Source organism: Ochotona princeps, chromosome 4 (assembly GCF_030435755.1).
Source record: "Ochotona princeps isolate mOchPri1 chromosome 4, mOchPri1.hap1, whole genome shotgun sequence".
NCBI lineage: Eukaryota > Metazoa > Chordata > Mammalia > Lagomorpha > Ochotonidae > Ochotona > Ochotona princeps.
Genome location: NC_080835.1, coordinates 81,133,952 through 81,236,658, shown reverse-complemented (window position 1 = coordinate 81,236,658; position 102,707 = coordinate 81,133,952). Strand labels below are relative to the sequence as shown.

At 41.8% G+C, this 102,707-nt stretch overlaps 1 protein-coding gene across 1 annotated transcript; it reads right to left on the bottom strand.

Moving 5' to 3' along the window:
- Nucleotides 1–18,406: 18,406 nt before the first annotated feature.
- Nucleotides 18,407–84,716, bottom strand: ALKBH8 (alkB homolog 8, tRNA methyltransferase). Its single transcript, XM_058663961.1, has 12 exons — nucleotides 84,670–84,716; nucleotides 80,996–81,131; nucleotides 77,297–77,534; nucleotides 76,543–76,662; nucleotides 75,503–75,598; nucleotides 73,369–73,473; nucleotides 71,567–71,637; nucleotides 49,235–49,341; nucleotides 43,571–43,722; nucleotides 32,442–32,698; nucleotides 26,184–26,333; nucleotides 18,407–19,530 (listed from the first exon to the last, which is right to left on the bottom strand). Exons 1-12 carry the CDS (start codon nucleotides 84,681–84,683, stop codon nucleotides 18,973–18,975), a joined length of 2,004 nt encoding a protein of 667 aa, XP_058519944.1. The 5' UTR covers nucleotides 84,684–84,716; the 3' UTR covers nucleotides 18,407–18,972.
- Nucleotides 84,717–102,707: the final 17,991 nt, after the last annotated feature.

Sequence of the window (102,707 nt, the reverse complement as noted above, 5' to 3'; positions counted from 1 at the left end):
TAGAAGTTTTCATTGCAATTTGAAAATATAAAATTGTTTAATGTTAATAAATCATTGATCAAAAGTGAAACACAGAAGTGGGCTTTTGGGACACAATGGATTAAGGCACTACTTGGTATCAGAGAGCTTGAGACAGAATACCACATCCACTTCCAATCCAGAGCCCTGCTGATGTGCACCTTAGGGGGCACCAGGTGACCACTCAAGCCCTTGAGTTCCTGTTACCCATAGGGGAGATACAGATTGGGTTTATTCCTCCTGATTTTGGCCTGGCCTAGTAGAACAAATGGAGGGAAGAACACCTGCTCTGTCACTCTTCCATCTACTTAATAAACAAATAAATAAGCAATAGATAATAAACAATTAAATAAATAAGCAATAAGCCTCTGTTTTTAAATGTAACACAAAGAGAATCTGCCAGATTCCTCAAATAATGATGAAAATATATTTATCAGAACTAAGTAGGAGTTTAGAGGAAACTGGGATATACATATTTAACTAAGAAAAAATTTAAAATAAATGAATTAATAAACATCTGATTCAAAAAGGAAAGTGGAGAGAAAAATGTTAGGGAACTATAAAATAGAAAAACAATATAACATTATGAAGCTGTAACTTCAATATTAATTATTTCATAGAAAAGTTAGACAAATTTCAAACTGAATCTAGTGATAATATGAGAAAATATAGAAACACAAAATGAGAAATGGCAAGAAAAGGGAACCATAGGAAAACAAAGCTAGAAGACCACTCTGCTCAACTTTGTGAATAATTATGAGAACCTGGATAAAAGGAATACTATTTGAAAGTAATACATCTAATCCTAGAAGAGGCAGATAACCTAGTTATATTTCCAGAGAAGAAGAAGAATTTGTCAAGGAACTAGTTCTCACTTAGCCAAAAAAAGAAAAGATACAAGTCCAGATTTCTTGAAAAAAATCTATCTATACCATTTAAAGAGCAGATCCCTCTTGAGGCAGGCATTGTTGAGCAATTAAACTATCACTTGGGATGTCCATATGGCATATTGGAGTGCATGGGGTTGAGTCCTGCCTGCTTGGCTCCTGAGTGCACCCTGGGAGGCAGCAAGGGAGCTTTCAAGTACTTCAGTCCCTTCTACTCACACAGGAGACTCAAACTGAGTACCTGGTTCCAGGCTTGGACCAGTAGCACAGCCCAGACTACTGTGGCTATTTGGAACTGAAGCAACAGATGAGACATCTCCTCTCTCTCTTACAAATTAAATAAGCACACCAATTTTCTTGAAAAAAGAAAGAGCAGATCATTTATTATTATTTATCTTAGAGTTCCTGGAGTAGGGTGAAGGGAAGTAGATGGAGAGATAATTTCTCAATTATCTAATGAAAATATTGTACCATTTATTTTGAGTTCAGCAGGACTTGTCTCCTCAAAACTCAAATAAATGCTTAAATTCTAACTTCTTAATGTTAATGGTTAGTGGGTTAAGGGTAGAGACTTGATGTAGTTGGTGAGTAGAGTGGGACTTCTTAAGGTCATAGGGGGTGTGTCCTTGGAGTGTTGTTCTCTCTAAAGTGTTCTTATTTGAGTTCAGCTTCACTCAGTCTTTTCCCTCTATGATTCTTTTTTTTTTTTTAAAGATTTATTCATTTTATTACAGCCAGATATACACAGAGGAGGAGAGACAGAGAGGAAGATCTTCCGTCCGATCATTCACTCCCCAAGTGAGCCACAACAGCAAGAGCTGTGCGCCTATGCGAAGCCGGGAACCTGGAACCTCTTCCAGGTCTCCCACGCGGGTGCAGGGTCCCAATGCATTGGGCCATCCTCAACTGCTTTCCCAGGCCACAAGCAGGGAGCTGGATGGGCAGTGGAGCTGCCGGGATCAGAACCGGCGCCCATATGGGATCCCAGGGCTTTCAAAGCGAGGACTTTAGCCTCTAGGCCACGGCGCCGGGCCCCCCTCTATGATTCTTGACACACCTTATGATCATTCCTCCCCATCCACCCTGACCAGCCCTTATAGGTATCAGATAATGGGACCACCTGATCTTTAAATTCCAAACAGTAAGCTGAAATAAACCTTTCCTCTCCCAAAAGGCTTCTTTCAAATATTTTAAAGTAATAAAAAGTGGACCAATACAATTTGATGCAAAAATTTGTCAAAGACTGTACCTAACAGTACCAACAAAGCTCATTTGTGAATATCAATGAAGAAGTCCTGACTTAAATATTAGACCACTGTGAGAAAAAGTACAACATGAATGAGGATGTTCACCAGAAGATGTTTAAAGAATTCAGTATTAAAACATCTATCATTATAATTTATTCAATTACTGATACAAGAAAGTAATCACGGGCCCAGCACGATAGCATAGTGGTTAAAGTCCTTGCCTTGCATGCACCGGGATCCCATGTGGGTGCCAGTTCTAATCCCGGCAGCCCTACTTCCCATCCAGCTCCCTGCCGGTGGCCTGGGAAAGCAGTCGAGGACGGCCCAAAGCCTTGGGACCCTGCACCTGTGTGGGAGACCCGGAAGAGCTCCTGGCTCCTAACTTCAGATTAGCTCAGCTCCAGTCGTTGCGGTCACTTGGGATGTGAACCATCAGATGGAAGATCTTTCTCTCTGTCTCTCCTCCTCTCTGTGTATCTACCTTTCCAATACAAATAAATACATCTTAAAAAAAATAAAGAAAGTAATCACACTCATGCCCTGGAGTGCTAAAATAGCATTTAAAACATTTTAACGAGATTCTTGTTTAAATAAAACTCAATAAAAGAGGAAGAGACTCAATCTTACAACAGTTTTTCAGTTATTTCTAACTCCTTGCTGAGGCATGCTTACCCAAATCAGCACAACCATTTCCACTCAATCCAAGAAGATAAAGATAATCACCATGGGCATGATTATTTGATGTTGTACTGGGGTACTGGCTAACACAAATAGAAGAAAGAAATTATTCATTAAAGCTGTAAATGAGTTAAAGCTGTTCTTGCATACAATTTTACTGCATATGTGAAAATATCAAAAGAACTCATTGGAAATTATAATTGAGGAGTACTAAGCTAGTAGATTAAAATGGAAGATTAATATATCCATGCATAAATATATTAAAATTGATTAGTCAAAATATTCACCATGTTCTGGGGTTTTAGGATTCACTGTCATGAAAATGTCATTTCCTCCTAAGTTAATATATAAATTCATTACAATGTCAATAAAAACCACCAAGAGGTCTTTTAAATAAGATAAAATGAAAGAGTTCACATTGGAAAAAAACACAGGCAGGAAACTGAAGTACCAGAGTAACTGACTAAGTTTGCCAGAAACTATATATCAACAACCAAAACATATGGAACTGGTACATGAGTAGGCAGAGAAATCATGACCCACACTTGAAAGCACCAGGATATATCCGTATTAATATGTAAAGAGTTTTAAACAAACAGTAGTGGGTTAACTGAAACAAATACAATGCCTATATCACATTATGAAGTAAATATAACATGAATGATATGATGTAATATAAAGTGCAAAGGATCAATAACAAAAAAAATAAAACCAAAGATGATTAGCATTTGAATATGTGATGGGAGTGGAGAAGAGATGGAAAATAATTTAAGTTGGATTAAAAATCCAGAACCATTAAAGAAAGGAGATGTATCAAAGTCCCATAAGCAGCTAATTATAAAAATCAGCAAAGGGGCAGGTGCAGTGACTCAACAAGCTAATCCTCCACCCTCCGGTACCAGTATCCCACATGGGTGCCAGTTTGTGTCCCAACAGCTCCACTTCCAGTCCAGCTCCCTGCTTTATGACCTGAGGAAGCAGTGAAGGATGGTCCCTTTGGGCCCCGGAACCCACAAGGGAGACCTGGGAGAGGCTCATGGCTCCCAGCTTCAGATCAGCTCAGCTCTGGCTGTTATGGGCATTTGGGGGAGTGAACCGCAGACTAAAGACCTTTCTCTCTCTGTAAAAATCTGTCTTTCAAATAGAAATACATAAACCTTTAAAATTTTCCTTAACAAAAGAAAAAAGGATTAACAAAAAGGTAGGAAAAATAGTTACAATTCATCTCAAAAAGGCTAGTACCTTGTTTTTTCCTCTCTATTCAGTGTCTTCATCTCAAGCAGACTGAATAAAAATGGGCAAAAGACCTGAATGAACAATTCACAGCAAAAGGAATCATAAACAGTTTACTACATAAAAATGTGCTTAATTTCACAAAGAAAAGCCAAAATAAAATACTCTAAGCAGTGATTTTCCACTTTTTTTGAGTCAGCAAAAATCTAAAATTCTAATACAAAATTCAATTAGATAGATGTTTTCACATATTGCTGGTAAGATCAAAATTTGGCATGAATTCTTTGACGGACCATATGAAAATATTAAACAAATTACAAATGCAATTTTGCTTTTACCCAACAGTCCTTACACATTGGAGTTTTTTCCTATAGATATAAATTTAAAGGTGTTAACCACACACTTTTGTAAAAGCTTAAGATTGGTGATTAGTTACCTATTGCTGTATAACAAAGAACTTTAGAACTTGGCAACTTAAAACCACATATATCAAGAGGTTCGTGGAGGGTCAGATGTGTCTCACAGCAGCTCAAGCTGCCTTTTGGAACACCTGTATCCCATCTCAGAGGGCTGGTTCAAGTCCCGGCTCCTCTGCTTTCCATCTAGCTGCCCTCTACTACATCTGGAAAGACACTGGAGGATGACTCAAATGCCTGGGTTCCTGCCACCCTCCGGAGGGACTCAGATGTAGTTCTTGGCTCCTGACTTTGGCCTGACCCAGTCACAGATGTTCTAGCCATTTGAGAAAAGAAGCAGCAGGTAGAAAAATTTTTCTCACTGCCTTTCAGATAAATAAAAATAAATGTTTTTCTTTAAAATCTTATGGAAACTGTAATAAAAAGATCAATATGCTTTGATGTAAAAAACTTAAAAGTACATATCGTTTTTGCATAATGTGGATTTTCCATAACTTTTTTGGAAAACTAACGTTGTACATTTAGGATACATTTCTGCAACTCAGGAACCTTAGCTGACCCCTGCTTTCTCACCAGGCTGCCACCAAGGTACCATCCCCAGTTCTTCAGTCTCATCTGAAGCGTCAGCGAGAGAAGAATCTGCACCCACAGCATTTACTGGTTATTGGTGGCATTTGGTTTCTCACAGCCTGTTAAGCTAAGGGCATCATTCTCTCGCTGACTGTTGGCCAAAGGTTCCCCTCAGTTTCTCTCCATCAAAGGATACAAGCCAAGAAGGAAGTAGAAAGTCAGCTGGCAAGACAGAAACCATCATTTGTAATCTACTTGTGGAAGTGACATCCATCTCTCCACTGTATTCTGTTGAAATCAAACCTCCGTGGTTTCCATCTACAAAGGCAGAAGGGGGAATCTTAAAAAGGCACGAAACACCAAACAGCAGGGGTCCCTGGGAGCCATTTCCAGTCATAACGGAGATAGTAACATGCTGGGAACTGGGCACAAAAGTGCCAGGTATTGAATAGAAAATTCATTTCATGATTCAAAATCTGAAAAATAATGAAAAGATCTTCAAGGAAAACCTATTCAGTGGTAAAGTCATGAAACATCTTTGTGTACAAATGTTAACAAGGCCTAGTTCTGTGAATATATGACTTACTGAAATTTTTAAAGTTGAAGTGAATTATTTCTGGTAGACTCTTCCTTACACAAGTTCTCTCCTAATGTTAATCTCATTTATTTTCAGTTTTCATTTTTACTTTCTCTATTTTTATATACTGAAAGTCACAGAAAGAGACAGGCAGAGAGAGAAACCAGAAAATCTTATTGATTTCCTTGGTTTATCAGAATCCATAATTACATTATTTGCCCATGAATTTAGTTATTGTCTGTCCTTGAGAACATCCCTTAAGTGTGAGGAAGGTTAAGGGTGGCCTGTGTCATTCCTCAGTGTGTTACCTTCCATCAGCACAGTGCCTGGCACATGGTGGGCAGTCACTACTTGTGTGTTAAATATTCAACAGATCAGTAAATGATATAGAAAATATGAATGACAATGCAGTCTGTTTTCATATCCACACGGCGAAGAGAGTTCCCATCATGTCTGTGTACCTCTTTCTCTCAGACTGTGATGGGTCAAACACATGTGAGCTTCCTGATTAAACCTGACACAAGAAATATAATAGAATTTCTAAGCACTACCCTGTCAAACATTAGCTGTAACACACTTATCTGCATTAGATTCTTTCTATACATAATTATTGGTTCTCTGCTATGTATCAACAGGCACTGTACTTTTCATCTATTAGGACCCATTGTACTATATATAGGACACTCACAAATACTTAACATGAACAATAGATGTATCACAGGAACTTGAAGACAAGTATGGCATTGAACTTTTGCAGCATTGAGATCTTGGGACTCACTGATTTAAGGAGACAGCATTCTAAAATAAAAAAAGTAAAATTCATGTAACTAAATGGAAATAATAAGGTATAAAGGAATAAATTTCAGCATCCTAATAAAATCTTCACAGATTAAATAACAAAGAAATTCAGTTCCAACTGGGAAGCATGGGAAAAAGCTTTATGGAGGCGGTAGCATTTAGAGGGTTCTGCAGATGGAGTTTTTGTTTCCTGCCTTTTGCTCAGCCAGCCCTGGCTGTTGTAGACATTCAGGAAGTGAAGCAGCAGATGAATGATTTATTCTCTCGCTCGCTCGCTCTCTCTCATTCTGTACCCTTGCTTCTCAATTTACCCAAACAAAAATAAGTGCATCTTCAATAGTAGGTAAAAGATGAGTAGAGGAAACAACTGCAGGATACCTTAGAAGCAGAAAAGGCTAGGTGAAGTGTGAGACTTGCATGAGTGGGGGTGAACAACCTGCTATGGAATGGAGTCCTGGATATGAGCTAGCAGGAAGGATTCAGATGAAGAGGAACAGTTATAAAGATTTGTTTTGTACAGCATGTTGGGTTTCATTACTAAGAATTGGAAGTCCCTGATCTTCAGATTTTATTACTCATCTTGGCAGCAGTGGAAAAAATCAGGGAGTGAGCCTTGAGACAAGGGAAAAGGGGCTACATGAAACATTTAGGAACAGAAACCAGTAGGACTTGGAAACTTGAGATAATGTATGAAGTGGTCATGAACAGTATACAACAGAATCACTTCACAGTCCTAGAGTTTCAGGCGCAAATGATATGGAGTTCAGGGCATGAAGTCATTGTTAGAAGCTGAAGGGGCCCTGAGGAGCTGCTGATGTGGCTGCTAAATCAATCCCTGCTTCGTATTCACTGCATATTCAAGAACCCAAACCTGGCCTGCTCCTCGTTACAAAAAGAACTAAATAATTGAACACACTGAACTATTCAAACAATACAATCTTTCACTAGAGTGATGTAAGGGAAAACAAAATGAGTTGGCAATATATTTTGGTAGCTAATTTTTCTGCATACCAGGAAATAGGATGTGCTCATTTGCTCAAGTAATTAAACTACATCGGGAAGAGTAGCTGCAATTGGACTCAACACCTGGTTAAGTTTACAGGAATCTGTTGTTTTGAAGATCCAGTTGTTTTTCTGTACCAGCCAAAAAGATGAGTTTGCATGGTGTGTGGTGGGAACCACCACCCCTGTGTCTTCCCAGGTGGTACTAGTCTCTGCAGGCACTGCTTCCGCCTTCCTATCTTTCTGAGGGAGGCAGTTTTACTGATTTCTATTTGCTCTTCCTCCAATAATGGCTCATAGATCACAGGTCAGGAAATATGAGCAGGGATCCTGCGCATGTGTATTCCAGTGATTTCACTCTGGAACTTGCTTTGAAGGACACACTGGATCCTCTGTGAGAGCAGCCTGAGCTGAAACTTATATCCTTCAGCCCTTCGTCTGACAGAGTGCCATGGTGATGTTTTAGTTAGAATCTGTGTCAGTTCAGAGGCTGTGACCAGTGGCTCACAAAGGTTTGATCATTTCTTTTTCTTCAAAATCACCAATACACCTGGTTAAAGGTCATAGATTCCCTTGGAAAAGGCTGGGACAAGGATTAACAATAGGAATGTTGAGCAGCACAGAGGGGTTTTTTCTTGAGACTCTAGCCTTCCGGCTTGATCAAAGGGTTCTGAGAGGCAGATGCTGTGATGTTAAGAGTTAACCGGTCTGCATGAGGGGGGAATCGGGTGTGATCCTGACAACCTCTTAACAGGAGGTCATGTGCGTGGAGCAGGGGGGCACTCCAGAGTGGAGCAGGTGGCAAGGAGAAAGCCTGGATCCCAACCATGAAGACTCCCAGACCTTCACCACAAACTATTAATACGAGCAACAAGGACTATATCCCAACTGCCAAGGAGGCCACAGGGAATTGGATGCCCTCGGAGGCCAAGTACTCTGAGGTCACCCACTCCCAACCGGAGCTTCCGCTGGGGATGGAAGAAGTCCAAACACTATCGCGCAGAAACCAACCTCATCAGAAAGACAACCAGAAGCCCTGAGCGGTCTGCAGAAACAGAAGAACAATAAACGTCCTTCGGGACCAGGGAGGAGAGCTTTCTCTGGACCGAGCCTGGCTCCATCTCTGGACCCCCACCCTCCCTTGCAATGACCATCAGGATCGCTCCGAAAACCCCTCATAGCAAACAAACAATCATACAAACTAAAAAAAAAAAAACTAAAATAAATAGACAAACAACAAAAAGTAGAGCTTGGAATCTAACAGGAAAGAGCTGGCATGGATTGGCTCATGCCTCGCTGGGTGGGACACGAAGATTAGTCACTCTTCACCATGGTGTTGGGGACTTTCCTGCACACACACCCCCCAAAACAAAACAAAACAAAACAAAACAAAAAAATGTTCTGCACCTTAATTGTTGACAGATGTCTTGTTAGAGTTACAAGCCAGTCTAGATTGTCCTAAAATCTGCCAAGATCAGCAAAATTATACTTCAACACAACAAATGGCTAAATACTAAAATGAAATAGACACGAGACAGCTGAATGGTACCTTATGGCGATTTTAAGGTATATAGCAGCCGGTCCTGTGTACAAACTAAAATTGAAATGTCAATGAGCAAATCATAGGTTGTGGTTAAGAACTTGTTTTTTTGTTTTTTTGTTTTTTTTTTAACATACTGGTTACGCAAAACCATGTCAATTGCATAATGTTACAAATTGCTGTTAATGTTATATTGGGACTCCTAATTGACTGGGATGATATTCTACCAGCTCTAACTTTGGACCAGAAATGGTCTCCCCAAGAAACTGTTCAACCCATCTGGACAATAAGTAGCTGGACTCTATGCTTGGTATATGTTTGCAAGGAAGGAATCTTGACTTAATTTGAACTGTAATACTGCATAAAGGTGGAGGAATCCACCGGGGGGGGGGGGGGGAGCGTGGGGAGGGGTGGGGGGGATTCCCAGAGCCTATGAAACTGTCACCTAATGCATAATAATTAACAAAAAAAAAAATTAAAAAAAAAAAGAGTTAACCGGTCTTTTTGGATGCCACATCGCACATCAGAGTCCCTGGTTCTGTCCATTGTTACCCTGCCTCCGACTCAGCTTCCTGCTAATGCAATCCTGGCAGGCAGCAGGCGGTGGCTCCGGTTCTTGAATCCTGCCACATACATGGTGACCTGGGTGGAATTCCAGGCTCTGAACTGAGGCCTGGCCCGTTCTAGCTGTTGTGGGCAATTAGGGAATGAACCGCAAGTAAGATCTCTCTGGTTTTCTCTCAGCCTTCCTCATGTCTGGGAACTGAGTGAGGGGTCATGACTCCACTTTGTTGATTCAACTTAGATGTGACATAAAACACTTACACCTTCATAGGTCATAAATCCTCAATTTACTCTCTTACAGGGACACCATAATCAGTTCTTCAATACTGTATGTCTCTAGGACTCTTCCATTCGCTATGAGAACTGCACCTACCTTGCCTTTTGAAGTTAACTGCCATTAATTATTCCCCATGGCATCAGGGAAGTTTGTTGACAGCAGTTCCCATCACAATTTTTAAAGAAAGATCACAGTGTATTTCCAGGATACTGGAGTTCCCTCACAATTTTGAGATCTCCTTGAAGGTACCCTACAGTCAACCCTAGACCTGCTGTCAGCACTGTTCTGCAGGGCAAAGTAGTCTCTCTGACTGCTACTTGGAGCCAAGGTCGTCCCTGTTGTTGTGCCTATCATTGTGGACACTGCTATTACTCCCTTGGGGATATTGGTTGAGGTCCAAAGATGTTGTTGTCCGCCCTACCAGAAACCCAAAGAAGCCGAAGCTGCAAGCCCAGATAGTGTGGCCACATTTGAATCCTTTTCCAGAAGGGATTTAAAGCAATGTTAATTTTATCTTATTGTTTCAGCCCAGCAGCCTTTGCCATTCTAGGTAATATCACGCAAATTTGCTTAGGGAAGCTTTCTCCCAAGCCTCAGGCTTATTGATAGGCTTACTGTTTCCTTCCGTCTGTCTGAAGGCATGAGTTTCATTAGTCTTAATGACTACCAAGGCTTCTCATGTATTATCTAGGCCAGGGAAAGACAGATAAATTATCTGAGGAAGAATCTTAAGCACTCTAGTTGACATATACCTCATCTTTCCTATTCTTTTCCCAAAGTAAGTCACAAATCAGATTTTCTCCACCTAGATTTGGAAGGCTTGGGGCAGGGACTGATTCAGGCAGTCATCACGCAAATGTACCCCTCCCACACACATGCTGCCAGACACTTGGATGACTAGTTTCCTGCACAAATCCAGGAGGTACCTTAGTCCTGTAGTCCATCAGTGCCTGTGGCACTCAGACTTTGGGGAGCATTTAAATTTTATGAACATTAGTAAGAGAAAGCTATTCCTGCATCAGTAGTTCATGATTTTTCACTTTTTGTAAAAATTGACAAAAATATCAACTTTGTTGCAAGGAAGAAACAAACCAGCACTTTCAAAGTTTTGTAGATAACTGTGCCTCAGTCACAAGCTCTCTGAGCATATTCAAAGACCACAGGTTAAAAATACCTTCCCTGAGGCCTTGTACAGTGTCATAGCCAAATACTCCTTTGCCTTCAGTGCCAGAATCCCACATGGGCACTGGTTTGTGTCTTGGCCACTCGAACTCCAAATCCACCTCCTTGATTATGGCCTGGGATAGCAATGGATGGCTGAATCTTTGGATCTCCACCTCCACATGGGAGACTCAGAAGTTCCTGATTCCTGATTTTGGATTGGCTCAGCTCTGGCCAGCCTAGCCATTTGGGGAGTGAACCAGTGGGTGGATGACTTTTCTCTCTCTCTCTCTCTCTCTCTTTCTCGCTGCTCTTCTGTTACTGTCTCTCCATCTCTGTGAAATCTGCCTTAAAAACAAAAACAAAAAAATCTTCCCTAACTCATTTATACAACAAGAAAAAAAAATCCTTCCCTAACTCAACATAATTCCCTGTGCACAAAGGGGACTTTGCTCTCTGAAAGAATATGTTATATTTTTTCTTTCACATTTGATTGTTAAGTTTTTGGGGGCCTGTAAATATGACCCCATCAGAAGCTAAGGCAAAATAAGTTCTCAACTCCCTTTCCCATGCTTCTGAAAAGGGTATTTGAAGGTTATACTCATGCACGCCTGGCTCTTTTAGGGAGGCATTTTTTAATTTTTTTTTTTTAAGATTTATTTTTATTGAAAAGGCAGATGTACAGAGAGAAGGAGAGACAGAGAGGCAGATCTTCCATCCGATGATTCACTCCCCAAGCAACCGCAACAGTCGGTGCTGCACCAATTCGAAGCCAGGAGCCAGGAACTTCTTTCCGGGTCTGCCATGTGAGTACAGGATTCCAATGCTCTGGGCCATCCTCGACTGCTTTCCCAGGCCACAAGCAGGGAGCTGGATGGGAAATGGAGCTGTTGGGATTAGAACTGGTGCCCATATGGGATCCCGGCGTGTTCAAGGCAAGGACCTTAACCACTACGCTATCGTGCTGGGCCCTGCATTTTATTTTTAGTGATTACAAAAAATAAAGTGTCATCTATCACCTGCTTCTCATTGTTTATAATTGTTCAGAATCACTAAATGTGTTTGCTCATCTTGGTCTAATAGTTCCTAAAGGAACTTCTGATCATAATCCTTGCACTGCATCCTGTTTATTTTTATTTTCATGCACTGACTGAACATCTAGGTGCTCAGCAATGCATGGAAATCTGAGCACAAAGCACCTTGTTTGCAGATGTGTTACCAGGAAGATCTGTTCAGGCTGGCTCCATGGCAGACTCATATCTAAAAGTCAAGAGAGGAAAAGGACAAGCCAAGGCATTTAATCTCATGGATGACAGTGCCAATGTAGACACTTGGCCTGGTGGTTAAGACTTAACATCAGAATGCCTGGGTTTGACGCCTGTCCCTGGCACCTGATTCCAGCTTTTTGCCAGTGTAGAGCCTGGGGTGGGCAGCAGGGAGGGCAGGAGGTGGGTGGCAGGTAGCAACAGTGACGGCTCAAGTGACTGGGTTCCTATCTCTCATGTGGGATGCTTGGGATGAGTTGACAGCTCCCAGATTTCAGCTTTGGCTTCTCCCACCATTGTGACATTTGGAAATGCAGTGTGTTCTGTCTTTGTGTGGCCATCTCAAATAAACAAATAATTTTATTTTTGTAAATGGCTGCCTCACAGCATAGACTCGAAGAATTTCATAGAAGTTACACACTCATGAGTGTAGCACATCACTGTCTACTTTCCTACACACCCACAGCCAACACATTAGTTCTGATGCTTTTATCTTCAAAATGCAAATCCAAACATCTACATTTTCCAATCTTCAGTGAGAGTATAGCCTTTAAAAACAGGACTCAGGGGGTCACTTATCTGCTCAAAACCCTTCAAGCAGTTAACCATCTCAGAGCAAAGACTTGCATACTCTGGCATATCTTACGTCATCTATCTCACCTCCCAAATGACTCTGAACTTACAGCCAACTACTCTTACTCTCTCTCAAGCCACAATGAGTTTCTTGTAGCTCTTCACCTTTGATCTCTCACCTTAAACCTTTTCTCTAACTGGAAAAGTCTACTATTTCTCACAGCTACCACTATGGCAGACAATCACTGTGTCTCATCTGGATCATGGCCAAAGCTCAAGCTTGCCTGTCTGCTTCCACTCTTGTCTGGAGTGAGTATAATAAAGGAATCGGATCCAGAATATTAAAAGACTACTCAATTTTCAAAAAATGCTGATAAATTTGACTAAATACTTTGCAAAATAATGCAAATATGCATATGAAAAAATCTGGATCACTGGTCTTTCGGAAACTGCAGATTAAAAACATAAGAAGGTACTACTATAAGCATCCTAAAAAGGCTAATTAACAAAGAAAAAATAGGGGCTGGTACAGTGGCTCAACAAGCTAATCCTCCACCTGCAAGAGCTAGTATCTCATATAATAACACTTTGTGTCCTGGCTGCTCCATTTCTGATCCAGTCCCATACTTATGGACTGGAAAAGCAGTAGAGGATGAATTGAATTCTTGGTCCCCTACACCCACATGGGAGACTCAAAGAAGAAGCTGCTGGCTCCTGGCTTCAGATCGGCTCAGTTTCAGCCACTGAAGCCATTTATGGAGTGAGACAGTGGACAGAAGATTTTTCTGTCTCTTCCTCTCCTGTAAATCTGCCTTTTAAAGAAAAATAAATAAATATTATAAAAAAATAAAAATATTTCTACACTGGAAACAACCCAAACTGGTGAGTAAAGAAATTGTGATATATTCATATTATAACATGTTATTCACCAATAATAACAAACTATTAATAATGCAAGAACATGATGGATCTTAAAAAGCACTGTCCAGGGCTTGGTGCGCAGTGGCCTAGTGGCTAAAGTCCTCATCTTGCATGCACCAGGGTCCCATATTGGCGCTGGTTCTTATCCTGGAGGCCCTGCGTCCCATCCAGCTCCCTGCTTGTAGCCTGGAAAAGCAAAGACGGCCCAAAGCCTTGGGACCCTGTACCTGCGAAGGAGACCAGGAAGAGGCTTCAGATTGGCTCAGCTCCGGGTGTTATGGTCACTTGGGGAATGAATCAACGGATGAAAAGATCTTCTTCTCTGTCTCTCCTCCTTTCTTTATATTTGACTTTCCAATTAAAAAAAAATCTAAAAAAAAAAGTCAGAAGTAAAAGTCTTCTAAGTGCATAAAACCATTTGTATGAAATTCTGGAAGAAGCAAAAAGTGTTTAGCCACAGAAAGCAGATCAATCTTTACCACAGCAGAGCCAACTGAAACAGGTAGGAGGGAATTTTGGGGGATAAAACATAGTTTCATTTTGTATAGTAATAAACTGTATAAATTGACTACAATTTATCCACTCTACCATAACAGATATTTGAGTTCTTTGCAGATTTGAAGTATAGGATTGACAGATCTACAAGAAAAAAGAGAAATCCATAATCATATGAGAGGATCTTGATTGTAGTTATGATTACACAACTCTTTCCATTTGTCAAAACTCGGCAAACTGTACACTTCAAATTGGTGAATGTTATTACACAGAAATTATACTTCATAAAAGCTAATATAAAAAATTAAGAAACATGCACCAGTGTGATCTTTAGAACTTCATGTTAAAAGTTGCTTGCTCAATAAGTTAAGCCAATCTCCAAAGGACAAATATTATATGTTCTCTCTGATATAAGGCAACCTTTATGCCAAAGCAAAATAAATAGATGTACAGGTAAATAAATATACACATTTATTCTCATAAATAAGCTGTAATATATATATCTTTCCTGTTACCAGGAAGTGAGGATATATTGCAGTATGAAATCTTTACTCTTGAATGAAAGGACTCCCAATGAAACTAGTAAATATACCTTGATGATAAGGATACTAGATTTTCTATCATTGCCTATACCTACAACACCATCACACACTTAAATTGCAGAAGGTTGTATTTGTGACTGTTGCTGAAGGACTGTGCTATTGTAACAATATGGGGAAAAACAGTTTAGGGGGTCAGAGTATGCAGAGGGACGAAGGGGAGGGGGGGAATCCCTATATCTAGAAAACTTTATCATGGAAAATAATATATATAAACAAATAATAAATATTTGCTTTAAGTTTCAAAGCTTACAGTATACATATGTAAAAGGGCATACAAAGTGACCATGTATGGCTCAGCAAATTGTCACAAAGACATACAACCAGGGGAAAAAAAACACTACGAACACCCCCAGAATACCCATTCTTTCTCTCTAAGCAGAATTTTATTGCTATCTAACCTTGTAAGGACATGATTTGATATTGCTTGCTTTTAATTTTTTAGGAAACTGTATTGAAAAGTAAAATTTGTATCTCCAAAGGAAGAACTGGCCTTTGTCCTAGGCTGCTGGGAGCCGGTCTTTAGTCTTTGAGATGTACTGGTTAAGCAAGTCTTTTTACCTGGGGGTCCCTCAACCTCTCAAGGGACTGGAATTTTGAAAGAGTTAGCCGCATGCATGGTCAATCCTGAGTGAGTGCATGACTTTCTAAAATCTCTAAATGCCATGGCTGGGGTGAGACTTTCTGGCTGGTAGCACTTCATGTGTGTTGTTGGTCAAGCTTGCTGGGAGAAGCCAGTTCTATCTACTTCTTCGTCATGTGACAGCACTAAAATCTACAAGTGTGGAACTCTCCTGGGCTTAACTTCATGTTCCAGACCCTTGGCTGATTTTAATTTACACCTTCTGCTACAATGAACTAAATGTTTTAGCGAGTCCTGTCAGCCCTTCTAGTAAATTATCAAACATGAAGGTCTCACTAGAAATGCTGGTTTGGCAGCCTGTATCAGAAATATGGATGCTTTCAGGGTCCCTGAACTTTGCCACTGATGTCAGAAACAAGAGTAGTTTGAGAACCCATAAACTTTGCAGGCATCATGATACTATTTTGCATATAGCTTCTTTTATTTATCATTTTATTTCTGAGTTTCATTCATACTTAGCTTGTATAGTTTTTCATTCTGTGTAGTAATCAACTGAATAAATTGATTATAATTTATTCATTCTATCCTTAACAGACATTTAGAGTCTTTGCAGGTGTGAAGTATATGACTGACAGACTTAGAAGGAAAAATAGGAAGATCTGTAATCATAAATGGAGATTCTAACAATTCTGTCTCAGTTGGCATTAAGGAGAAAAAAAAATCAGAAAACACATTTGTGGGAGAAATTTGTTTAATTATTTGAAATGTAGTGACAGAGAAAGGAAGAGCTCTTCCATCCACTGGTTCATTCCCCAAATGGCTACCATCTAGTATCCTCAGCCAGGACTAAGCCAGGGCAAAGACAGGTGCCGGAAAAGATCCTGGCCTTGCACCTGAGTGTCAGGCCCCCAAATCCTTGGGCCATCTTACAAAGTGGATAAGGAGTGGGGAAGTTAGAAATTGAGCCAGCACTCTGACTGGTTAGCACCAACATCAAAAATAATGGATTAACCCACTACAACAGTAGCATCAGACCAGTGATTTTTATGACAAAATTCGCATATTAGATATAACTCAAATCCTAAAATTGGCCCAGGTGATATTCTTTGGGAATAATAATAATAATGAATATTTCTCAAATGAATACTTTATTCTCATACTAGTTTAAGATCTATACAAGCAGTATTTGGGCAAATTTTTGTTATAACTCTTCTAAGTTTTTGAGTAAGAAAACTGAAGAACAGAAATGTTGCAGAATTTTCCTAAAATCATTTAATTAAAAAAGTCAGATCTAAAATTCAACTTTTAGGAAATCTAACTCTGGAGTTAAGTTTTGAATCCCTATAATTTTTAACCTAATTTTTTCTTTCTTCTTAAGTCAGTTTTGGTATTTTGCATCTTCTTAGACCAATCTCCTTATTTACAAAGATGTGAACTTCAAATTTTGACACAAAGTTTAAAAATATTGTATCACAATAAAATTAATTTAGCCCTATACACTTTTTTCCCATATCATGATTGTTTTAGTTCAGCTGGAAGTAACAGTATATTTGAATCTAAAATTCCATAACAAAATCACCACCTCCCCTACAACAGGCTTTTTTGATCACCACAGGTTACTAAAAGCTTATTGTTTAAAGATTAAAAATCACTAGCAATAAGATATATCAGTTTCTAGACAGATACGACTTGCTTATTGCTATAAAGGTAATGTTTAACTCTCACAATTTTAACTTCTGATGTTTTAATGAACTGTTTAAAAAGTCTAGATCTAACATCTGCATCAACTGATCAGGTATGACAATTAACTCTTGGTAATAAATTAGTCAGCATTAATAGTTATTTCAGCCATTTCAAAGGCATCTCTTGCTCCCTTCTGAAACCTCAGCTACTGCTGTACATGGTTCAAGGCATTTATCACCATTTGGCAAGCAGTCACTGCTTGTTTGCCTAGCTGTCTGCCCTTCTTCAAACAGCTCCATGAGGTTTAAGGACTGCTTTTCTTGCTCACTGCTCCATTCCCAGTACCTAAAATACTAGTAACAAGTGAAGTTCCTACCAACCTACAGGTATTACCTGATTATTTTAAAAACATAGGAGTTGTTTTGAGACAGGCAGGACAGGGAGACAAACAGATATGCTATCTATTGGTTCATTTCCCAAATGCCCATAATGGAGATGTCTAGGTCAGGTCAAAGCTGGCAGGAACTCTTTCCAGGTTTCCTACCTGAGCAGCAAGAACCCAGTTACTTGAGCCATCGCCACTGCCTCTACCATGTCGAGAATATTACAAAGTGGGAGTTAGAAGTTTGAGCCAGGGCCCGGCGCCGTGGCCTAGCAGCTAAAGTCCTCACCTTGAATGCACCCGGGATCCAATATGGGCGCCAGTTCTAATCCCAGCAGCTCCACTTCCCATCCAGCTCCCTGTTTGTGGCCTGGGAAAGGAAAGTCAAGGACGGCCTAAAGCCTTGGGACCCTGCGCCCGTGTGGGAGACCTGGAGAAGTTCCTGGCTTCCGGCTTCGGATCGGCGCAGCACTGGTCGTTGCAGTTACTTGGGGAGTGAATCATCGGACGGAAGATCTTCCTCTCTGTGTCTCCCCCCCTCTCACATCTGCCTTTCAAATAAAAATTAACAATAAAATTAAAAAAGAAGTAAGTAGTAGTTTCAGCCAGGTGTCAAACCCAGGTCCTCTGATACCTGACATCTTAAATGGCATCTTAACCACTAGGCCAAACAAAACTCTGACTGAATAAAACATTACTGAGCATCTGCTCCGTGTCAGGTACGGTGTGGTGCTAAACTGGCGATCGTCTATCATTTGATGCAACAAACAGCCAAAATCCCAAAAAATTCCTATCGACTGGATGTATTTGATTAAAATGCTATATAATTACTTCAGGAAGACGCAACAAGATTTCGTTCAATTGGTAACATTTTATAACAAAAGGTTATGCTGCATTCCTATCCAACAGTACAAAACATTTCACCAGTAACTTCTACTTTTCCACGATTTATTACTTTTTTTTATTTGAAAGCTAGATTTACAGAGAGAAAATGAGAGACAGAAATCTCCCATTCACTGGTTAACTCCCAAAACGGCTGCGACAGCTGGAGATGGACTGGTCCATTGCTAGGAGCCTGGATCTCTGCTGGGTCTCTCACTTGGGTGCAGTGTCACAATGACTTGGGCCACCTTCCACTGTTTTCCCTGGCTACACTGGCAGGGAAATTGACTGGAAATGTAGCAGCTGGGACTTGACATCGCAACCAGATGGGATGCCAACATTGGAGGTGGAGGCTTATCCTACTTTGATGCAGCACTGCTCCTAACTCCAGGTACTTTTTAAAAATCATTCCTAGTTGTAAGGTGAGAAAAGCCCTGCACTTAAAAGGTTAGCCAGGAGCAGCAGACTGAATGTTCCCTAACTACTTGCAAATTTTTTGCAGGTACACTCCTTTGGTAATTTTCTACAAGTTTTCTCCTGCATCAAAAATATAAGTTAGTATCCTGTTTTGTTTTGTTTTAAAATCTGTATGTTTCTTTATTATTTGCTCGTTTAAACGAATCAGAGCTTTTGAAGAATCACACACCAGTTTCCCTGATCATAGTAGCTTTGCAGAATGCTGACATTTTGCAAAGTCCGACAGGTGGCTTCCAGTTCCCCCTCACAGAACACATGGTAATAACGGTGAAACACAGTATGGGTGTCACAGGGCACCACAGAATCCAATGGCTGCCCAGCGTTGTCTTTACCAAAACGTCCCTTCAGGTGCCAGGGAACCAGAACATCTTGGGAATGAAAAGAAGTCCTGTTGGTATGAACAGGTAGCTTGGCATTAGCCACTTCCCTTGAATGACACTCTCCTTCCTGCACATCCCTGATGGAGGGGACCACAGATGCCACATCTTGATTGCCCACTGCAGGCAGCTGCTCCACAAGCGACCCCTGGATAGATGTGTCACTGTTTTCCTCCTCTTTCCATCCTTGGCTAACTCTGTTTTCTCGGAGATATTTAGATTTCTGCTTATTGTATTCTTGTTCCATTGCCCACACATAGATAAGGGCTTTCCCACCAGGTCTCAGGAGTCGAACAAGTTCTTGAAGAGCTGACACTCTACGTTCCTAATGAAGAATAAAGAAACAAATATAAAACCATAAGTTAGTATCCTGCTATTAATCAATCCCAACAGAGGAAATGGGTATATACAACTGACTGTAGGGCTGTTTTAAACAAGAATGAACAAAAGAAAGTCTAACAAATGTCTTTGATGAGGTGAGGCCAGGGTGGAAAGGAGAATTTTGCTTTGTGACCAAGAAAAAAAGTTTTGAGGAAGTAGAGAAAAGACGGTTTTTATGTCTGCTCATCTTCTCTGTGGCTTTCTCCTTAACTAACCAGCTGGGATACATAAAACTAATCATTTTATACTGAACTATGAGGACTACTACGAAGCACTTTCAGGTTAATCATTTCGTACATGTAATTCTTGTTGTATAAGAGCTTTGTAAACTATCTTACAAAGATGTCTGCTTAGTGCCTGGACGAAGTGTTTGTATTAACTCCCTGAAAACAACCAGGGGGACTGAATGGACTACATGGAACAGCTGCTTCAGGGCACTGGTGAGTGACACTAAAGGCAGAAGGTGAAGGTGACAGTCCCTGAGAGGAAGGGCTTGAACCAAGGTGAGCTCCACATCTTTCCCTTGAGACTATCTGCTAATCTAACATTGTCAGGAAATAGTAAACATACCCAATTTCAGATAAATTGCCATGTCAAGGATAAATGTAAAGGTCAAGAGTAGCCAATTAAAAAAACAAAAAACAAAGAACAAGGGCCCAGCATGGTGGCTTAGTGGCTAAAGTCCTCATCTTGCACGCGTCAGGATCCTACGTGGGCACCAGTGCGCATGCTGGTGCCCCGCTTCCCATCCAGCTTCCTGCCTGTGGTCTGGAAAAGCAGTCGAGGATGACCCAAAGCCTTAGGGTCCTGCACCTGCATGGAACACAGGGAAGAAGCTCCTGGCTCCAGGCTGCTGGCTTCGGACTGGCTCAGCACCGGCAGTTGTAGCCATTTGGGAAGTGAATCGATGGACATAAGATCTTCCTCTCTGTCTCTCCTCTTCTCTGACTGTCCAATGAAACTAAAAATAAAAATAAATCTCTAAAAAAAAGATTGGATAAAAAAATAACAAAATTAATAGCAAGCTAACAAAAAATCAAAATAAATATAATAAAAATATACTAAATCACATTAATGCTATCAGGCTGGCAATCATTCAGCTAAGATTTAAACATACACATTCTTAACCTCAGATAATGCCCCCCAACAAAACAACAGATACTGCAATGTACACCTAAGTGGGTCACTTAGCATGGCCAAAATACCCAGCAAATAACCTCAAATATGTGCTAACAAAGAAGAAAGCATCTTCTTTAAAAAAAAGATATATTTATTTATTATTTGAAAGGCAAACTTATAAACAGGAGAGGTAGAGAGAGAGAAAAGGTTTTCCACTTGCTGGTTCACTCCCTAAATGCTCATAACAAGCCAGAGCTGAGTTAATCCGAAGCCAGAAGCCAGCAGCCTCTTCCAGGTCTCTCACATGGGTGCAGGGTCCCAAGGCTTTGGGCTGTTGTTGACTGCTTTCCCAGACCACAACAGGGAGCTGGACGGGAAGTGCAGCAGCTGCTGGACACAAACCGTCACCCAAGTGGGATCCTGGCACCAGATGGTGAAGGATTAGCTTGTTAAGCTATGGTGCCATCCCCAGGGGGAAGCAATAGGAATAATTATATAATTATAATATTATATATATTGTTATATATATTATTATATAATTATAATAATTATTCCTTCTATAATTATTCCTTCAATAGTAATAATTTATATAAAACTGAATTAACTGGAAGAAATTTTGCAAGAATGTTTGAAATTGGGTCTAAGAATTTGGAAATAATGGAAATTTTAACAAAAAATATAAAGTATTTAAAATCTCTTCTAAGGAGTAACTGTTTTATATATAAAGTGTTGAAGGCCATTATTAAAATAGTAATTAATGGAGACCAGCATGCTGGCATAGTATGCTGATCATCCACCAGTGGCACTAACATCCCTTATGGGCACCAGCTCATGTCCCGGCTGCTCCACTTCTGATCGAGCTTCCTGCTAACAGCCTGGGAAGGCAGTGGAGGATGGGCCAAGTCCTGGAGCCCCTCTACTCATATGGGAGACCCAGAATACACTTCTGCTTCTCAGCTTCAGATTGTTCCAGCTCTGGGGAGTGAACCTCCATCTCTCTCTAATTCTGACTTTCATGTAAAAATAAATAAATCTTAAAAAAAAAAGTAACTAATTGGGTTAGTATTCTGGTGTTGCACTTAAAGATGTTAACTGAAACAATGGCATTCCATGAATGCTGGTTCAAGTCCCCGCTGCTCAACTTCCAATCCAGCTCCCTGCTAATGGCCTGGGAAAGGCAGCAGCAGATGGCTCCAGTGCTTGAACTCCTGCACGCCACTGAGACTGAACCCTCTATGTGTAAGACACTTTACAAGCATGTTGTGCATGCATTATCTCATTGATTCTGACAACCCTTACCATTTTCAATTTGTAAAATGCAAAACATAACTATTTAGAAACCACTAAGCTTATTTATACAGCTCACAAAGGTAACACAATTTCAGAGGCAGCTGTGTTAGGGAAGAAAGTATTAGCATCAGAATATAAATGGATTTCAAAAAGAGGAATCTTGAGATCAGTGTGTAGAAAGAACAGTGTGGTCAGGAAGCAAGGATGCACAAGGCAATGGAATACTTTTATTCATACTTCAGTTATCTTATCTTGTCTCCAGAAATTCAAAATAGCCCTGTTAAAACTGTACTGGAGGGCCCAGCGGCGTGGCCTAGCGGCTAAAGTCCTCGCCTTGAAAGTCCCGGGATCCCATATGGGCGCCGGTTCTAATCCCGGCAGCTCCACTGCCCATCCAGCTCCCTGCTTGTGGCCTGGGAAAGCAGTCGAGGATGGCCCAATGCATTGGGACCCTGCACCCGTGTGGGAGACCTGGAAGAGGTTCCTGGTTCCCGGCTTCGGATCGGCGCGCACCGGCCCGTTGCAGCTCACTTGGGGAGGGAATGATCGGACGGAAGATCTTCCTCTCTGTCTCTCCTCCTCTGTGTATATCTGGCTGTAATAAAATGAATAAATCTTTAAACAAAAAAAACTGTACTGGAATCTAGGACCAGGCGCAGTGGCCTAGTGGCTAAAGTCCTTGCCTTGAAAGCGCCGGGAGCCCATTTGGGCATTGGTTCTAATCATGGCAGCTCCACTTCCCATCCAGCTCCCTGCTTGTGGCCTGGGAAAGCAGTCGAGGACAGCCCAAAGCCTTGGGATCCTGCACCCATGGGGGAGACCTGGAGGATGTTCCTGGCTCCTGGCTTCGGATAGGCATAGCATCAGCCGTTGCGGCTCACTTGGGGAGTGAATCATTGAATGGAAGATCTTCCTCTTTGTCTCTCCTCATCTGTGTATGTCTGACTTTGCAATAAAAATACATAAACCTTTAAAAAAAACTGTACTGGAGTCTAGCAGTTATGACACAGCGTGGAACACCCATGTCCCATATCAGAGAGCCTGCACTTAATTCCTGGCTCTCATGTGCACCCCAGGAGGCAGCTGGTGATGACCCAGGTAGTTGGGCCCCTGCACTCAGGGTCAAGATCTGAATTCGTTTCTGGCTCTGAACTTCATCCTGGCCCAGCTCTGACCACTGTAGGCAGTTGGGGAAATGAACCAGAAGACAGGGAACTCTCCACCACCTTTCAATGCCTCTCAAATGAATAAAATACATACATTAAAAATCTATCAGGCAACAGAAAACCACTTCCCCTTATTCAATCTCTGCTTCTATGCTAAATTGTCCTCCACAGTGCCATCAAATGATCCCAAAAGGCATGTGTCTGGTCAAGATACTCTCATGTGTAAGACCTTTCAATGAGGCTCATAGTTCAAACTGCTACTGTGGTATTCAACTAGCAGCACATCAATATAACCACCAAAACAATTAGTTAGGCCTCTGCCAGGAGTCTGTGAGTTCTGGAAGCAGGGAACGAGTCACTATGTATTCTCAATTACGTGCTTAATATCAGCATGCAACTGATTTCTGATTAATTTTTCATTGTGGTAAAAGACATATAAGATTTGCCATTTTAATCTGTTTTAAACTGTTTACTGATTTGTTTTAAGAGATGGAGAGACCGGGCCCGGCGATGTGGCCTAGCGGCTAAAGTCCTCGCCTTGAAAGCCCCGGGATCCCACATGGGCGCCGGTTCTAATCCCAGCAGCTCCACTGCCCATCCAGCTCCCTGCTTGTGGCCTGGGAAAGCAGTCGAGGACGGCCCAATGTATTGGGACACTGCACCCGCGTGGGAGACCCGGAAGAGGTTCCTGGTTCCCAGCTTCGGATCAGCACCAGCCCGTTGCGGCTCACTTGGGGAGTGAATCATTGGATGGAAGATCTTCCTCTCTGTCTCTCCTCCTCTGTGTATATCTGGCTGTAATAAAAAAATGAATAAATCTTAAAAAAAAAAAAAAAAAGAGATGGAGAGACCAAGAACGAGTGCACTCTCATTCACTGGACCACTCCCCAGGGGCCCACAGTGGCCAGGCCCAGTGCCAGCCAGGCATCAAAGAGAGCACCAGGACCTCACCACAAGTCTCTCCCAAATGGATGGCAGAAAGTGAATGTCACATTCCAGAGTCTATACCCAAAGGAAATCGGAATCAGGAACATGGGTCAGGCACAGAACCTAGACACTGGAATGTGGGGTACAGGTGTCCTGTCCAGGAACCTAGCCACTACACCAAATGCCCACCTTGTTTTAATCATTAAGTGCACAATTCAGTGACATTAACAACGCTCTTGCTGTTGCTGTAAGCAACACTTATGTTTCTGATATTTTCCATTCAACTGTACATGACATATTAGCTTATTAGGGTTTTTATTCATATTTATCTAATCATTAGTTAGTGATTTTGAGTATACTTTCATGTAACCATAAGCCATTTAAATATCTTTTTGCAAAAGTGTCTGTTTTAATCTTCTGTCCATTTAACTGTTTTTTATTTTCTTTTTCTGTTGTCGGTACTATTACATCTTGTGAGTTCTGTACATATTTTGAATTCCTTTAACTACATTCTCTCATCCCATAGGTTGCCTTTTCATATTATTGAAAGGATTGGGGCACAAAAAAGTCAATTTTGATAAAATATGATTTATCTACTTTTTCTTCTGTTGCCTGTGCTTTTGATATCATATCTAAAAAAAAAATCACTGCTAAATCCAATACTATGAAGCTTTTCTTCTTACAGTTTTATATTTAAGCTCTTGTAAATAGGCCTCTGATCCTTTTTGAATTACTTTTTGTGTATGGTATAAGGCAAGAATACAATTTCTTTTTTTTTTTTAAGATTTATTTTATTTTTATTACAAAGTCAGATATACTGAGAGGAGGAGAGACAGAGAGGAAGTGGAGCTGCCGGGATTAGAACCAGTGGCCATATGGGATCAAGGCGAGGACCTTAGCCACTAGGCCACGCTGCCGAGCCCAAGAATACAATTTCATTCCTGCACGTGGTCAATGTACTGTTCTTAAAAATAATGTCAAAATATATGGAGAAAATGGTAGGTAATAACACGCTTTTAGCAAAATGACTCCAGGATTTACGCAGAGGAAGGGACCCAACCCACATTTGGAATGGCAAAAAACAGTATAGATATAGTGATGTATAATGCTGTCTTTGACAACTTGAAAATAAAGAATCGACCGCCACTGAGTTATGGCTGCAGAGACCACTGGTACAGGTACAGACCGCAAGCTTCCTCTGTCTTAAGCTTTTCTGAAGCAAACATGCTTCTGAGCATACTGACGGTTGGTGCCTTTTGCTGGAAAGAGCTACTTTACACCATTTACTGCAGCCTAGCAGAATCTCCTAGGTGACTATCGCAAAAATCTCCTGGGTAACTGAGAGACAAGTGTGTAGAGTTTTGTGATTTATTTTGAACTAGGTTAAGGTCAGTGAGTCTACCCAAACTATAGGTGACTCACAAGGTAAAAAACAAAGTTATTGCTTAGCTTGGGGGAGAAACTATTGAAAACCAGGGGGAAACAAAGTTTTCTTTTTCTTCAATAAAAATGTAAAATATATAAAACTCACTTTTTTTTTTTTTGCTCTATAGCTAAAAAACATTGCTTCTTGGCCTTTTGGCCAAGATCAAGTGCAAAAACATAGTAAGAGTCAGTTCACTACTATTAGTCAAATAAGTCAGCAGTTTGGAAAAAGAACAGGGAAGAAAGAAGAACAGTAGGAAGAAAGTGAGATTCCTGTCAGAGTAGATTACACAGCTGGACTGAGAAATGAAGAGGCACAGGGAGAAGAGACTCACAGTCTAAGAACTCCTTACAGGCCTAGAGTGGTCATCGTCCAACTCTCTCCTGACCAAAATTTTGCAACTGAGTCTGCAGAAAGGGAATGAGATCTGGGGAAGAGAAGAGTCTGAAGCATACAGCAACAAGAAAGGCAGACTCTCCTCCGGCCTCTGTTTAGGTAAACACCATCCTCACCCAAACTTCGCTGTCTGTGCTCTTTCATGAAGAGGGCAAGTTGTTACAACACAGGAAGATAGGAAAGAAATGTACAGCTCACACAGGCTCCACAATCCTTGAACTTTCCCTTGCTTCTTTGGTTTGAAGCTCTTAGGAAAAGAAAGACAATACTTACTGCTGTTGCAAAATGGTGGACCACAGCAATGGAGATGCAGGCATCACAGGACTCGCTGCGGATGGGCATTGCCAGTGCATCACACACCAAGGCCTGAAACTGCCTTTCTCTACAGATGTCCACCAGGTGCTGGCTACGATCACAGCCAATCTACAACAGACCAACAGAATTTCATAGGACTTTATTCACACGTCACTAGAAATTAAGCAATGCATTTATTCCACACCTTGCAGCATCAGACAGATTCCATTTTCACTATGAAACGGTCTGAGACCATGACATTCTCAGTCAGAATTTGTAATTATTCAGAGCATCAGTTACTATCTTACCAAATATCAAACAGAACCTACATTAGTGAATGGAAATAAGATGACTAGGAAAAATATAAGAACAATGGAAATGGGAGTTCCAAATTTGCAGCTAATTGGTCAACATTCAGCATCGAAGTCTTTATGTAACATCACACATTTTAAAAAATACAAGTTATGGGCTCAGCATAAAAATTAGTGGCTAAAGTCTTCACCTTGCATGCACCAGGATTCCATATGGGCGCTGGTCTGTGTCCTGGCTGCTCCACTTCCCATTCAGCTCCCTGCCTGTGGCCTCGGAGAGCAGTGGGGAATGGCCCAAAGCCTTGGGACCCTGCACTAATGTGGAGAGACCCAAAAGAAGCTCCTACTCCTGGTTTCAGATTGGCTCAGCTCTGGCCATGGAGGCTATTTGGGGAATGAATTAGAAGATGGAAGATCTTTCACTCAGTTGCTACTTCTTTCCAATATAAGTCAATCAATCAATTAAACAATCAATCTTTTTTAAAAATAGAAGTCATGCTATGAACATGGATAGCTAGTATTTTGGAGGGAGCTACAAATAAGGGATCTCTTCACTATGCATACTATATTGTGATGGCCCAAACAGCAGGAGGGCAAGCGATTATTTGCTTTATGCTTTTCAACATGATTACCTTCACAATCAGAAAATACAATCTTCAAACAACAAAAAAGAAAAGTCAGTTACTTCCTTTTTAAAATTACTCCATTTTGTTTCCCACTAAACACCCAACTTCATCAAGCATAAAGGGCAAGGATGCTATGGGCAGGCATTGGGCCTAGGGATTACACAATGGTTAACATTCCTGCTTCTCATATCAGAGTGCCTGGGATCACTTTCAGCTCTCCTCTTGACTCCAGGTTCCTACTTATGTAGATCACAGGAAGCAGCAGCGTGGCTCAAGTGACTGGGATCCCACAGCCATATGAGAGACCTGCACTGAGTTCCTGGCTCCCAGCTTTCACTCCCTCTCTTTGACCCACTCTCTCTCTCTGTCGGCCTTTCAAATACATATTTTAAATAAAGGTTTCATTCAAAATGTGAGTATGTAAAATGCTCTTTGGTTAAGCCTTATACTACAACCTCCAAGCAGGTGAGATCTAAAATGCCTTATGTATCACTCTAGTTCTGTAGGAAACACTGGAGGGGGAGTGTTCATCTTTCTAGTTTTGTCATTTTTGCATGCAATTTTGCTACTTAGTTCTATGAATATCAACAACACATATGCACACATATAAAAAGGATATTCATATGCATTTAACTATATGTGCACATATATACTTGAAAAGAAATGGAAGAGGCTTAAGAAATATTAAATTGGCATTCAGTGCCCATGCTGAGGACGGCAGGCCCATGAGGGCCTGGGGGTGCGAGCTTGCAGGTGGCCTGGGGGAAGAAATCAGTGGGGGTAGGGAGCAGGAACTTAGGGGCTCACATCCAGGCAGGTGGAACAAGCCTGGGGAATTCCCCATGTCCTTGATTCAGGGCAGCTGGGGAGAGTGAAGAGGCTAGACCTAGATTAGATGCTGGGCTGGTGTGCTGGTGAACAGGGTTGGGGAACTTTGAACAGGCCTGGATCTTGTGTGTGGGGGAGTAAGGTCCCAGGCCAGCACCAGTGCCAGGAGCTTGGGACCCTAGTAGGTGGACAGAGCTCCAGGCCAGCATACCACTCCATCAGAAGACTGGGGGTTGGAAGACCGGGCTGGGTAACCCACGTGCTCCCAGGTGCAGCAACTATGGATAGATCAGGGGAAGGGGAAAGGGAATGTGTAGGGCAGAGGACCACTGAGGGAGTATGTTGCAGGTGAGGAATGAATTCTGAGGGAATTCCATTGAAAGGCCACTGTACTTGCAGGTAAGTGAGGGGGCTGAGACCCAGCACTTTGGATGAGGGAAGCTGCAAAACCTTTATGGGTCAGACCAATGCACCAGCCCATGTGGGAGACCTGAAATGGGCTAGTTAGCATTGATCACTGCCAATCACCACCCACTGGTGCACACTAAAACTAGAGCTGAGGGCCTACCTGGCAGGGCTAGATCACAGTACTCACCAGTGAGTGCCATAGTAGGGGGCGGGTAATGTTAGCCTCGACCATGACACTAATCAGCACGTGAGAAACCAGGTCTGGGGCAGATTCTGACAGGAATATGTGGGCCCACTCCTATGGAACTATAATTTCTGCTGGTTTGCTTAAAGGCTGGAGTAGTGACAGGCTGAGCTATGCATGACCATGGACCCTATGACACTCATGGGTGCTGGGATTCGGAACAGGCTGGGCCGGGCCAGGCTGCAGAACTCACAGGCACACCCAAGAATACAGTGTGGGTTGGGCCACAGAACCCACAGGCACACCTAAGAATACAGTGTAGGGAGGGCTGGCCTACAAGATCCACTAGCTTATACAAAAGACCGAGACAGAGGGGGCAGACTAAGCCGTGTGGCACTTGTGAGATCTGGGTCTGGGACGGCCTGGTGGGGAAACTTGGAAAACTCCCCTGGTGGGCTATAGCTCCCACTGGTAAGCATATAATTCAGGTCTGAGTGTTGGTCAGGCCGCGCAAGGCAACTCCACTTGTCACCAAGTGTATGAGCTGGTTGAAGAGGGAGACGATGCCGGGCAGGGCTGGCCAAACTTAGTACACTGGCATGTACAAGAGCCAGGCTGGTATATGGGTCATGCTGAGCAAGGCTATCACACCTACCATTTTGTATGAGCCAGGGATGTGGGCAGACTGAGCAGGGAATAGGCTGTAGCATCCACCAACAAGAACTGGGACTAGGTTCAGACCAGGTTTACAGTACTTGCCAGCAAATGCTGAGGTGAGGTGGCCATGCCAGACTGTGCCACAGCACCCAGCAGCATATACGAGACCCAGGGGCTGTGGCGGGAGTACGAGCTTGATAAGGGGCTACATAAGTTTTTAAATCTTTGACAAAACATTAAATATTCAATTCTGAAAGTACAGGCAAACATAACTCAATCTGTCAATAAAAGGTATAAATAAAACAGTTTCATTTTTATGCTATCAAAATACAAAAGCTTTGCCACATCATCAGACGTCATATGCTGGCACTGGGGGCTAATTCTGTTAAGCTAAATGCCAGAACCACCTGGAGAGTGCACAATTCAGAAGTTGAAGTAGCCTAGTAGGAAGACAGTGGGCACCTCCCTCATGGGTAACCACTACCACCGGAGAGCACGAAAATCAGGACAGGGGCAGGGGTGGCTAGACAGAGAGGCACCTCCCAGTATGTGTGTGGACTGGATAGTAGGTTGGTTGGATTGAACTAGGCTTCAGTGCCCACTGACAAGTACCAGAGCTAAAGGGGATGTGGGACAGACTGAACAAGCCTACGGCACATGCTGGCATGCATGGGAACCAGGGTAGGGAGCAGGCCTGTTGGGGGTTATAGGGAGTCACCCCAACTAGGTTGCAGCTCCCACTGGTTTACGTGAGGGCTGAGTGTGAAGTGGGTAAGATCAAGCTGGACTGCAACACCCACTGGTTCAAGTGGATGACGGGGCTGGAAGCGCAACTGACCCAGCAGTTGCAACCACCAGCATGTGCACAAGCTGATTGGGGCGACGGACTGTGCTGGACCTTGTACTGGCAAGCACACACAAGAATCAGGTTTGTAATCATCTCAGATGAAGTTTCTTTGGAGATCCCTCCAACTGAACTGCTGATCTCAGAACCCCAACCATGAAGAGACTATGTTAGCCAGCGGATTCTGAATAGGTTTCATCATGACTGGAACGGCAAGATTGGCAGCAATTCAGACCTGTTGAATTATCAAAACTGCTTGAGCAGGACCCTCAGAGTGTGCCTCACACTGGCAACTTGGGATGGGTGGGAGGCTGGTGGGGCTTTTCCCTTTGTTTCTCCCCTGACCCCAGATACAGGGGGAAAAATATGATATCAGTGTGGAAACAATGGTATTACCTACTTTCCTGTAGCCCTTGACCCTTTGTACCCTAATCAACTAAGTAAGATCATTTAAATAAATAAACAAATAAATAAGAAAAAAAAAGAAATGATAACAATTGAAATCAGACACTATGGGACAAGACAGGATTCAAATCCTGGTCTAGCACCTGTAATCAAGGTTATATAACCTTTATTCTCAGAGTCTCAGTTTCCTCAATAGTGAGATAAAAATAAACAGCACTCACTGTTTCTACTATGAGGAAAAGAATAATGGGTGTGGAGTCAGAGGCAAAGGTTCAAATCTCAGTGATCATCCCTAATTAAATCATCAGGGAGGTAAAATGAACATAACCTCTGTGGGTCTTAGCTTCTTCCTTCGTAAAAAGAAAACCATAATGAAAAAGCCTGTTTTACTGTTCTCCTACTTCAGGGGATTCAGGCAGTGAAACTGGCTTTAAGATAGGGGACCATTATCCAGGATTTACCAAGAGCTTCACAAACTCAATGATAGCAAAACAAACAACCCTGCAGAGAAGTGGGTGAAGGAAATTAACAGGCATTTTTCAAAAGAACAAATTCAAATGACTAACAGTCTGTGAAAAAATGCTGAGGCTCCCTAGCTATTAGGGAAATACAAATAAAATCTACTTTGAGATTGCACCTAACTCTACTAACAGCAGCTGCTGGTGTTGATGGGAGGAGAAAGGTAACTTATTTCACTGTTGGTAGGAATGTAAGCTAGTGCAGCCACTATGGAAGTCAGTACGGAGAACGCTAAGACGGCTGGAAATGTATCTACTGTATGACCCAACAATCCCACTTCTGGGAATACAGCCAAAGCAAGGGAAATCTGCATATGAAAAAAGTGACGTGCAACTCTCTCTATATAACAGCACAATCTACAATAGCAAAGACATGGAAACAACCCAGATGCCCCTTGAAAGAGAAATGGATAAACAAATTGTGATACACCTACTCCATGGAATACTATTCACGCACTAAAAAGAATGAAATTGTACTATTTGCAACAAAATGGTCTCACCTAGAGATTATTATGCTCATTGAAATAAGCGAATCCCAAAAGAATACCATATGTTCTAACATAAGGCAATCTCCATACAAAATGCAAGATACAGGTAGACATGTATATACATTTATTCTCATAAGATGAACTGTATAATGGAGACTAGCATACAGAGAAGAAAAGATACATTGCTGTATGCAGGGCCGGGTCTCCCAAAGGTTAACTCCACAGCTTAGCTTGTTTCTCAAGAGGTGTAACAGGGCGTGCAATCTTGGCATGACACATTTAGCCCCCCCAGCCTAACCGCAAGCTCCTGCTTCCCGTTTGTCAAGTTATGTCCTCAGGGGATTTTAGGTGGCCGCTTGAAGATTGGATAACTGGGAGGAACTAGGCAGAGTATAAAAGGCAGCCTGGAGTTTCAATAAATGGCATTTGGCATTCTCTTTACACAAATGACCCAGTGCGTGTCATCTTCTTTTCAACCCTAGTCCCTCCATTCAGCTCGGGATACATGGTACGGGTGTGGCTGACAGCTGTATGCATCTCTACTCTGAATAAAAGGAGGACTCTCAACAAAACTGTTAAATCTACCTTGACAAAAGGATAGATTGGTGGGAGAATCCCTGTGCCTATGGAACCATAACTTGAAAAAAAATAATAATAATACAACTTTTATTATTTATCCGTCCTAATCTATTAAGAGCTTTATAACTGTATGGTAATTTTACTGTTAAAGTAATCCTATTAGAAGTCAATAACAAAATGGAGAAAAAAAATGACAACCAATGGCATACTATAAATTTTCAGGGAATTAAAAAAGAATGAGGGGATTTCACTAATTTTTAGTGTATTTGTTGTAACATTTCTACAATGACTAAAAACAAACAAACAAACAAAAAACAAGGTATCATGAGAAAGAAAGATAATAACCACTGCAAATAAAGTAAAACTAAAGTCAGAACAACGTTACTTGCCATATATAACTCCTTATTGATGCCAAGGTACTTTCCATTTCCACATCCAATATCAGCCACTATCGAACCATTTGGCAAAGACTTCAAAAACTCCACGATGTGTGGCCAAGGGGTATGTCTGGTGCTGCTGAAGTGACCAGCAATTTCCTCATATACTCGGTGGACATACTCCTGCTCCAACCGCGAGGCTTCTTGGTCATTCCATGGGAATGAGGGAGGACCCTGTTTCCTCTGACTGTCACAGACCAGGGAGAAACCTAAATTAAAAAAAAAAAAAAAAGCAGTCTAAGCCTTTCATTTTATCCAGATTATCACATTTTTAAAGGAAATCAATGCAAATTTGATTCTTAGAGGAAGACAAACTCTGATTTGTCAGTTTAAAAAAAGTTTCTGTTGTATATATGCTAAAATCGAAATGTCAATGAAGTAGTCTCAGGAGGTGATTAAGAACTTGCATTTTTTAACATATTGGTTACTCAATATCATGTCAATTAATTCCATAATGTTGCAAATTGTTGTTGATGTTATATTGGGGCTTCTAATTGATTGGGATGATATTCTGCCAGCTCTACCTTCAGACCAGAGATGGTATCCCCAGGAAACTGTTGAATTTATCTGGTAAACAAGATGCTGGACTCTATGTTTGGTATATGCTTGCAATGAAAGAATCTTGACTGAATTTGAACTATAATACTGCAACAAGGTGGAGGAATCCACCACGGGGGGAGGGCACAAGGAGGGATTGGGGGAATCCCAGAGCCAATGAAACTGTGTCACATAATGCAATGTAATCAATAATAATAATAAAAAAGACAAAAAAAAAAAGAATAGAAAACACAAATGAAGTATGGTTGTAAAATAAAATATTAGTCAACATTAAGAGACATAAATAATAAAAACAATAGCATGGATGTATCTCAGAAGTTGCTGGGGAAAAAAATCCAAGCAAACCATATTCCATGTCGAAGACATCGTAAAACAGGCAAAATTACCGTGTGACAAAAAAATCAGAGGAATAGTTAATGCCTACGGACACGGGGGATCAACAAGAAGGGGGCAGGAAAGAGTTTACTAGGTGTAAGAATTAGTTTGTATTTTGTTTGGATGTTTATACACATACAAAGGCTGAATTTATTTGTGAGAAAAATCATGTTCATGATATGCAGACTTTATGTGTATGCATATGTACCTGTAAGTCTATGAAAGAATGTGAATTGAGGCTGTACTAAGGAAAAGCAATGAATCAGACATTTTAGAGGATTTAAAGAATAATGAATAAACAGCTAACCCGTCAAAGACCTCATTCTTATGTTGATAGCCCAGCATTTCTATTATTGCAATTAGATGTTTATTAACTGAAATCATTATTTATTTGTAAACTGAGAATATAAGAATTGAACCCTGCTTTGTAAAATACATACTCTGCAACAATTCTCTCAGCTGTATTAATTTGATTTTTAAAATTCATTCTTGTGAAAGAATCTTGACTGAATTTGAACTATAATACTGCAACAAGGTGGAGGAATCCACCATGGCGGGGAGGGCACGCGGAGGGGTTGGGGGAATCCCAGAGCCTATGAAACTGTGTCACATAATGCAATGGAATTAATAAAAAAAATTCATTCTTAAAAAAAAAAAAAGTTTCTCCTAACAAGTTTACTTCTGTATGTGAGGGGCTCTAGTCTCACAAAAAAAAGAAGGGGGAAAATCCATTTACAACAAAACATTAAATTCTACAGTTGCTTTACAGTGAAATTTACAGCAAAACATTCTATAGTTGCTTTACAGTTAAATCTATAGCAAAACATTAAATTCTACAGTTGCTTTTTCATCTTGAAATTTAGGCTTCATATTCAGAAAAGCTTCTTGATGGATGTATTCTAACTGGGAGAAATTTTTAAAAACCTAATCTGTCCTGGTAACGTGAAGAAGCTAGAACTTCAAGGGACTTCAGGACTCTCAAATAATAATATCTTGAAGCAAAGTACCACAAGCACTCATTGAGCAATGTTTTAAGCAGTTTATATGCAGTGTTTTAAGACTCACAGCAAGGCTATTCTGCAGGTACTACTGCCTTCATTTCACAGATGAAGAAACTGAAGCACAAATATGTTAAACATCACACTTAAGATTACATGGAGGGTAAATCACCTAGCGAAGATCTGAACCCAGCTAGGATATTCTGGGACTCAAATTCTCAATGACTACACAGTGTGGCCTCCTTCCCAAGAATGACCAAATCGCAACAAAACATCAGGAAGTGCAGGTGACAGAGGGAATTTGGGATAGAATGGCTAAAACTAATCTTGAAGGTGTTTCTGTTCTCTGTGATGTCCAAGTTAATTTTACACTTTAGCCTGGTCTCTGCTATGCTGTAATATTCTCTTGTCTTCTGCCAAAATCTGTAACACACATCACCTTTTTATGGGTAGTGGTTTAAAGGGAAAAAAGGAACAAGTACTGCTCCCACAGAATTCACAGATAAGACCAAGGCAATAATTACATCCGCAACAACAGCAAAGAATCAGGCAGCAGGATTGATGGTTTCAGGAATGGACCAAGAATAGCCTTTTCTCTAAACATAATCAGAATAAGATAAGCTCTGAGAAAGACTAAAATTAAGATGAAAGTTTCAAGCTCCAAACAATGGGTAAAGGAATACTAATTTTTAATGCGTATTTAAGAGTAGCTCTTAAAGGCTTTAGGCCTCTAAAAAAAAACAAGCAAAAACCTGTGTAGAAGCAGATGATTACATAATACTAGTCAAACTACAACTATTATGATACACATTACAATGATCTCAAACTTGTTTTAGTAAAATTGTATTCTTTGGGAGGGTAGTTACAAGCATCTAAGTTGTCTAATGAGAAGAACCATTTTCAAACAAATCAGAAGTATGTACAAATTATCTTAAACTTAAGAAAAAAAGAAAAACTCTTACTAATTCTCAGGTAAATTCAAATTAACACCAAAAGATATCACCCCATACTTGTTAGGATGGCTATTATCAAAAGGAGAAAAGATAATAAGTGTTGGTGTGTAGTTGGAGGTACAAGGCTGGCGGGGATTTACTCTTAACAACTGTAGTGTTACAAGGTTATCAGGGATAAAGAGTAAATTAGTGTGTAGAGGTCAGACTAGCTAAGCATATAATAGTAGCAGGAGTACAAGAGTGCTGAGCAGTGACAAGGCAGCCTTTCAACTGTTAACATAACCGCTATATTTGGCTTCTGTAATCATTGCTTGGCTTTTCTGCCGACTCCATGATAGACTCAAGGTCAAAGACTAGGCCTAAGTTTCACTTCACTCCAAAGTCTCATTTTCCTCAGAGTGACGGAGTTGGCATTGGGGAACAGCTTTGGGCCAATTATGGGCATCCACATGTCCATGAGTGACATGACTAAGATAAGAACTGCTTGCTGGAGATGTGTAGTACGTGACTAAGAGGGGATAAAAACGGTCTGCAAGAGCCAGGCAGGGTCCTTGTCAAGACTCCACTGCATTGGTTGAGACTTGGATCCAGCTCGAGCTAGCACTAAAGTTTCTTTGCTTTTCTTTGCATCGTTGTGTGTAGAACTTCTCTGTCTGTGGCTGGGGGATCTTTTGTACCTAACAAGGGCATAGATGTAGAGAAAAGGGAGCCTTGGAACACTGCTGGTAAAACCGTAAATTAGTAGAGCCATTGTAAACAGCAGCATGGAAGTTCCTCAAGAAACTAAACATAGAAGGATCTTATGATTTATAATCCCCCGTTGGGTAGATACAGCCAAAGAAAATGCAACAATATGCCAAAGCATTATATACATTCACAGCAGCATTAGCCAAAACATGGAGTCAATCCAAGTGTCCCTGAACGAATGAACAGATTTTTAGATTTTTAAGATTTTCGCACACAAAGAAATATTATTCAGCCTTAAATCTATCATCTGCAATAACATCTAGACGAATGTAGAGGACATTATATTAACTAAAAATCAGTCAAGAATTAAAAGACAAAAAACCACAGGCTCTCACATGCATAATTTCATAAAGCCAGAATGTTATATAATGGTGGTAAGTAGGGGCTAAATGCAGTGCAGAGGAAACAATGGAGATGTTGATCAAAGAATACATATTTTTAAATAAGAATAATTCAAGATCTCAGTGCAATAGCCTAGTGGCTAAATCCTTGTCTTGCCACTTCTGGGATCCCATACAGGTGCCAGTTCTAATACAATATGCTCCACTTCCCATCCAGGTCCCTGTTTATGGCCTGGGAAAGCAGTTGAGCACAGCCCAAAGCCTTGGGACCCTGCACCCATGTGGAAGATCTGGAAGAGGCCCCTGGCTCTGGATCAGCTCAGCTCCAGCTGTTGTGACCTCTTGGAAGTGAACCAGTGGACAGAAGCTCTTTCTCTCTGTATCCTTCTCTCTATAGATCTGACTTTCCAATAAAAAAAATAAAATAAATCTTAAAAAAAGTGATAATTCAAGAGATCTATTTTATAACATGGTAATTACAGTTAATAACATTGTATCATGTATAATTTTTCTGTCAATTTTTAAAATCTATAAGTGGAATACTCGAACATAACTTCATAGGGTAACTCTAATATTTAACAAATGGCTGTAACAGCCTGCCCTGCCACCACCTTGTGGCAGCAGGAACCTAGGGAGTGGGTGTTTGGCCGCAGGGCTCACAGAAAAGAAGCCCTCAGCAGCATGGCAGCTGCGGAGGGTACCTGAGCCAGGCCGGACCCAATGCTTGGGACCTAAGGCCATGGCTACTGCTGCCATGCGGTGAGCGAGCCCTGGGCTTATTGGCTGCCAGCGTGCCAAGTGGTGCCAGACTCTGCCTGCTGGCCACCCGAAGGCACGCTCTAGGGTTTTGGGGGTATGTAATTGCTGCCTAGAGACATCCATGGATAAGGCCAATGTGTGTGTAGGTGAGGAATGAATCCTGTGTGACTCTCAGTGACAGGTCATTGAACTTTCAGGCAGGCATGGAGACTGAGACCTGGTGGTTTGGAGGGGAGAGTCTGTATGATCTGTTTGGGTCAGACTGATTTACCCACATGGGAGTCCTGAGATGGGCTGTTGGCATAGAGCATCGCTGACTGCCACATGCCAGCCCACATGAAAGCTATGGCTGAGGGCCTGTCTGGCAGAGCTAGGTGTCTAGTATCTGACTGAATGTCGGAACAGGGGATGGGTCATATTAGGAAGAGTCATGATACCAACAATGTGGAAATACAAGTCCTGCTGGTTAGCTCAAGAGTTGGGGTGTTGAAGGGTTGAACTATGAATGACCATGGAACCCACCGACACTCACGGGTGCTGGTGCTGGAAACAGGCTGGGCAAGTACAGACTGCAGCACCTGTACATGCATCCTACCACAGGGTGTGAGGTGGACAGGGCTGCAACATCTTCCAGCTCATACAAGGGCCAAGACGGAGTGGCAGGCTAAGCTGGGCAAGGAGCTAGCATCCGCTGGAGTATGTGTGCTGTGGGTCAGGGAGTGGGCCGAGTGGGGGAACCTGGGAACCTGGGGAGCCTACTGGGAGTCACAGCTCCTGTTGGTGAGCACATGCTTCAGGCCTGGGTGTTGGGCAGCCTGAGCAGGGTAACTTCAACTGTTGGCTAATGTGTAGGTTAGTTTTGCAAGGGGGCGACCGGGCAGGGTCAAGCAAATGTTACCTCACTAGCAATAGCAGAAACCAAGCTGGAGCACAGGTCAAGCTCAGCTAGGTTGCCACACCTACCAGGTTACAAGAGACTGGGATGGGAGCAGACAGAGCACAGCCAGTTTCTAGCACCAGTGAGCAGTGGGACTTGGTTTAGGCTGGGTCAGGCCAGGCTACAGCAACCAAAGGCAAAGATCATGACAAGTGAGGGACTAGGCCAAGCTGGGTCGGAGCAACCACTGCCATGTGTAAGATCTATAGTTGGGAACACATCTAGTTGGGGAGCTAAGAGGAAGCCCTGGCTGGGTTGTGGTTCTCACTAGTAAGCACGTGGCTGGAATGGGAGCCATGTTCTGGTCTGGACATGGCTTCAGTGTCCATTGGCACAAGTGTGGACTGGGGCTGGGTGCAATGGACTGGGCTAGACCTCAGCACCCACTGTTGCTCGTGAGGACCAGGGTAGGTGTAGGATGGGATAGGCTAGGTTTTTGCCCCTGATGAGCCAGGTGTGAGCTGTGTCTGTGTGGACCAGGCTGGACTGGGCTGTAACACCCAACAATAATAACCGGAATGGATTGAAGGCCAGTCAGGAAAGGCCACTGCTCCTGCTAGGTCAGGAGGTAGACTGAGTACGGCTGGCTCGTGGACTCATCCATGTGCATGAGATCTGGCATTAGGAGAAGTTTTAAAGAACTTCAGTATCAAAATCCCAACCATTTGTTCATGCCTCACTGGTACTAAGAAACTGTGTGAGCTTGCAGGCCAAAATGCCTATGTGACCTTTAGCAGCCTTTGTGACCTTCAGCACTGATGTGCCCAAATTTTTATGAATCAAGGTCCACCTAAGTCTGGTTATCTCACAGGTGGTGCCAAGTAATTAAGTGGGTGCTTACCTTAGTTGCTGGAGGCATGGGCTGTCCAGCCTAGATAGGTAGGAAATGTGTGGTATTTCCCCTCACCTTGCAGGCTACTGTGAACTGCCCCTTTCCAAGCTATTGTGGGCTGTTTGGGGCCACACTCTAGTAAGGGGTGTTGGTCCCAGCCAGCTGCCTGCTCTCAACCAAGAACCCGGGCTCAGATATGCTGAGCTTGAATAAACCATCCTTGTGCACTTGGATCGCCTTTAGACTCTTGGTGATTTCTGGGGATCTAAAATTCTGGGCACAACAGTTTGGATGGAGGAAACTCCTCTGTCGGGACACAGTCCATGCAGGTGAGCACAAGAACCACAATAAGGAGCAGCCCAGACCAGGCCGGGGAATGGTACCCAGCGGTATACATTTGGCGCAGGTCAGGGGTGGACTAGGCAAGGCCAGTTCACATCACCCACTGGCAAATCTGAGCACCAGAATAAAGTGTGGATTGGGTCGGGTCCATTTGCAACACACATCAGTACATATGAGGGTTTGGACTGGGTGCTGGCTGGTCTGGGCTGGGCTGGGCTAGGCTTTAGCTCCCATCAACCTGAGTTGAAACTGGGGGTAGGCTGGGCCAGGCCAAGCCACAGCACCCACTGGCAAAAGCTGAGGTGAGGCAGGCCATGCCAAACCAGGCCGCGGCACCCAACTAGCACACACAAGACCCGGGGAGGAAGGGACGAAGCTGGTAGGTGGAATGTGGAGGGCTCCCCTGCTGTACCACCACTCCCACTGGAGAGCATGAGCTGGAATGGGGGCAAACCAGACCAGGCAGGGATATAACACCTGTGGGCCTCATGTGAGCTGGACCAGGGAAAAGCCAAGTGGGTTGACTGTTAGTACTGGTGCAAGCATAGGTCAGAGTGGGTATGGTTTGTTGGGTTCTGCCGCAGCATTAGCTGGCAGATGTTGGCATGTGGGGCTACTTCTGTCAAGCCAAACTGCAGAACCACCTGGATAGTGCATGATTCAGGAACGGGAGTGGGCCCAGGAGAGAAACAGTTGGCACCACCCTCCTGGGATGCCACTCTCTGGTGAGCATGAGAACCAAGACTTGGGCAGCCATGGCTAGAAGGAGAGTGGCACCTGTCAGCAGGTGTGTGGGATGGATAGTGTGGCTGGTTGGGTTGAACTAGGCTTCAATCCCCATTGACAAGCATAAGAGCTGAATGGGATGTGGGATAGACTGGACCAGTGTCTGCTGTACACACTGGCAAGCATGGAAACCAAGGCAGGGGGAGGGCCTGATGAGGGTTATTGGGAGTCACCTCAACTAGGCTGCAGCTCCCACTGGTTTACATAACCACATGTGTGGTAGGCAGGATTGGGATGAGCTATAACACCCATTGGTTTGTGTAGAAAATGGGGTTGGAGGCAGAACTGACCCAGCAATTGCAACCATCAGCATATACATAGGCTGATAGGGACGACAGACTATGCCAGACACTGTACTAGCAAGTACACACAAGAATCAGATCTAGGATCACTTCGGGCATTTTCTCTGGGAATCCCCACAATCGAACTGTTGATCTCAGAACCTCAATCATGAAGAAAACTGCAGGTTCAATGGTCTGACCATGGAGTGCATGTGTCAAAGCTTAGCCTCCTCAATGGCTCAGATGGAGCAGTGGAGAGCATATCCAGGTGCACATGGTGGATATGATAGTACATTGGAGCCTGCAAAGGATACCTGGTATCACAACAGAGGATGAAGGACGGAGGACAGAACAAATTGATCATCTAGCCAAGCCAAGTGTTGGCAGTGAAAATCTGGGCAAACGGAGACTCTAAGGTGGACTATATCATCCAGTGGATTCTGAAGAAATTTCATCATGCTTGGTATGGCAAGATTGGCAGTAATTTAGAACTGTTGAACTATTGAAAACACTTGAGCAGTGCCCTCAGAGCATGCCCCACACTGGAGACCCTGGGATGATTGGGAGATTGGGTGTGGTTTCTCTCTTTGTCTCTCCCATTCCCCAAGATACAGGAAGGAAAAAAAGAGAATGTTGTAACAATGGTCATACCCACTTTTTGTTAAAAAAAAAAAAAAAAAAAAAAGGCCATAACAAGAAAAAGTATTTACACAAGAAAACCACCTTGTTTTGCAAGTAGACTTGAAAAAAAAAAAAAACAGATTTGTTTATTGGTATTTGAAAGGTAGATTTTTACAGAGCAAGTCAAGCAGAAAAAGAAGTCTTCCATCACTGGTACATTCCCAAAATGGCTGCTGCAATGGCCAAAGCTAAGCTGATCTGAAGCTGGGAGACAGCAGTTTCCTTCAGGTCTCCCACACGGGTGCAGTGGCCCAAAGACTTAGACCTTCCCCGGCAGGGAGTTGGACGGGAAGTGAAGCAGCTGGGGCATGAACTGTGCCCATACGGATGCTGTTGCAGGCAGGTGAAGTACTGACCTGTTTTGCCATCACACGGGTTCCTAAACTTATTTATATAAGAAAGTCAGCTTGTGTCTCCATCTCCGTTCCTTAAGAACAGAACCCTCACAAGCTACAGTATTAGACAGTCATCCAATACTTATTATACATCTTAAAATAATTTTTGAATCGACATTTTAGGTCCTCAGAGATATTTACAGCAAAATAAATAAAAACTTTGATGCTTCATCAATAGTAAGATAACAAACATAGAGATGGTAAGTTTTCCAGCAGGGTAGCATCTCTATTTAGCATAAACTTTTAGTTCAAAACAATGTTTACAATCATGACTAAATTCAAAAGCAATTGTAGGCATCATCAAAACTCCTGCGACATTGGACCCGGCGGTGTAGCCTAGTGGCTAAAGTCCTTGCCTTGAACACACCAGGATCCCATAGGGGTGCTGGTTCTAATCCCGGCTGCTCTACTTCCCATCCAGCTCCCTGCATGTGGCCTGGGAAAGCAGACAAGGATGGCCCAAAGGCTTGGGACCCTGCACCCGCATAGGAGACCCGGAGGAGGTATCTGGGTCCTGGCTCTGGATTGGCACAGCACTGGCCGTTGCGGTCACTTGGGGAGTAAATCATTGGATGGAAGATCTTCCTCTCTATCTCTCTTCCTCTCTGTATATCTGACTTTGTAATAAAATAAATAAATCTTCAAAAAAAAAAAAGTCAACTCAAAAAAAAAAAAAAAACTCCTGGGACAGAAAACAGATTTTACCAACACGGTCACTACAAAATTTTAGACAATGAAAGAGGTTTCTTCCAACAACATCCAAGAAATTTAGTTCCTGATGTACTCAATAGAAAATTCAAAACAGCCTCCTTCTTTGACAAACTTTTGAGCAGTTCCTTTACTTCCTTTTAAGTTTCCGTTTCAACTAAAACATAACCAACTGCTTATTCTCTAGAGTTATCTACTATGGAACAATCTTTCTTCTGCAACTCTCCTGCTGGATTCTTAAAAAATAATGTACAGACTTGAAAAGCTGTTTCCAGCAAAAGCTAACATTGTATAAGTGATATTTCATTGTCCCAGAATTGTAACAGCCTCAACTCTTACTTCAACAAACCAAATACTTTTCTGGTACCCAATTACGTTCAAATACTATTTCTGGGGAAAATAAATATGACAAGATTCAGTGTCTGTCATCAAAAAATATAAATTTAGGGCCCGGCGGTGTGGTCTAGCAGCTAATGTCCTCGCCTCGCATGCCCTGGGATCCTATATGGGCGCCGGTTCTAATCCCGGCTCCTCCAGTTTCCATCCAGCTCCCTGCTTGTGGCCTGGGAAAGCAATCGAGGACAGTCCAAAGCTTAGAACCCTGTACCCGCATGGGAGACCTGGAGGAAGTTCCTGGCTCCTGGCTCCTGGCTCCGAATTGGCACAGCACTGGCTATTGTGCTCACTTGGGGAGGGAATCATCGGACGGAAGATCTTTCTCTCTATTTCTCCTCCTCTCTGTATATATGGCTTTGTAATAAAATAAATAAATCTTTAAAAAATATATATACATATAAATTTAATGGGAGCGGTTAAGCAGAGTCCATGATTTTTGTTTTTAATCTATATACTGACTCTTCTTTTAAAATATCTTTTATACTGTATTTCCTACAGCAAAATGTATATATAAATATATTTATATAGCATAAATACATACATCTGTCAGCACTCCATGTTGATCGTCTCCATGTTCTCCTTTTACACTGAAGGTTTCTATAGTAAATGGAAACATTTTAATTACCTCCTAACAGCCTGGAAAAGCAGTGAGAAAGTGGCCCAAGCACCTGGGCCTCTGCCACCCATGTGGCAGATCCAGAAGAAGCTCCTGGTTTCTGGCTTTGGCCTGGCCCTGTCCTGCCCATTTAGCCACTAGGGACAGAAGATGTCTCTCCCTCCATCTCCACCTCTCCGTAACTCTGATATAAATAACTAAATACTCAAAAAAAGAAAATGATAATATTTTTAAAAAACTATATGAAAGTACAATAACAGTAGACTGTGGGGAATGGCATAAGTTTAGAAGAACTTCCGGGTGCTGATGAAATCAAAAGGGATGTTCAGTACACGTTTTAGTGCACTTTATAGTAAAGTCAAAACCACATACTTACTACAGGTACAAGGTGTTCGCCTCACTTTCCGAAAGGTAAAAGATGTTCGTACTCCCCTCTTATTTAAAGTCAAGTCTCCAACATCACCGGTTATAATTCCACTTTTGTGATGTTCAGATGCCTGGACGGTATCAAATTTTCTGGGTGTGATTCTGAAAATAACAGGTAAAATAACAGGTAAAACCAAGTATTATTTTAATAAAAAAAAACTTTAGCCTTTTAAAAATAAACAAGAGAATAGAGCAAACCTAGGCCTTACTGAAAATATCTATTAAATTCCATGACTGGTTAGAAATTGTGGAAAGAGCAAAAGAATAAAAATCGTAAAGGAAGTTATCCTCAGAATATTTTATTTAAAGATTTTATTATTATTGGAAAGCCGGTTATACAGAGAGGAGGAGAGACAGAGAGGAAGATCTTCCATCCGATGTTTCACTCCCCAAGTGAGCTGCAACAGGCCGGTGCGCGCCGATCCGATGCCGAGAACCTGGAACCTCTTCCGGGTCTCCCACGTGGGTGCAGGGTCCCAAAGCTGTCCTCAACTGCTATTGCCAGGCCACAAGCAGGGAGCTGGATGGGAAGTGGAGCTGCCAGGATTAGAACCGGCGCCCATATGGGATCCCGGGGCGTTCAAGGTGAGGACTTTAGCTGCTAGGCTACCGCCGCCGGGTCCCAGAATAATAATATTAAAAGATTGTATAACTATAATTATTCCAGAGGAAAATAAAATAATATCACATGTTTAAGTAATACCAATTCTAAAAGGAAAACAATAAATGAGGCAAAGGAAAAAACATACAGACGTTAAATCTAAACTCAATATGAATAATTATGTTAAACATAAAAGGATTAAAAACCCCAACTACAGAACAACACTCGAGAGGGGTGGTCTAGTGTAGTAGTTTAGCTGTCCTCCCTGCTTGTGGCCTGGGAAAGCAGTTGATGATGGTCCAAGGCTTTGGGACCCTGCACCCGCGTGGGAGACCTGGAAGAGCTTCCAGGTTCCCGCCTTCGGATCGGCACGCACCGGCCCGTTGCGGCTCACTTGGGGAGTGAATCATCGGATGGAAGATCTTCCTCTCTGTCTCTCCTCCTCTGTTTATATATGGCTGTAATAAAATGAATAAATCTTTTTTTAAAAAAAGTAGTTTAGCTGTCTTTTAGGACACCCACATGCCATATTGGAGTCCACGGGTTGAAGTTCTGCCTCCTCTAATTCCAGCTGCTCCTGGTGTACAGCCTGGGAGGCAGCAGGTGTGGGCTCAGCTGGCTCCCAGTTTAGGCTGGCCTAATCCTGACTACTGCAGCACTGGAGGGAACCAGCAGCTGGGAGTTCTTCCTCCACTTCTCCCTCTCTCAAATTGAGAAACTTGGAAATAAAAAAATACATCACAGGAAAAAATTTTTTGCATATATCAAGTAAAATCAAAAGAAAAATGGTACAGTTATATATTAATCAGAGACAAAGTTAACATTAGGTAGTAAGGATTATTAAACGTAAAAAGGAGTATTTCATGAAAATAATGGTCAAATAGAAAAATATAAGGACTCTATTTACATACTCCAAACTAATAATATTCTCAAAATTCATAAAGCAAAACATTAGGAAAGCATCTAACAGGAAAAATAGAAAACATATAGTTATCAATGGAATTTTTGAACACAAGTATATCTTTGTCAGCAACTAAATTTAAGTTAAGGGCTAAGAATATCAACATAAAGAAGCAATAAACAATGTAACAAAAATTAACTGTTAAACTGTATAATATAGATATAGTAAGTAAAACAAATATTAAAAATAAAAAGTCTAAGTTGTTTTGGATTGTATCGTTAGAAGATATGAAGAGCTCCTTGGAGTATGATCAAATTTCTGAACGGTGAAAGAGGAATGATTTGGTAGGAAAATAATACTTCTAAAGTTCAATTTACACACAATGAAATGTATAGATGGTTAGCATTCAGTTCAGTAAGTTTTGACAAATGTACACATCCTTGTAATCACATCAAAAATAGCCCTGTGCACCCCAAAATAACTTTGTCACACAAGCTTTCTTGTGCCCCCTTTCAGCTAATCCTTCCCTATTTCAATGCAATTACTACTTTGATTTCTATGAGTATAATTTTGCTTACTCTCGAATTTCATACAGTACTCTTCTGTATCTAGCTTTGTCTATCCAACACAGTACTTGATGTAGCAAACAGCAGGTAGCCATGTATTGTTGAGTAATATCCCATTGTTATGAACACAATACAACTTACTTATATGGAAATATGTTCATGTATACAGTTTGGTACTATTACATGTATAGCTTCTGTGAATATTTTAAAATATTTATTTATTTTAAAAAAATCAGAGCTACAGAGAGAGAGAGAGGGAAAGGGTGGGGGAAGAGAGATCTTCCAATCTGGTTCTCTTCCCAAATGATTACAACATCCTGGATTGGGTTAGACCAACCCCAGGAGACAAGACCTTCTTCAGAGTCTCCCACAAATGTTTCAAGAAGGTGCAGGGACCTGAGCACTTGAGCTATCTTCCACTGCCTTTTCAAACACATTAGCAGAATGACGGATAGGAAGAGGAGCAGCTGGAATTCACACTGGAGCCCACACAGGATGTTGTGGCCACTATGCTACAAGGTAAGTCCCTGTGAACATTGTTATGCACATCATTTTCAGGTAAGCATTTCATTACTCTAGGGTAAATACCAAGATGTATAGTTGGTGGGTCACTGAGTAACAAACTGCTGGTTTTTGAAAGCAGTTATATCATTCTGCATCCAATCAATGACATAGGAGTTTTTGATCCAGAGGTGTAGGGAAAGTTCAGCAAGGATTTTCACTCTGGCTCCTACTCCATGCATAACAGAGAAAGGGAAGCCTCCAAAAATGCTATGGTTCAGCTAAACATGCAGCTTGGTGTGAAGCCAAAATGAAATTTTGTAACATTAAACATAGAGCAATACGATCAAGAAAGACTCTGCATTTTGAGGACACATTTTCAACTGTTCTAAAACATCCGAAACAGGCTGCCTGAGTCTTAGCAACACTGGCTACTGTCCAGGTTTTGTTTTGTTTGTTTGAGTTGTTTTTAAATTTGTCTTCTTAGCAATGGGTAAACTGAATGCAATGGGGGTTGATCTGCATTTCTCTCACTACTAATGATGTTGCACTTGTGTTCATTCCCTATTAGCCACTTACGGATCCTTCTCCCGAAGAAGAATCTGTCCAATGTTTTGTTAAACTCCCAGACAGATACGTACACACATGCAAATGTTTTCTTCTGTGTAGCTGCCTTTTCATTTTCATTTTTAACATTCAGTATTTATTTACTTATTTGAAAGGTGATACTAAAATGGATTTGATCCTAGTAGACTCAATGGATTGCAGTCTTAAAGTACAATTTTCATTTTGCCATTACTTTTAAAAATGTAATCAAAATCATGTTTTAGGAGAATTAATTTGTACAATTACCAAGACTAGATTAAAATACTTTCATAATAATATATGAAAAGTAACTGCTCACTTTGCATTTGTTATATTACTACTCTTTTTTTTTAAAGATTTATTTATTTTTATTACAAAGTCAGATATACATAGAGGAGGAGAGACAGAGAGGAAGATCTTCCGTCCGATGATTCACTCCCCAAGTGAACACATCAGGCCGGTGCTGCGCCGATCCGAAGCCAGGAATTAGAAACTTCCTCCAGGTCTCCCGCGCGGGTGCAGGGTTCCAAAGCTTTGGACCATCCTCGACTGCTTTCCCAGGCCACAGGCAGGGAGCTGGATGGGAAGTGGAGCTTCCGGGATTAGAACCGGCACCCATATGGGATCCCGGGGCTTTCAAGGCGAGGACTTTAGCCGCTAGGCCACTGCGCCGGGCCCATATATTACTACTCTTAAGAAGTATAAACATTAGTGCTATCAACAATGAAAATATGCTTATTCTCAATTTCAAGACTACCTGAAATCAGTAAATTTAAAGTGCCATTTCCTTTTAAATTGCAAATATTTAATGGTCACAAAAAAAAGACTGTATAAACTTAAACCCCATGACATCTCTTTTATGGAACATATTTAGAGCAGGTTACAAATTCATTTCTATGTTCATTTCCTTGAATTTTATAAAAGCATATCAGCTAAAATCTCTAAGTATGGGCCTGGCAGAACAGCTCAGTGGCTAAACCCTCACTTTGTAGGTGCCAGGATCCCAGATGGCTGCCAGTTTGTGTCCCAGCTGTTCCACTTCCCATCTAGCTCCCTGCCTGTGGTCTAGAAAGGCAGTCTAGCTCTCTACTTGTAGTTTGGGAAAGCAGCAAATGATGGCCCAAAGTCCTGGGACCATGCTACCATGTGGGATACCCAGAGGAAACTCCTGGCTTCAGATTGGCTCAATTCTGGGCATAGCAGCCACTTGGGGAGTGAATCAGTGGATGGAAGATCTTTTTCAGTCTTTCCTTCTTTCTGTGAATCTGCCTTCTAATAAAAATAAGTAAATTTAAAAAAAAAGCCACAAGCAGGACAGAATCAAAGAGTACAGAACTTATCAATATTCTAAGTTACTATATATATTTATATTTATATATATATATATATATATATATATATATATAATTTAGCAGCAGCACAATGTTCTTCACAAAGTGCTGAAAATGCATTCCTACCAAAAGCACAAAATCCATTTCTTTACACTTAGCTTAAGCAAACTCAAACTGAGAAACATTGCAACAAAACTGGCTCCCTCAAAACTGTCAGTCAGGAAGGACAAACAAAAATTGATGATGCATTGCAAATTAGAGACCAAACAGGACTGACAACTAAATGTAATGCAGGATCAAGGACTGAATCCCAGATCAGAGAGAAAGCTTACTATAAAGTACTGCATCGCACAACTAGCAAAGCCTGGATATGAATTATAAAAGAGTATTTTATGAATGTTAAATTTCCTGAATCTGAGGGTTACACTGTGATTTTACAGAACAGGGACTATAAATATTTCTTAAAAGAACCACATAATAAATTTTTAAGCATTAAATGTCAGTGTCATTTTTATCTATTTTTTGCACTTATTTTGCTTTTTAACAATTGCTTAGGAATGTAAAAACCATCCTCAGTTCATGTTTTTGGGTTGCTGAGCTTTGCTTGTCAACTCCTGATGTAGATAATGTACTTGTTATTAGGAAATAAACAATTCAGTATGTAAGCATAAAAGGTCATCACATTTGTAACTTACTCTCAAATAGTTCGGTAAAAATAACATTTATGAGAAAAAACAATAAAGATGCAGCAAAATGTTCATAGTTTTTAAATCAAGGAAAGATGAAGAGAGCTCACTGTATTTTGGTTGCAACTTTTTTTTTTAGCAGACTTGCAGATTTTATTATTGGGTTTTTCTCCTTTAAAAGTATAGATATACCACAGGATAGTATTTCTGACACAGTGTCCTTAGTAAACCATTTAACTGATTTCAGCAACTTTCTTTAAAGGTAATGTTTAATTAAAAAGCAAAACAAAACAAAAAAAAACCAAAAAACCTAGATGCTCCTAGAAAGGTGAAACCCAAAAGCCTCAATGTGCAGGCAGAGGACATGGGTCTAGTGGCTCAGATGGAAAGTGTGCCAAAGAAAAAGGTTTCCTGTCAATCAAGATCATCTCAACAACACATACCCATGGGTCCAAAGATACCTAGATTCTCCCGTCATCACCAGCAAACTCCGACGAGGCAACATAACTGCGACTGCCACATCATCTGGATGCTTAAAATCCATGACAATCTGGAGGAAAAGACACAAAGATCAGTTTTCGAAAGTTCACATATTACAAGGATAGGCAGGATGCATTTAGAGCCAGTGTGGTAGCACATCAGGTAAAGCCACAGTCTACATCACTAGCATCCTACATTGGCATTAGTTTGAGTCTCAGTTGCTGCTCTACTTCCCATCTAGCTCTTGCTAATATGGCTGGGAAAGCAGCAGAGGATAGCCCAAGGGGGCACCTGTTACCCACGTGAGAAACCTGGACGAAGCTCCTGGCTCCTGGATTTAGCCAGGCCCAGCTCCAGTCATTACGACCATTTGGGGAGTGAACCAGCAAATGGAAGCATTCTCTCTCTCTCTTTTTCTTTCTCCCACTCTCTCTCTTTCCCTCTCTTTCTGTCTTCCTTTCCTTCTCTCCTTTCCTCCTTCTCTCTTTGTAGCTCAGCCTTTCAAATAAATAAAACAAAACTGTAAAAAAAAAAAGCCTCATCCATTTTGCCCATTTAAGCTAAACATAACTAAAACATGATAATGTTTAAGGAAAAGTATAATACATTGACTCTCAAACTTGAGTGCACATTAAACTCAGCTCAACCATAGCATTTCAGAGTCAGCAGGCCCAGCCAGAGTGCAGCTCAGGAATCCGCACGGGAATTTTGAAGCAGGTCATCTAAGGATCACAAAATGGAAAACACTGGGGTGGGTGGGGGTCAAATACAGGGTCTTACGACTGAAATACTCAAATCCTGGCTCTACCCTGTGATACACAGCATGTCATTTACCACCGTTATGCCATGGTTTCCTCAACCATTATTGGATTATTACATAAAATAAACATAGAGTAGCCACAAATCATAGTACCTGGCAAATAAAAAATGCGGGGGGGGGGTGAAAAAGCAATAGAATTTTTGTATTACTCAAAAAACGCTGATAATGATAGGACAAATAACTATGAGGCATAGATTCTCACATAACACCTACTACATGTGTGAAGTCCTGCAACATTTTAGTGGCTAAAGAGATAAAACAGGAACATTTTTCAAAATCTTTTCCTAAGTTATGCCTAAAGAGTGTAACTGAATAGTAAACTGCAAAGATACAATATCTAAGGGTTTTTTTTGTCATATGAGGCCATTTAACAGCAAACACTTCAATTTAAAAATAGTAACAATCAGAAACTATAAATTCTTAAGGCATATCACAGACTTAAAAATATTTTTAAATGAAAAAAATCAATCGATTAGAAAACAAAATATAACCTACTCCGCCTAGGGGAATAGCATCCCAACTGGCAGTATGCAGCAACCCCTTTGGTCAAAGCCACAGAGACATGCGCAGACATCACCAACAGTGAATACAGCAAGACAAGCTACACTAACCATCCATCCAGAACCAGAATCAACACAAACTATCCAACCTTTACCCTAGAACTTACCACCAGCTTAAATCTTTTACTGTGGAAGTTATAAAATTGATAGCAGCAATTGAACAAAAGGTGATTGAAAATAATCCTTTTATTTTAAAGAGCACTTAATGAGACAAAGAGAAAATAGACAATTTAGTGAAATTAAGAAGGTAATTTATAACATGAGTGAGTACTCAGTAACAAACAGAATTTATAAAAAGAACTAGTCAGAAATCTTGGAGCCAAACAACTTAGTAAATGAAATTTTAAATACAGTTGAAAACCTCAATAGCATTATTGAACAAGTAAAAGAATTTCTGAACTTGAAGACAGGTGTCTTGAAATGACCCAACCAGATTGGGAGAGGGTGGGGACTATTTTAATGAAAACTACTTTGAGATTTATGGGACAGCAATAGCAACCAAGCATCCTCAGGAAAACCTATCCAATGGAATATCTGCTAAAATTTTTCCAAATCTTGCAAAAGATAAGGACACTTAGGTCCTGGAAGCCCAAAGGCCAATTCCCTAATAAATATAGCTAAAAAAAGATTCTCGGGCCCAGTGTGGTGGTCTAGCAGCTAAAGTCTTCATCTTGAACGCACCCGGGACCCCATATGGGCACCGCTTCTAATCCTTGCAGCCCTGCTTCCCAACAGCTCCCTGCTTGTGGCCTGGGAAAGCAGTCGAGGACGGCCCAGAGCCTTGGGATCCTGCACCCGTGTGGGAGACCTGGAGGAAGTTCCTGGCTCCTGACATCAGATCGGCACAGCACCGGCTGTTGTGCTCACTTGGGGAGTGAATCACTGGATGGAAGATCTTCCTCTCTGTGTCTCCTCCTCTTTCTATATATCTGACTTAGCAATAAAAATAAATAAATATTTAAAAAGAAGATTATCTACAAGGCATATTGAAAACTGAAAAACTGTAAAAATTGCTAAAAACTACAAGACACAGAAAGAATTCTGGAGCCGATATTCTGGCACATCAGGCAAAATGACTCCCTGCTACGCAGACACAGAAAGATACTCCTGGCTCTGGTTTCAACCTGGCCCAGAAGCCATTTAGGCAGTTGATGCATTCTGTCTGTCTGTCTGTCTCTCTCTTGGTCTATAATTCTGCATTTCAAATAAATGAATACATCTTAACAACAACAATAACAACAAAAACACCACTTGTGATATCTATGTACCCTGTTTGAGTACCTAGGTTTGAGTCCCTTTCGCTTCTGATCCCAGCTCCGTGGTACTGCACACCCTGCAGACAGCAGGCAATGGCTTACACGCTTGGATACCTGCCACCTACACCTGAGACCTGGATTCAGCTTCCATCTGCTAGCTTCAGCCAGATATGTGACCCTGGCATTTATAGCCATTTAGAGAGTGAACCAGCAGATAAGGGAACCTTTCTTCCCCTACACTGTTTCTAGACTTTCCCTAAATATATTTGTTAAAGTTACTGCCAAGGGAGGGAGCCCTAGAACTAAAAAACATACAAACAAACAAACAAACAAAAAAAACAAAAAAAGTCATGTAATGGGGGCCCAGCACAGTAGCCTAGTGGCTAAAGTCCTCGCCTTGCATGAGCTGGGATCCCATATGGGCACCAGTTTGTATCACCGCAGCTCCACTTCCCATCCAGCTCCCTGCCTGTGACCTGGGAAAGCAGTCAAGGATGGCCCAAAGCCTTGGGATCTTGCATCCACATGGGAGACCCAGAAGAAGATCCTGGCTCCTGGCTTCAGATTGGCTCAGCAGCCAGTTGTTGTAGCCACCTGGAAATTACATTAGCATATGGAAGATCTTTCTCTCTGTCTCTCCTCTCCGTAAATCTGCCTTTTCAATAAAAATAAATAAATTTTTAATTTTAAAAATGTTATGTAATGAGCACTTTTTATGAAGTATGGTATCTTGCTAGTTTCATCTGATTATACAATGGATACTATCCAAATTAAAAAGCATTTTTAATGGCGCAAAATATCATCTTTTTGGATGTATTATAATTTACTATAGTGTTACACTGTCAGACATCCATGATATTTATAAATTTTATGATAAACAGTGCTTTAATTAACTTAACAAATTAAACTTTGCTGAAATTTCTATCTTCTATCTTCAAATAAGGGCTAACAAGCCAGTCTAGCATTATCCCAACTGAGCTATTTCAGTGAGCAAGCTGCTTTGCAAAGGCTGTGCTAATCTATACTCCCATTCAGCAGTATAAAACCATTCTGTTTATATTTTCACCAACACAAAAATTTTTTATTACCCTAATTGCAGAGTAAATAAATGAGTGAAATATCATTGTGGTTTTTAACTTGCACACCTTTAAAATTTAAATTGCAAATTATTCCCAGTTGTTGCTTAATAATTTTTACTTATGGCTTTTCAATTTTATTTTTTAATACCTCATTTCTTTTACAATTATGACCATTATTTACTCCATTTGAAAGGCAGAGAGACAGGGATCTTCTGTGCTCTTATTTACTCACCAAATGCCTGCCACGGCCAGGTTTGGGCTATGCCAGAGTCACAAGCCCAAAGCTCAATCCATGACTCCCACAAGGATGCAGAGCACCCAACAATCTGAGCCATCACCTGCTGTCTCCCCAGCTGCACATCAGCAGGAAGCAGAATGAGAAGCAGAGGAGAGAGGACTCCAACCTGGCACTCCACTACGGGAATCAGGCATCCGAAGCAGGACTCCACTGCTGCACCACATGCCTACCCTATGCTGTTCAGGATGTGTAGACGCTTTCAGGACCTGCAGGCTATGCCCAGGGCTCTGTGCTCAAACACGTCCCCCCCAGAAAGGTTAATGCTCTACTCACACACCAAGTCTGAAGAAATACAGGGATTACACACGAGCAGAAGAAATACAAAGAATAAACCAACAACAGCTGAGGCCCTCTACGTATCGCATCCACAATGTCTGATGAGCACAGAAAGCACAGGAGTTCAGTGAGACTCGCCTGAACACAAAGGAAGCATTTTACATCTACCACTGACGGTGGAAACACTGACAGCCTGCAGAGGCCGCCAGAACTTGCTTCAAAGGCAGAAAAAAGGCAATGGAGTTCTAAGAAACATAAGCAACCCAGGCAGTACAGTATCACATCCATTATTTCTTGTGTTACTTTCTGGTATTAGCCAACAACCTGTAGCAAAAATGATGACACAGAAAAAAAAATGCAAAGACATGACAACCTGTCACTTAGCCAAACTGACTGTGCTGATCTGACAGAGCTCAGCTCCTGGGTGTCAGAGCAGCTGAAAACAACAAACCAAAAATGGAAGATGTGATCACTTACTGCGTCAGGATAGGCAAGAGTCCCATGCCATTTTCCCCACCCCTGCTGCGCTAGTCAGGGAGGAAGTGGACCATTAGACACAGGTATCATCTAACTAAGAACAGAGCTCTGAACAAAGAGGCTTCTGCATTCTTATGATCCCAGGGCAGGGGACAGTAAGGTGGCAGGACTACAAAGTGAAGAGTAAGAAGTTTCTCATCAAAGTGGAAAGACTGTGTCTTCCAAGTTTCCTATTACCCCTCACCTTAACCCCCAACCCACTCCACACACATACACCAGGGATGAGGCTCTGATGAAAGGGCTCACAGAGACCTAGGAATGAAGGCTCCTGAACCCACAATGTGAAACACACATGAGAGCACGGCCAGGTGAACCAGAGACCTAAAGTTTTATTGAGGTCATGATCTCAGGAATCTTGAGCTGTATCCTCTATGTAGGAGATGGTTGCCAGAGGTATGACAACAAAGAGTCACAAAATCAAGGTAGTTTGTGTGGTTAGTAACATGAACACCATAATAACCCACTGGTTGAAGCAAAAACTAATAATAATAAAACAAAAGAGCATGGACAAGCAGGGTGCCTGATTCCTTTAGTGCACCTCCTGGTGGAGACTATAATACAGAGCCATATACCACACAAAGTATGGAAGGGGAAATTTCTCTTATGAAGCTACTAAGGAAACATTTTGTATGCTCAAAAAAAAAAAAAAAATCACAAAAGGAAAAAAAAGCGGGGGTGGGGTGGGGTGGAGGGGGCAGTGCCGGAGCTTAGCAAGTAAAGCTGACGCTTAAGACAGCAGCATCCCACATGGGTGATGATTTGAGTTCTGGCTGCTGCACTTCCAATCCAACCCCCTGGCAACACCTCTGGAAAGCAGAAGATGACTCAAGCCCTTGGGCCCCTGCACCCACATGGGAGACCCAGAAGAAGTTCCTGGCTCCTGGCTTGGCCTGGTTCAGTCTGAGCTACTGTGGCCATTTGGGGGATGAATCTGCTTTCTGTTTCTCTCCCTTTGTAACGCTCAGCTCAAATAAATACATCTTCTTACAAAAAAAAAAAGGTTGTTTTCTTAAAAAAAAAGTCACATACAATTTCAGCTGGGTGCCACACTCTTTGATAACACACAGTTCCTGTTCCTTTCAGGCCTTCTTGACTCACTAATAACCTAAAAGGACATACCAAGAAGTGAAATGAAAATAGCCACAGCTGAGCTGGTTTTGTATGGCATTCCTACTGTTTTCGCAAAAATGACAAGTATGTATGAGCACAAAATACAGACTGTTTAAGTTTGGTGATTCCATGGGTGAGTTAAATGTTCTTACAGTTGCATGGAAAATCGGTGTTAACGTGATAAACAATAAAATTCTTGTCAGTAACTTAAAATGTAGACTTCTTTACTAATAATATTAAATAGTAAACAAAACCACTTTGACAAGAGAGACTACAAAGGGGGGGGGGGAAGTACCTTTATTTGCACTTACTCCTGCTTTTAGAACAAGGAACTCACATTTTTATTTTTTAACTGGACTCTACAAATAATACATCGAGCTCCTAAAGTTCGGTAAATTTTTATGTCATCAGTCTTATTTTGTACAAAAAAATCCAAAAATATAATCTAATTCTTAGCATGCCTAAATAGCTGTAATGATATCAGACATTCACTTCTACTTTCTTCTAGAATTTTTTTATTCTTTATATTTAAGATTTCATTCTTCTGATACTTGGAATAATTTTACAATATAATTTTTAAATTTAAGAAGATAACTTTAAAATTAAATGTAGATGTCCTACGAAAATTAAATATTCCATCATTAAAATAAGTTATTTTGATATATACACATTTAAACTATCTGCATCTTAATAACGTTTGTTTTAAAAAAGAATTTTTTTTTATTGGAAAGGCGGATATGTATATATAGAGAGAGGAGGAGAGACAGAGAGGAAGATCCTCCATCCGATGACTCACTCCCCAAGTGAGCTGCAACGGCCGGTACTGCGCCAATCCGAAGCCAGGAACCTGGAACCTCCTCCAGGTCTCCCACAAGGGTGCAGAAACCCAAGGCTTTGGGCTGTCCTCAACTACTATTGCCAGGCCACAAGCAGGGAGCTGGATGGGAAGTGGAGCTGCGGGGATTAGAACCAGCGCCCATATGGGATCCCGGCGCGTTCAGGGCGAGGACTTTAGCCACTAGGCCACGGCGCCGGGCCCTTAAAAAAGAATTTTTAAAAGAAAATTCACTAAGAATTCGCAATCAAGAATGTTCTCTTGCAAGTGCTGAATCATTCTCCCGTGTAACAGCTTTGCTCCACAGGAACTTTATCCAATTATTCTTTTTGGTTTAGCTACTGTCTAAGATGACAAATCAACAGAGATCACCTCCCCAGCAAGCTTATGGTACATGACTGAGAATAATGTTCACTTCAAATCAAACAAACAAAAAAACCGGGCCCGGCAGCGTGGCCTAGTGGCTAAAGTCCTCGCCTTGAAAGCCCCGGGATCCCATATGGGCGTCGGTTCTAATCCCGGCAGCTCCACTTCCCATCCAGCTCCCTGCTTGTGGCCTGGGAAAGCAGTCGAGGTCGGCCCAATGCATTGGGACCCTGCACCCGTGTGGGAGACCCGGAAGAGGTTCCTGGTTCCCGGCTTCGGATCGGCGTGCACCGGCCCGTTGCAGCTCACTTGGGGAGTGAGTCATCGGACAGAAGATCTTCCTCTCTGTCTCTCCTCCTCTGTGTATATCTGGCTGTAATAGAATGAATAAATCTTAAAAAAAAAAAAAAAAAACCTTAGACACTGTGATCTCATACAACCTTTATGCATCTCAAACACAATAGCGAGGAAACGCCAGACACAGTTATCATTGGTCACCAAGAAAAGGTAAACTCAGGAAAGAAAAGTACATGACATGTTGGCTAAGCAGGAATGTGAAGAATATATTGTTACTGAGCACAAACTTAACACTGATCCTTAATGGTTAGAACTAGACTGGCATCATTAACCCTGTGAGGGGAGCCCTCAAGTGCATCTGGACAGGTACTAACATGATGTGAAGCTCAGAGACCGGAAGTTAGTCCATTAAACTGTCGATAATGATTCATAGCTAAAAATCCACTGGTTTCCCACAGCCAACCAAATAGAAACCTTCTGTTGTTGCACTAATGTGCTCATTTGCCCCAAATGAAATAAGAATTTGCTTTAATTTTGAATAGCAAATAAGTCTCATTGCAAGCACATATAGCATGTTTGGCTAAGTAGGAAGAAAGAGAAAGAAAATGCAGAAACAGTCAAAATTGCAGACACAAGATTAAATCACACACTGTTTACAAAGAAATACAGCTACTTCAAAATGTCTTTATGTAGTTCTCATGGCTTTACAAACTTAGATTCCTACCATATCTCCATTTTGGGAAATGATCAGGCCACTGCAAAAGATAAGAGGGATTTGAGTACTTTTACTAAAACAAAACTCCTTTGCTATCTCTCAACAAGTGATCTCCCAGAGGTGTATGCTGCTAAGAAGAACAATAGACAGGAAAAAAAAAAACACCAAAAACCAAAAAACAAAACTTGCTGGTACATCACATTTTTCCAAGGCAGAGAAATTCATAATAACTTTTCCCTGGAGACACTTTAGAGACCAATGATTGTTGATATTCTACCTACGCCATACAGTCTACACCTACAAGTTAAAACTGAGGCCTGCCACTAAAATAACAGGCTTGATAGAAGGGACTCCATGTTAATCTGGGCTACATCTTAGGTGAGGTACCCGCCTTCCCACACACACCATGAGACTGTAACCCAGCCAAGAAAACTGCATCCTGCTTGGTAAGAATGTTTGCACCCCTGCCTAGGCTGTTCAAGCATGACTAGGAAAAAAGTGAGTTTCACCTGGTACAGCAACCAGGACCTCAAAGTTAGCAATTGTTGGCTTCCATGAAGTAGCTTCACACGAGCTCAGTCCCCGTGAACCTCTCCCAGTTGGTGGTTTTGCCTTTATAAGCCCCACTGTTCTGAAGTTCAGGGTCAATGCATCTTTAGGGCATGAGCCCCCTCTTCACCACTGGCAATAAAGGACTTTCAAATCTTAATCAAGTCTCAATAGTGTACACAACAAATGAGACTTGAATCTATTAGGGCACATTTCTGGAATGTTGTCATGCAAGTCTGGTAAAAACCCAAAGGAAAAGAGACAGTGTCACCAACACACCCTGAATCAACACTCAGACCCTCCCATTTGAAAATTTAAAAGAAGAAGAAGAAAAAAAAAAGACCTGTTTCTCCTTGTCCTGTAGTCACTACTGACTTTATAAAGAACAGGCCCTCGTACTTTGGTCATGACCACAAAGACAGCTTAGCGTGAAAAATAAGCCCCTAACTAGTATGTGCAGTGTTAAATACCAATGTATGCAGGGTCTCCCACCACAGATTCCTCTAGTACCCCATTTTCGGAGGGGGTCCGGTGCGTGGGAGATAAACAGGGGTGGGAGATAAACAGGGGTTCCATGGAAGCAATTCTGGTTTATTTGGGAAGCACACTCTTTTATGGAACAGCGAACAGCCTCAGGCCAGGAATTCCAGGAGAGGAGCCAACTGTCAGCAGCCTAAGGAAGCCACCTCCCCTAGGCCAGGGGCAGGTGAGCAAAATGGCCCCTGGCTAATCAGTCTTTCTTTAATCAGTCTTTCTTTAAAACCCCACCCTGGTTCACACCCAGGGCTCTTCTGTTGGCTGCCATCTTGCTCACCACCCTTCACCCAGTGAGTGACCTTGACCATTAGTCGTCTTCTTGTTGACTTAGTGACCTATTTGCCCTTGAGCCCCACAACTGTAGTCTAAAGGCACTTACTTCTGTTTTTCTTAGGATTTATTTAATTTATATAATTTATATTGTGCAGGCAGATTTACAGAAAGAAGTAGAGACAGAGAGATAAGATCTTCCATCTACTGGTTCACTCCTCAAATGGCCCTACAGCTGGAGCTGAGCTGATCCAAAGGCAGGAGCCAGGCCTCCTACAGAGGTTTAGGGGGCTAAGGATTTGGTCCATCTTCTATGCCTCCCCAGGTCACAAGAGGGAGCTGGATCAGAAGTGTAGCAGTTGGGACATGAATTGGTACTCATAAGGGATGTCAGCACTTACAGGAGGAGGATTAGCCTGTCAAGCCATTGTGCCAGCCACAAAGGCACTTATTTCTTACTGCTATTGAGAAAGAATATGAGAAGCAGAACATCATGTGACAATTTTGGAGTGAAATTTTCCTAATTGATGAAGTACTATGTGTACAGCTAAGTTACACACCTGGGAAAGCATCTGTAGCATTATACTTATAACTGGGCAAAAAAAGATCAAATAAAAATTTCAGAATGCCACAAAACAATCTATACTGCAGCAGAAGGCAGCAAATTCCACTTGAACTAGGTCTCAGCTACTACATGATTAGATTCTGCCATTTCTCACTCTTCACCCTCAAATACAGATGGCTGTGAACTGTCTTTTCTGACCATGCTCAAGTATAACGCAGGAGAGAGAAGTCAGCTTTTAGGTCAATGGTCAAATGATACGATAGAGAACAAAATACACCTTTTATTACTGAAAAAATGAGCTTGAAAAAGAGAAGATGTTAAGTCACCACCGCATGTATGTCCAACATTAAAATGTTTAGCTTAAACGATTATGAGATAATATGCTTATGCGTTTACACTGAAACCACCTGCTGTGAGTTCTCATCTATCACAGCTTGGCTTCACTGGTTTGCAGCCATTACGAAGAGAAAGCCACTACCACTCACAACTGTGTGCTCAAGAAAGTCAGTCACAAATCAGTTCAATAAAATTTAGTTTTGGATCAGTGTTACGGTTCAACAAGTTAAGTCATCAACTGGAATGCAAGCTGGCAATATCTGGGCCCAAATCCTGGCAGCTCCACTTCCCATCCAGCTCCCTGCTTGTGGCCTGGGAAAACAGTCGAGGTCGGCCCAATGCATTGGGACCCTGCAACCGCATGGGAGACCCGGAAGAGGTTACTGGTTTCCGGCTTCGGATCGGCGCGCACCGGCCCGTTGCAGCTCACTTGGGGAGTAAAACATCGGATGGAAGATCTTCCTCTCTGTCTTTCCTCCTCTATGTACATCCAGCTTTCCAATAATAATAAAATCTTTAAAAAAAAAAAAATAAGCAGTTTTCAAGAATGAATTAATTCTTCAAAAATACTTTTTATGAGGAAAAATGGGTGGTATATTTTATATTTTAGGACAAAAAAAACTTTCTAAATTCTATTTTTTATTTTCCTGGCTTTCTTTCCTCCTGAAGCAAAATAAAACAATTCAATAGATGACTGTAATGAGACAGAATGACTAGCACAGTCACGGGACTCTCCGTTCCTGGACTCCCTATCATAGCAGGAGGTCACTGAAGCCAGCATCTATCACAGTCTGCAGCACAGAGTAGGTGACTGCTGGCAATAATGATCATTCTAACAGCAGGGTTGAAGGTGGCGGGAGCAGAAGCAACAGCAGCTGCTATCATTTCTACTAAATGTTTATCCAATCCCCACAACAAATAAAAAGAAAGTATTATATGAAAATTTGAACATAAGAGACCATACGTAAAAGAGAAATAACTTCATGGTCATGTGACGGTTATAAGTCTTCCAATTTATCCAATGCTAAACCTAATACAATACAAATGTCTTATGATATGAGAACAATATAAGAGTACAGCAGAAGTTTGTGTGAAATTTAATTTAAGGATAAATTGAGGGCTGGCAGGCCTGGTACGATAGCCTAGCGGCTGAAGTCCTTACCTTCAACACACCGGGATCCCATATGGTCAGGCACCGGTTCTAATCCCAGCGGCCCCACTTCCCATCCAGCTCCCTGCTTGTGGTCTGGGAAAGCAGCTGAGGATGGCCCAAAGCCTTGGGACCTTGCACCCACGTAACAGACCCAGAAGAAGTTTCGAGCTCCTAGCATTGGATTGGCTCAGCTTCAGCCATTGTGGCTGCTTGGGGAGTGAACCATCAGGCGAAAGATCTTCCTCTCTCTCTGTACTCCTCTCTGTATATCTGCCTTTCCAATAAAAATAAACAGACCTTAAAGAAAAAATTAAGGGCTGCATGTTGCTCAATTGGCTAATCCTTGGCCTACAAGCACCAGCATCCCCTATGAGTGTCATTTCATGTTCTGGCTGGTCCACTTCCCGTTCTCCTCCCTGCTTACGGCCTGGGAATGCAGCGGAAGATGGCCAGAGAACTTGGGCTCTGGCACCTGCATGGGAAGCCCAGCAGAGTGTCACAGCTTCCAAATCAGAACAATTCACAGAATCTGCTCTGGAAAGACTATAGCAAGTGAGAGCAGAATCACAGGGATCTCAACTACTCAAATATCAGAGATTGCAAAACAAAAAAGATGCCTGCCATGTTCAAAGACAGAAATGCTAGGCTTTAACACTTCAGCAGAGACTAAAAATGATAAAAAACACTACACCTGTGAAGAAAAACCAAATAGGTACTCTAAAAAATAAAAAGACAATGATTAAAACTTAGAATATCAATGAATGAGATTAACACCATATTAGACTTGGCAAAATAAAGAATTAGTAGAATAGTGGACAGCTACCTTGAGACAGGGTAGACATGAGGCCCTGGGGATGTGAGCATGCAGGGAGGTGGAGCAAGCCTGGGGAATTCCCCTCGTGCTTGGTCACAAGAGTGGTGGGGGGAGCGGAGGGGAGAGCTCTAGGTTAGATGTTGGCATGGTGTAATGCTGGACTGGGCTTGGGACTGTGGATGTGTTTGGATCTTGTGTAGGCAGAATGGAGGGGCCCAGGCCAGCACCGGTGCCAGAAGCTTGGGTCCCTATTGGACTGGCAGACTTCCAGACCAGCACATCACATCATTGGAAGACTGGGCTTTGGAAGACTGGGCTAGGGAACTCATGCACTCCCAGGTACAGGGACTATGGATGGATCAGGGGAAGGGGAAAGAGAATGTGTAGGGCAGAGGACCACTGAGGGAGTATGTTGCAGGTGAGGAATGAATTCTGAGGGAATTCCATTGAAAGGCTACTGTACTTGCAGGTAAGCGAGGGGGCTGAGACCCAACACTTTGGATGAGGGAAGCTGCAAAACCTTTATGGGTCAGACCAACACACCAGCCCACGTGGGAGACCTGAAATGGGCTAGTTAGCATTGATCACTGCCAATCACCACCCACTGGTGCACACTAAAACTAGAGCTGAGGGCCTACCTGGCAGGGTTAGATCACAGTACTCACCAGTGAGTGTCATAACAGGGCATGAGTAATGTCAAGCTGGGTCATGACACTAATCAGCACAAAAGAGAACCAGGTCTGGGAAGAGATCCTGTGGAGAATATATGGGCTCATCCCTGTGGAACTGCAATTTCAGCTGAACTGCTCAACATCTCGGGGCAGTGACGGGTTGAACTACACATGACCATGGACCCTCTGACACTCATGGGGACTGGAGTTGGGAACAGGCTGGGCTGGTCCACACTGAAAAACCCACAGGTGCACCCAAGAATACAGTGTGGAGTGGGCTGGGCTACAACATCCACCAGCTCATACAAAAGACCGAGACAGAGAGGGCAGATTATGCCAGATAAGGGCCTAACACCTGCTGGTACATGTGAGATCTGGGTCTGGGACTGGGCCTGGGGGCGGAACTTGGGAAGCTCCCACTGGTAAGCACATGATTCAGGTCTGAGTGTTGGTCAGGCTGGGCAAGGCAACTCCACTTGTCACCAAGTGTATGGGTTGGTTGAAGGAGGAAGGGATGCTGGGCAGGGCTGGGTCAAACCTTAGTACACTGGCATGTACAGGAGCCAGGCTGGTATATGGGTCATGCTGAGCAAGGCTATCACACTTACCATTTTGTATGAGCCAGGGATGTGGGCAGACTGAGCAGGGAATAGGCTGTAGCATCCACCAGCAAGAACTAGGACTAGGTTCAGGCCAGGCCAGGCCAGGCCAGGCTAGGCCAGGCTACAGCACCTGATAGCAAAGGTCAAGATGGGGGTTGGGCTATGCTGAGCTGTATCAGAGCAATCAATGGCACACCACAAGATCCATGACTGGGAGTGGGCCTGACTTGGGAACCTAAGAGGATGCCCTAAGTAGGTTGTGGTTTCCACTGGTGAGCACAAGAGCTGTAATGGGGCTGGGCTGGAATAACTGCAGGCCCCTGGCATGGGTGTGTACTGGGTCTGGGGAGTGCCAGAATGAGCTTGACTCCAGCACCCAATGGTGCTTGTGAGAGCCAAGGCAGGTGTACGATGGGCTGGGCTTGATCTCAGCACCCGCTGAACCATGCAAGACCTGGGTCTGGGCGTGGACCAGGTGTGGCTGTGCTGTTGCATCCAACAGTAAGAACCGGAATGGGTGTGTGCTAGTCAGGCAAGGCCACTGTTCCTGCCAGGACAGTGGAACAAATCAGGCTGGGCCAAAACTCACTGATGTGCACAAGATCTGCCACTTGGAGGAAACCTAACAGAGGAGCTTGGGGAACTCACCTGTGAGGACACAGTCCCTGCAAGTCAACACAAGAACCAAAGCTGGGAGCAGGCCAGACCAGGCCAGGTTACAATACCTGCCAGCATACATGTGGCTCAGGTCTGGAGTAGGCCAGGCTGGTCCAGTTTATAACACCAACTGGCAGATCCAAGAAGCCGGACTGGGGGCCATCCAGGCTGGGCTAGGCCACAGTACCAACTAGCATGAGTTGGAACCAGGGGTAGATGGGGCCAGGCCAGGCTATACCACTTTCTGGCAAATGCCTAGGTGAGGCAGGCTATGCCAGACTGGTAGACATAAGACCCGGGCTGGGGCAGGAGGGAGCTAGCCTGGTAGGAGGAAAATAAGGACTGCCACTGCTAGGCCCACAGGAGAGCATGAGAACTGGGACTGGGGGCAGACCAGGCTATGCAGGGCTATAACACCTGTTGGCCTGCATGTGAGCAGGTTTAACGGGAGAGCCAGGCTAGGCTAAGAGACCATATCCACTGGGGCATGCATGAGCCAGAGTGAGTGCAGGCTGGTTAGGCTTTGCCGCAGCATTAGCCAGTAAGCGCTGGGAATGGGGAAAAATCTTGTCAAGCTAGATTGCAGAACCACCTGGAAAGCGCAATATCTGGGACTGGGAGTCGGGCTTGTAGGGAAACTGTGGGCACGTCTCTGATGAGCATGAGAAACAGGATGAGGTAGACCTGGCTGGGCAGGCAGTAGTATCTATCAGCATAAGTGTGGGCTAAATAGTGGGGTCAGTTGGGCTGAGCTTAGTTGCAGCACCCATTGGTGTATGCAAAAGTCAAATGGGATGTGGGACAGACCAAACCAGTCTGCTGTACATATTGGCATGCCCAGAAACCATGGGGTCACTCCAACTGGGCTGCAGTTCCCACTGGTGTACATGTGAGGGTTGAGTATGTGGTGAGCAGGGTTCAGCTGGGCCACAACATCAGTTTGCATAAGAGAAGGGGCTGGAGACAGAACTGACTCCACAATTGCAACCACCCCTGATGTGGATGATAGACTGAGCTGGACCCCATACTGACTAGTATACACTGGCTAGTCAGGTCTGGGATCACTCCGATAAGGTTTCTGTGGGGATCTCCCCAACTGAACAACTGGACTTATAACCCCAACCATGGGGAGAATCACAGCATCTGTGGTCTGGCCATGGAGTGCATGTGTCAGAACTGGGTCTCCTCAGTGGCTAGGACAGAGCAGTGGACAGCATGCTCTAAAGCACATGGAGGAAACAGAAGTCCACTGGGGTGTGCAGTGGACATGTGCTACTGTAGTAGAGGTTAAAGAACAGAACAAATTGAACAACTCCCCCAGCCAAGTGTTGACAGCATTAAAACTAATTTTTTTTTAATCTCACACCACCAACAACAACAAAAAAGAATTAGTGAAAGAAGAAACTCTTTGGAACATGGAGAGACAAAAACTTAGAAGACAGGGTAAGTAAAACAAAGAACACAGATGAGGCCGGCCATGTGGCACAGTGTGTTTTCTGGGGAATAAACCAAAGTTGGAAGATTATCTCTCTCCCTGTGTTTCTCTCTTTTCTCTGTCCCTCTTTCATTCTGTCTCTCCTGTTTCTTTCTCTTCCTCTTTCTCTCTCTTCTCCTTTCCTCTTTTTCTTCCTTCCCTCCTTCTTTCCTTCCTTCCTTCTTCCTTTTTGTTTTTTCTTTCTCTATCCCTCCCTTTCTCTCTTGTTCTCTATTACTCTGCCTTTCAGATAAATATTTTCTTCAAAAAATACACAGAAAAGAAAAGACAGATGAAGGAAAAAAAAAGACAGATGAATGGAGAGAATGGGACAGAAGCAAAATTTGTAAAGACAGTAAGAGTTTTCCAAAACTGAATGGAGAACACCAAACTACACATTCAAGATACCCTACAAATTCATAAACACATCTATCCAAAAGAAGAATAAACAGGTCTACCAAAACAAAGCCACAGAACACAAACAAAAAATATATACACTAAAACAAAACAGAGAAAGTCACTTTTAAACGCAACAAGAAAGAGTGGGTGCTGCAGTGTGGCGGGTTAAGCCACAGTTTAGGGTGTCTCCACCCCATATTGCAGTGCTGGCTCAAATCCCAGCTCCTCTGCTTCTGATTCAGCTTTCTGATAATGTGCCCTTCAAACTAAGAAAAACAAATACAACTTTTTTTTTACAAGAATAAAAGCATATTCCAGCAGAAAGTAAATAAAATCTTTAGCTCATAAGGAAAACAAGTTAAGAGGGCTTTCAGAACACTGCACATACGTTCTAACAACTGAGGGGAGAAAAAAACCAAGACTGGGAATATATCTGTATGCCCCACACTGCTGAGGAAAATAGCATATGAAGAAATTTTAGGGAATAATAGATTTGTTCACCTCCTTGAGTGTGCTAAAGCTTTCATGAGTGTATATTAAATAAATGTAGTTCATTGTATGTTGATTTCACCTCTATAAGACCATTTTTGAACTGCCATACGATACCTCGGAATTTACCAAAAGGAAATGGAATGAGCATGTGAAAGAGCTATCTATAGCAGCTCAGCTCACAACAGCTAAGAAAAGGCATGAACCCAGATGTTCATTAACTGATGACTAATTTTTTTTATGTGGTATATATTCATGATGAAATGCCACTCAGCCATTAAAAAGAATGAAATTCTGTCTTTTACAACAAAAGGGGTGCAACTAGAAATCATTTTGCTCAGTGAAGAAAATATTTTCTGTGAACTATAGCAGTTAACATAAAATGCAAAAAAAAAAGCATAAGGCTGAGACTGACATTTTATGAACTGATTATTATTTATATCCTTGTCTATATTCCTATGGAACAAGTGGTTTTTCTTCTTACTGAATTCATGGTTAATGGTGCATTAAGTCCATGATTATAAAACAAACTGAAAGTATGTTATTATAAAAATTAAAGGGAAAAAAGGAAGGAAGGTGGGATCGTAAAAGAGAGGAAGAAGAAATATGGGTATGGTCTTAGGGCTGTACCTATGGAACCTGTTCACTTTATAACAACAATTTAAAAATGGGGCATAATAAAGCAGTACTTTTTAAAAAGTGGTAGAAGTGACTTATTTTTAGGATTGACTTATCTGAAAGGCAGAGTAATAGAGACAAGAGGCTATCCCAAGAGAAAGACATTTTTCATCTGCTGGTTCACCCTCCACCTGCCTGTAATAGCCAGGGATGGGCCAGGCCAAATCCAGGAGCCAAAAACTTCATCTGGGTCTCTCCTATGGGTGTCAGGAACCCAAGCACTTTAGCCATCGTTCACTGACTCTCAGAGAACACACAAGCTGACACACTAGATTAGCCAGCAGGAAGTATGGAATAGCTAGGACTCAAACTAGGCACTGGGACAGGGGATGCAGGCACCCCATATTGCACCTAACCTACTTAACCTCCTGTATCACAAAGCCTACCCCAGCAAGGCACTGCTTAACAGCAAAACTTATCATCTTAAAAATAGTTCTCAAGAATATCTGCCAGGTTCTGAATTATTAACAAGAGAAGGAAAGCCAGAAAAAACAAACATTTGCTTGGATTTATGCAGGAGAATGGCAGTGGGTGGTAAATTTGGCTGAAGATAATGAGCATAGGTTTAGGAAAGTCAAAACTTGGAATCAAGATAAACACTAAGAGATTATTTGCCTTCTGAGGCTGCAAACACCTTCCATATATGCAAATATTGAAGGATGAACTTGAAGTTGAAGATGACATCAGCATGTCTGGGTCCAGATTGTACTTGTTTTCTTAAGCTGTATAAAGAAAATGCTAGGGCATTTTTTTCCCAGTTTGTGCTGAAGACCAGAAAGTACTGAAACATTTATCCACTAAAGCAATGGACTGTTAAAAGAGAAGGGCCCTGTGAGTCATTCCTGATGGATAGAAGCGATGAGGATGGCTCCAGGATCAGAACATCTCTGGAGTAACTACTCAAGAGATCAGACCAGGGGAGGGATGGAGCAGGGGGATTTCGAGACATTTCACAAGGAGATGGTCTGGAAAGCAAACTGGCAATTCAATGAAAGGTGTGACCCCCCCCCCCCACAAAGGCATTCAAGAAACTGGCTCGTCTTCATCACGAAACTACCCAATTATCTCAGGCTACTGAGTTGTAAAAGTCATAATAAGAAATATTTTCTGATTAGCTAATCTATATAATTATTATTTACTCAATATCTTTCTGTTCAATACCAGTTGCTCTCCACCCATTTCAGTAATCGCAATAATTTTTTCAATAAATGCTGATGTTACAAATATTGGCACAGGCAATGCAAAGGTGAAACATTTTGAAGCCAAAATTAATAGAAGATTTTCTGAAGTTATTGAACAGATGTCAAAGAACCATTTGGATCACATGCAAATCATGTAGTTGGGCACTGCCGCTACATGGAAAACCCTGGCTGAGTCTCTGGGCTCCCTGCTTCAACCTGACCCAGCCTCTGCCTTGGTAAGTATTCGGAAAATCCATCAACAAACGAGAGTCCTATATAGTTCTCAAATTAAAAAAAAAATATGAAGAATGTGCTCAATAAAAAAAATTTAAAAATATCTTACGATAACATCTTGAATTGGAGCACTTAAGAGTTAACAGAACTCACCATACAGATCTTCCACACATTTGGTTAGCTTAATTCCCAGGTGTTTAAGATTCCGCTCCACTATCTTAAAGGGGACTGTACTGACAATTTCTCTCTCAGCCATGGAATTATTTGTGTATACTAGTGCCATCAATTTGTGTTCATTAACTTTGTATCCTGCTACCCTGCCAAAGTCTCTTCTGAGATCCAGTAGTCTCTTGATTGAGTCTTTCGGTTCTCCTAGGTAGAGAATCCTGTCATCTGCAAACACAGACACTTTCATTTTCCCATTTCCAATTTGGATTCCTTTAATTCCTTTTTCTTGTGTAATAGCTCTGACAAAGACATGTCTAGACAATGGGATGCTGGACTGTCTGACGCTGTCTCCACCAGCAATGTTGGGGCACACTTTTAACAGACTGTTAGAATTATAACATGTCATGAAGGACCACATTATTGTAATAATATGGGGAAAATCAGTTGCGGGGTGGGAATTTTGGGGGGTAATCCCAGACTCTACATAATTATGCCATAAAACTCAAAATAAAAAGATTAAAAAAAGACTTAACAGAACTCACAGACTCCCTAGGAAAGGGAAAAAAGCAAATAAACAGCTTCAAAAGTGTTAGCTGAAGAGAAACACACAAAACAAACCAAAAACAGCTATCAGAAAAATGAAGCTATTAAAAAAAGTATTACAATTAAATGAAAGTTGGTATAGGTATTACATTAAATATTAAATTTCTTAAAATAACTGAGGGTGTCAAGGATGAGAAAATGAAGCAAAGGGACAAAGGTATGATATCCACATTCTAGGTCTTGGGCAAGGAGTTAGCAGCACAGCATCAAAAACAAAACACACACACAAACAAACAAAAACAGAGGAGCACAAGGTGCCAGAGTGGGCAAATGAAGAGGCACAGATGAAATCCATGTTTCTGGAGCCACATGAGATTCTCCTCCCATGTCCCTGCTACAGAAAAGAAACCTTCGGGTAAGGGACCCTAGAAGAATGAGGTCTTAAATCATGTGCACTAACTCATTCTCATAATCTCTCAGCCAGGAGAGAAACACTACTACTAAATCTCATTTTACAGGTGAAATAAAGGCCTAATTGTAGTAGACGATTTTAAATAGCATGAAGAGTTAAAATGTCTCATCAACGTTTGTTTCAAAAGTAAGATTCACTTCCCTTGCAAGACCATCTTTTAAAGGAAAATCTTGTCACTCATGTGTTGGTTACTCAGTGGCGCTTTTTTTTCATGGTGCTGTAATTTGTTGTTGTTGCTGTTGTGGCTGTTCTCATACCAGTTGTTGACCTGGTTTCATGGCTTCTCAATTATGGAAATGTATAGTGATGGAGTGCTGGGGTCTATCATATACAGATGTGGGGGAATAATGGAACATTCATCCCTGCTTTCAGATGAAAGATGGATTCCCAATGAAACTGATGGATGTCAGACATGTGTAGACAATGGGATGCTGGACTGTCTGACATTGTACCAGCAATGTCGGGGTACATTTAAATAAGAGACTGATAGAATTATGATTCCTTATGAAGGACTACACCATTGTAGTAAAATGGGGAAAATCTGTCGGGGGATGGGAGTGTAGGGGGAATCCCAGCCTATACGAAATTGTACCACATAATTCAGAATTCAAAATAAAAATATATTAAACTATACAAAAAGAAAGAAAATCTTTGTTCTAGTCATGACTTTATAACATGCACATTTCCCAGCCATTGCAACAATGGCTTTAACCAAAACTTCCATCATATAAACTGACAACCGGAAATTATGACTCCAAGGGCATCAAATGAAGACAAGTACAATTGATTTTTAGTTCAACTGCAGGGGCAAGTTTTCCCTTCTTTACCACGGCTGGTTGAAAACTGCATAGGACTTTGTCAGAGATATAGAGAACTCTGAGTTGCCTTTCCTCAGATGCCTCTGGAAAGGCAGCAAGGGATAGGAAGCACCTCCCTAGCTTTTCCTCAGCCCGTCACTTCCAACTCTCAAGCAGAAACACCTCAGCTGTCCCCAGTCTTCATATCCCGTTGGTTTGTAGGATCCAGCACATGCTGTTCCAGGAGCAGCCTCTGCCTCCACGGGGGAGGTCTCCAGCTGTCCAGGTATGCCAGTGACAACGTCAAGATGACACCCTTTGGGGTACGCTTAAATAGGAGACTGATAGAACTATGATTCCTTATGAAGGACTACACCATTGTAACAAAATGGGAAAAATCTGATGGGGGGTGGGAGTTTCGGGGGGAATCCCAGCCTACACAAAATTGTACCTCACAATTCAAAATAAAAATACATTAAAAAAGAAAAAAATGACACCCTACTCTAGAGGGGATGTCTTAGCAAGTCGGCTCAGCTATACTTCTAAACCATGTTCTGTTGTCAGTTTTCTGGTAAAAATAAACAAATAAATAAAACTCACCACACCAATCTGCATTCATTTCTTAACACACATAGTTGGGAGGAAATACATACGTACACACACATACATATATACATGAATTTATCTACTGACCCTCTAAAGCTACATACTAGAAGAGGCAAAAAATGTAAAGAAACCAGGCCCCCCCAAAATCTTCCTTTTTCCTCTCCTTCCTCAGTATTTTTGAAAGCACCTATATTAAGAAGCCACATGTGGAGGTGCTAAGAAGGCATTGTCATATCAAATAGCCAGCACCAACTGTGCAGTCACAGCCCCAACACAATCGCCTGAGCAGGTTATGAATCCAAACACCTGGCAGATCAGGGACTCAAACTCATGAAATGCACTTGCCTCCAGAAACAAGATGGGATTTGAAGCAACCTCTTGTTAGGTAACATGACCCCATGTTTTAGGGATTATTCTAGATTTAGAGTTCTCATTTATTCCTAAAATATTCTGTGTGTAGTTTGCATGGATCACTTTAAACCAAGCTTTTTGTATCTTCCCTAGTACAGAAACAGACCAATAAATAAACATTAACTTCCTATTTTTCATCTTTAAAAACATGAGAACATTACTCTCTACTGTTCAGAGTTGTTTAAGGGACCGAATCAGTTTACAAATGGAAGATACTTATCTAACTTTCAGATACAGTTTTGATTTTTCTACAGCATGCAATTACTAGCTTTTTGCCACTAGATGGCAACTGTGCATCAGCAGGTGAAAGTCGAAACAACAGTTTTATTTAAGGAACGTGTAAAAAGCTATAGGTATTTTCTGGCATCTGATGGGGAGATCAAATTTTAGGCACTTAAAAGGGGATACCATGGAAATTCCACATTCTGTAACAAATTAAATAGGTGAGTACGCTTATTTCTCATCTTTAAATCTTCAGTCACCTTAATTATAAGTCTAAGTAATCTAAGGAAAAGGGCATTTATGCAACATCAAACATACCTCTGACCCCAAACTGAGAGAAATGATCTCATCCTCAAAAGCAGAATGTGTGTCAATATGAGCAGGAATTCCTGAGATGAAAAATACGTATTAAGTCACTTTATTTTCCTTTTAGTAGATTTAAGATGATTCTAAATATAACCTCACACAGTAAAGCAAAAATATTTTGTCATCAGGAAGGCCCCTTAGTCTGAGTTAAAGAGAAACATTTAAGGCGACTATGACTAACAAGAAAATATCAACTATAACCTTAAAATGTAATTCTTGGGTACGGTGAGGTGGCCTAGCAGCTGAAGTCCTTTCCTTGAACACACTGGGATCCCATATGGATGCCGGTTCTAACCCCGGCAGCTCCACTTCCCATCCAGCTCCCTGCTTGTGGCCTGGGAAAGCAGCCAAGGACGGCCCAAGTCCTCGGGATCCTGCACCCGCATGGGAGACCTGGAGGAAGTTTCTAATTCCTGGCTTAGGATCGGCGCAGCACCGGCCGTTGTGCTCACTTGGGGAGTGAATCATCGGACAGAAGATCTTCCTCTCTGTCTTTCCTCCTCTCTACATGTCCGACTTTCCAATAAAAATAAACAAATCTTTTTAAAAAATGTAGTTCTTAAAATGTGTTTACTTGAAAGGCAGAGTGACAGAATCGGCACAGAGAAAGATCTTCCATTTACTGGTTCATTCTCCAAATATCTGCAACAGTAGGGGCCGGGCCAGGCCAAAGCTAGAAGACCCACTGCCTAGGCCATCACCTGCTGGCTTCATAGACACATTAGCAGCAAGCAGGATGGCACGTGGAATAGCCAGGACTCAGACCAGGACTCTGACAGGGGATGCAGGAGTCCTGCGTAGTGGCTTAACTCTGCACCACAATACACCCCCCTAAATCTAAAAGTATCCTAACTGTAAGTTAAAAACCCATTGGACCCAATCAAGTCCTGGGAGTCACTGTGTAACTAGGACATGCATCCAATCCTAGCCCAAGAGGAAGATGTGAAGACAAATACCAAAGTTAATATTCCCCTAGAAAATGGTGGATCCCCAAGTTCTTGTGGAGCAAAAGCAGCAGCTAGGAGTGAAGATGGCAGCATACAGATAATTACAACCGGCTGGCTCAGTCAAGCTATCCCTCCGTGAGCTGAGCACCTCACAGGCAGAGAAACCTTGCCACAGGGTGAGGGTGTACAGAGCAAGCAATACTCAGTCCCTGCTCTCAAGAAGCTGATACAGCAGTGGAAACACACTGAAATAAATACATGAAAAAGGTCAACAATTCTTACCATTAAAATCCTTAAAACCATGAAATCATTACAAACATCAGACAAAAAAAACTCTGCTAACATCCTACAACTGTCTTTCACACTTTCAAATAAAGATCATCCAACCAATGAACCTTTCCTTCCATAAAATTAGTTGGTGTATTCCATTAATATACCTATTTCTCAAACAATCATTACTTCTTATAATTAAAATGTTGAGAAATAACAAGGAAAATAGAAGACAGAAGTAGGTGTCATTTTACCTATACTTTAGGTTCTTTTTATATGCAGTCTTTTAATTTATTTTGCTTTAAAATTTAACTATTTATAACATTCTGCCACATTCACTTCATAAACAGGCATCACATACATACACACAAATGCTTTTTTTTTAACTTCCCTTCAGAACTGAGATCAACACAAGTAACCAATGTGATATGATAGGTGGTTTGACCAAAAAAAATAACATTTTTTAATCTCAGAGAGCTATATCATCAAAATAGTTCTGAAATACATGCCTGGAGTTTTACAAAAAGAAATACTCACCATGCCCAGGCTGATACTGATTTATGGTCAGCTGATCAGGTTTATGTTTAATGTAACCTTCCTTCAACCACTTCTCCAAAAATCTGTCACAAATATCAGGCAGACCTAAAACCATTAATCATAAATACAAAACATAGTAAAACACTTCCTTTGCATGTTTTACCTAAGAATAATAATTTTAAAAAATGATGGAAATCAATAGCTTTTAACATGGCAGTTGAATCAATTAATAATAAAAAAATCCACAGAGTAAAATGTTAAGGTAAAAACAAAATTTTCTTAAGGAACTTCTTATTTTGTTGGTTTTATCAAATATAAAGCCCAAAAGAACAATTTACTAATAATTTTGATATTTTGCAAAATACTAATAAAATTATAAACTATAATACACAGTGGAAATTAACTTGACCACTTCTGACTGTTCTTTGCTAACTTTTTGGTTAAGCTAGTTTTCTGGAATTATAAGGATTGTTTCATAATGAAAGAAAAAGTTTACATATAAGACCAGAATCATAAAAGTTTAAGAATTCTAGCAGAGGAGTAAGAGTCTGGCAGCAGCGAAGACCCTGCCTAGGTCACCCACACCCCGTCTCAGAACGCCTGGCTAACCAGGCTTCCAGGCCCAGCTCCACTGATTTCAGTTTCTAGCTGAGGGGCGCCAGGGAGGACTGCAGGTGACGGCTCAGCGATCACGACCCTCTCACCTACATGGGGAACCTGATGGGAATTCTGGGCTCCTGATTTGGGCCCGGCCTTAAGAGAACAGGGTTCCCCCCGGCCCCTGCTTTTATAGTCTTTATCTTGTGTCTCATTTCTTATTTTCTCACCTACAACTTCACCTCTCTCTCCAGCCCTGTTCCTGCAGTGTAGGTCACGGTAACAAAAAAGAATTCTACCACAGAATTATTATCCAGAGTATACAGTAAATCTTATTAATCAGCTAAATAACACATTATAAAAAAACTGACAAAGGATATATAATGAAATTCAAACAAAAGGGAAATAAAAATAGCCAGCCCCATGAGTAATCAAGAAATTACAAATTCAAGTTGTATTAATAACAGGGACACATTCGGTGAGAATATTGGTAGAGCTGGTTTTCTTGTGTGTTTTTTTGTTTTGTTTTGGTTTGGTTTGGTTTTGGTAGAGCCGCTTTGGAGATAAATCTGAACTAATTAGCATGTTTTGAATGAATATAATCTTTGATATGATTTTATTTTTTAGTAGGCTCATTCAAGAAACTTGGGCCTAGTGTACGAGAGGCATCACTGCAGTGCTGCTTACAGACACTAAAACTAGAAACAGCCTTACTATGCTTCAACAGGAAACTAACTGAACCAATTATTACAGGACATTCAGCAAAATAAAAACCTGTAAGCTCTTCACATATCTCCTGTATAAAACGTCCTATGGAAGATGTATCGCGGATAGAAAGCCAGCTGCCAGGACACGTGCAGGAGTGTGCACGCCACACCATTCATACCACACAACAGCACACATGCGAAACCACACACCCGTACAGGTATCTACATGTACGGATATGAGCTCGCTTTTGAAAAAGTTAAAATAATAATATGTGGGGTCATCACTGTGGTGTAGTGGGTAAAGCTCTTGCCTGCAGTGCCAGTATCCCCTTTGGAAGCTGGCTTGAGTACCGGCTGATACACTTTAAGCTCCCCGCTAACGGAGCTAGGAAAGCAGCAGAGCACAGCCCAAAATGCTTGGGCCGCTGCACCGGGACCCTGGAAGAAGCTCCTAGCTCCTGGCCATCTGGGGAGTAGACCAACATATGAAAGATCACTGTCTCCCTCTCTCTGTAACTTTGCCTTCCAAATAAATAAATAAATATTTTTAAAGAAATAGGTAAATACTAAACTAAAATGGTAATAGCTCACACTTTCAAGAAGCATGGGAGCAAAAACGGTGGTCAAAAGGAACTTCAGCTTTACTCATGTTCAATTTTTTTCACCAAAAATATCATACTATTTAGCTAATTATAATATCTCACTATTATCATTTCAGAGGTTCACCTACAAATAAAAAAGTTAGAAAATACACCTTCAACTATGACTTACTATTAACATATTAAACCTGTTTTTCAACCAATATTCATTATTTATTAACAATTACTTACCCCCAGGGAGTGGCTTCTCTTTATCTACATTGTTGTTTTCATAATGGAATTCATAACCAAAATGCTTTACTCTTCTGTGTTTCAAGGATTTCTGAACTATGTAAAAAAAAAAAAAAGATTTGAGGGGAAAAAAGAACTACATTTTTTCACATATTTCAAAGTCAACGTTCTAAGTAAAGATTTGTCTAGTAATGGTAACTTTCACCAAAGGCTAAATTACTAGCCTTAATCAAATAAACCATTCTGCTTATATCTGCTGTTCTTTCAAGTCTGAAATTGTATTAAACATTGGAAGAGTTCCATCCAGCCACAGTGAGCGTTAAACACCTGCACTGCCGCTCAGAACACTGCTAATGATCTGGAAAAAACAGTAGCCCTAGCTTGAAAGTATCTCCAGAGGTTCTTACTAGATAACACAATGTTTCCTCATAGGAACTTGGCTATAAAATGCACAGACGAAAATGAAATGATCATTGTGAAAGGGCTCACAAAAGTTATTTATACACAGTTATGTACTGTGGGTTATGACACCACTTGACACACTAGCTTCCCAATCACGGTGCCAGTTCAAGTCCAGGATGCCGCACGTCTGACCCAGCTTCCTACTGAAGCAGCTAGAACAGCAGTGAAAGGTGGGCCCCTGCCACCAGTCAGAGTAAAGCTCCTGGTTCCTGGCTTAAGCATGGCCCAGCCCTGCCTGCTGCAGCCGTTTGCAAAGTGGACTAGTGGATGGAAGATCTCTTTGTCTCTCTTCTTTGCAATAAATAAATAAGTCTTTAGAAAACAAAAGTTCGTTATAAGAATGTTGGCTAGTAAACAATCAGTCTGAAGTATAGCACTTTATCAGTCTGGGGTTTAAAACTAATATTTTCCATTATTAATGTTCCTAAGAATTGTTATTATGACTTTCTAACATTAGCTACTTTCAATTATTTTGAAGAAATATTAAGGGTTTTAATCAAATAAAGGAATAATAGCATTACATTTTGCAGAACTGTTCAATATCAGAGTTCAAAATTGCTACCTAAAATTTCAATTACCTGTATCTTCTGTCCAATTAATACTTTCCAAAAGCATTTTCTCCTCCTCAGAAGAAATTATTTCTTCTATTACCATAAGGCCTGGAGGTAAGGTCTGATGCTCCAACTCCTTCCACTGCACTGTAGAAAACCAAATTTAAAAAGTCACATATAAAACTTAAAGTTCTTAACTGTAAATAATTCAGTCCTGTGGTCACATATAGTTCATAAAACTCTCAATCCCCAAATAAGGAATAAGAACACTGGAAGCATGTAACATATCAAAAATATGAAAACAAATAATAAAATTGTACACATTTTATCTACTGCAATTACCAAAAGCAAACAGAATAGTATTTGCTTAATCATATTCTATTTGAATGTGACTGAATTGCTTTTAAAATATCATTAAGAGACAAGGTACAGCCATAGTATGTAACTTAACCAAAAAGTCAAAATGTCATGGCTAGTGTTTTGGTGTAGCACATTTAGCTGCTGCCTGCAATGCTGGCATCTGTATGGGCACCAGTCCCCTTCCCAGCTGCTCTAATTTCCCGTCCAGCTTCCTACTGAGATGTCAGATAAAACAGTAGAGGATGGTCTAAGTGCTGAGACCCTGAACCCGGCATAGAGCAAGTGACTAAAGAATGTTTATTAAAACAAAATAATTAACTGATGATCTTCTATCAGAGGAAAAAACTCCCCCACACTGTTATGTCTCTAAAAACTCATACACACAAGAACCATTTTTAAAAGATAATGGGTGTGACAATACCTTTTTCCACAAAATTCAAGTACAAAATGATCTTTTGTCCTAAGTTGTCTATTATTTCTTTTCCATTAAGAGTAACATATGCATTCCTGGATTCTTCCGCAGTTTTGTATCTTACAAATGAGTAGGGCTTATTAGGTGGCATTAAGAGAGCGTCTACCAGTCCACATTCCTCCAACACTGACAGCAGCTGGCTCCTACTCACACCATTACCCAAACCACCATTGGCAACAACCAGGTTCTTAAAAAAAAAAAACAGAGAAAGAAAGCAATGTAAATTACAAATGTCAACATGTTTGTTTAAAAAAAGTCAGATAGCATTATTTTTAATTAATACATCTACAAATATGTAATTAGAAATGTTTCATTATGATTATTTGGTTTCCTAACTTCATGTAAAGCACATAAATTAATTCACTAATAAGTTACAAACATTTAAATAGTCTATTTCAGAGGAATATGCATTATTTAACTACCATAAATATGAATGAAAAGATGATTTTCTTACTTTTCAGAAATATAAACTTAACATAATGAAAAGGACAGAGGAGAAGAAGCAAGCTGTTCCATGACAGGGAGCATGGCCCCCAAGTCCTTGGGTCCCTGCTCCCACGTGGCAGTCTGCAATAAAGCTCCAGGCTTTCAGATCCAGACCAGCCCAGCTCTGGCTGCTGCGGCCATTTGGGAGTGAACCAGTGGATGGAAGACCTCTTTCTCTCTTTCTCTCCCTTTGTCTCTGTAACTGTGGTTTCAAATAAAAAAATAAATCTCAAAAAAAAAAAAAAAAAAAAAAAGGAAAATAGGTTAAGGTGGTAATTATTACAGAGAGTTGTGTTTTAGGCTGATTTCTTCAGTTTTCAAATCCAAACTCTTATTCTAACCTCGCTATAATATTCAACAGAAACTAAAATGGGGCCTGGTGTGATAGCTCGATGGCTAAATCCTCACCTTGCAAGCAAGCACTGGGAATCCTTATGGACGCCGGTCTGTGTTCCAGCTGCTCCACTTCCCACCCAGCTCCCTGCTTAAGGCCTGGAAGAGCAGTACACCATGACCCTGCACCCAAGTGGCAGACCCAGAAGAAGCCCCCAGTTCCTGGTCTCAAATCAGCTCAGCTCCTACCACTGCAGCCATTTGGGGGTGAACCAACAGATGGAAGATCTTTCTCTCTCCTTCTTTCTATAAATCTGATCTGCCTTCCAATTAAAAAAAAAAAAAAACTATACTAAAATGGGGCCGGCCTTTAGCCTGGAAGGTAACAGGCCATTTGGAGTACCTGCTTCCATAGCACAGAGTTCAGGCCCAAGCATCTTGATTACCACATGGGAAACCCAGGCTCCCTGCCTCCACCTGGCCTAGCCCCAACTGTCACAGGATTTGTGAAGCTAATTAGTGGATAGGCATTCTCGTCTGTCTGCATGTGCGTTTCAGTTTCTTCCGTCATTTTCAGGTGGCACTAAACCTCATTCAAGGATTTTGTTTGTTCTTGTGTGTTTTGAAGGAAGAAAATGGCATCTCCTATTTTTTTTTTCTGGGATGTATGGCCTAGGACCCACAAAGTATATACTTAAAACTGATTCGGTTAAATGTTAAGATCTTTAATTTACAATCTATGACTTTCAGGAACACTGTAGTACAGAAAGCTGAATCTTTGATAGACAACTCTCATCAATTTCACAATTTATGCCAGGCATTGGCAAAATTCGTCTAAAAAGAGTAAGTATTTGGGGCCTCATGAACCATATACATTTCTCTCACAGTCATTGCTTTATATTTGAACAATCCTTTAAAAATGTAAAACCCAAGGACTGCCATTGTGGAAAGTTAGGTTAAGCCACCACACGGCACACCAGAGCCTGATATTGGAGTGCGTAGGCTCGAGTTCTGCCTTTATTTCCAACGTCGCTTCCTGCTAATGCACAGCCTGGGAGGCAGCACACAGTGGCCAAGTGCTTTGGTCCCTGCCTCCCTCATGGGACACCCAGATGGAGTTCCTGGCTCTTGGCTCAGCCTGATCCAGACCTGGCTACTGTGGGCATTTGGAAAAAACACCAGAAAGAAAGATTCTCACTTTTTCTCTTTCCCTTTGCCTCTTCCTTCTCCTCACTCCTTGAAATACATAAAACTTTAATCCATTATTAGGTTATTAGCTAGATGTGGCCTGAGGCCCAACAGTTATATGAAATTCAAGATTAATACATAGTGCAGCATATTCAGTTTATCACACATTTGAAAACCTAGACTCTTACCTGAAAAGAATGCAATAAAGTTACTATAAAATTACATAACAAGAAAGGTAAAACTCTGTTCCGTTTTAGGATAGCCAATACTTTATATGTATCCAACTATACACATAACACATATTAAACATACCCAATAGATAACATGACATAATATTTAATCTCAGATGGCTTGCCTCAGTCAATGAGGACTATTAATTAAAATATCAAAATAATCTGGTTAGATGCAACTATAATTAACAGAATCATTTTCATATTCCTAACTCAGTGGTGTTGTTGCTGAGACTTCATCAATGTCAAGGGTGCTCTGCCCAGCCAGGAAAGGAAGGTGGTGAGGCATGCCTCGAGGAGCCTAGTCCAAAGAGATGCTGTCCACAAGACTTACAGACAACTGTAATGGCAGACAGCACAAACACAAGGGGAAGGCAGGGAGCAACGCATTCCTACTACACATGAATTACACAATATAAACACATACAAGGATTATATTAATAATTACTTATCCAAGCCATTTTGTCAGTAATAAAATTACAAAGCAGAAAATTGACTTTTTGTAAGTTATCTTCAGTCCTGACAATTGCTCTTGAGAATTTCATCATGTTGGGCCCGACAGCGTGGCCTAGCGGCTAAAGTCCTCGCCTTGAATGCCCCGGGATCCCATATGGGCGCCGGTTCTGATCCCGGCAGCTCCACTTCCCATCCAGTTCCCTGCTTGTGGCCTGGGAAAGCAGTTGAGGATGGCCCAAAACTTTGGGACCCTGCACCCGTGTGGGAGACCCGGAAGAGGTTCCTGGTTCCCGGCTTCGGATCGGCGCACCAGCCCATTGCAGCTCACTTGGGGAGTGAATCATCGGATGGAAGATCTTCCTCTCTGTCTCTCCTCCTCTCTGCATATCTGACTTTGTAATAAAAATGAATCCTTAAAAAAAAAAAAAGAAAATTTCATCATGTTATAAATTTTCACAAAAACATCTGTATTTATGTCATTAGACAAATATTTGTTCTCTTCAGGATAGATAAAATATAATTTAAGTCTGCATATAAATCTGCCTTTTCCCTTTAATAATACTATGGAGGAAAAAAATAATCAAAGCCCAGATTAAACACAGTTTGGAAGCCATGAGTATGGAGCTGAGTGTTGAAATACATTAGAACTTAAGGATTTGGGAGCAATTACTATAATAATTACTATAAGTATATTCTATAATTTGAAAACACTTTTGCAGTGCTATTATCAATATATATGTAAAATGTTCTCTAGTTAAATCAATAGAAATCTAAATTATAATGCCTCCTTGGCCTTCTGGCTAAGATCAAATGAAATTCAAATTACAGGCTAGGCTATAGGCTGAAACAGAATGTCCTATAGTATGTTTAATATGGATGTTACACAGTACACAATAAACGAAATATATTAACATGTCAACATGTTTACATTTAATGAATAATAGTTTTATGTCACCTGAGTGGCAGAGGACACTATTTCAATGCCTTCATGTCTCAGTAGAGTATGTTTGGCTTTCATTTGTTTCCTTAAGAGTTTCTTCTCAGCCTTGTTGAGTTTGCAATTACTCTGATGCCTGCTCTCCATAGCAATACTAAAAAAAAAAAGGTACAAAATTCAACCTTAAAGAGTCAAAGGAATAATCATAACGATGCTATTTGTATCTTAATACATTTCATAAAAATTTCTGTGCAAAGAGTTTCTTAAATCCTTAGTTATCTTTCACCAATCTAGAAAACTGATGACAACAACAACAACAACAATCTCCAAATAATGAAATATCTAAGAAACGTCATAACATTTCTGAGGGTTCTAAAAAAAGTCTCAGCTCCATGATTTGCACACAAACTGATACAGGGCAGAAGATATTCCACACAGCAGAAAAAGAGCTAAAATAAACATGGACATGTCTGGTTAAACAATAAAATGCTGGCATAACTTTTTTAGAGAAGAGAGAGTAATGACTCTCTGGTCCCATTCCCTGTTCACTACGAAGTCAAAAAAGGAATAAATTTAGGAGGCTCAATAAAATCAGATTTCAAAACAGCAAATAAATACTCAAAATTTTACTTATTAATCTTTAAGTACAGAAAAAACACTGCCTGCCAAGCCTATCGCATTGCCAGCAATCCATCTTCCTAGCACCCGGGGTCGTGTGACAGAGTGGCAGGCGGCAGGCAAGGAGATCTATAACAATAAATCAACTTGGCAAGTAGTCGTGCACACCTGACACAGGCTGTAGGCAGCAGAAAGAAAAGAAACAGAAGGAAAGCAGGTTAGGTGAGAAAAAGTTCAGGCAGAATCAACTACTCAGACGTGAGAGAGAAAAAGACAACTTTCTAACAGGTGAATGTCTGAGTGACTGAGGTTAGTGACACCATCACAACACTGGCTGGCCAAGAAGGCGGCTAAGCAGCGCTGCTCAGCAAGGGAGGAAACAAGTCGGATTCCGGTATGTTCAAGGCACTACGTGGGGTACACAGTCGCAATGTCTGGCAGGTGACAATAGGAAATGGGTCCTTCGGAAGAGACTGAGGTCTGCAGGAAAGGTTTCTAACATTGCACTATTATTTGTTCTAACATCTGCCCCTTGTACTGGACAATCAGATCTTCAAAGACAAGAACTAATCACACTTCTTCTAGTTAACTCAGACCCTCATTCCGGGCTACATGGCAGTAGAACACAGTGTTTAGGAGTGCAGGTGCAAAATTTCAGCTCTATAGTTATTAACTATATGATCCTGGGCTAATTATATACCTCAGTGTTTCAATTTCTTCATCTGTGAGTAAAAATATAATCACAGCAGGAGCCATTCCATAGCAGGCCTAAGCCTCTGCCTGTGGTGTCAGCATTGCATATGGGAGCTGGTTCGAGTCCTAGCTGCTTCACTTCTAAAGCAGCTCCCTTCTTATGGCCTGGGAAAGCAGCAGACGATGGCCCAAAGTTCTTGGGTCCCTGCACCCATGCAGGAGACCTCCTGGCTCCTGGCTCCTGGCTTCAGATCAGCTCAATTCTGGCCATTGTGGCCATTTGGGGAGCAGACCAGCAGATCAAAGATTTTCTCTCTTTCTCTCCTTCCTTCTCTCTGTATAACTCTGCTTTTCAAATAAAAATAAATATTTTAAAAACCATATTAATCATGCTTCTCATAGCTTTGTCAGGAAAGATTAAGTTCATTTTTTACTCTATTACTGTTATTATCAGAAGAGTAAGATAATAGTTTTAAACACTGGTGATTAGCCGAGGACTTCAAAGGAACTACTTTACAGCCATCCTACTTCAAGATCTCTATCTTAGAGGCAGCAAATGGACAGCATATCATAGATAACATGGGATGATGCATAAATAGCTTCGTTCTCAATATTTCCCATTGGTAAATGATTGCAAAGCGGAAAAACTGAGACAGAAAAGCCACTGAAAATCTTGCAAGTCAGCTGCCAATAGTGCGACACCACCAGAGGGAGCCCTATAACCACATTTCTTCCATCCTCTTTCCTAGAGCCCTCCCTCTATCATGAAGTTTACTGCCCCTGAAGGCAAGTCGGGATGCTCTGGGAGGCTTAATTTTTACTTCAGTTCAACAGCTTCACAATTCTCGGACTCCATAGATCTGAGTCACCTCAACAAGGAATAGGCTGATGAGCTGCTGAGATCTGGAGGTGCCCCTCTCTAAGAAAGCTGTAACCCTAGCAGGGAGTTTCCACCACTGCACAGGTGTTTGCATTCTCCACGGCACATTACAGAAAGTCACCACCCACTAGGATACCAGCTGTACTGAATATGGTCCAACCACTTGCAATCTAAGCAAATTCTCTGGGATAAGAATTTGATGATGATGCATTTTCTGCAACTTGCTTGTTGGTAAATTTAACTCCAGTGTACCACACTGTATATTATCCTATATGCGTGCCCATTACAAACTGGGAAGTAATGTATACCCATTACGAACCAGGAAGCATAGGGAAAAAAAGTGCCTGTGCTTAAATCACATGTAATAGCAACATTAGAAAAATTCTAAATTCTTATCAAAGGAAGCTTGATTTTCTTTAAAGTCCAGGGCAACTTCTAGTCGTACATCTAGCTCCTTGGAACACACAAGATGTTGGTGACATAGGCTGACTCCAAGGAGACAAGATGGGTGAGTACAGCAATGAGAAGGAGCATTCATCTTCGATAATGTATTTTTAATTTGGTATCTGTTCATATTAAATTACCTACTTTAAAATAATGGTTTTAAATGAATAGAAAAAACACCTCTCACTCATCATATCCCCTCATTTTAACTCTTTAAAAAACATAAACTGCATTTTCATATGCTCTCATTAATTTGGTTATTCAGCTTTCTCCTATACCTTAATAGAAAGTACAACCCATTAAGTTGGGATTTTCTATGTATTATTCATGAGGTAGCATCTGGCATCCCACAGGAAGCCACTGGGGAGTTTGCGGATTCCTAAACCTCTCCACCACAACTTTGAGTCTGGCATCCTTGTTCGGTGTTTTCATTAACACTGGGTGTGTATCTCTGACTCTGAAGTTCTTACCACACTGCATTACAAGTACCTGCATTGGGATTACCAAGAGACTGTGGGCGCAGACTGAGTGAGTGCCTGGGTTGCAGCTGACAATAAACATGTTCAGTAAAAACAACACTCAGAAACAACCGGTTCACACCATGGGAGGCCCCAGAGTCTCAGGCACTACTCAAATAGGAGCACACGGACCCTCAGCTGGGCAGGTCCTCGGGCCACGGCCACCCCTCTGCTGGACTGCACTGACCCAGGTTCAGTCAGCGGAGCCCTGGACGCGTTAGACGAGGGAACCCCCGTCCCAATTACAAACCCCAAATTAAAAAAAAAAAAAAGAGCCACGCGGGAACTCGTACCAAACACAAACTCCTGCAATTTAAACACGGACAAAACTCCTCGAGAGACAACTGCCCAGGGGCCACACCAGGGCACGGCTCAGTTCGTCAACGGCGAGGCCGGTAACTGGAAGACGGACTGAAGGCCAACGCTGTCTTCAGCAAGAAGTGCCACACACCCCCACAGCGGCTCGGCCATATCCTCCCTCCAGCCTCTTCACTTCAGAGCCCAAGGAACCCGCCGCGCATACCCGCACACCACCTCACCTGGGCGCGGCCATGTTGGAAGCCTCGGCACTACATTTCCCATGCGTCCGCGGGGTGACGGACACCGCGCCCACAAGCCCCTTCGCCTCCCGGAGCGTCAGTGTGGAAAGCATGGCGTGTTACCTCGTACGGTGCAGAAGGAAGTGGGAAAGATGTTGCTGACAGTTCGCACTTAAAAGAGAGTGCTGAGCAGCAAATGATTTCTGATAGAGATGTATTCTACCTGCGTTGGTTTGTGAGCTGTGGGGGTGTAAGGACGATGGTTGGGACTGGAGGTCATTTTCCTGTAGTGTAAATACAATGCCCCATCCGCATCTCACCACAGCAGGATTAATTGTAGGGAACTATTCCTTAGGATACAGCAATGGCAGGCGACAAGGGAAAGCATTGATAAAGACTAGAAATAAAAGGCTTGGGAGAGGTGTGAGGAGAAACGTTAAGTGTCCCCCGTGGCAATCTTGCTTGATTGGGCACTACTAACTGCTCTCAAAAACATCCAGGAGTTCTTTTTCCAGTTACGGAAACTTTTTCTAGTAATCTGAGCTGTCTGGAACGGTAGACACTACTGATGAGTAGCTTGAGAGCATTGCAAATGTGACCTGTGCAGCCAAGAAACTGAAGCTTGGGTTTTTAAAATATTTTCATTATTTAATATTAATTATTTTAGTTATTTAGCTTTAATTAGCTTAAATTTAAATAGATGCATATGGCTAGCGTGTATGAAACAGAACAGTGTAAAACATCCTACCTTCTGATGGAATTATGACTCCTTATGAAAGACTATACTATGATACCAACGTGGGGAAATCTGACTCACCCATCACTCGCTGCCTCCCAGGGTCCACATTAGCAAGAAGCTGGAATTGGGGGTCTTAACCACTCGGTCAGATACCCACCCCAGGAAACACTTGGCTATAATGAAAAAGACTGTGGCAATTGGAGCCTGACCTGAAGTAGAAATATTAAATTTCCCAGCATTTACTTTCTGGGATTGAAATGATGATAAAATAAATAGCTGTTCAATGGCTGTTGGCTGTTTTTCTCTCCTTTTGCTGGTGAGATACAAGCCTAAATTTCCAATAATCTTTTGCCATTCCTCCTTCAATGTTCTTGTAAAAAGGTGGTACTTATGAAATTTTATATGTAATCCTTTCTACCCAGGCTGTCATCCTTCCTCAATGTAAACTGCTTCTCTCAGAGAAGATGACAACTTGAACAATTTTCAGCCTCACTGAGACCTTGTTTAATTCATGATGGAGCCTCAGTGTCTTCCACGGTTTGGTAGTAATGGGAACTTAATAAGCATCGAACTGAAAGGAAACCTAATTTGAAGATAGAATTATATGGTGAGCCCGTAATAATTCTAAATGGTATCAAATGCTGAACTAATGAGTCTCTCCTTAAAAGAACCCTTCGCTCAACTTCCTCAGAGTCCCCCGGTATGGCTAGTGCAGCAGGAAGAACAATTGTTTTGGAAAGGACCAGATAATATTTTCAGCTTTACTGCCACATACTCTTCTACTCCTCCTTTTCCCCAACACCTTTAAAATGCAAAAGCATTTCTTAGCTCCCCTGCTGTGCTGTGAGGATTCGCCAACAGTCTGTAGCTTGCCAACCAGTGAGCACAACAGTGTAATGGAGAGCCTGTTCTCATAGGATTAAAATTGACTCCACCTGCAAGTATACATGAAGTGTAAATTAATTTAGTCAGATTAGCCAATACTACATTTTAAAGCCTTGAAATGTAGAGTGCCAGAAATCAGGTCAAGGAACAGCATATTTAGACTTGCTTTAAATTGACAATAGCACAAAACTGGACTAATTCCTTAAATATTTATATCATCTATAGATATATAGATATTTCCTCAAATGGCAGGCTATCCAGACAAAGGCAATCCCTGGCATTGATTCTGCTATTTATGCTTTACAGCCTCCTGATTTGGTTTCCTCAGTTTGTTGACGTTTTATACCCATTCTTAATGTCTCCTGGTTACAAGGTAGCTGCTGTAACTCTAGACATTTTGTCTCGATATTAATATACTTAACTAAAAACAAAGGAGCACTGTCTTGGTCTTTTCATACAAGAAATGAATTCCCAAAGAAATTCCCCTGTGTGTGTGTTGACCACCTATATATCACAAATGATAATAGGCAGAATAATGGGCCTCCAGAGCTATCCACATTCTAGCTCCTGAAACCTGTGAATATGCAGATGGGAATAAATTTGCAGCCCTTAAAATAAATTACCCTTACATTAACCAAGGGCAAAATCTAAGCAGAATTCCTTCAGAGGAGGGCATTTACTCTTGGTGGAGCAAGAGAGATGACGCAGAAGAAGCCAGAATGATTCCAAGTGTGAAAATTCAGAACTTTGTTGCTGATTCTGAGGTATAAGTCCGCATACAAGGACTGGAGGGAGGCATCTGATGAGCTAGGAGCACTCCCAGCTAATCCCCAGCTGGGATATGGGGACCTTGTCCTGTAACCACAAGAGTTGGATTCTGCCAACCATCTGAACAAGTCTGCAGACAGATCCTTCACAGTGCAAGAGCTCCAGAGGCCAGCTTCTTGATTTTGTCTTTGTGAAACTAACGGTAGAGAAGCCAGCCAAAGCAACTCAAACTCCTGACCTGAAGAAGTGGAACTGTTTTACAATGTTTGCATGCTTTTGAATCGCTTACTTTGTGATAAAATATTACTGTAGAATTGGAAATAAGCACACAGGCTTACTCTTGGCCAGTTATGACTGCTCTAAGGCAAATCAGCATTGGCTCTAAGACGCTATGAAAGGGCCTGTCCTTCCCGAGATCAATGCAGCAGGTGGGGAGAAGAGGGGATGGGTCTGGATGAGAGGGGCTGGTTTTAACAGCACGAGAAAAAAAAGACATTGATGGAGTGATAATTAACAGTGTGTTCCATAAGGGCTGCATTTCCGGCCAGATTATCATACGATAATCATTCTCAAAACCTAAGAAAAAGAGGTATGACTAATAAAGGATCCAGAGACAAAATTCTAGCAGCACTTGTGTTTTTCAAGACTCCTCTTAAATCACACACACACAAAATTCACAGTGGTCCCAACAGTCCCGAGGTTCCAAACTGTCGTACTGTCCTGCTGAATTTTAGATTCAATTTTGTGATTAACAGGTTTCTAACTTTCTTCTCTGTCTCCAAACCCTTGCTTATTTCTGGCTAGCTTCTGGTTTTACTTCCATTTGCACCTGAGGATATTTTTGGAATTTTTTCCTTCCTTTTTATGATGAAGAAAAAATTAATTTTTCAGTCTTTTCTCTCTGTTTCTCTTCTGCTATTAATGGTATTCTTCCTAGGGAAAAATAACAAATAGGCATCCAGTTTGCTTCCCAAACTGTGTCTTCTCTGCTGCTTCAGAAATTGCTGACTTTTTGGATCTCCAAGAATGCATTATAGAAGACCATTTGGTGTTTTCTATGACATTTCCAGACTAAATGCATTATTCATGCCATGGTAGAAAAATGCAATGAGAAGTTTGTAATGTATGAGTCTTAAGGCAAAAGTATTCCCCACGTAATGATTAGAAACAAAAAGTCACACATACACACACGAGGAGAAAAAGGGAAAGGATCCAGTGTTCAGTTATTAGTAATAAACCTAAAACTCAGCTTGGAAAATTGCATTTTGATTATTTGAAAAAGTGAGATCTTACCTGTGAAACACTGAGCTCCCCAAATCTTTGTTCTTGAGATAGAAGATTTGCTTGTCTTACAGAAAAATTTCTTTCCGTAATGTATTTTTCTAGTAGAGAACAAAGAAGTGGCGGGGAAATCTTTCAGGTGGCTGTGGGAATGGATTTTGTGCATTCTTTTTTCCGTTTTATTTAAAAGATAGATGTATGGGGGAGGAAAAGAGGAAGGAGGAAGAGAGAGGGAGAGAGATCTTCCATCTGCTGGGTTCATTCTCAAATGCTCAAAAGAGCCAGAGCTGGACCAAGCTGAAGTAAAGAGTGTGGAACTCAATCCAGACTTCCTCTCTGGGCAGAATAGAAGGGACCCAAAGACTTGCACCATCGTCTATTGCCTCCCAGGTTGTAAATCAGTACAGAACTGAGGCTCGAACCCAGCACATCTCAGGTGACATGGTAACTGCTAAACCAGACATCTACCCTCAGATTTGTGTGTTTTATTGTGTTTTTTTTTTTAAGATGTATTTATTTTTATTGGAAAGGCAAACTTACAAAGAAAGAGAAACAAAGTGAGAGATCTTCTAGCCATGAGTTCAATCCTAAAAATGGCCACAACAACTGGAGGTGATAATGACCAAAAGCCAACAAGATCCAAAGCCAGGAGCCTGGAGCTTTTTCCAGGTCTCCCACATGGTACGGGACCCAAGCACTTGGGCCATCCTCCGTTGATTTCCTGAGCCGTAAGCAGGGAGCTGGATTAGCAGTGGAGCAGCTGAGACTAGAACCGACAACTATATGGGATGCCAGCACCATAGGCAGAAGCCTAATTTACCACACCATGATGCAGGCTCTAGATTTAATTTTAATAAAATGTTTTCTTAACTCTAGGAGAAAAAAAGGGTCTTTAAAAATCTGTGCACACTTTAGTTTGAAAAGTCTTCATTCAGCGACTCATCTCTGAAAGACCCATGGAGAGAAAGCACCCTCACTAGTTATACTGGATGTGAATTCACATTGCATGCACCTCTAATTTGGAAATTAAACTTCTCATATCAGATTACATTGATTTAAGCATTTAATTGCATTGTGGTTAAGATCTCCTAATTTCCTCAGCCTTGAATGAGTACTTTTATCTTGCTGACATTGGGAGGGTTGCCTCATCCTTGGATTGGTGAAATCAACAGCATTTCAGAACTATCCAAACCACTTGATCAGAACCCTCAGAGCATGCACTGGAGTGGGACCCTGGATTGATGCTGGGTAGCGGTTCCCCACTCCTAGGTACTGGGACATTTGGGAGACTGGGTGTGGCTTTCCCATTTATCTCACCCCTTCCCCTAGAGACAAGAAGAAATGGAGAATTAGAAAACAGTGATTTCACCCACTTTTCCCTGATCCTCGACCCTTCCCACCCTGATCAACCCTGTAATCATCATCAAATAAATCAAATAAATTAAAAAACATTCGGACATTTCTAACTCACTTGTCAATTTTACAAAAAGAGTTTTTGAATTATAGAAGCCAAATATCCGCTTAGGAGGCACAGAAACCACGTCTAAATGACAGCACAGAGGCAGCTCCGGGCCTGTGCCCTCCTACTCCCATCTTGCTCCAGAGCAGCTCTTGTGAGGGCTGTGACGTGTGACAATCAAACTTGCAGACCTAAGAAAGGAAGCAGTATATGGAATGTGCTGCATCTTCCAATACTGCCCTCCAGATCCCCAAAGGCTGCCCAGGGGCCAACAGTGGCATCACTGTAGATGCAACTGCACCAGTGTGTGGTTCTCAGAAGGTAACTCTGGGATTACCTAGATCAGATTTACTGCAGTGCTTTCTGGAAAAAAAAAAAAAATCAGGTTCTAACTCCACTTGACAAAGCAGTCAACTGAACAAAAATATGAGTTTCATGAATTCCTCCAAGCCCCCAGTGGGTTTTAATGTGTGATCCAAAATTTCTAACATGAAGTCTTGCTGATTTTATAACTGTTCAACCATAGAAGAAAAACACTTTAGTAGTCATTGACACAGACCCCTTCCAAAAATCTTCAAAAACTGCAAGATTTCATATATATTTGGGCTTCCTATTTCAAGTGAACTGTTTGATTTTTTTTAAGACACAATAGTCTAGGACCCAAAGAAATGCTGTAACCCCTGAACTGTGATCCTTTCAATGTAGCAGGCACCTTTCACCAGGAGGTGGCAGCAAAGAGAAGCAATCATGGAAACGGACTCCTCCAACTCTGGAATTACTAAGTCACGCCTCTAAAATGATCCATGAGCCTCCTATTCAGAGTCCTCAGAGGAGACCTAAGTACCAAATCAAGGATTAGGTATTTTAAGCAAATGCTACTTAGTAATAATTACAAAGGATGTCTCAAAAGTCAGCCCAGTTTATATCAAGTATAGTCAAACAGAAGGAGCAAAGACATCAGAGCCTTGTAATAAGCAGGATGATGAACTAGGATTTCTGCCATAAGTCACAGAACATATCAAACCCGATCTGAAATTAAAAAATATTGGTGCCAGTGTCTGGCACCAACTGGTCAACTCGATTATGCCCAGGATGCAAGCACGCTTGAGTTCTATTGCTAGCAAGAATCTTATTGTGTATGGGCTTGGCAGTGTGGCCTAGTGGCTAAGGTCCTCGCCTTGATCCCATATGGCCGCTGGTTCTAATCCTGGCAGCTCCACTTCCTCTCTGTCTCTCCTCCTCTCAGTATATCTGACTTTGTAATAAAAATAAAATAAATCTTTAAAAAAAAAAAAAAAGAATCTTATTGTGGTCACTACCACAGCTGTTGTTTTTATTTATTTTTTAATTATTTTTTTCATAATCTTACTTAGTTGATTAGGGAACAAAGTGTCAAGGGCTACAGGGTGAAAGTGGGTAATACCATTGTTTCCACAACAATATCATTTTACCCCGTATCTGGGGTCAGGGAAAAAACAAAGGGAAAAGCCCCACCCAACCTCCCACCCATCCCAGATCCCCAAAGGGAGGCGCGCTCTGAGGGTCCTGCTCATACAGTTTTGATAGTTCATCAGTTCTGGATTGCTGCCAGTCTCTCAGTTCCAATCGCAATGAACCCTGTTCAGAATCCACTGGCTGACAGTCTCTTCATGGTTGGGGTTCTAAGATCAGCAGTTCAGTTGGAGGGATCTCCAAAGAAACTTCATCTGAGATGATCCCAGGCCTGATTCTTGCACGAGTTTGCTAGTACAGAGTCTGACACCGTCCGTCACACCAATCAGCTTATGCTCATGCTGGTCGTTGGGATTGCTGGGTTTGTTCTGTTTCCAGCCCTGTCTTCCTCGTGAACCAACGGGTGTTGTAGTCCAGTTCGATCCTGCCCACTTCATACTCGGCCCTCATGCAAACCGGTTGGAGCTGCAGCCTAATTGGGGCGACTCCCCATAACCCCCACCAGTTCTGCCCCCTACCCTGGTTCCCATGCTTGCCAGTACACACCGCAGGCTTCTCAAGTCTGTCCCACATCCTGTTTAGCTCTCGCACGTGTCGATGGGTACTGAAACCCAAGAGCTGTTGTTTTTATATAAAATGGTATAGTTACTTGAGGTACAGTGGAAGGTTGAATGTTGTTTGAAATTAGGAAACCTGTGAAAATGCTTCCTAAGGCAAGGCAATTAAGTTGACCAGTGGTAAACTGGTAAAGTGATGTTTTGGCAATGGAGAGCCATTGTCTGTTCAGGAGGAATATGGCTTCTAACAGATACCTCATCTCTGTTAGAAAAGTTAAAATCTAGTGGTCTAGTCATAGATGCCCCCTGCTGTTAGCTGTTAAATAACAGGAATTCAAAGGAGTGGAAATAGATTTTTTTAATAGACCAGTTGACGGGTCGGGTAGGTTGCCTGCATCCTGTACAGAAGTGAGCAGGTTTGAATCCCCGCTCTACTGATTCCAGCTTCCTGCTAATGTGCATCTGAGGGGTAACGGGATGGCTGCCAGAGGTGGGTCCCTGCCTGGCCACATGGGAGACCTGACTGGAGTCCTTGGTTCCCGGCCAATTGAGGACTAAACCAAAGATCTCTATCTCCTCTTCCCTCTCTCTTTTTCAAATTCTATTTTTTTTTTAACTTGGTAAGGCAGATCCAATTTACAGAAAGGAGAGAGATCTCCCATCTGCTGGTTCACCCCCTAAAAGGCCACAACAGCTAGAGCTGAGCCAACCCAAAGCCTGGAGCCAGGAACTTCCTCTGGGTCTCCCACGCAGATGCAGGGTCTCAAGGCCTTGGGCCATCCTCCCCTGCTTTCCCAGGCCACAAGCAGGGAACTCTACAGGAAGTGCAGCAGCCGGGACATCAACTGGTGAACATATGAGATCCCAGTAGATGTAAGGCAAAGATTTAGCCACTAGGCTATCCCACAGGGCCCTTTCCAAGCTATATTTTTAAAACTTCAGATGGAGCTTGGCAGCAATTCAGAACTGTTGAACTATCAAAACCACTTGAGGACCCTTGGAGTATGCCTCACCCTGAGATGGGCGGGAGGCTGGGTGGGGCTTCTCCTTTTATCTCTCCCCTGACCCCAGATACAGGAAAAAAGATAATATGAAAACAATGGTCTTATCCACTTTCCTGCAGCCCTTGATCCTTTGTGCCCTAATCAACTATGTAAAAATTATCAAAACAAAATAATTTTTAAAAAATCAGATGTGAAAGGCAAAGGAACAATTTTCCCAGTATCTTCAAGTTGTAAGGAACAGCAAAGGGAAATTCGCCCTAATCACCACAAGAGGGAGTGCGATGCCTACATTCTTGGTTGTGGCTTGACCTGAAAACCACATACATTGGCCCTTATTTCTTCTAGACAACTCCCTAACTCCGGTGGTGGTTAAGTTGTTAAGACTCCAGGCACATTGGGACTAGAGAAACGGGGTCAAGCTGTGCTACGGAAGAGCAGAGAGTTTTCATTTGGTGTTCCAAGTAATACCAGCTCGATCTGCAAGCTCCATTTGCTGAGGGAAAATGGACTTTGGGAACATTACTTCTCTTAGTTACACATTTTAGGTTTTTATGAGCAGGATTGAGATGTTCAGAGTTGTTATCTGGAAGTGAATGTCATCTTTTTCTGAAGTTACAGAAGGCAGTGTTCAACATGAGATACGCAGGACAGACTCAGGGCAGCCATTGCGGCATGAATACCTTTTTTACAACAGGCACCAAGCTCACACTCTCTTGCTAGGCAAGGTTTGGGACACAAACTTAATAGGCCAACGTAGAGGAGGGTCGGCAGGGAAATTCCACAACTCCACAGCCAGAGTACCCTGGTTATGTTTGCAATGTAAATGGGCTAGTCCAATACATAGACATCGCTGAAGGAGTTGGGTTTCAAGCTCTGGTTGCCATGAACTAGGTCTGCACACCCTGAAATAAATGGCCAGTTCACCCCTAACTCTCAAAACAGCGAGGGAGAAGCTGGGGATAGTGTCCATTACTGATAAAATGCTGGTCTCCACTCTGAATGCTCAGACCAAAGGAAGGCCCAGCTCTCGGGTGTACTCAGTGCCAAACCAAATAAGGAAAACTAAGGCAGCAGTGCACCTTGGAGAAGCAAGTGCCTGCCAGGGGAATAGCGTATGTGGAACCTGGAGACTGAAGCCCCAGCCAATACTCTATCACCACACAGAAGTTAACAATGAGCCGGTTCTGTTGAAATAGCTGAAAAATGCAGCTCACATCCCTTCAAACAAGGTGAATTTCATACAAAGGATGGGCCAAGAAGCCAGAGTCCCTGGTTATGTGCCAGCACTGGAAGCAGATACTGTAGAGTAGGCCAGACAGAAGAGACCCATCCGGCCTTCAGAGTGGAGCTGAGCCAGCTCCACCCTTGAAGCTACTATGACCAAAAGACCCTCAGACTGCTTCATCCAGCCTGGGTCTGCTCTGAACAGCTGAAGCTGGAAGCCCCTTCGGCCATCATGCACTTCAGGTTCCCCTGGAGCAAGATCTGCATCTTATCATTAAGACGCTGAATTACTGCTGTTATCATGCCACAGCAATGTTTTAAAATATTATCAAAGGGATTTAGTGGCTTTCCTTCTCCAACAAATTGCCCCTGAGAAGGACCTGTGGCCTGCTCTTCCTGTGATCAGTTGGAAACCCATGGCTAGAGTATTGGCTATAGAAAAGTAGAAAAGAAAGATAATCTTCCACCAAATAGCTAGACAGAACCTCTATACCTTTTCCCAAAGCATGGGGTGGGTCACACAGTGGGGAGATGTCCCGTATCCTGGGTCTTCAACAGAAGGATGGCAGAAGCGTCAGAGCAGCATTTGCCTCCAACAATAACTTTACCAGGGTGAAAGGCACATGGGAAGCTAATCATCCGCCCATGTCATTCTCTGCAAGAATTTTGAAGACAACTCCTTAGCCTCTTGGTGGAAATAAGGGCCTGAGGGACATCCAGGTTGGGGCAGGATTTTTTCAGCCAGTGTGTAGCAGCTAAGACCAGGAGAAGCTGCCAGTAGGATCTCTGCAGCCACCGTCTGCAAGATTTAGTCAAACCTGAAGGCTAGATTCAGGACCACATGTGTGACCAGAGGTCAGCTCACAGAGATGGGAGATCTCCAGGAAACAAACCAAAAATGAGGACACAGACTTGTGGCAGGCAAGATACATAATGTAGCCAAGTCGACACAAAACAATAAATTCGACAGCTGGAGATAAGTTGAATTCCCTGCCAGCATCCTCAGGCTCAGTCACCACAGCTCACAGTAAATGAAGTTCACTCCCTAATGAAAAAACTCCCAAAAGCAAGGTGGGATAGCAAGGTGCCACAGGTTCAGAAACATAGTAACATGAGGCAGGAAGCCCTTCTGAAGCCCTTGCCAAGCAACACAAGACAGAGGGGTGCTGTGTAGGGACCTTCAGTCCTTCCTGCCTGGGTTGGACCTTAGGATATCTCCTGAGTCAGACTGGCTCCATCAGGTGAGAGGTGGAATGATTCCAGGAGTGTTCATGAGCCAACCCACATTTCCCGGGGAACGGAAATCAGGTGGCATCTGACTGATTTCACACCTGTAGTACTCATATACATACCACCTCCTGGTCTCTTTCAACTGTTTAACTTTTACACTATGATTCCATTTTTGCTGAATAAACTATACACTTTCTGGTGGCACAGCATGGGCTTTTGTATCCTAGAATACGGAGTCCTGGATCAAGCACTACGTGCAGATTGTGCTCAGAACGTACTTGTTGACTTCTATCCAGGCAGAGAGAGCACTGCATGGGGGCACAGGTGACAACTGGACCCAGACAAATCCTGTCACCTTTCCACACCCCAGCAGCTTTTATGCAAAATGACGTAGTTTGACCTAATCATTAATTTTCAAATTATGTTCCTTTGCTTGGAGTTCCGGTTTATTATTTTTTTTTTTTTACTTTTTTTTTTTGAAAGGTAAAATTATTGGGGACAGACCTTCCATCTGGTTCCATCTGGTTCCATTTTGGTTCACTCCCCAAATGGCTGATGGTCAGGATTAGTCCAGGTAGAAGCCAGAAGCCAGGAGTTTCTTTGGGGTCTCACATGAGTACAGGGGTTCCAAGCACTTAGGCCATCCTTTGTTGCTTTCCTAAGCACTTTGGTAGGGAGCTGAATTGGAAGCATCCAGGACTTAAAAAGATGCCCACGTGTGTGGAATGTTGGGTGTCACAGGCAGAGGCTTAACCTATAATGCTGCAATGCCTGTTTTAGGAAGTAAACAGACCATGGAGGAGCTGGGGATGGGACTGGCTAACTCAGGCTTGCTGAGAGTAATTCTGCTTTTGTTGGTTTAACGTTCTGGGGTTCAAAATAGTTAGTCATTCATGAGGGTTCTGTGGCTAACATTTCATAAGCATTTTAAAGATCCTGTTCACATTAATATCACGTGATTTTATCATTTTGTTGACATTTTGGTGGGTAAGTGACCCATCCCTACCCAAGAACCCAGTTTCCCTCACCAGTCCCCAAGACATCGCCTACTTTTGCATAAATGTGGTTTTTGCTCATCTAGGCTTAGTCATGTAATCTCTTCCCTCCCCTTTACCTTCCTGTGACCATACATAATTGGTGTCCTAATTGCTGGGAGGGCCACACTGGATGCCTCTCTCCCTGTATTCATCGTAAATCCCTTCCTGTTTTATTCTGTCTTTCCTCTCCGTAACAGTCTTCTTCTTCTTTGGTAATGTGTTGATTTGAGAGGCAAAGTGTGTGTGTGTGTGTGTGTGTGTGTGTGTGTGTGTGTGTGTGTGAGAGAGAGAGAGAGAGAGAGACAGAGAGAGAGAGAGAGAGAGAAAGAGACTGAGAGAGAAAACCTTCTATTTGCTAGTTGACTTCCCCAAATGGCTGCAGTGGCTGAAACCAGGAGCCAGGAGGTCCATCCAGTACTTCCTCATGGCTGTAGGGATTTTCTCAGGCTCATTAGTTGGGGACTAGATTCAAATTGAGGCACCTGGCATTTAAACCAGCACCCTCACGGCTCAACCCACTACACCACAAAGCTGGGTCCCATCCATGGCACTCTTCTCATGGCACATCTTCCCCCAGTTTAGTGGTACCTTATTAACCCATCCTGGCTCTTCATGGACAAGAACCTCAAAGAACCCTAAAAATTGCTGTGGGTGATTTCTATGGACTAAAGACCCAACCAAATGCAGAAGAAAAATGGACAGATGAGCAAGAAAGAGAAGAAGTAAGAGAGCAGAACAAGAATGAAGGAGAGGGGCAGGGAGGGTGTAGATGGTGACACTCATTCTTCCCTGTCCCTTCTCTAAAGTATATCCTATCTTCCACTATGGCAGGCTGCTGTTGAATCATGAGCTAATTAAAACACAAAAAGACCAAAATAAATGAAACTTGCTCTATCTCTTTCTACCTTGAGAAGCAGTAGCACATGTAATTCAAATGGCAGCCCTGAATCTTGCCTCTCTCATCAACAATGACTGGATAATCTTGACCTCTCTCTATCTTAGATTCTTCATCTATATTTCAAGTAGAGATGTAAACAGAACTCACCCTTATGACTGTTAGGAGAATGAAATGAGATTATATGAGTAAAACATTCTGAATGAGGACTGGCACAAAGCAAAACCTAATAAATCTTGGCTGCTGGTCTTAAGAAAAAAAGTTAGGAATTTAAGGCTGTCTGCTTTCTCAGCTCTGTAAATAATAGATTGGCCCTGTCCCTGTGGGCCTTACCATGCCTACCACTGCCTAATCAGTGTCATGGTAAGGGATGGCAGTCCCTGGGGCTGTAGTCGCTCTTGCTGCTCTTGTCTCTCCTCTCTCTCTCGCGCTCTCTCTCTCTCTCTCTCTCTCTGGCACACCTACTAAGACCTCTCAGTGTTGTGCTGGCAACGCACTAGATTCACTTAGCCAAAGAACAATAAAAACCACATGGTAATATATCCACAATAGGCCTGTTTAGAAGGTTCAGTCTGGGACAACACATACGTTTTATTATTTATTGTAAGATTATACCGAAATGTGAAACAAGTGAGTTTCAGTTGCTGCTATTACAGAACATGGCTCATCTGCTGGGCAGTTCTTAATGAGCTCTGTGCATTAACCTCACTGTGGGATATTTCAAACACTGATGGCATGGGCCTCATCCCCTAAGGGCCTCATCCCCTAAGGATCCTGATTCACAGGGCTTGATGTTCTGGCATATTTATTCGAAAAAATTTTACCCAGAAGATTGTGGGGCAAAACTACTGTTGTAAATATTGCTGATCCTTTCCCTCCCATTCAGTAACACACTACTTCAACTAGAAGCTGAAGCCCATCCACAATTTCGCATTTTTTTTTAGATTTTTAAATTTATCTTTATTGGAGAGGCAGATATACAGAGAGGAGGAGAGACAAAGAGGAAGATCTTCTGTCCAATGGTTCACTCCCCAAGTGACTGCAATGGCAGGAGCTGAGCCAATTTGAAGCCAGGAGCCCGGAGCCTCCTCCAGGTCTCCCACGTGGGTGCAGGGTCCCAAGGTTTGGGGCCATCCTTGACTGCTTTCCCAGGCCACAGCAGGGAGCTGGATGGGAAGTGGGGGCTGCTGGAATTAGAACCGGTGTCCATATGGGATCCTGGCACGTGCAAGGTGAGGACTTTAGCTGCTACGCTATCACACCTGGCCCAACAACATTTTTTCATGAAACAGAGTGTTCTGGACATTTTAAAAGAAATTCTCCATTCGCAGAGGAAAATATCTTTGGTTTATGTTTGTAATACACCATGAAGTCATGGCTTATGTTCCATAGGGTAGAGCTATTGTTAGTAATTCCCAGTATGACTTTCCTGCCATTTTAAGGAGCACAACAACAAAAACCCTGATGTATGATTTGTTGACTCACTTCTTTTACCTAATCTTATTGTGATGTTGAAAGGGTAACACTGCTGTTGGAATTTCCGGTTTTCTCTTGGATAGTTTCCGAACCCCCATCCCCAATTTCTTATTCGAGGATACTAGTATACTTTCTTTTTTTTTTTTTTTTTTTAATTTTTTGTTCTTTTCTTTACTTGAGATAATGTTTTTAAAGTTACATTGCAGTCAAAGGCTTAGTAGCCCTACTAAATAATGAGTTCAAGAGATAAAACAGCCACAGTCTGGCAGGAAAATAGGCAAGAGCCATACACAATAATCACATGAAAAGATGCTCAATTTCACTATGTATATTTTAAAATAGTCACAAAGTTATTAATACTATACTTGTATATAATTCCCACCAATTTGTTTGACAGATATTTGACATGTTTGCAAAACAATGTGCTTGCGAGTTTTTTTATCTTTTTTTTTTACTACCTTTTTTTAGCTTTACATAAATGTTATTTTTGATGATGCTTACATAGTTCATTTGGGTGGGAAGGGTCTAGGACTTGGGGAAAGGGGTGAGACCATTGTTTCCAAATTTTCTTTTTCTTCTTCCTGTTTCTGGGGAAAGGGGGTATTTGGGGGAAAGCTGCACCCAGCCTCCCAAACGCCCCAGTACCCGGGGATGAGGACCCACCACCCAACATCATCCCAGTAGTCACATTCATATGTGGAGAGTCTGAATCAGTCAGAACTTTGCATCATCTAGAGACAGGAGCAGGATAGGCAATGGGAAAAATATAACTGAACAAATGCTTTTCAGTTTCATAAAAAGGGTAAGTGTTATAAATAAAAGAAGACATATCGGTTCACCTCCTGGTGGCTCCTGAGCCTCCAGATTTCTGTCTAATATCATTGGTTGCTTTTCTGCCATTCTGATGCCGCTGCCATCTGCTGTTGTTTCTTCCACACGGTCTCTAAAGAACACTGGCTGAAGTGATCAAGCAAGTTAAAACATAGATTTTAGAAGGATACCTTATTTCTTTGCATATTCAACACAATTTCTTTTTTCCTTTGTTCTAAATTTCACAGAAAACATTTTATCTGAAACTTAAGCCCCCTATGTCATTTTAATTCATGTAAAAGCATATGTGTAATTTTTTTTCTTTCTCTCTCTCTCTCTCTCTTTTTTTTTTTTTTTTTACTATATTCAAGTAACAGAATTATCCTTAGGCTACAATTAATTATTAGTACATAAAAGTATGGACTTGTCCTGTAGAAATATGTCTTCTTTGTAATGGGCACTTAAAAAAAGCTTGTTGAATTAAAGTGAAATGAGTTCATGGATTGTGGAATCATAAGTAATATTTTCGAGTCTAAGTGTTGCTTTAGAAGAATCGCCCTTTATACAATAACAGAAAACACAGGTACTCTAAGATCAGCTATGACGTGGGATTTCAAGAACAGAAAAAAATCAGACTTTCAAAAGCCCATCACTCCAGGATGCTCTTTATTGTGACTCATACATTTAAATATATGACACCATGACGTGTAAAGCCAGAGGTGTTTGCATGACCTAAATACCTGCACTGCCTGGATGATAGGCACTTGTCCCCTGAGGCACATGCCACTGAGCTAAGAGTTGGCACACTCTTCGTTGAAGTGTTTTTATTGCGCACAGAAATTCCCTCCGACATATTAAAGGAAGTTAGATCTCAGGCAGCCCTTCCGGTGGACTCCTATCAGAAAACCATCTGTATATTCTACCAATTGCTCTTCTGCATAAGCTTATCAATTCCCATGTCTTCTTGTACTATTATTATTATGCTATAACCTTTCTGAGAGCAGATGCCACATTATTTATTTCCCGTCACCAGTATTCATCAGAACCTAGTACACAGCACTCAATAAACGTTGTATGGAGACAAGCTATCACAGCAACCTTTGTCTTTTTCAGCTTCATAGTAAATTAGTAAAAAAAAAAGTCTTGATGTATTTGGTAATAATTTTATAAATCAAAAATTAAGATATTCTCTGAAACATAAACTGACAATGAGAGAAGATATTTGAAATCTAAATAGTCTCAAAAAATGTTGGACAGATGGAAGTGTTATTTAAGTGCTGATTGTGTTATTTCATCATTCTGTTAATCTGCTCACCTGTTCATATACATATCTATCCTCAATCAATCATCTATTCCTTATCCAAATTGTACTATCAACTTGTATTTTCAAAGATAGGGAGCAAATCTATTGTTTTGCACTTAGAAGAATGTAATAAATAGTTACAGTGACAAAAATTACATGTTGTGCTTACTATGGAATTTTTTGCTGATAGCACACACAGTATGGATTTTACTTGAATTCATGAACAAGCTTTAAAACCTTTAACAAGGGCCCAACATGGTAGCCTAGTGGCTAAAGTTATCACCTTGCACATGCTGGGATCCCATATGGGTGCCAGTTCTATTCCAAGCATCCCCACTTTCCAGCCAGCTCCCTGCTTGTGGCCTGGGAAAGCAGTCGAGGATGGTCCAAAGCCTTGGGACCCTGCACCCATGTGGGAGACCTGGAGGAGGCTCCGGGCTCCTGGCTTCAGATTGGCTCAGCTCCTGCCATTACGACCACTTAGGGAGTAAATCAACAGACGAAAGATCTTCCTCTCTCTCTCTCCTTCTCTCTATATACCTAACTTTCCTAAAAATAAATAAATCTTAAAAAAAAAAAAAAAAACCTTTAGCAAAATTTAAACAAAAACCTGAATCAGGTTTTTCTTCACTACATTAATAACTACCATGGAAAACAACACAGTTTGAGAGTGGGAGAAGGGTGGGCATTTGGTCTGCTTGTTAAGACCCTGGATTAGGACACATGCACCCCACATCCGAATACTGGTGTTTGAGTCTAGTCTCCTAACTCCAGTTTCCTGCTAATTTGCACCCAGAGAAGCAGCAGTGACAACTCAGGTAGTCGAGTTCCTGCCTCTCGGGGGAACCTGGTCTAGGTTCTGTCCCCACCTACTGGCTTTGACCTGGCAGAACCCACTTATTGCAGGCATCTGGAGAGTGAACCAGCAAATAAGGGGTTCTCTCTCTGTCTCCATCATTTCTTCCCTCCTTTCATCTCTAGCTCTCAAATAAATACTTCTAAAACACTCTGTTACGCTTTCCTGCCTTTCCACTGTACACTGGTAGATTCTAAAGACAACTTGCTCCCTAGTGTTGTCTCATCCGGAAATGACTTAATTATGCACACTTCGAGGAATCAGAATTTCCTCAGTATTGAAATAAAAATGAAAATTTACATTATGTTTGTTACAAGGTATACAATTTATTCAAGATTAAGTCTAATGCTAGAATACTTATGTGAGATATAAATGAGAAATTGCATTAAAGAATATCTTGAAATAAAACAACCCCACAAATTGACAGTATTCACTGGAATAAGACAGGTTTGAGCATGGGCTTTACAGGTTAAACCATCACTTAGGGTACCCACATTCCAAATCAGAGGGCTGGTTTCAGTCCCAGCTGCTGTTTCTGATCTAGTTTCTTGCTAATGTACCTGGGGAAGCATCAAGTGATGGCTCAAATGCTTGTACTCCTGCCATCCATGTGGGAAGCCCAAATAGAATTCCTGACTCCTAATTTCAGCTTGGCTCAGCCCTAGTTGTATTGCCGTTTGGAGAGTAAACCCATGGATAAATATCTTTTCTCTTTCTTTCTCCCTTTCCCTTTCAAATAAATAAACCTTATCAAAATTTTGTTTTCCAAATGTTACAATGTATAAAACCCATTAGAATGTTGTGGGGCTAGTGTGGTGGTATAGCACGATTGACCCTGCACTTGGGAGAATATCATACCATATCAGAGAGTCAGTTCAAGTCCCCATTGCTCAACTGCAGATCCACCTTCCTATTAATATGCCTGGGAAGGCAGGAAACGATGGCTCAAGTACTTTAGACCTTTTTATTCTGTGCAAGACCAGTATGGCTTTCTCTTCCTACCCCCACTCCCCTCCTTCTATCACTCTTTCAAAGAAATAAATGTATTTTTAAAAGAACATT

Excerpts from the sequence above, each read along its gene's own strand:
- ALKBH8 (XM_058663961.1), bottom strand. Across the intron at positions 77,535-80,995 it reads TAGTGTCCTCTGCCACTCAG|AACCTGGTTGTTGCCAATGG; the intron begins GTGACATAAAAC and ends TTTTTTTTTAAG. Across the intron at positions 43,723-49,234 it reads AGGTATCTTTGGACCCATGG|AATCACACCCAGAAAATTTG; the intron begins GTATGTGTTGTT and ends TGTTATTTTCAG.